At 37.3% G+C, this 121,896-nt stretch overlaps 1 protein-coding gene across 2 annotated transcripts; it reads left to right on the top strand.

The window, feature by feature from the left end:
* The first annotated feature begins 1,414 nt into the window (after nt 1-1,414).
* Nucleotides 1,415-116,170, top strand: LOC128855715 (Y+L amino acid transporter 2). Of its 2 annotated transcripts, none has more exons than XM_054090857.1 (9): nt 1,415-1,730; nt 71,083-71,592; nt 85,306-85,552; nt 106,722-106,941; nt 107,265-107,479; nt 107,626-107,855; nt 109,384-109,636; nt 109,870-109,934; nt 115,128-116,170. In XM_054090857.1, exons 2-9 carry the CDS (start codon nt 71,299-71,301, stop codon nt 115,128-115,130), a joined length of 1,527 nt encoding a protein of 508 aa, XP_053946832.1. In that variant the 5' UTR covers nt 1,415-1,730; nt 71,083-71,298; the 3' UTR covers nt 115,131-116,170. The 2 variants fall into 2 exon arrangements, with proteins under 2 accessions (XP_053946832.1, XP_053946831.1); XM_054090856.1 differs by lacking the exon at nt 1,415-1,730 and adding an exon at nt 38,403-38,789.
* Nucleotides 116,171-121,896: the final 5,726 nt, after the last annotated feature.

Genomic DNA, 121,896 nt, shown 5'->3' with positions numbered 1-121,896 from the left:
AGCAAAACGCACAAAAGCTCTCTGAACAGACTCTAATCTATTAATATAGACTGCATGAAACGGTCTCCCAACGAATACCGCGTATTCTAACCTGGACCGAACTAAGTACGAGTACAACAGTTTGAGAGTATAGGGATCAGAAAAGGAAGAACTCTGTCGACGAATAAAGAATAGAAAGAATAAAGTTTATGTGGGTGGTGAAGATGAGCTTGGAGTCAAAATAAACACCCAGGCCCTTTAATTCACTGAAAACTCTGGCGGAAAGTGACATGTTGAAAATGGGCTTTACAGGGGTTATCAAAGCTGGGCATCTTTTAATTAGAATAACCGATAGACCATCATCATTGGTACTTGTGGAAGACTTTAGCTGATTTATGCCAACAATGACATCCTCGTCAGTCAAATTTAATTTCCCAAAGTCAATGGAAGTATCTAAATTAGACAGGATATCTTGAGCAAATTCAAAATCCGAATTGGTTGAAATAAAATTGGAAGAAAACAAGAATGCTTTTAGAATGCTTTTGTTTTTTATAAAATTTATTCTTGAAGTTCCTTAGACGTTTGAGTTCTTTGGAGAACCACTGCCGTTTCGAAGGCTTAGTAGTTAACAATGGGATGTGACTCACGCAAGTTTCAGATATTACAGATTTAAAAATATTGTAACAGCCAGCCACATCCACATTTTCAAATTGCCGAGACCAATCCAGTGCAAACAAATTATTTAATTCAATAAAATTACATCGAGAGTAATTAAAAGCAATTGTTGGACTATTACTTTGAAGTTCAAAATATTTAAAAAATTCAATTTCCAGCATCAGCGAACTATGATGGCGATTCGAAGGCAAAATGTAACTGGCTGCAAGCGAGTTTTAAGTAGCTCGAAATTCTTCTTGATTTTTGATAATTTTTTTTTTCCTGCTGGTGTTTCGTATTTTCTCCACATAACGATTTTTTTTTTCTTTTGTATGGTGGGTATCCTTGTTTGGTTTACTAAATTCACACTTAATTTACAATAAAAAAAATGTAATCTTTAAAAATACGATTTTAAACCACTGTGCGCTCAACACACCTACCAATGATGGGACTAAGTGGGCAAACCCTACCCTCTTACGCTACATACTTTAAGGTTAGTACGCCGATTCAAGGCTAGAAAGCGCGCGACGGGCATTGTCGTCGGTAGGCTACGAACGAAGTTATTGGTATGTTTGTCGTGACGTCGCCAACGACGCCAACAACAGCGTCAAACAAGCGACTAACACACAAAGCAAAATTATTCGTGCTTACCGCCAATTGTAGATGCTGTGTATCCATGAGATACAGCAGGAAAACTTTCATTAGAGCAGACGAAGGCATCTGAGGCCGATTTCAGCTAACTTTCGACAGTGCACGATTTCAGTTCCAACTCAGATTTTGTGCAGGCGTGTATGGTTTTTCCGTGGAGTGTGCATGAAGTGCGTTTTCGTTTTAAGATCAATTGATTTTTGGCTGTAAAAAAAAAATAAAAAATAAAAAGTAAATGAAAAAGTGTAAAAATCTAATGAGAATTCTTTTAAAATAATTTTGTAAAAATAATGCAAATAAAAACAGAAAAGAAATAAAACAAGTTACGCCAAAGAAAACGTGGTAGGCATACACGCAGATGTGTGTATCTTAAAAGGACTAAAAGGACACATGCAAAGCAGAGATAATTACTTGGCTCTACGCACATTTCAACCCAAATTAATTTTCGTGTAAGTTGCGAAGAAGTTATTGATTTTTATAGCAAAGCTTGACATCTTAATGTCCTTCAGAATTTCATTTGAATCCGCAGCACGTTTTATTTTTCGCTGTATTTGCTGATTATTCGCTTTAAGGCCGAGAGCTGTGAACTGTTGGTGTATTATATATGTATGTTAGTGCGTGTGGGTGTGTGTGTAGCTAGCAAGTTTGCGTGGGTGTGAGTTCTAAAATAACTCAACATTCGATTTTATCCTCTTACAATGCGCGCTAGAGCAAACACGCGCACACACACACACACTCATACATTTTTCATAATCGCATCAGCCGTTATACACTTCCGCAAGGACGTTAGTGTGAACCACTTAGCACCGACGGCACTGGAAGGGGAAATATGTTAAGCTCAGCAGTATTTGTGGGTTGCTCAAACTATTTTTTTTTTTCTTCTCAATGTATCCATTTGTATGGGTGTGTGTATACGTGTAAGTGCTTAGAGAGGTAAGTATAAGTAAGTATAATGCAACACGTCACACGTCACGCCCCCATTGAAGCTTGTAGCGCTGTGACGTCACAGACATGAGTGCGCAATGGCGCGTTGTAAGTTTGCGGGACTACAAAAAAGTTGCAAAGTGTAGAGATACTTAAGCGCACACGTAAATATACGTACAACAAACATTTTTACGAGCCTGACAACCTCGCGTTTGGCGTTGAATGAATAAGTGAATGAAACTCGTATTTTGCACCCTCTACTCATCACTGTACCTCAACTAAAGCCAATTCCCTTAGTAAATCTAAGATGAAGCTTAGTTGGACTGGGCTGGTTATGTGAGCAGAGCGTATGTGCCTTTCTTCCAACCGCATCCTGCTGAGACATCTCATCCTTCTTAGCGTTATAGCAGCACATTTGAGAGGAAGATGTGATGGACTCTGCGGGGCTTGCCGCAATATGTGACAGAGGTCAGTGAACCATATCCCAAAAGTATTAAATCTAGTCTTAAAACTTTTTGGCACTACATTAAACCCAAGAAATCCTCTGCTATTTGTTTTGGTAGTAAATATGCCGATAACTTGGTCCTAATGGTCTCAGGACCCTTCCCATCAGTAATCGCTGAAATTTTGGAAGGTGCACTGGATACACTCAGTAGTTGGGCTGTCAGTTGCGGTCTCAGAGTCAACTCTGACAAAACGGAGTTAATGCTATTCTCCAGGAAATATAGGGTGGGCCATGTAAAATTTGCTTTTTGAATCGGCTATAAAAAAAACTAATTAATATTTTTTCAAACTTTTTATTTTATTTTGAAGATTGAACATTGTCGTTTATGAATAAAAACTAATATCGTTCAAATAACTGCCACGACTGGCTTTACAGTAGGCCATTCGGTCAACCCAATTTTTAAGCACATTTTCGATTGTTTGGGCTCCAATTTCATGAATGCCGCCAGACCAAAAAACCGCACCAAACAGTGACTCGTTGTGGATGCATTTGCTTCTCTACAGTAACGTGTGGATTTTGTGAGCTCCAAATCCGACAATTTTGCTTATTGACGTAGCCACCGATGTGAAAATCAGAAAAGAAAAAGAAGACTCACCACTTTGGAAATAGGTTTTCAATATTTCCCAATTTTGTCTAAGCGTATAGCGTCCCATTTCGTAAATGTCAAACCTTTAAGTAAATTATGAACACATTTGTGTCATTTGTGTTACCATTCTCAAAAAAATAGGTGCTTCAAAAAGCAAACGCTATATCGCCCTTCCTGTATAAGGGTCCACCTTTTAAGCTTCCAAGCTTAAACAACCAGCGTCTTACACTCTCGTCGGAAGTCAAGTAATTTGGTGTAATACTTGACCCCAAGCTCCACTAGAAGCGGCACATAGAAAATCGATTGGGGGTATCAGTAGACATCCTGTCGCAATCCTTATGACAGTGTTTTGGCAGGTCTGTAACTTCGTCCACGGCAAATCACTGGCTCCAGGTGACCAGACAGGCGCAGAATAGTTTAGAACCGGCCGGCCTATTGCCTTAAATGTCGATAGCAACATTTCTTTGCCTTTGCTCCAAGTGCTGCCGGCAAGTGATTTGAGAACCTTATTACTATTTTGGACTTAAGTGGTAATTGCGGTTGTGTGCGCAGAGAAGGAGAGCAAACTGTCGAAGCTTACACCCAAAATTTTGGGATTGTTTGCAGTCGGTATTGGTGTGTCATCGACTTTTATCTTGAGAGGCAGTTTGACCTGCTTTCTCCATGTGGTAAAGAGGGTCGCCGTGGGCTTAGTGGGGGAAAGTTGGAGATTCCTCGCTGTAAAAAAGCGAGAAAGGTGGGTGAGGTAGATGTTCACTTTGGAGCACAGGCCATTGATGTCATATGAGACCAGGGAGACTGCCTTTGGTAGTTGGTTTCGAGATATAGAAATTAAAAAGCAAGGGTGTAAGGACACCACATTGCGGAACTCCTTCCTTTATTTTCCTCCGTTTTGAGGTTTGGTCTCGAAATAGCACCGACGAATAACGACCACTCAGGTAGTTTGCGGTCCACCTCTTCAGTCCTGACGGGAGTGTCAACTGTAAAATAATCTAGTAGTGTGGCATGGCTGACTGTATCGAAAGCCCATTTTAGGTTCAACGCTTCTAGGACAGTCCTCTCACAGAGGCGGTTTTGGTTGAGCCCGCGGTTTATCTGAGTGACGGTAAGTGCGTGGTGGTGATATGCACTCTTCGGAAGCCGTGCTGGTGTGAAGCTGGGGTCAGATGTTTCGTGTAGAGTGGGAGTAGAAGGGCTTCAAGAGTCTTCACTACTATGGAAAGGAGAGTTATCGGACAATAAGAATCCCCTTGGTTGCCGGGTTTCCCATATTTCAGTAGTGGGACCACTCTCCCTAATTTCCACCTGTCAGGAATAATGAGAGTGGCCATAGACATATTAAAGGCCCTTGTGAGGTACTCTACTCCCAGTGAACTCAGTTTTTTTAACATTTCGGCACTGATGTGCTAAGAAGCGACCACCTCGGCTCCTTGGCATCAAAAGATATACTCAGGCTTCTTCGGAGGTTGGGTAGATTTAAATAAATCGAAAAGGGAACCCAAGTGCAGTACAATGGACTTAATGTTGTCTGAGTGCTGCAACTTGCCAGTTGTTCCGCCAAAAAAAAGGTTTAAGCCCGCCTCACAGACTGATATCGATGGGTTTTCTACTTATATAATTTTCCTAAGAACATGTCCAGGAGTTATTTCACCTCTGAAAATAATCTTAAGTAAGTCTTTATCTTCTGAAATTTTCATTGATGACTGAAAACTAATAAATATATCTCCAATTCTGAAAAGCGGCAATAAGAATGAAGTAAGTAATTATCGACCACTTTCCAAGCTCTCGACAATTTCTACACTTTTTGAAACCATTGTCAAAGAAAAGATGTCCTTTGCCACTAAAAGCTTAATTTCGTGCAATCAGCATTGATTTGTCATTGGAATTCAAAACCATATTCTGTCTCAGACTTTGTTGGACGGAATAGCTCAAATTGTGCAGACCCTTATACTCTAAAGTTACCGGTTACTGTATTCATTCACAATAGGCTGGAATGCACTGTCTTTATTTGGAGGCCATACCATAAATTTTTAATCGACAAGATCGAACGTGTACAAAAGGTGTCCCTTAAATTTATGCTAGCTTAGGTGAGGTTAAGGAGGATATATTTTTCAGATATCCTACAGACCCCCAAACTAGATTGATTTGCTGCCTAATCCCTGATTTGGAGCAGTAAATACCCGCTCCCACTCCGTCCAAAGTCATAGCGCCATCTGTGTAAATAAAAAAAGTCCTACGGCCAGGCTTCATGTCTTTGTGCCATCACTTCTCGTCAAATATGGTATGAAATCTTCTCTCACAATTAAAGCGCTGAGTCGTGTAGTCCGTGCAACTTGTACTCCTCTTTCCTATTGAGCTACGTCCGAAGATTCTGTAAGAAAATACTCCAGCATCCACTAGTCTTCCCGCAGATTTTGCTGCAAGATTTTCCGTCATAAGGTCAATAGGTGGCGTGCTAAGTATCAATTCTAGTGCCGCCGTAGGAGTGGTTTTCAGCGCTCCTGTTATGCGCAGGGCAGCGAGTCGCTGAATCGTTTCCAATGATATTAAATATGCCAATTTTCTTGTTGCAGTCCACCATACTAGGACACCATAGAGTAATATCGCTCTAACTATTGCCGTCTAGCACCAACACGTCAATGAAGGCGATAGACCCCAGGTAACGCATTACAGCGCATTACTGAACTTGTTTATCCTTTCTTCAACATTCTGCTTTCTCAGTATTTTACTGCCAGTATTACCCCAAGGTACTTCGCACGATTTTTGACATGTAGCTCTTCGTGCCTAGCTTCGCCCCTCGCCGAGACTTTATACTTCCTAGTAAAAAGTAGCATGTCCGTCTTTTCCATGTTTATCCCTAGACCTGCGCGAGATGTCCATTGGTAGACAGTTTTTAGAGTGTTGTTCATCACGTTGAAATTTAAACTAGGATTAGTAAAGTTTTCTGATCCTATCCCATCTTACACATCACGTTTGCTTTTCATCAACTTGAAGTCCATTTAGTCCCCTTCCTATTCCTTTAGTTTCGCGTGCAGCTTTGCTCATCACGACGTCTAAAACAATGTTAAAGAGTAGAGGTGATAGGAGGCAGTCTTGTCGGATTCCAGTAGCGACTCAGTTCATTTTTATGCAAGATGCGTCAGCTAGCGTTGGTATTCCATATATTGCTAGGATTAGCTCTATGAGGAGTTTTGGTGCACCTTTTCACTCCGATGTATTCCAAATCGCATGATGTTGGAGAGTAACGAATACTTTTTGGAAAACGAGGAAGATAAGTTAGAGATGGAACCGCCATTCTACGGACTGCTCTACTATTGTTCGGAGGCTGTTGACGTGATTGATCACAGGAGCGTCCAGCTCTAAAGCCCGCTTGTTCCGTTCGTAGATTTATCTTCAGAGCGCTCGATATGCGGATGTTAATTATTTGAGCAAATATTTTATTCACCGTGCTAAGAAGCATTATTCCCCGCTAGTTCTTATAGGCAGTTCAGCTCTACAGACAGCTCATCTTTCGGCTCATTTTATTTTTTATTTTTTCCTTGTTCACTGCTCTCGGGAGCATAGGGCCTCGGCAAGACTCTTCCATCGTACACGGTTCTGTGCGGTTGTTTTTGCACCGTCCCATGAGATGTCGGCACCTGTTAGTTCGCGCAGCATCGACCTTCTCCAAGTGCTTTTTAGACGACCGCGACCTCTGCTCCCTTGCGGGTTCCAATCCAGTGCCATTCTCGTGATGCTATCTGGTGGTTTTCTCAGGGTGTAACCTATCCATTGCCACTTTCTGCTTTTGATTTGCCTAAGGATGGGTGTAGTCAGTCTCCTTTTAGTAGTCAGTCTGAAATTATATTTTCTGGACTTCTTGAAAGAAATAAATAAATCCTGTGCAGTTGACTACGCAATATGCAGTGACCTGTGAGAACGTCCGCGCACATTCTGAGTTTGGCCTTAGGGATTGTTATGAGTTGCGTCAACCACCTTTCAGGTTCACCTGGCGTAACCCCCATTAGCGCCAGCTCACATCTCTTAGGCTTAGCTTTTCACTTTTAAGCTTCTTCTTGAATGTGTGTTGACTCATAACAAGGAAGTGATCAGATCATATTAATAACGAGACCACAGTCTCTTTAGCCAATCCACCGTTACTTCGTTTCCAGTTATACTGCTGTGTTCTTGGACCCATATGAGCCGGATGCGAGATGCGTTGATGTTGAGAATAGAGTTCAAAAGGCCAACATTGTATTGCACAGATGCAAAAAAGGGTTGGGAATCAAATGGGGATTTTTTTTGTCTTTTTTTTTGGGTAGGAGGTTAAAATCAAAATGTCAGAAACATCATCAAAGGCGCCGTCGCACCAGTGGTAAGTGGGGCATGCTCCCACTAACACTATAACATTCCTTCTCCTCGGCTGATTTCCACCCTGGGACCGCTGTAAACATTTCATCAAGGTAGAGCGGCGTTTATGTCTATTGACACAACCAGTTACCTGCGTCCAGGTCCTTCTCTTGTGGACGTATGGAGATCTTACGCCAGCGATGGTATCCACTCCCCCCACTCATACGTGGTTCTGGAAGAAATGGAACATCGGAAAATTTACAATTACGCAATATTTACGAACTATCGGCTTGTCTTCTGTCTGATATTATTCTGAGTGATTGACTCAAGTGTCTGTGTTTGTCGTCATTCTGTCCGGAAACTGTTCATCTCCATTTCGTAACTGCAATTGTAGCTGCTGTTGCTGGGTCTTGCGCACCCATTCGATGAATTGGAGTCGTAGCATAATTTTTCCAGTAAACGCTCGAACCGCCACCCATTTAGCACTGGATGAGCACATGTCCTGCACGATGTCATTAGGACTAGCTGAGTGTCCCAAAACCCTTTCAAGTATAGCACGTTCTCGTGTGAAGCGATCACAATGAAAAGCCACGTGTTCCGCGCTTTCGATTGCATTAGGACAGCTTGGGCAAAATGGGCTTTCTGCCAGCAGAAAACGGTGGAGATATTCCTCGCATCACACACTGGCTTTGCACTTCGGTAGTTCGGCTTATTTCACTATATGGAATACTTGCTTGGTGGCCAACAACTCAAAAGAAAGTTATAAGGAAATACTGCGCAAAGTCCACAGAACTGCATTTTTATGCATCAGCAGCACTTTAAGGACTTCCCCAAATAAAGCGCTCGAGGTGCTAGTCAACTGGCCTACTCTAAATCTGTTAGCACGTGACCGCTGTGGTAGATCCGGTGATTCAGCCGCGCCACAAGATTAACATACCGCCAAGCAGAGAGTGGAAACTCAAAGACGATGGGGAAGAAGGGAACTAAATTTGTACACGGATAGATCCAAACTAGAAAATAATGTCGGCTATGGAGTTTTTCCAAAAGAATTAGGATTAGAAACGGTACTAAGCTTCCACTGCTTCCAGGAGGCCAATAGTTCATGAAGAGCAGAAAATAGCGGTCTTACAACCAGGTTAACTGGGCCGCTAATAGATAAAAAATCTCAGGAGAATTGCGGTCGAAAGTCTTGGCTTGTGTCATCGGCCAGTGGCTGTTAGGTAGGCATTCTTCTAGGTGAGGAGTATCTTCTCATGAACACTGCAGACGTTGTACCGACGAGGAAGAGGAGAATACTTCTGCCTCCAGCCTTAGCTAGGAGTAGAGCCAGGCAATACCATTTTGACTCTCGTACGGAACTATCCGCTTTTGGGATAAAACCTGTTCCTCGCTTCATATGAGCAACTTAATGGTTGGTTAATGATGAATAAACACTGATGTTCCCGTGTTACTCAGTGGTACAACAATGGTCCCACATCGTCTCAGTGAGTTGGCTATTCTAAACCGACTGCCACAAAAACCTTACCTAATCTAGTCGTTGGTGTTAGTTTGTTATTTATTTACGCTTATAGACGAAGACTTTTTCCATTTTTGTTACCTTTAGCACCTTCGATTTTCGTGCAAGACGTTGACCCAAATTTCGTTTTCGAAAGTAATTAAAAGACTCGAAAAATATGTTAAGCAGCATTACAAAAAGTACCATTCTACCGGCTGGAGTTGGTGTAATGGACCACAACCGCTGTTAGTTTTTTTGTTTTTTTTTTTTCTTCATCATAGTTTAGCAATTTTTATTACAAAAACACAATCAAAATACGATTTATGCCGCTTGTTGAGTTCCTCTTAGACAATTAAATTTAATTGCATTTTTTTTTTCTTTTTTTTTTTGTTTTTTGTATTTAACTCCTATGGCGTTATTTCCTCATAAAAAATGAAGCATTCATATTTGGCTGATGCAATACACAGAAATTACCTATAAGCAGCCGAGAAGTAGTACTTTTGCACATTCACGTTTCTGAGCTTATGTATAAACAGATGTACATATGTACGTATGTAAGTAAAGAAGTACATCCATATGTATGTACATTTGTATGCAGTTGCCTGCTAAGACATCCGTATCTACTTACATTCCACATATGGACAGAGTAATTGATGCTTGAAAGTATCTTACATCGATCTACATACTCGTACTCGTATAAGCCTTCGAGAAGTGAGAGATATTTTTATGTTCTCGGGGAAATTTGTATGAAGTTGTCTGTTACGGCGTCTGTTACTGCGTCTGTTAAGGCAATCACTCTGTAATGGGTAAAAAAATACATATGAAAATCAAAAGTTTCGAGGCATTTTCAGGAAATTGTCTTTCTAATTCTGTTGTTTCATGCCCTAAGTGAGAATGAAACGGTACTTTCAACAAATAGAGGGACCTACAGTTTTGTGCCGCCTCCAAACGGCGGCTGGTTTTTTATGAGGAGCTTTTCTACGGCAGAAATACAATCGGAGGTTTGCCATTGCCTAGCGAGGAGCGACGGCTTTTAGAAAAAACTTTTTTTATCATTTGATGTTTCGTGCCAGGAGAAATAGAAATACTCTTACACGCATCTTTAAACTAGTTGATAAAAATTCAAAAGATTTGGGACTACATGTAAAGACTGAGAAAACTAAATACATGATTCTATCAGCCAACAGCAGTACACGCGATTATCTAACTATAAAAGACTTTGTTTTCGAAAATATTACTGAATTTAAATACTTAAACTATAGGCAGACTTAGACTCAGCTGTAGCTATTAACGACAGAATCCAGGCTGCAAATGAGGCCTATTATTCTAACATAAAACTATTGTATTTACAAAAATCAAAGGATTTGTCCTGATATGACCCGTCCTTACATAGTACGCAGAAATATAGACTATCAAAACAAATGATATTAGGCCTGTTCATGAAGCAAATAGTTTGTAACAATTGTTACAAATTCTCACGTTTTGGTGTTTATGTACCCCAAAAATTTGCAAAGTAGGGGAAAGTGTGAGAGCAAAATGGCATTTCATTTTTACTGGATAAATTTTTACTTGTAAGTGCGAAAAACAGCTGGTCGAAAGGTAAAAATAAACAAAAATTAGAATTTATGAATTGCAATTGCTAATGGAATATTCTTCATCTGACAGCAATGCTGAAATGGAACAAATTATCGTGGACAAAATGAAATCATGTGATTCCGAAGATTTCAAGATTCGTTATTTTGCGTTTTGTTTGCTTTATTTTTGACGTGATAACGTCTTATAATTTGATGTAGCCGGCTGTACGCACCAAAAAATGCATCGTTATCTATGCTTGAAGTGCAAGCGAGAGCGCGGAACGAACGACAAAGAGGCACAATCGGCCCCCGCGTTCGGCAACGTTCGACATCTGGCTCTGTCCTACTTGAGTGAGCATATATATGTATGTACATATATATATATGCGCATGTGTATATAAATTTACATACTTGTATTTGCATATGTCTTCTTCCTGTGTTCATGGTAATGAACCATTTCTCTGTTGAGAATAGGACGATGATAGGAAAAGTAGGAAATGAAAGGGGGTGTTTCAAGTGTAAAGGGTCTTGAAAAAGGCAAATCGATGATGTTGCCTCTTAGTGTTGTTGACTTAATAACGTCTGATGCACAATCGAAATTGAACATATCTTTCATGAATTTGATAAATGTTTCGTCATTTTTAACTTCCATTGCGATTCCATTTACCTCCTTTTCCATATCCATGCAAAATATCTATCAAACAAATAAAATTAAAATTTTCTTTTGAAAAATGCAACCATTCCACCAGTATTTTCTTATGACGTTGTCACGTTAAAGTACCGTCAGTAAACCGACTTTACAGAGAACCTCTTTTTTTGACTTTTTTTGCTTTTGATTTTCAAATAAAAGAAAATAAAACGACGCTAATATAAAGGGTTTTGCAATAACAGGTGTTAGGTGTTAAACAGAAGAGATGATTAACGATTTTTTATGGCCTGAATTGGATGGTACTGATCTGGACAACGTTTATATTCAACAAGACGGCGCTACGTGGCATACAAGCAACGGAACCATTGTTCTTTTACGGGAAAAGTTTCCGGACCGTGTTATCACTCGAAGAGGTGATCACAATTAGCCACCGAGATCTTGTGATGTAATACCTTGTGAGTTTTTTCTCTGGGGCCACGTGAAAGAGAAGGTCTACACCAACAGCCCAGGGTCGATTTAAGACCTCAAAGATGGAATTCGTGAGGCTATCGAGTACATAGGGCAGCCACTTTGCAATTCGGTTATGAAAAATTTTATGAAAAGGATATATCCTGTAAGCGTCGGCGATCATTTATCTGATATTATTTTCCACTAGTAAAGGCATACGTTCCTCTTTGTAATGAAATAAACATCCGATCATATATATATATAATTGGCGCGTACACCCTTTTTGGGTGTTTGACCGAGCTCTTATTTGTGGTGTGCGTCTTGATGTTTTTCCACAAATGGAGTGACCTACAGTTTCAAGCCGACTCCGAGCGGCAGATATTTTTATGAGGAGCTTTTTCATGGCAGAGATACACTCGGAGGTTTGTCATTGACTGCCAAGGGGCGACCGCTATTAGAAAAATGTTTTTCTTAATTTAGTGTTTTCACCGAGATTCGAACCGACGTTCTCTCTGTGAATTCCGAATGGAAGACACGCACCAACTCATTCGGCTACGGCGGTCGCCACATCCGATCATTTATATTAAAACAGCATTTTTCTTTGAATATCAAAATAATACCTCTTATTGGAAAAAAAATTTAAAAATCGTGTAAAAACTATTTTTTTTTTTTCTTAACTCGTGTTAAATTAAATTCGTGTAAAAAAATTCATGCCTAAAAAGAGAATTAGCAGTATAATTTTATTTTATTGACACAAATTGTAATTTTAGTTGTACGACTTTTCAAAATTTCCCAAAAAACGCTTAGTAATCTTGTTTAGCCCAAAATTACCAACGGAAACTCTTCATCGCATTCATGCAGGTTTTTTTTGATTTATGCACTCAACATTACAACAATTTCTCTTATTACATTATATATGTTTGTATAAGAAATGCTTTTAAACTTAAATACACTTTTATTACACAAAATAAAAAAAAACTTTGCATAAAGTATACGCTGCTTATTTTACTTACATAGTTTACGTTTTTAAGTTGTTGTATTCTTCAAATGTAAATTTATTGTTGCATTCGATGGGATTGCCTTGCGAACCGATTGTGTTTCAAATCAATTGCCTTTCACGTTATGAGTACAGTGAACTGTAAAACAAACATGTTTCTCTCTTCAGTGTCGTGTATTGAGATACGCTCTCTATCGCTATTTGTTTACAAGCCCTTTCGCCCAAATGCTAAGCAGAGTGCTGAGTTAGTATTGTAAAGATTATGCTGCAGAGCTGTGTGAGAGTGACTTAGAATGCCAAATGAATGAACTGTTGTAGGAGCTTAGTGCATATACTTACATATAAGTGTATACTAAATAAAGCACGTGACTCGCTCTGTATACTGTATAATCTCCCCTCATCCCTTTACTTCTTCCGGTATCGTTTAGATGCATGTCGCAATTGGCTTTAGAACGGCTCTATGCACTTTTTTATACAGTTGTTTTTGCGAGGGTGTCAATACATATCCACCCACTATCGATTTTTATCATTCTTGATATCCACCCACCTCTCTCACAGTGTTACAAATGCATACATACTTAGATGGGCAGATGAAGCATTGCTTTGCTTAAGCATAGTTGAGAGTACAGTGTGAAACTTCTCTGCTCTCCATTAGGATTCTTCACCACAAGCTTCTTTCGTGCTGATCGGTTCACACTTTTTATTGTACAGAGACGAATGCTGCAAACCAAGCCAAATCTATTCAAGGTGGTAGTATTCGAGCAACAACAACATTTTTTTTTATTGGAATTGTCAATGGAAAGAGAAAAGAAGAATGTAGTCATTGACAAATAGATCAAATAAGTTTCACAACATTCGAAACACAACAAAAACTTTCCATCATTCCGTTTTACTGACATTTCTAAGTTAAAGGCGAGCTGAAGAACAAGCAATCAACTACTCTAATCACATCACCTTCTATGGATATGCCTTGCTACAAACCTTAGCCGCAAATAGCTAGTGAACTGAATCAAAGTTGGCTTCTTGGCATGAACGTACAACAAGCAAGCTCGAAGCATATTTTTGTTACTTTAACTGGAAATTCCCAAAAACACTTTGTGGATGTTTCAATGCTTGTTTGTGGCGCTACTCACTCCTTATCACCGTGAAACCGAGCAATAGGTTTAATTTCCTGACTATGAAAATACATGCTATAGATATGCCATCTCTGCCCAACCTAGCGTTAAGCTCGCCAAGCACAATTTTATATCACGGCAGGAGTCATAGGTTTCTTTTAGACATTCATAAAATTGCTTTTTAATCTCAACTTTGATGCGGATTTTAGCTATTCGTGGTCTTTCTTTCGCTTGCGTGTGTGGTCAACGTTTCTGTACGTCGTTGGCAGTGATTTCCATGTGAAAAGTTCTAAGCCAAAATGCACAAGCCGGTCGTGAGGACTTTTCCTAGAACATCAACATGCTAATATCAGCAGTTACATAAAACAAGAGAGAGAAAAAAAGAGTACTAAATTAAAAAGAATTGAGAAGGTACTCTTTGATTGCATTGAGCCCATTATAACAAAAATAAATTGAATTCCCCCAACATCAGTTCGGTTTTAGGCGGAAAAATTCGATAATCCAACAAGTGCACAGACTCACTAACAATATTAGTAAAGACTGCAACAATAAACAAGTATGCGAGTATATCTCAACGTAGCTAAAGACTTTGACAAAGTATGGCACCCTGGATTACTGCACGAACTCCAATCTTGATTGCCATATGACTACTTTCTAATGCTAAAAAGTTACATCCAAGATAGAAAATTGTATATTAAATATAACGAAGCATGTTCATACATTGAACCTATAAACGCAGGAATTCCCCAAGGCAATGTATTAGGACCCACTCTCTATCTCATATGCACCGCAGATTTACCGGAACCGTCTTCAGGAAATAGCATGATTGCGACGTTTGCAGATGACACTGTACTAATGGCATCTCATAAAGACCCGAAAATAGCACAAACAAATTTACAAAACGACCTAAACAAAACACTGGACTGGTTCAAAAAATGGAATATAGAAATTAATGGCGACAAAACAATTCATGTCATTTACACGATGAGAAAGGTAACCATAGACTCATTAAAGATTGGAAACTTTGACGCGAATACTGATACGAAAGCTAAATGCTTAGGCATTACAATTGACTCTAAAATTAAAAATCGTTTTCAACAACTCTATTGGCTGCTAGGACCTCAGTCAAAGCGCTCGCTGCAAAAAAAAACTTAATTTACAAAACGACAATTCCACCAATTTGGAAGTATGGTATAGAAGTTTGGGGCACAGCTTCTAAATCCAAGGTGACAATACTGCAACGTGCCCAGTCGAAGATACCTAGGGCAATAAGAAATGCACCATGGTATACTTGTATACCAAACGCTGACATTCACCGCGACTTAAACATCGACACAGTTGAGGAAGCGAGCAGAAGGCACATAAGCAAACTTCTGACGTACACAAATCTGACGATTAGGAAGTTGAAGAAAAATTCATTAAGAAGAGACTTAAATGAAAAACGCCAACAGACCTCTCGTAATATATATAATAAAAAGCAATATATTTATGTACTTATCTAAATTATCATAGTAAATATTTTACAAATGAATTAAATATTCATAAATGATCCTGAAGAGGAATGGACCTAAAAAGTAACACTTATAGTTATATCCAAATATCTTTAAAACAAATTACTTATTGTTAATATGTATATACAGGTGTAATATTTTTTGGAAGCAATAAAAAAAAAAATTTACTGGAAACGCATCATTTCGGTTCATTTCCCTGCAGTGTAGATATAATCGCTATGCATGTGTATATGTATGTGTGTGTTTATGTATATGTATGTATGTGTATAAATCAAAGATATAAAAAAAATTTTAATTTTTCTTTTTTCATGTGCAATGCTTAAACAGAAACTCTGAATTTAAAATATGCACTGCAATCGATTTATCCTAAATTACGGCATTACTGAGCCATCGGCAGACAGCTTAAACACTAAAACTTTTATATTAACACAATCTTAAAGGATTAAATATCCTAAGGTGTGTACTCCAGCCGCAGCCTTTTGCAATAAATTTCATTGCTGTCCGCCTTTCTGCGTGACTTTGAAGAAATATTTACACATATGTGCATATGTATTAGTGAATCTGGCTCTGTATAACAATATTCAAAATAATATTCACACTCATCTTTTGGTGGTATATAACCTTAAGTTAAGCTAAAAACAGATAAAAAAACTAAAAAAGCAGAGAGAGAAATTAACTGATTTGAAAAAAGTTGAAAAAATGCATAAAAGCATTCAATGGCATACAAGGATGGTATAAAAAGAAAAAAGTACGGCACTAAGCTCTTTTTGCAATTTGAAAATTAGTCCAATTTAAAGATTAATGCATTGAATATTTAACAAATACAGGCATATGCTAACTTCACTGCAGTCAAACTTCCTAGTTATGAACTACTTCACTACCACTTTGCTTTGCGGCTGAAATAGTTCGTCTTCTAAATTGTGTTAATATGATAAAAAAAGATTTGCTCCGTATACACCTTAATTGGCCATTTATTAACTTCGAGCCACTCTCGAACTTGTTCACTTCTTCAGACCGTGCCGGAAAAAGTAATTTCGAGAAACCCGAATTTAAACTTTTAAGTGCAAACGAAGGAGAGCAACCTGTGCGCATCAAACTCGGGCAGTTATATTTGCTACCATAACTGTGTATCTATGGGGAATTTTTACAATCGACTTTCACAGAAATACGTCTAAAACTCTTAAGTGTAATAATCTGTAAAACCAAAAACAAATGGATTTTTTGAAATTTCTGGACGTAAGTATATAACCTCTTAATTATTTATTGTATGTAAAAAAATATTAATTATCAATAGAGGGCATCCGGGGGGCATCGTATTCGTTGGCTTTTCCATTATTACTGATTTTCCCCACCTATCGTCGGGCATGCGTAGCACGTGATTTTTTCATTCCCTTCTTCGTCTTCGGCTCCACCTAGGAATGTCTTGCAAATTGCAATCCCTCTAATCTCTTCGTTTCGCAAAAGATCTCTGCGAGTATGTCCTGTGATTGATCGCAATTTTGCCATCTCAACCTTGTTCATTGTTTGTTGTATTCCAGTTGTATCTGCTCGGGCTTCAACAGCATAGGTGAATACTGGCCGAACGCATGTTTTATAAATTGGGGCTTTGCCTTTTACGATTAGATGCTTATTTCGCCATATTACATCGCGTAAGCATCCAGAGATTCGTGCTGCTTTATTCGTGTGATTGTTTACTTCAGCTGTTAATTCTTTCGATGATGTAATTACACTATGGAACAAAGGTTAGCAAAAATTAGGTCCATTCTGAGAGTGGCGGGTGAAAATAGAGGCGAAATTAAAGGACCCGTATCGCGCCGTTTGTTTATGTTAGTTCGAATTTTTTTTTAATCGGCCTTCGAAGTTTGCAGTCAAATGCCGATTTTCAGTATATTGTTTATATGGGTTTTCGGCTATAACTCATCGACTAATTGATATTTTTTCAATCTGTAAAAGCCAAATTATTGCTAGAGACCTGTGCAACAATTACAATTTTTGAAAAAAATTGATTTCGAAAATTTGTATGGTACTTATGAGGCAAAATGTTGGAAAAATTCTTTTTTTTCCAGTTTTTTGAAAATATTTTCCACAAAACTAAGTGTTTTTTACTTTTTTTGTGGTCTATAATATGCTTCTCAGTTTCTTAATTGAATTTCATTTGAAAAAAAATTGTCTTAGTCGATAATTTGCGCTTTAGGCATACAGTCATAATACAAAACTTGCGTTTTTTGAGCTTAATATTAATTTATTTCTCATTTTTTATTTACCAATTTTGTTCAGTGTTGGTTTTGAAGAAACATAGAAAAAGAAAATATAAAAATATGGAAAAAACTATAATTTTGAAATGTTAATAATGAAAAGTTTTAAGTAGAAAAATAAAATAAACTAAATTAATAATTTGGCCAGCTGCCGTTTAGCAGGCGGCTGTGGATCAACATCACTGCTCTCTCTAATGTCTTGGTCATCGTCATCATCATCAGAGAGATCGATTATTTCGTCCAACAGATATTCTGGAGTTTCATCTGTGTCTTCCCCTTCTTCCTCTGTTTCCTCGTCTTCCTCTTCTTCAAAGGCAAATTTTATCACGACCGAGCGAAAATTAAAAGACATCAGCTTCGGCTGAGTTTCGAGTCTTAACTGAATCTTTATTTTTGAAATTAGTTCGCATGCAGATTGTTAAATTTTTTAGTTCTCATGCTGTTGTAATTTGAAAGTTTCCACTCTTGAAATGACAAGTTGTAAATAATAAGGTCTACAAGTCGCAAAACGTGCTTAAATGTCACTATGCCAGTAGATTATGATCATGGCAAGGGCAAGTAGTAAACAATTCGCCGAAATACCTGTACCGGACTATTTGGACCACCTCTCCTGTCGGTATGAATATTGTGTGGGTCATAGTATGGGAAATGGAATTTTGTTTTTTTCAGTTGTCTGCCGACTTTTGCTGAGAGCATTGCGTGCTTCTTTTCTAATACATTATAACCGTTATTTAATCAATAAATATTACACTTAATTAAACTGTTGTTTTAATCATTGAGATTTCAACACAAATGTTTACAAATATTATTTTAATAGCTATTGATTGTTCCTGGAAATTCCCTTTCTTAATTGTATTCTGGGAATTTCCTTTTCCTTAATTATTTTTGGAACATGCATTCTTCTCGGAAAATCCCTTTTTTAATCCATACTTAGCATTTCCTTTTCTTTAATTGTTTTTGGAATGTTCCTAATTCTTGAAACTTCCCTTTTTAATTACTTCTACCGAAATCGATATTTATTTAATGGTTTTGGGGATTTTTATTTACTATGTGTTTACCAGGAATTTTGGGTTTTTTTACATTAGTTTTATGTAATGAATGTGTGTATATCGCACAAATTTTCGACTAATACTATATTTTTTTCCATGATATTTATGTGATGGATTGAAAACTATATTTTAGATAAGAAAAAAAGCGAAAAACAATGAGTTGCTTGCCAGATATTAAGAAATAATAAGGAAAACGTTAATTTTTCGAACATTTTGTGACTTTCGTCTAAGTAGCTGCCAAAGTATTTAATCCCGTAATTTTCTTTTCAAATTAATATACATTTATTTAAGAAACTGAGAAGAATATTATAGACCACACAAAATGCAAAAAAGACTTAGTTTTGTGGAAAATATTTTCAAAAAACATGAAAAAAAAATAATTTTTCCAACATTTTGCTTCATAAGTACCACAAAAATTTTCGAAATCAATTTTTTCAAAAATTGTAATTGTTGCACAGGACTCTAGCAATAATTTGGTTTTTACACATTGAAAAAATATCAATTAGTCGACGAGTTATAGCCGAAATCCCATATAAACAATATACTGAAAATCGGCATTTGACTGCAAACTTCGAAGGCCGATTAAAAAAAAATTCGAACTAACATAAACAAACGGCGCGATACGGGTCCTTTAATTTCGCCCCTATTTTCACCCGCCACTCTCAGAATGGACCTAATTTTTGCCGTGATTCTCTCGTTAATGTCCTCTTGCACTTTTCCACTTTTATGTTATTACCAAGGAATAGACGTTGCTTGCAGTAATCGCCCAAACTCCAATAGTCTGCATTGATTTTCTTATGATCTTCTTCAGAGAAGTGTTCTGGGCATTTGTGATGACAGCTGCAATCAGCGGGCTTCGGTAAACGTTCCTTAATTACTTTACCACTCTTTGTAACATAAGCCTTTCCTTGACTCCTGTCACTCTTTCTTTTGTTCTGCATCCAAAGCTGGCTCTTACGCTATTGAATACAACAAATCCATAATTGTTGGAGACATCTTCTTAAATTACCTTTTAATTAACTCACCTTTCTTTTTCGTGTTACTGTCAATTCTACATTTTCATCATTGCTTTCTTCAGCGATTTCGCAGAGCACTTCATGTTGCTTTACCGAAGATTTTTCCAGTTTCCCCCCGATATATTATCCTCCTCTTCATCCATTTCTGGAATATAATAATCTGACGATACTGCTGAAAACTCTTCTCCATCCTCTTCGTCATTTTCCGATATATTTGAATCCACTGGTTCCACATATAATCCAACAGAGTTTGGAGCAAGTTTCACACATAGGGCTCCTGTTGATTCCGTGGCAAATTCTGTTGACAATTAATATACCTAAATATTCTTTCCTGCAATTTAAGATAGCAGATACTCACCAGAGCTTGACAAATCCATTATTAAATTAATGATTGGGAACGAATGAACGACTAAATGATTATGAACGAGCGAATTTCAACAACGAACTGAAATCCTAAATTGCACAAATTATTCCTATTGCATTTACATACATGATAAAACAACGTAAGCATTGCATAGGCTACTTTTGTTTTTTGTAATTTTAAAACACATGTTATTTGTTCTGAGAATATAACGGCCTATAAGATTCATACAAATGAACAAATTGAAAATATTTGTTGAACAATAACGTATATCATTATACGTCATTTTAGGTGTTTGTGTCATGACAAAATTTATTTTTTTCCTAAAAGTTAAAATAGAGTATGTGAGTGTACATTACTATTCTATTGAATAAACAGAAAATTTAGTTTATGTAAAAATAGCGTATATGCGTTTACATGATTTTTGAGGAAAATAATTTAATACATATTTATACTATGTTTTTTTGACTGACGTTTTGACCCACTTTGTGGAACTAGAATTTGACAAAATTTTGACCACATATAAAATCGACGATGGAGAATCCAAAAATTCAATAAAAAAATAATAGCCTATGAGCACATAGGCTATTGTTATACTAAGGGGACGATATATTCAGAAAGCCAATCGGCCCTGAAAGCTTTAAAATCGCCTAATATTAACTCGAAGACAGTAAAAGAATGTATCGACGTTTTGACAGAACTATCACAGTACTTTGTAATAAACCTGCTCTGGGTGCCGGGTCATAGAGACATTCAAGGCAACTGCAAAGCAGATGATCTAGCGAGATTGGGTGCCACATTACCGATCCAACCAGACAAAGCGAACGAACATACCTATACCTTTAGCAACTTGTAAGATGCTTATAGATAAACACACTATCAGTGCTGCCAACAGGCTATGGTCTCAGCCCCTGACCTGCGCAACAAGCAGAATGACGCGGCCGGAATGGAACATGGACCGCACAAACCGACTGTTGAAACTAAACAGGAAAAACATGAGAAATCTTCTCGGGGTCCTAACTGGGCATTGTCTGATTGGCAGGCATGCCAGCAGACTGGGAGCGCCCTATAACGACTATTGCAGAAGCTGTAGCGACATCGAGGAAGAAGAGACTATAGAACACTTTCTATGCGGGTGCTTGGCTCTGGATAGAAGAAGGTTCAATATTCTAGGAAAAAGCTCCCTGAATAACTGGGCAGAAGTAGCCGTTATAAAAATAACAAGTCTTGTTAGATATAAAGGATGGTTAAGTTTCAAGGGTCGATGTTGATTTTGAATGGAATACAATTTTTTTAGAAAATTATTGTAGTTTCTCTTTATTATGATAATACTGGTACGAGTATGGCTCAATTATGTATGGGATAAAATTTCGGCCAAATGACCACCGCGGTCTCGGCGGCACATCTCCATCCGATGGTCCAAATTTTCGATGACGCTGAGGCATATTTGAGGTTCTATGCCGTTAATGTGCCCAATTATCTCATCCTCTAGCTCTTGAAATGTTTCTGGCTTATCGACGTACACCTTTTCTTTCAAATAACCCTAAAGAAAGAAGTCCAACGGTGGAGTTGACGTTTGAGTGTGGTTCACATTCAACATCGGCCTTTGAAATTTAACCACCCCATATTAAAGCCACAGGTTGGTTCAATGAGGACAATGCAGAATGAGGAGAGGGGATAGCCCCGGTGGTACAATGGGCCTGCAGCAGCCCAAGGTGTGTCAACCGACAACCACTATACCTACCTACCTACCTAGTAAGAAGTGAAAAGCCAAAAGATGTTTGTGTTGTTGGTTTTCGCTCACGCCACGGGTCAATGAACGAACACAACAATAAATATTACTATTAACAATAACTATTTCTATTACTAATATATTATTATTATTGTTGTATTACATACAATAATAAAATATATATTATAAATAAATAACTATCGGTTTTTAGAAAAATCACTTATGTGACTTTAACAGGTTTTACTTTTAGATCAATAAATACTGATTTTCAAAGAAAATCTCATATGTTTATGACACTGTTATCCTTTTCAACTGTTAATTCTCATCTATGCATGACGAATAGTTTGAATACCGCAATCGAACTGAGATATTTCATACCTCACAGAAAGAAAATATGAAACCGACTTAAGCTAAATATTTTGTCAAAAGTTCACAATGACGCTTACCATTACGACGGGCAGTCATTCTAATAAATATTTTCGAATAGAAAAAAGTGAAACTGACCGTATTTGTTAGAAATAAAAATAAATAATTGCAAATCATAAAACATTTCTATAAGCCACTGAGCTAATTTCTTAATTTTTTAAATATTTCAAATCTTTGCTCTAATCCAATTTAAATAAATTGGCCTTTTGTGGCTAACTAACGTAAGAATGAAACATAATTTTCCACAATTAGACCCAACAAAAGCCTTTATTTACATACAAACAAAATCTCACACTGCGCAACTCAGCTCAATTCACGCACCTCAAGCGTGTGAGGCAATCTTTTCCGCGAAATAGCACAAAGAAATGACCTATACAACAACAACGCAAATGCGCTCCGGTCTTTCATTTATTTATAACGCTACTTATGTTATATTAAGAAATTGCGACCACCGACACCAGACAATAACCAAGCGCATTTATAGTTGTAAATTAAATAATCCAAATACAGAATAATGGACGGATGGATGAATGTAAGGCGGTGTGCATGCATGGCTGTGGATATGTAGAAATTTTATTTATCATACTTCATAGGCATACATACATACATACCAATATATATTTAGTATCATACTAACCACCGCAAGTAACTAAGTCTCACATCGGTGGCAGCCGTTGATGATGAAATCACTTTAATCATTTTCAAGCGAAATGTACTCTTATACCCTGGTGTGCGAATGTATGTGTATATGTATGTATGTGTGTATGAATGTATATAAAAGATGAGCAATACATATATACACTATATACGAGGGTTACTACTAATGTTTCGAGAACAATCCATGGTGCAAATAATTCAACAGGTGTGGCCAATATCGGATCGTTAACCAACTCTCAGTGAATTTGAAAGAATCAGTTGATTAGGTGATGTCACCGGCTGATGTCATAACAGCGGTTTGCTTACTAAAAAACTGGGATTGTGTTGATGATATACGAAAAAAAAAAATCCAATCTACGCTTCTGTTACTTCGAAGCGGACTGAACTACGGTTGATTGGACGAGTGTGCGAACACACGTGAAATAAGCAGCCATAATTCTGTTGCCGAGTACCCAATGACGTGCCAGCCGAAGATGCACTTACGGTTTTGCTTCGGATGGCCAAACCTTGCAATCTATCAATCTAAGGGTGGCGACAACAACGTTAGTTGTTCGTAGCTGAAGAAAACTTCCCGGTAAGATCCTTTAGGGTATAAACTGGTCATTGTCTAATAGAAAGCCACGCTAGAAGGTTGAGACTCCCGTACTTCGATTTCTGTAGAAATGGGTTGGAGTCGTAAATATAGGAAGACGCATCTTCATTTGCAGCGACAGCTATGCGATAATTACATTTTCGTGGTTCTGTCACTTTCAATTCTAATCTTATGGTGGGCTGTTGTCGGTAGCTGTAGGAGATAACTAAGCAAAACAGATTTCACATCGCTTAGGTTCCGGATCATAGGGGCATGGAAGGAAACTGCATTGCAGGTGATATTTCAAAGCAAGGTAAGACGAAGCAGATTGTTCCTGCAAAAGGACACGTTGGTGCTATCATACTTAGGAAGTTTACTATAAGATGAGCTAGCGAAAGATAAGAAAAAAAGCACATCTTGTCGTATCTTAAGGTGAGCGCGGCTCAAACCGGATCGAAACCAAACACAAGAAATATGACTTTGAATAATGAGGCTATATCTACTCTCAATGAAGTGTTCGTAGGACACTGCTTAATAGGCAAGCATACAGGGTCCGGCACTCGAAGTGTAGCCAACTTCAGGCGGCTCCATGATGAACGGGCATCATCAGCATCAGCTGTCTGTTAGCTGGCTAAATGACAGTCCAAAGTATTGCCTACAAGCGCGTGAAAGCATTTTGCCAAGAGTAAACGCGAAGAAAGAAAATCAGTAATGGATTTCAAACATAATAGTCTGACTGGTCTGGTCATCAAAATATTGCAACGTCACGTGAAATTGTTCAAAAAGTGAAGAAACGACTTGAGCGAAATCCCCGACGATGCGTCAATTAAATGGCGAAAGAACTGAAAATATCTGACCATGGCATCCACCGCATACTGAAAAATGATCTCCGAGTCAAGCCTTACAAGATTCAAAAGGCGCGTGATCTCTCACCAAAGCAGCAACAAGTCAGACTTGAGAGTGCGAAGGAGTTGCATCGCTTGGTCGAAAGCGGTCAATTTCCGAACATTGGCCACCAGGAGGTAGCATCTGCCACAGGTAATGGGTTGGCCTGCTGTAACCGCAGATGGGCGCTCTCCAAAATGGTTTCATCGAGCCTGGTGTCAAGGTAAATGCGAAATATTAACGTGAAAGTATTCTGGAGGTTGCTTTAAAGCCGTGAGCAGACAAACATTTCGGTGGCAGACAGTGAACGTTTCAACAGGACTCGACACCATCTCACAAAGCTCGAGTGAACCAAGAATGACTAAAAAAAACGTTTCGATCTTCATAACGCCCACACAATGGCTCTCTAAGTCACCAGACGCAAATTCGATGGATTATTCTCTTTGTGCCATTTTGGAGAGCAAAGTCCGAACTAAAAGATTCACCAGACTGGAGGCGCTGAAAAAAGCCATTGTCCGCGAGTGGGCCAAAATACCAGCAAGTCACATTCGGACAGCTTACGATTCATTTCTGGACCGTCTCAAGGCCATAGTCAAGGCTATAGGTGGTCATATCGAGCAAAAGTAAACTGATTCTTAATTTTGTATTAATTTCACACATTTTTTACTTTGAATTGAATAAAAGTAATTTTCCAAACTAAATTTATGGCCCTTTTAATTGGTTACACTTCGAGTGTCGAACCCTGGACATTAAAGCTAGGCGTGCCTTTTCGAAGATGCTTCAGAAGCTGCAAACCTGATAAGGAGAAAACAAAAGAACTTACTAACTTCTCTGTAACTGCATTACTCTGTGAATAATAAAGTTTGAGCATTTAGAGAGACCCCTCTTAGCCATTTAGGGTGTCGGATATCGAATAGAGGCTGCTGATGAGTTTCGTCAGACACTCTGGATGGTTCAAGGGGGAGTAGTTAGAAAACTGTTTATTCTATCCCTGCAGAAAATTTAGCTAAATTTACAGCTAGGCCAACTTTAGCTGCATTAGGGACAGTGACAGTATTAGCTCTCACACAATTTTCACGAAATGCTTTTATTTCTTTCACATACAGAGAAAGATTTTGAGATCCTGAGATCTTGAGATCCTACAAAGTAGAAATTTTAATCATCAAGAGTATTATTCATTAGAATTTTAAACCGTTTTTGCACGACCTTCTTTTATTGCCATTTCCGTCAGCCGATTTGCAAAATTTAAGCGAAATCGAACACTATGTTGCAGGAACTCAGGAGAGCGCATGCAGCAGGAGGAAAGCTCATGTTGAGCGCTCATCCAAATCGCTGGCTCAGCTGCCACGACTTGCACGGCTGGCAATACCCAATAGCAGAGAACTTCCTGTCGAACGAATTTTCCAATGCTTCACCGACGGTTTCAGCCTCCACCTCAACAATGTCGCGCATATCATCGATTTTTAACGGCACATCACAAAAAATGTATCAACTCATGTACATTTTTCCATCAAAAAGAAAGGCATTGTGAAATCTGGCACACACAAACGTACGTCGGCACACGCAAATATACGTCGTTTATATTTGAGATAGAAAAAATGCGACCCCCTCTCGAAAAAAAGTATTCTGTGTACGTTCGCGCATTTTTATGCTGTTATATCTCAAAAGTTTTATTTATGTAAGCAACTTAGTCATTTGAGGATATACTCAATTACGAGTATACTTAATATTCTAAATGAGTAGCGTGAGCCTCATGCGGAAAGTGATAAGAAATTGGCAAATTAAAAACAATGTATATACATACACACATACGAGGGTCGTTTGAAAAGTTCGTGCAAACATAAAAAATACTTAATTGAATGGAGTAAATTTTTTTTTTATTTTTCTTTATTTTTACTTTTTTATTTTTATAATTTTTTTTTATTTTATTTTTAGTTTTCGACAAAGTCCCCTTTTATCCTTATACACTTCGTTCTTCAAAGCTGTTCTAGTTTGTTGATCCCTTTCCAATAATAGGATTTGTCCAAGTCTGAAACATAGCCAGTCGTTTCTGCAATCACCTCCAGATATTTTTTATGACGAGCTTTTTCATGGCAGAAATACACTCGGAGGTTTGTCATTGCCTGCCGAGGGGCGACCGCTTTCATTGACTAGGAAAAAGTACTATTTTCTTATGGAGGATACGACTGCATTAAGAAGGACTATACACGGGGTCCTGGTAGCCAATTCATGTCACCGCCTCGAATCCCTATTAGAAAAGCCTCTGCGTACATGTAAAAAGTTGGTCACATTATCCGTCTTTAAATAGTCAACAGTCGTTCAAACATCCCAACGAGGCAGTTAAGTTATCGGACTTGTCGAAAGACAAAAAGGTCAAGTCGCCGAAGTTATCGAAAGTCAAAAGAGTCAAGTTTTAAAGTCGCCAGCAAAATAAGGAATCGTGGACTTTTTTTTAATTTTTGTCTAAAATTTTAAATTAGAATTTATATACTTTTTTCTATAGAAAGGTATAGAATATCTTTTATAAAAAATAAGGAAATAATAAGAGCAAAGTAATCAAAACTAGTCAAATTGTTGAAGTGCCAGTGTTTCTTCACAAGGTGGATAGTCTTCAGGTCATCAAAGTCTCTACTCTTTCGACAATATCAAAAATTAAAACATTTTTGGTAACTGATTGTACTTTAATTCATGAATGTAATAGTTTATATTTTCTTAAAGTTCTAATGCGACATAATTACTAAATTAAGAAAACAAGAAAGCGCATCATATCCCAACCCTTCTGAACCGAAAACTTATTGCGAAAGCTCTAGATGACGTCACAGGCATGAAAACCGAGAAGGCTGATTTATTTGCGTAAAACAGGTATCATACAAAGCAGTGAATGAATATGTATTCCTAGAAGTATGTATAAAGCTCAATTTAAATATTATATACATAACGGGTGGTCCGTATAGTGGTTTACTTTTATAAATCAAAAAAAATTAATAAAAATTAGGTTTTCAATACAGTTCTTACTTTTTCAAAAACTCCGAAAAATGTATAGAAATTAAATTTTTCCGTACATTTCTTTCTTTTCAAAAATTCAAAAAAATTTGTAAAAATTAACTCTTTCCATACATTTCTTACTTTTTAAAAAATTAAAAAAAAAATAATAATAATAAAAATAAGTCTTTCAGTACATCTCTTACTTTTTCAGAAATTCCGAAAAATGTATAGAAAATAAATTTTTCCGTACATTTCTTACTCTTAAAATTTTTTTAAAAATTAAGTAAGATTCTTGCTTCTTAAGAATTCAAAAAAATTAATAAAAATTAGGTTTTCAATACAGTTCTTACTTTTTCAAAAACTCCAAAAAATGTATAGAAATTAAATTTTTCCGTACATTTCTTTCTTTTCAAAAATTCAAAAAAATTTGTAAAAATTAACTCTTTCCATACATTTCTTACTTTTTAAAAAATTAAAAAAAAAATAATAATAATAAAAATAAGTCTTTCAGCACATCTCTTACTTTTTCAGAAATTCCGAAAAATGTATAGAAATTAAATTTTTCCGTACATTTCTTACTCTTAAAATTTTTTTAAAAATTAAGTAAGATTCTTGCTTCTTAAGAATTCAAAAAAAATAATAAAAATTAGGTTTTCAATACAGTTCTTACTTTTTCAAAAACTCCAAAAAATGTATAGAAATTAAATTTTTCCGTACATTTCTTTCTTTTCAAAAATTCAAAAAAATTTATAAAAATTAAATTTTTCCGTACATTTCTTACTCTTAAAATTTTTTTAAAAATTAAGTAAGATTCTTGCTTCTTAAGAATTCAATAAAAAAATTACAAAAAAAAAGTTTTTCATACATTTCTTGCTTTTTAAAAATTCAAAAACAATTAATTAAAGTTAAACTCTTCAGTAGGTTATTCGTTTATTCTAGCGCCTACTGTTAGCCAAGTTTTCCAGGACCGTGGAATGGTTTCTTTATTTTTATTTATTTATTTATTTGTCTTTGAATGGATACATTCTTACAGACTATGTTAAGCTAATGTACAATAGTTTAGTAGTTACTAAAAAAAATGATTTAAAGGTACCCGGTGGTCTAGAGCACGAAAATTTCACCTATTTTCACGATTTTTTTTTTCCATTAAAAATTTAAAAAACGATTTTTCAATTTTTCGGGCTTATTAGTACGTTTATTAAGCATACAAAAAAAATTTTGAAACAATATTTATTATTATCTTTATATCATCTGAAACACAAAATACAAGAAGATTCTTAAACAGAAAGAGTGCAGTTATGGTCGGAACTAGAACAAATCGAAAAAATGCAAATTGACAAAATGGCGCACTTTTAAAAAAAAAGTTCGTAAAATCGGGTTTTTTTCAATAGTTTTTTAGTTTAAAAAATAGGAAATTATTTAAATAAAATTAAGATTCTAGTTTCGACGATAGCGATACATGTTGTGAACAACACATCCAAATTTCAAGTGATTCGGTTGAATAGTTTTTTTGTTTTCATCCCCGCCGTGCCGAAAAAAGTCGTTTCGAGATAAATGAGTTTAAAATTTCAGGTACAGGAGCGCGCAGATCGCTCTCTACGTAGTTAATGGGCTGTACAAGCTATAATATTGGGAATTTCCGTATATTCTTAATGCTCTATACTTTCGAAACATCGAAAAACAAAAAAACGATTTTTTGACATTTCTAGACCACCGAGTCCCCTTAAGATGGTTGACTAAGATGCCATATGGCCAAGTAAAATCAGCACCAGAAAAACATATTTAAATCTCCACATGCCCTAGGAATCGGAGCATTCACCCCGTAGTTGGTTCTCGAGAAGCCAGTTTTAAAGGTTTCGTACTGTCGGAGCCTCATACTGGGTATTTTAAATTGAATTTTACTTAAAAGGGAAGGGCAATCAATAGATCCAGAAATTATACGAATAATAAATGAGCAGGATAGAATAGATCGTCTGCTATCAAGTGGTTTTAAGTCAATCAATAAACATCGAGAGCGGTACGATGGTACAGGTTCAGAAAAGTTTAAAGATCGGAGCGCAAAACGAAGAAAAACTTTCTGAACTCTCTCAATCCGATTAGACAGACCTATTTGGTACGGTCTCCAAAACCAAATAGCGGCACACTCTAATCTTGATCTAACAAAAGCACAATACAATGTTTTGAGAGTGTGTGGGTTGGTAAATGCAGAACAATTTCGGCGTACGAATGCTAGCATCGCATATGACCGCCTTATGACGGGGTGAAATTCAGCTTAGTGTCGAAAATAACGCCTAAGTCTTTGATTTCCTCAACGGATTGCAAAGGTAAGCCAGAAATACTATACGAAGTATGCAAAGTATTGTTTGACTTAGTACATTTTACCTGAAAGCATTTGCTTATACGAGTATTTAGTGACAAACGGTGGTGCTATACCAGTTCCGGACATTGTGCAAGCCGGTTTGCAACTTTTCAGAGTCACTAACACTGTTAACAACCGCAAATATTTTAAGATCATCAGCATACAACAAGTGTTCAGCAAAAGAAAAGCATGAACCAATATCGTTAATAAAGAGTATAAAGAGAAGGGGTCCTAGAATACTTCCCTGTGGGACACCAGAGAATGCAATAAATGCACGGGATGTCGTATTATCAACGGCTACAACGCAGTGCCTGTTGGACAAATATGATTTGATCCACGACAAAAACGTGGAGTGTATACCCAATGACGCAAGCTTTGACAAGGGTATTCGGTGCGATACTTTGTCAAACGCTTTAGAGAAGTCTGTAGAAATTGTATCAACTTGAGATCTGTTCTTGAAGGCTGAAATGCAGTAATCATTGAAAATAAGCAAATTAATGACAGTGGAGCGACTTGGAACGAAACCATGCTGGTTGGTAGATATTAGGCCGTTGCCAGCAAAATATAACTTGTCATTCACAGTTATCTCAAAAAATTTTGAGACAGAGGTTTCTGGCGGTATCTCCACAATGACTTGAGGGCCTTAGTCATTAATGGATTTTTCGCAAAATATCTGGAGTTGATGGTACCCAGCAAAAAAAGTGTGACGGTCTCAAATCGCAGCTCCGGGAAGCTCAATTAACATCGCCGAGACCGCTGACAACACAATTACCGAACTTGGCGCGTATAGGATCTATCATGGCATGGGCTGTGTAGCTTAGCCCATCAAGCTGCTGAAACCAAAGATCGTCTAAATCTATGCCTTCAACTTTCGTCTACAAAAAATGTTTTATCATGCCGCTTTAGTTTTCATTTTTGACCGAAGTAGCATTGAAGCAGCATTTTCAAAGAAGAATTACCGGCATCAGGACCCCTCCAAAATCCATACCAATACATGTAGTCACACTCTGTCGATGCATTGACTTCTCGGCGACTAAATAAATAAATAATTGGCACCTACACCCTTTTTTCGATGTTTCTTCGAGTTCCTCTTCATACTTGTGGTGTGCGTCTTGATGTTGTTCCACGAATCGAGGGGCCTACAGTTGTAAGCCGACTACGAACAGCAACTGTTTTTTATGAGAAGCTTTTTCACGGTAGAAATAAACTCAGGGGTCTTCCATTGCTTGCCGAGGGGCGACCGCTGTTAGAATAAACGTTTTTCATGCACGGAGATGTGAACCTACTTACTTCCGAATGCTAGTCACACACCATCCCCATCGACTAAGGCAGCCGCTTTCTTGCCAATTGCGTGCGAGTTTTCCGTTCCTCAGATGCGACAATTAGGCCTATTAATATTAGCCACCAAGATGAAAATGCGCTTCGTCACAAAAGATGGAAGATGGAAAAAGCAAGGCAAATACTTTCACAAAACGCACTATTTGGGCCTCACAACATTTACTTTGGAAATAAGTTTTCAATATTTCTCAACTTTGTTGCGATTCGTAGAGCGATTAATTTCGTTCCTCGGAGATATGAAACTGACTTTCTGTTAAGATTACCAGCGGGAAAGAGTTGTCACCGTGAAAATAACATTTGATTCAAACAAAAAATTATATGGGCCACCCTGTATGAGCGATACCTCAACAAACAATATTCAAGCGGTGGCGTTTGATAGAAGTAAATAAATAGCGCACGAATTATAAGTTGATAAGCAATAAAAGAAAAAAACCCCAATCAACTAACCGCAGGAAAATGAATTAGAAACAATACAATAACAATTTGATGGAACTAGGGATGCTAATCTATTGCAAAATTACTTATGCGTTCATGTGAATGCATATACATATTGTATATTTATGATATATTACATAATAATATAGTATATACACCTAATTCTCTTTTTACAGGAAACTTTTTTCCACGAATTTTATTTAACACGATTTTCAATATTTTAGGAATTTTTCTTAAATCTAATAGAGCAACTAGAGAAATATCACTCGACGCATGTACGAAGCGTTTAAATTGGTCTAAGGAAAAGCCTCTGACTTGGTCGATTTTGTTCTTGCCGTTTAATAATTTATTTATTATAAAATATCTAATGATGTGTAGCATGAAATAATAAATTCTTAAGTGAATTCCAAAAAATAATTTTTTAATGTTGTTTTCATTTGATTCTCTTTTTACACGAATTTTTGTATACATATCTATCGTGTAAAAAGATAATTAGGTTTATGTAGGTATTCATGTTCATATTAATATACAGTCAACTCTCCTATAACGCGATTTCTGTTCAACAGCATCCCATAAGTTCTTACCGAGCAGACTACCAATGACTAGTAACTAGTGTAATAGTCAGAATAACTCAGCCACACACCCGAATGATACACACTAGATACATATGGTTATATAAACATGCCAGCTTATCTCATAGCCGTCTGCCACATCGGTTTCAGTCGTCTTCATTTGTTCTATAGGGTGGTTAAATTTCAAGGACCGATCTTGAATGTAAACCACACCTAAACATTAAGTTTTTTTCTGCATTTCATTTGACGTTTTTCAATTTCAGACCAACTCAATTTGAACCATGGAAAGAACAACTCGTTAAAGTATTATAAAAACAGGCGTTCAAATCAAAATGCATATCGCGCACTTCGTGAAGAAAATCATCTTCAGTGATGAGGCACATTTTCGCCTCAGTGGATTCGTCAATAAGCAGAATTGCCGCATTTGGTCGAATCCGAGAGTGATTACCGAAAAACCAATGCACCCACAAAGAGTGACTGTTTGGTGCGGTTTATGGGCCGGCGGTCAGGCAGTTACTGTGAATAGTGTTCGCCATCGTGAGATGATACGGAACTTTTTATGGCCCGAATTGGAAGATATGGATGTGGACGATATGTGGTTTCAACAGGACGGTGCCACTTGTCACACAGCTAACGAAACAATGACTCTTTTGCGCAAAACATTTGATGGTCGAATAATCTCACGTCGCGGCGATGTCAATTGGCCGCCAAGATCATGTGATTTGGCACAGCTGGACTTCTTTGTTTGGGGTTATTTGGAAGAAAAGGTGTACGTCGATAAGCCAGCAACAATTCAAGAGCTAAAGGATGAGATAATTCGGCACATTAACGGCATAGAACCTCAATTATGCCTCAGCGTCATCGAAAGTTTGGACCATCGGATGAAGGTGTGATGCCGAGGCCGCGGCAGCCATTTGGCCGATATTTTGTTGCGTGCGCAATTGAGCCATAACAATATTATCATAATAAAGAGAAATAACAGTAATTTCTTAAAAAAATTGTATTTTATTTAAAATCAACACAGGCCCTTGAAACTTAACCACCCTTTTTAATAACAATGAAGTAATAATAAACCCTAGATTTGCATCATGTCAACCACAAAAGAAACTAGGAAAAGATTAAAAAAGAAAGTTTATATCGCTTGAAGATAAAATCCCAATTTTAAATCGTTAAGAAGGCGGGAAAAAAATATCATCTGTTACAAAATCAGCAAATTTGAATGAATCTACATTTCGAAGAAGAAAAGAAAAATGCAGATAATATAAGGAAAACAGTGGCGAATGGCTGCCCGCTAGGTGCGAAATGTGTTACTCGCATGCGAAATTCTAATATGGTTAAAATGGAATGGGCGTTAATGATCTGGTTGGAAGACTGTATGGCCAAAAAGATTCCTATCAGTGGAAAGATTCTTATCAAGCAGAAAGCATTTAAAATCTACGAACATTTACGGAATATTGAGCATTCTTATGCAGGGCAAGAAAATCATTCGTTTGTCGCGAGTAAAGGATGGTTTGAGAAACTAAAATAAAAAGGATTCATTGCACAATATAATATTTCAAGAAAAGACGACTCGGCAGATGCTGAAGCTTCCGAAAATTATAATCTGGAACTAGCTAGAATTATCAATGCAGGAGGTTATTCACCTGATGAGATTTTTAACGCCGATGAAACGTCATTGGAATTAATTGATGCACCCACCTCAAATACTTTGGTAAACGAAAATAAGGAAAACAAGTGGTTGCCAAATCTCGATTTACAAGATGTGAGAAAAGCACTAAGTTTGGCTAAAGAATTAGAACTTTATTTCATTCAAACTCATCCGTCAACGGTGCGCAGAGCAAAGTTTAAAAGAGAGTTAAGAAATTGCTTACCTTCCTATGGAGAGGTTTTAGTCCAGCTAGAAAAAGAAGCTACAATTGAAAACCAATGTGCAGATGAACCAAGTGAGGAAGACATTTTACCCATTAAAAGACAAGGAGTTAGGCGACTCTTATCTGAGTGAAGATGAGTGTTGAAAGATTACATAATTTTACAAAAGTTTGTCTTGTTTTTGGTGGAAAACAAAAAACCTGTTTTTTTTAGTTTGAAATTTGAAAAGGTCGAGCCAAGGAGCACCAGGAGATTTGGTGGCTCCTAAAACACTCAGGCTAAAAAGCCCATTGTATTTAGAGCTCTGGAAAGAGGGTAGATAGTCAAGGATGGAAGGAGAAAAGTAGCAGAGAAATAGATAGGAAAACGTTTTTTAGTTTAGTTTTTGATGAATTTTTTTAATTATTTTTCTTATATGAACTCTTCAATTCAATTCAATTAAATAAAAATAATTTATAATTTATCTTGTCTTTTCTATTTATTGGTATCCATATAACGCGGTGCGAATGATGTGATTCGTACTAAAATCTGAGTTTCTTTTAGCGCGGTTTCTATATAACGCGGTACGCACTCACCGCGTTATAGGAGGGCTGACTGTACATACATTTATGTATATACCTTAGGGCGGGTTAAGTCTCTTATCTGTTTTTTTTTCGACAACTGCAGTATTCTCTTGGCAGACTTTTCTCAGAATTGCCAGTAGAATACTTCAGTCGCCGAAGTCAAAGTCAATCATATCTTTTTTTAGAAACAAACGGACCCGCCCTAATTTACATATCTAACCAAAAACAAAAACAATATCGGCCTACACATGCTATATTAGCAATAATTCCACGTGCTTGCCAACTCAATGCTGAACTTACTATTAATTTTTTATAGACTTCGAGTAAAACACACAGCCACACGAAGCCGTAAATATGATACTTGAATGCTGCGCAGCCTCCGCATTTTGTTTTTGTTTTTATTAAACAAGCAAATTAAAAACTTAATGTTTGCATGTTTTCTAATTTCTAATTTCTTCAATCCACTCTGCCTGTAACGCGGCCAGAGCGGCAATATTTGAATTTACCTGGCAAGTAATCGCATTCACGCAAAGTTACATACATCCAAACCCATATGTGAGCACATGTAGAGGCGTATTCATACACACATATATGAGATACATTCATGCACATATGAGATCTCAGTACTTTAGCGCAACTACCGAATGAGTGACTGCCAAAGCTTCTTCTTCAACTTGAAAGCTGATTGCTGCCGCCGGCATGGCACAAAATGTATGTACGCACGTATATGTGCGCTTGTGTGTGTACATATGTACATACGACGGAGTACACACGCAACAGTGTTTGACGAGAAACCTTAAAACTCACTTGGATGTCGCTGCACGCTGGCAGCGCACGAGCCTCTTGCAACCTTACGCGTCGAACATGTTCGACGTCTCGTTGCTAAACTTTTTCCAACGAACATTTTGTACTACCAATAACAAACGGTAAAGCCTACCTACAGTGCTGCTTTCTACCACTATTTTAATGCCGATTGTCATATATAATATTAACCCATTGTGGGCAACGTTCGTTGCATGATTATATGGGTGGGGCAAAATTAATCATCCATTTTTTTTTTTTTATATTTTTGCTACTAAATATAAAATCTGATTTTAAGTGATAAAAGTTTTTATATTGACCTTTGCGTGCTCGATTGCTTGTCTGTTTGTGTACTGCAGCTGTCTTCTTCACGAGTGTCAAATACGATTGACGTACGACGCCATTTGCAAAAATTATAAATCTTACGATAGGGTGATTAATTTTGCGTATGCATGTATTTTTGCATTTGAGCATATAAAGTAAACTGAAAATCTGAGTCGATGTGTAAATTATTGTAATACGTATTTCCAATATTCCAGGTAGAAATACATGCCATTGAAATATGTGTGAGAGAATGCCTTAGCATGAAAATGAGAGGTACTCACATCTACATACTTTCAGATAGCCAAGCGGCTCTAAAAGCCCTTATATCAACAACTATCACCTACAAATTGGTAAATGATTGCCTGAACCTTCTCAACACGTTAGGGAACCTCAACATAGTAACACTAGGCTGGATTCCGGGACATGAAGGACATGAGGCAAATGAAATGGCTGATGACCTTGCAAAACAAGGAGCAAATATGCAACTTACTGGTCCTGAGCCTTTCTGTAGACTCACAAAAGGCCACATTAATGGATTCCTTAGGAAATGGGATGAAAGAAAACTTGCCGGACACTGGCTAAACTGTGCCGGTCAGCGTCAACCCAAACTATTCCTAAGTCCCAACAAAGGAATATCTGAAAAACTTCTCTCACTAAACAGAGTAGATCTGCGTCTTTTAACAGGATATCTTACAGGCCACTGCAGACTGAGGTATCATCTAAATAATATTGGTCTATCTGAGACCAATGTCTGCCGCTTTTGCGAAATGGACATAGAAAGCTCAGAACATGTGATTTGTGAATGTCCTGCGTTGGGCAGACAGAGACTTCATCACCTTGGTGGTATTGTGGTTCCATGCAATCTTTGGAACAACAAACCCAAAATTGTGGTAAAATTTTTAAAAAGCCTAAAACTCTAGGGTTACAAAAATAGGCCTTTCACAATATATCACCTCTGGTCGCAGTGCGTAATGGCCTTCTAATAATAATAATAATTGTAATACGTACATACACATATAATTTAAGAAAAAAAATTTAATATAAAAATACAAATTTGAAACTAATTTTAAATCTATTTAACCCCAAAGTTGCCTGAAAGCAATTTCGCATGGCGATACCTACAGCCAGCTGTGTTCTGTTTCTTTTTTTCCTTTCCTTTTTTTGGTTGTTAATCCATAGCGATAACTGTAGTCATTTATGTATACAGCAATCTTGCCAGATTCACAGTTTTTACTATAAATCACAGTTTGTTGGAACGAGCTTACAGTTTTTTTAAACTCCCTTGCAGTACAAATTACGGAGTTTCATATTTGAATAAATAAATTAAAATATCTTTAATTTACTTTTTTTGTTTTTTAAAAATAAATCAATTAATTAATCATTTATTCAAAAATGAATAAAATAAATAAAAAATCCCAAATCTATTTGAACAAAAACAAAATGAAAAATAAATTAAAAATTATAAACCCCAGCGTTTTCTGCTATTTTAAGAAGAAAATATTTCTTAAAAAAATGCTTCGGATTGTATTAAATTCGGCGGCGCCTAAAAGTGGTAAAAGTGGAAATGGTGGAAAGTGGAAATGGTAAAAGTTTTGCTGAAACGTTTAAAAAATTGTGTTTTCTCGCCTTTTCATTGCATTTCTTTCCTTAACATTTTTAGGAGAAAGTGAAACTGAAAACAGAGATTTTATAAAATTAAGACAGCACTTTGTCAATTGTCGTTAAAAATAATAGTTAAGGGAAGTAACTCGACGAGGGAGCCATTTATCGGATATTCGATTCCATAGGTGGCATCCATGTATACTCTTCAGCCTTCTCAAATCCTATTTGCGGATTTCCTCACATTTATCAAAAATAATGCCTCGGTTTATATTGTGGAACAACATCAAGACGCATACCACAAATAGGATGAGGAGTTCGGCCAAACTCCTAACAGAAGTGTGCGCGCCAATTATTTATTTCTTATTTAATTAAGAAATTTGAAGAAAATTTAAGAATTTGAAATGCTTAGAGGAATAAAAGTCAATCTCAAAAGATTTGTAGATGGTATTGAATTCCATCAGAGCTCCCCTTATGTGGGTATTCCTTGCATGCAGTGTTCTTATAAAGCCAGTAACCAAAAAATCGAACCTACGATGCGCTCTAGGCGGGATATTAACCCTTAACAGCCGAAAGGTCCCGCTACGGGGACATAGTACTTATGTGATAGAAAATGAAAGGTCCCAATAAGGGGACAAGATAAAAACACTTAACAAAAATAAGCCACAGCGACGTTTTGATCGTATAATTTTTAAACTTTTAATTAAATTAATCATTCAAACGAAAACATCAACAAAAATGTCAGCCTGAGAGTCCCGATCGCACACAGTAGGTTAAAGCTCCACCAACACCGGCAGTGTGAATTCTATATGGTCACGAACACCGCAACTGAACTCATGCACATACATACATACAAGCACATCTAACGCCAAATAAACGACCAAATGAGAGCGCTGCTGTCGCTGACATTGTTGCTGCTGGCTTCGACAGCGATGCTCTCGTCTCACTACTACCACCACTCACTCACAACTCACCGGTGTGCTTTTGCGTATACTTCTTGGTTTTTGGGGGATTTGCTTGTACTAAAAGCGCAAGTACATACACACACTCACACACAAACACATGCATAGAGGCGAACAGCATTGGCTTTCGCATGAACTACGAATGTTGGCCTAACCACCATTGTCGCATGTGTTGTTGTTAGCTTAGTTGTTAGCTTAATAGCTTCTTAATGATGCCGTCGTTTCGTGCTGTGAATTCTCGTTCGGCTTGAGCAGCAGCAACAGCTCATCGCAACAACAGTCGCAGTCACTCATTGAACACGTTTGGTTGTTGAACGGTCGGTTGATATTCGCCGGATTGACGTACGTAGATGTTCACGCGGCAAATGGGCAAATGAACTTTTCAAACCCTTCGCGCCATTAACGTTTCAAATAAAAAGAAAAGAAAAAAACAGTTGCGCGTATTAAATATTCTGTGCAACAGGATTTTCGGCAGTGATTTAAGTGATTTATTTTAGTACAGTCGAATTTAAGAAGCAGCCTCCTTATTGTGTTCTGTCATCTCCTTGTTTTGTGGCGCGAAAATGCTTTAAAGCGTTTGCTACCGAGCAGCTGCAGTGGAATACAATTGAAAAAAGGTACTTAAGTGTGTTGAAGCTGTGCATTTGATGGATAAAGCAAAAAATTTTTAATAAAAAAAAAATCAATTCCCACGAATTGTAGTGAGTACCTACAAAATTTAAGAGGTTAAGGAGTTTATCAAAAATTTGATAAAAAATTAAAGCAACGTAAAATTGTATGGTTCAGCTCCGCACCTTGGTGGGGCTGTGCCCTATGTTCGTCGTAGATAGTGCCGCCGTTGCTGCAAGAAGCCAGAAGTAAATGTTTCTTCAAATACTCGTGTAATCAACTGCTTATTTTGAAGGCAAACGCAAATTAGGCTATCTTCTTATCAGGCAACCAGAAGACAATTTTTGTTGAGCTGATAATCTAAAGCTAATTACAGGTGCGCTCTGATGTTCGTACGTAAAGCTTTGTGCTAAAAAAAAAACAATATTTTCCATGAATGTATGGATCTGGAAGTTAATATCGGGTGCTGGTTAAGGAGAATGTTCAAGCATGAAATATGTCGTAGGTTTGGCTATACCTGTTGGGAAGCGACTGCTCAAGTTCAGCTTCAAAGTTTTAAATTTACTATGCGTTAACGAGATAATGAGCGAAATACTGCCTTAGCGAAGAGCTAGCATAGCTACTCGTATATTATGTCTATTTGCAAATCGATCGAGACGCCGCGAAGTATATTAGCAAGCAGAGTGGTGATATTCTTCACTGGTTCGCTGTACGTTTTTGAATATAACTCGCACCGTCAGGGAAATCTCACTATGAAACTTTAAGGGATTACAAAGCTTAGTATCAGCTATTATATTAATAAAAAAATATAACACTAAAACTAAAAAATTAAGCGGAGTGTTTTTCAAAAATAAGTAAAAGTAAACTTCTTTCGCAAAAATTTTTAACAAATCAATAAAATTTTTAAACAAATAAATAAATAAAGAAATAAAGCTGAAAAATTTTAGGGGAGTGTTTTTCGAAAATGAGAGAGTAAATATTTTTCTTAAAAAATTTTAACAACTCAATAAGATTTTATACAAATCAATAGATTTTTTCCAAAGAAAAATTTTAAGTGTTTTTTAAAAATGAATAAAAGCAAATTTTTTCCAAAAATTTTTTTATCAAATATTTTGAACACAATAAAATTTTTCCCAAAACACAATTTTTTAATGCAATTTTTTCCTTAAAAACTAAAAAAAAAATTTGGGAGTTTTCTACAATATTAGAAAAAACTAATTTTTTTCTGACAAATTTTAAGCAACACAATAAAATGTTTTCCAAATACCTTTTTTTGTGTATATTTTATCCTGAAAATTATCAAAAAAAATTGTCCCCAATTGCAAAAAGGAATTGATAAAATCTAAGTTTTTTTTTAAAAACGTTACACAACACAATACAATTTTTTCCAAAAAAAATTTGTTTTAATGTATATTTTACCCTAAAAAATAAAAAAAAGCATTGAAAGCGGAGAGTTTTTCAAAAAACAGACAAAAAACAAATTTTTTCTCAAAAATTTTGTTTAATAAAACAATTTTTTTTAATTTATATTTTGTCTTAAGAAACCAAAAAGACATTTAAGGGGAGTGTTTTTCAAAACTGATGAGGCACATTTTTTTGAGAACAATTTTGGAAAACACAATAAAAGTTTTCCAAAAACAATTTTCAAATGTATATTTTATCTTAAAAAATTAAAATAATTTTTTTTTTAATTTGTTTTTTTAAAAATCAACTCTTTTCTCACAAATTTTGAGCAACAACAAAAAATTTCCAAAAAACTTTTTTTTTTTAATATATATCGCACTTGTTACGTTAAAGCGTAACAACTCAAAAAGAAAAGGAAAAGAGTAACAACTCAAAAATTTGTTATTTTAGCGCAACTACTAAACAAATAAGAATGAAACAACCGTTATATTGTTTTTAATGATATTTTCGTGGAATTACATATTTTTTCCCTTGTAATACCTATATTATTAATATTTACGGAAACAGTTTTTCGTCTCTACTGAAAATGTTCAGATTTTGAGTTGTTACGCTTTAACGTAACAAGTGCGATATTTTAAAAAATCAAATTTTCTTCTCAAAAATTTTGAATACGAAATTTCCAAGAAAATTATTTGCATATGTACATTTTATCCTACATGATTTCAAAAAAATTAAAGGAGATTTTTTTTTACTTAAAAAAGTAATTTCTTTCCTCTAAAATTTTGAACACTAGAATTTTTTTCAAAACAAAATTGTGTTTTAAATGTATATTTTATTCTAAAAAATTAAAAAAAAACTTTTTTTTTCAAATTGGTTTTTTAAAAAATCAAATTTTTTTCTCAAAACTTTTGAACTTAGTAAATTTTTTTTAAATGTATATTTTTTCCTAAGAAGTTAAAAAACTTTAAGATGAAAAAAGCTTATTTTTTTCTCAAACATTTTGAATACAAAATTTTTTCCAAAAAAATTGTTTTCATATGTACATTTAATCCTAAATGAAGCCAAAAAAATTAAGGGCAGTTTTTTTTTTAACTTAGAAAAACTTATTTCTTTTCTCTAAAATTTGAACACCATAATAGAATATTTTCAAAATAAAATTGTTTTTTTTAATATATTTTATCGTAAAAACTTACAAAAAAAATTGTTTTTCAAATTTGTTTTTTAAAAAATTAAATTTTTTCTCACAAATTTTGAGCAACAAAAATTTTTCCAAAAGAAACATTTTTTTTAATTGTATATTTTAAAAGAGTAAAATTTTTTTCTCAAAACTTTTGAATACAAATTTTTTTTCAAAATAATTATGTACATATGTACATTTTATCCTAAATGGTACCAAAAAATTAATGGGAGTTTTTTTTTAATTATTAATATATGTTTTTTCTAAAACTTTGAGCACCACAATAGAATTTTTTCAAAACAAAATTGTTTTTTAAATGTACCTATATTTTTTTTTAGAAACTCAAATTTTTTCCCACAAATTTTAAACAACAAAAATTTTTCCAATAAAAACTTTTTTTTAAATGTATATTTTAAATAATCAATTTTTGCCTCAAAAATTTTGAACGCAGTAAAATTTTTTCAAAAGGAATATTTTATCCTAAAAGTTTAAAACAAACAAAATTTAAAAGCCATTGTTTTTCCAAATGAAGAAAAGCAAATATTTTCGCAAAAATTTAATTATAAAAACTCTTTTTTAAATTATATTTTATCCCAAAAAATTATAAAATCTTAAAAATAACCGAAGAAAAATTCTTTACAAAATTATTATTCAAACTTTTTACCAAAATTTTTTTTATCAAACTCTTTACCAAACTTTTCAACATTGAATAAATCTCAAAATTACTAAGTTTTCTTAAACATTTTTCAGTTTACTGATTATTATACTCGAACCTATAAATAAACCAAATTTTAATTAAATTTACGACTCTATCCAAAATACTTGGATAACTTGAAATGGAATCACTTTGGTGTTAATTGATGTTGCCATGAATTTTTTACATATTATTTTTTTTTTTTTGTGTTATGACACTCTTGCAGCAAATGTGTGCGCTTTGTGACACGGGCTGCGCGTGAAGTGTTTACTAGGTGGCCTACAAAGGGCTATTGGGGTGCCAAAGAAAGAAGAAATTTTATCATTTTTCTAAAAAACCCTTCTTAGGTTTAAATAACTCGAATCTATTGACGAATCTAGTTGGTATTTTTACAACGAAACTAACTTAAATGGGAAGGTTTTTGAATGGTTCGAAGTGTAGGATATGTTCCGCCTCAAACACTCGTTTATATAGCCTAAACCTAACCTGACCTAACTTCAGCAGCCTGAAAGATCTATTGCGCCCACTTTATGTATTCAGAGAATGTATCTCTGAGCCCAAATTCCTCATTATTCGCATAAAATTTTAGCAGTTGACCTATTGTAATGAATTTTTTCCCTACTCTGCTAATTCCTCATTGATTTCATCAGCCTCCGAACAGGCCTTCAAGCTCCATTGGATTATAACCCGAGTTAGTAAGATGATGATTTAATCTACATTGCCCTGTTAGAGTTCCTGTGCTGATTCTAAAATTATGCTTATCTAATTCCACACAATCGGATTAGGTTGAAACTACGTCTCATTGATTTTCACTACGATAAGCCCGGTAGATTGAGCCAGTATGATCTTCTTTGTCCTTCATCGACTGCCTGAATAAGAGAGAAGAAGTTACCCTTGCCTATGCCACAAAATGGTTTTGAGCCTATATAGAGGGATACCGCCCATTATCTGCCTAATTTGCTTAATTATAGAGTCATTTACTAAATTTCCCAGTCACGGTGTCTACTTTTTTTACTGATTTTGAAATTCTAAATTTTCGCCATTTAATTTTTAATTTTTTACATTTTTTCTTAATTTTCGATTCGAAATGTTTGAATTGTGGCAACTCTGTGCTCAAATGGAGATTTTATCTTTGGTTAATTTTTATTTTTCAATTAATAACTAATTAACATATTTACATACGTGCCTACATACAGTTGAGAATAAAATGTACCACCTGTTTCAAACCGGCTTTTGTTTTTGAGCCTCTGAAATCGCAGCAATTTCAACTAGAATAAAATATTCATTTTGTCAGATAAACAATCTGACTAACTGAGCGCATATGCAAAATTAAAAAGAGATAAAAATATTTCTTTTAACTTTTTTCCATACAACTTCAGCATGCGCTTACACATACGAGGGTCGCTTTCTAGATAGGGAGGCTAATTATAAAAAACGCATACAATTTATAGACTCATAATTCATAAAACGTAGATATTCTTAAATTATAGATGTCTTTAGGGGCACGAAGATTGCAAATATTCCAAAATATTTTCTAGCTCAATCTGCATGGTCATATTTTTCAACTTTTTTCAATTCAAATACTAATTTTTTGTTTATTGCTCACTAGTCATGCAATATTTTATGTATGCTGGCATTACTATTGCCTCAGGTTGTCACACTTTTTGTATACATACAACCATTTTTACACAGCGTCAACATTTCTGACCCAACAATTGTCTTTCCATGATCTTCACGAATTTCATCTTCGAGCGAAACTCATAACTCAAGGATTTTAGGGTATCAAACCAGAGTACTCAAGCCAAAAAGTGGGTTACCAGGGCTAACATTCAGTCCTTACTTTTATACGTATAAGCGGATGGTTATAAAATAAATATTTTTTAATTTTCATAAGTTTAAAGATATTCTGATGAGAAATATATGTATTTTTGAGGTACCAAAGCGGTCATCTTATCTTAAAATATGGGATGTATTTGGCTGTCTAAGAAATATTGATTTCGAGAACTCTAATTTGACAGCTGAGAATGGAAAACTGTGTTGACTTTTCTATTCAGTTTGATTTGGGCAGTCATTGACTTTTAACGCCAGTATTGTTCACTTCCGAATTGTTGAAATGTAGAGCAAAGTAATGAAGAAGATGACCAAATTTCGATTCGTCGTCAACTTTTTGCCTTTGTCCTCCGACTATGTGGCTTACGTTCCTATAAAATACAGGTGGTGCAAGAATTGTAGCCGAATGTCCATCACTTTCGCGCCGTTTTTGTTGATTGGGCTCATTTGAAACTAGTCACAGAAGAGCATTTTTGCCGAAGAATTGTGTTTAGTGATGAAGCGCAAAACCTTCAGGTACAAAATGTATCAATAATCAACGAGAATTTCGAGCGACTTAAAATTTCGAGTTATTATTATATAATTGAATGGGTGTATTCAATTTTTTGTTGTTTTTCTGGTTAAAAATTTGGAAATTTTGATGAAAATTTTTTGAGCTTTTATAAATCTTGCGGAAAGTTGGAAACTTGAATTATGCTGATTTTTGTTAAAGAATGAAGTATATTTTGGTAAAAACAAAAATAGAAATAATAAGTAGGGCTAATTTCAAGATGTGTCGTGCAAAACTAATTTTTTTTCTTTTTTTTAATTTTATTTGTATTTATTTTATTATTTATTTATTTTAATTTTAGTTATTTTTTTTATTATATTATTTTTTTTTTTTTATTTATTTTTTATATTTTTTTTTTTATTTGCTTTGATTTTTATTCATTTCAATTTTTTTCATTTTTTCCCCCGTTTATTTCTTTTTTTCTTTAATTTTCTTTTTTATTTATTTAATTTCGCATTTATTTTATTTTATTTTTTTATATATTTATTTTATTTTTATTAATTTATTTTATTTGTTTTTGTTTTTATTTACTTTGATTTTTATTTATTTCTCTTTTTTACTTATTTCTATGTTTTTTATTTATTTATTTTTTTTAGTTTATTATTTTTTCTTAATTTTTTTTATTTATTTAACTTTCTATTTTATTTTTATTTATTTAATTATTTATATATTTTACTTTTTATTTATATATTTTTTATTTTCTTTTTATTTACTTTGATTTTTATTTCTTTCTCCTTTTTACTTATTTCTATTTTTTTATTTTTTTTTTAGTTTATTTCATTTTTTTTTTATTTTTTATTTATTTTATTTACTTAATTTTTTATTTTGATTAATTTTTTATTTATTTTTTATTTTTATTATATTTCTCTTTTTTACTTATTTCTATTGTATTTTTATTTATTTATTTTTAGTTTATTCGTTTTTTTAATTTTTTTTATTTATTTAATTTTTTATTTTATTTTTATTTATTTTATTATTTATTAATTTTACTTTTTATTTATTTATTTTTTATTTACTTTGATTTTTATTTATTTCTCTTTTTTACTTATTTCTATTTTTTTATTATGTTTTTTTTTTAGTTTATTTCATTTTTTAAATTTTTTTAATTTTTTATTTATTTTATTTACTTAATTTTTTATTTCTTTTTATTTTTTTTTTCTATTTTTTAATTTTTATTTACTTTGATTTTTTTTTATTTCTCTTTTTTACTTATTTCTATTTTCATTTATTTATTTGTTTAATTTTTTACATATTTTATTTTTTATTTTGTTTTCATTTTTTTTATTATTTATTTATTTTCCTTTTATTTATTTATTTTTTATTTACTTTGATTTTTATTTATTTCTCTTTTTTACTTATTTCTATTTTTTATTCATTTATCTTTTTTTAATTTTTTTTATTTTTTTTTAAGTTTTTTTTTTTTTTTTTAATAACTTAATTGTTTATTTTATTTTTTAATTTATTTTTTATTTTTTGTTTACTTTATTTTTATTTATAATATTTTTTTATTTATTTTATTTACTTATTTTTTATATATTTCTTTTTATTTATTTCTTTAATTTTATTTTTTATTAAAAGCCACTTATGGCATTTCTTGCAAAAACGGTCTCTATTTAACAAGCCTTTTGAAACGTATAATAAAAATTAAACCTACATCCCACAGCTTCTCTTATCTCTATTGTCACGAGCTGTTTATTTTTTTGTTTCGTCTACAAAATTTTATCAGTCACAATTTCTAAGTCAACTGTTGCGTTGAAGGCTATGTACTTACATGTACTTTTTGTTGAAGCTTTAGTATTTAATGGAAATTGTCGGAGTTCAATTGGCTGGTGTTTTAAATATGCAAGGTGCCGCAAAATTGATCACACAATTTAGTTTTTAACTAACTTTTTTTTTCTAACTAAAAAAAATATAATTTTAACTAATGGAGATTTGAACCTTAGCGCACTCTATTACCTGTCTGTTTGTATACTGCAGCTGGCTGGTTCACAAGTGTGAATTATGATTGAGAGTACGTCGCGTTTGGGAAAAATAAAATCTACCGACGGATTGATTATTTTTGCCTCACCTTGTATATACATACATACGCACATTCATGAAATTGAAAAATAATCATATTTTATTTATAAAAAACAAAAAACCCGAATACTAAATATTCATATTTTTTATGTTATCACGTGTTTGTTTTTTATTATTGTTTTGTTATTGTAATATATTTTTTTTTTTTTTGTACAATTTTAACAATTAATTTTTTACATAATCAAATAATTTATATACTACGTTTTTATTTATTATTTAGCTCAGATATTATTTTTGCGGTGAATCATTTAGTATTTGTGCCTGCGGTCGGCAAAGTCCCTGTGACAGCTCATGCGATAAGGGGATTTATGGTTTTAAAATATCGCGCGCCCGCTGGAAGAACGTCATATTCCAAAAAAAAATATGTATATGCTTATATAGAAAAAAAACCGGCTTTAAGTTTTGTACTTAGTTCTTCAGCTCTAATTAAAAATAAAAAGCCACTTTTACTTCTAATGCAATAATTTTTGGTAGCTACAGCATAAAAGAGCAGCTGGCTGCATACTCGAAAATATCTCACAATTTTTTTTTCTTTTGCTCGATTCTGATATGAAATATTTCCATGTATGTGTATATGTATAAGCAATGATTATAATTACATTTTTTATATCGCTTTAAAAAAGAAAATATTGGCATATGAAAGACATATTTCTTGGTATCTCACTTCGCATTCCTTACTTTTCGTAACGAAATCTTTAAACTACCGATTTGTGGAATCCTCATAAATTGGCGCTTTCTGCCGGTTAAGCACTAAACTGCTGCATTTTTATGTAATATTTGAGGAGTAATACAAAGTGGCGCAAAAATCGCGCTACCGGAGGATTTATATTTCACGCAAATGGCTTTGGAAGGCAGTCATTCAGCCTTCTTTAGCCTTTAGACTTCTTTATAAGCTGACAAAATCAGAACGGCACAGAAGTTACCAAAACTTGCAGAAGTGAAGGGCAAATACATCCCGCATTCTGCATTCTTTCCGTTGATACAACGAATAGAAGTCACACCGAAAGCATTAAAGATCCAGCTGACATCCATCATAAACTATTTGGCTGTCGGACCAACGTGAAGACTAAGACATTTTTTTTAATCAATTTAGCAAGAACAACTGCTCTTCAGCTCGAATTGAATACTTCTAATAGAGCTGATTCTAATTGACATCATTCCTTGATAGTCTTTATAGTTGCTGCAACAAAAACCGGTTATTCCTTAATCTTAAGAAATGTTCTAAAATCTGTTTTTCGCAACTTCTCTCTCACTTTTTGTCGATGTACCATCTGGGAAACCTTATTTTATCCAGCATTGATGAATTCATGTACTTGGGCGTTGTTTTTTACCGTTTATCGTTGTACATTCCTTAGTAACCTAAACTACAATACATTACACCTAAAGCTTATTAATTTCTAACTTTTGTTAAGCGTAATGGCAATAAATTTAACCCCTTACACGGAAACATCTTTTTGTTACATTTGTTTGCTCAAGACTCGAATACGCCTCCTGGATTTGGGGTCCTTATATTGTACCTCTCATGTTGCGCATTTAGAACGCATTCAAAAGAAATTTGTGCGCTTCGCTTTACAGTCTTTACGCTTTGCTCCCGCATGCCTTCCTACGTACACATATGGCCATTATAATGGATACGCTGCCTTTATCTATCGATTTCCTTATGGAAAAATGCACTACTGATAATTTAATTGTGACTCTTGGCAAGAGGGATACCCTTAAAATTCCTGTGTTGCAAGAAGTAAATTTAAGGAAAAAGAAAAGTTTTGCTCAAGAATACAAGTCATGGAGTGAACAGATGATATGAAAAACAGCTACCCTCAACATTTCTTTGTTAAAGGATGCTCACCTAAGCCGGTTTTATGGCCTTCCCAAGCTCCGAGGTTATCATGAAGCTCTTGGCTTCGGGTACCGCGTCCATCGCAGACGGCCGTAGTTCATCGAGGTGCTTTGCTACTTCCCCTATTCCTTCCTTGTCGCAATCCGGAGCACCAGACGCGGAGAAAATCTCAAGTTTGGCTGTCCTGAGGCCAAAACCGAGTTTGTGCTCCTTTTCCTCGAGTACCTTCAGGGACTCTTCAGAAATTAGCAGCTAACCTCAGCAACGCACTTCTACAGAAAGCCCCTGGAGAACTCATCGGCACACTTGATCAACCTACAGCCACGGCAGATATCTCCCGTCTCGAAAAGAGGTGCCTGTCCTTAGTTTGCCATGAGGTATTCGATGATCATTTCTGACAGCCGTCACTCAATAGCACCTCAAGTGGTCAGCACCTCCCTGCCACTATGCCACTATGAGGTCTTACGTCTACGAGGAAAACTTAGAGCCAAAACTTAAAACCAGAGATCACCTCGCTGTAAACAACCCTCGCAGCCGAAATCACCTCACTTGCTCTACGGACCGCGCGTGGCCGCACTAGGTCGAGAAATTTTTTATTTTCTTAGCAGCGCGCCCGCTCACATCTTCTGATAGGTTACGCTTAGCCCGGCACATCCTCAGTTTTTGTTGTTACCGTAATGTTTTTTGTTTTGTTTCCCTTTAAATTTAAAATATAAATTTTAGTCCGACGAGTATGCACGTAAGGAAATGGTCCGCCGCGGCAGAGCCGACATACCGCGGCAAGGCACTTGCTACAACCAACCTTGCCTGGGCATCGGAGGGGACCGTTAACGACTGATTTTTTAGGCACTACCAGTCATGCAGCTCTCGGCACGGGTACCTCAACATCTTAGCTTAAAGTGCTGACAAGGTTATAGCGCCTTGACTCGGTCCACAGAGCTTTGTTTTGGTTGGGCTCCAAAAGAATATGCATACAATGTTATGTTACATTCACTTGCACGTGGGAACAAACCCCAAATGCGGAGTGACACAAAAGCACGACAAGCAAATGTAAAGACAGGTGATAAGTTCTCAAATTTGTATCGCGGATATCAATTATGTTTTAAATAAACCTGTCACTAGATCGCCTTTAGAGTTCAACCTATTAAATTTTTTGGGCAATGCAATGGACTTTTGCAAACGAGAGTTATATACTTAAAGTCATTGGATGTTCCATTTATAATTACTTATTTTTATCATAAACTTTATATTCCATTTGTATTGTAAGCTTAGTGTGTAAAGATGAAATAATCCATTGATTTGAAATAAATAAAACAAACAAAATTCTTCCTTGATAACCCAGGCATTGAATACGATGCATGGTTTTGATGTCTTAGTGAATGCCACAGTCTGATAGACGCCCTTATTGTTATCTTAAATCCGATTTTAAGAAACTTTTCGAAAATTCACTTTTAAGAAGACTTTTGTGAACTTAGGTCTAAGTAGCAAAGTCTCTGTCACTCTACAAAACTAATACCAAATTTGTGTGCCCTTAGCATGGCAACTATGGCAGAATAAAAACTGCTGGCTTTGCCTTACCGAATAAATTTTAACTGCTGCATAGCTGCTTTCTTAATTTCGAGGTCATAGGCGCCCCTCTTGACCGATAATCTATTATTTTATGGAAAAAAAATTAATACCTTCAGATGAAACGTGGTGCTCTTTACGAGTATATGAATAAATTTGGCCAATGCCTTCAACACCAGCGACTATATTTAGAACTGGCATTGTTCAGATTGTAATTAGCTCATGGTTGAATCCACTAGCCTGCCTTGAATACTTTTTGTGTTTATAAGAGATAGTATCACACTCTCATGCACACATACATACATACTAGTATATGTGCATTACAATAAATAAAAATTGATGGGTTAATCCTTTTTAATGCATCGTCGACAAATCTATTCAATTGAGCCGAAAATCGATAGGCAAATCCTTTCAGCGTAAATTTAACGAATACTTCGCATGCCTATGTATGTAGGTGGATTAAATACATAATAATAGTAATTTCTATGCTCGTAACGTATAACTAATTTACATACATACATACACGCGTGTCAATGCAAATCAGTAGTTGGATGCAAGTATGGGCATTCCCTCCCATTCTTTACTTGAGCTCATATGTATGCATGTATGTATGTGTGTATGTAGTGTGCTGCTATTATTACATATTACTAAATTTCGAGAAATATTTCTGAATAGAAGGACAACGAATAACTCGTGCAGTGATTGTCATTAGGTGGCTAAAATGCTAATGGAAACATTAAAAATAGTAGTTCATTAAAATGAGCAGAATATTTTACGTATAATGGTACGAAATATTGTATTATTACCAATTTCTGTAGTTACCTAGAAGGAAGCACATCCATCGTTATCTACGTATTTATAACTTCTTTGGCAATCTGTAATTTGAGAATTAGTCGATCATCTCTGTCCACTTAAACTATCATAACTCCTATTTGCAGATGGGCGCTGACAGTCAAATTTAAAATTTGTTTGCATTGAGATGGATACTCTTTCACTGTCTATGAGTTTGTATGACTCCGAAAATTAGCTGGTAGTCCAAATTAAATTTTACTAAAATACGTGTGGGCTCATATGTCTTGGTCTAGGCACCTCTTTAATTATGCTGCATAAATATATATTCTTCTTACTGTATATACCTATGAAATGAGACTTTCAGCTATAAGTTCATAGATGTCGCTAGGAGTATTTTTAAACCTTTCCAAAAGTCTTGTTTTTTTCGTCAGTCATCTGTCAACAATATTCAGTTCATTCTTTGTTACGTTTCATACAACAATGCATTTTTGTCGCTCTTAAAAATGTCGAATTTCGTGCCTTCAAACTACGATTTGCGGGTATCGTTGATTTTCCGTTATCAATTGCAGAAAAACGCTTCTCAAGCTCATCAAATGCTTATAGAAGCTTATGGTGGACATGCTCTAAGTAGAGCACAGTGCTTCAGGTGGTTTGAAAAATTCCGAAGTGGTGATTTTAGCGTGGAGAACGAGAACCGTGGCCGGGCACCGAAAAAGTTTGAGGCCTCCGAATTGCAAGCATTGTTGGATGAAGATGATGGTCAAACGCAAGAAATGATGGTCGGAAGATGGGTGCCGCATGAACTGACAATGTGACAATGCACCGCCACATCGAACAAGAGCGATCCGGGAATTGGTGGAGACGTACGATTGGGAACCGCTGGTGCATGCGGCTTACTCACCAGACTTGGCGCCTTCCGATTTCCGATTATTATTTGTTTGCATCGATGGGCCACGCACTTTCCGAGCAGTGCTTCAATTCTCACGAAGAAGCCAAAAAATTGCTCGAAGATTGGTTTGCGGCCAAAGACGACCAATTTTTTTGGCGCGGCATTAACAAATTGCCTGAGAGATGAGAAAAACGGGTCGCTAGCGATGGCTATTAATTTGAAGTTTAAATTTGTAACCATTTTTTGTTAATAAACGTTTGAAATTGAAAAAATTTCATTAGTATATATTAGGCAGGGTCGATTTGTGAGGAAGCAAAAAAATCGCCCATTGCTCTGTGAAAATCATATTCTAGGGATCAAAATAAGAAACTTTGCCGAAGGAACCATACCTCTAAAATGAATTCTGATGTCCCCCAATTTGGGTCGAACTTTTTAGTTTCTTTTCTCATGTAAAGGCCAAAAATGGTGAAATGATTGTATGGGGAACCCCCCAGGGGAGTTCCAGGGGGTGTGCCACTGGCATGGGTGGATCGGCCGTCCAAAGTTAGTGGGGGTCGGTCATACATTTGGACTCGATTGGAGCACTCTAAATGGGTCAAAGTGGGATTTTTCGTTCGACGCAAATTGGGGGACATCAGAATTCGTTTTAGAGGTATGGTTCCTTCGGCAAAGTTTCTTATTTTGATCCCTAGAATATGATTTTCACAGAGCAATGAGCGATTTTTAAATCGACCCGCCCTAGTATATATATATTATTTCATAGGTACATATATATACAGGATACGCCACATAACTTTACGGAATTAAAAATGCTATAAAAAAGAAACTACTCAATATTTTTCCAAACTGTTTTTTTTATTTTGAAGTAGAGTAGAATGGGGTAAGATAGGTATGGGGGCACAATAGGTAGGTGGGGTTTTCGTCGCACTGTTTTTGCAGAGGTCACTCGTCTTATGTGAATTGAATACGTGGTGGGGAACAACGTTCGCGACTGTCATTTCGGCCGTCACCATTGATTAGTTATCCTAGTTCTGGCGTCGTTTAGTTTTTTGTGAGCTTTTCTCCGACATAGCATTTTTTTTATTCTACGGTGCAGTGCATTTAATGTATGTAAATATTTGTCAGGTGAGTTTATTTTACGTAGAAAATAATGCTGAACACGAATAATGTGTTAGTTTTTTGATATTTTTGTTTAAAAAAAAAATATCGACACTAACATAAAACATGTGCTTGGGGGCACTATAGGTCAGCCGTCTGGGGGCATTATAGGTCACTACTTTTAATTGAATAAAATAAATTTTAATTGTTTTTGCAGCAAAATGGTGCGTAATTATGTGCGAAAAACGCCGAAGCGAAGTAAAGAGTACGTAAAAAACGCAATCGCGGCAGTCCGAGATGGCGCTAGTGTTCGATCAGCCTCTAAACAATTTAAAATTCCGTTCGAAATATTACGTGCTCGCGTGATGAATTAAAGAAAAATTCCTAACTTTTATAACATGTGCAGTGTTCATACTCTATAAATAAAAGTTAAAACGTTAATTTCCAAGCCATGTACATTGTTCTTTTCCTCTCACACATAGTGACCTATCGTGCCCCCCGATTTTGAAAATATCGAAAAAAAGTACCTTTGTCTTATTGAATGCAGCTTCCAAAAAATATTTAGCCAAACATAAGTCAGTATAACCAAAATGTTAGCAGATAAATAACCTTTCAAAATCTTGCTTATTTTTCAAAATCAATGCAAAAACACCTTAGCAAGAGCTCTCCAAAAAAAAATGACCTATCTTACCCCATTCTACTCTACAATCCATCCGATTAATGATGGAACACAACTTCATTCATCCCATACGATCGGTCCAATTTTTCAACACATTTTCGATTGTATGCGGCTGTATTTCAACTATGACATCGCGTATGTTGGTCTTCAGTGCATCAATTGTTGCTGGTTAGTTGGCATAACACTGGTCTTTGATGGCACCCCAAAGATAATAATCCAACGGCGTCAAATCGCAGCTCCGAGGCGGCCAAACGATATCAGAAGCACATACGCTTCATTCGGTGCTTTTCTTCTTCCCATTGCCGTACGTAATTTTCGTACACATTCTGCAACATTACCATGATTTTCAAAGTAATGTCGCAATATTTCCCAGCGTTCTTTGAGCGTATACACAACCATTTTCGTTCATTGGAAGAATAAAACTAGTTTTCTGTCAAATCAGATGACAGCTAAGTGTTACCATTCTTCAAATAATACCTAGTTCAAATCCGTAACGATAGATGGCGGGCCCTGTATATGGTAGTTTTTGCATGATGAATTCTGTACTTTTATTACATTCCTTATAAAACAACTTTTTCCAGTTTTATATATACAAGGTGGGGCAAAAATAATCACCCTACTGGAAGATGTATAATTTTTGCAAATAGCGTCGTACGTCAATCATATTTGACTCGCTTGAACTAGACAGCTGCAGTAAACCACAGAAAACGCTAAAATAAAGATCACTCAAAATAATTTTTTTATTTAGAAAAAAATGTTATTCAAAAACAAAATTGGATGGTTAATTTTGCGCCAAGCTGTACAAGCAAATTGCTCGTTTATTGCATGATACTTAGTTGCCAATCCAATAGAATATTTTTCACTAATGAGTGAATCGGTTTATTATGCTTACTTCTTGCTTTTCCCAAGATTTGGCGTTATGGTGTCAAGCATGGATTCCACTTATTTACATAGCCGAATTCCGGTGAAGCCACATAAACACGAGCCTTAGACTATTTAGTTGATATTTTGCGCTCTGAAAATTCTAGCATCCGCATAAGCTCCTCTATAACTTGACCTAGGGACAATTATCACTTTTTTGACTTAATTTATTTGCATGAAATATAACGAATAATTGATTATATTACACAACTATGGAAACTAGCAACAGAGGTTATCGGCCTGTCGCTCTTTTTTTCAAATTAGATAATCCAACTTGGCACGTCAAGTAACGGGTGTTTTTTTTAGAGGTTAGGTTTTCAAGATGAAATAAAACGTATATAATTTAATGTTATGGCCAAGAATTTAGCTTTATTATAAAGATAAGGGTTTGCCATTATGTTTTAAAAATGATTTCGGGCAAGTGGCCGCCGCGGCTGGCTCGAATAAATTCCAGCCGAGAGGCCCAATTTTCAACCACTTTTTGCAGCAATTGGGGCCGTATGTCAGCAATAACGCGCCGAATATTCTCTTCCAAGACGTCAATCGTATCGGGCTTATCTGCGTAGACAAGCGACTTCACATAGCCCTACAAGAAATACTCCAGCGGTGTTATATCGCACGATCTTGGAGGCCACGCCACAGGTCCACGGCGCGAGATAATGCGCTCACCAAAAGTTTCCTTCAATAAATCGATTGTTGCGTTGGCTGTATGGCATGTAGCGCCGTCTTGTTGGGACCAAAGGTCGTCCACATCAACATCGTCCAATTCAGGCACGAAAAAGTCATTAATCATGGCTCTATAGCGCTCTCCATTGACTGTAACATTATGGCCGGCTTCATTTTTAAAGAAATATGGACCAATGATTCCCTCTGCCCATAGAGCACACCAAACAGTGACTTTTTGAGGATGTAACGGTGTCTCAGCAATGGCTTGTGGATTATGTTCACTCCAAATGCGACAATTTTGCTTATTGATATACCCATTCAACCAAAAGTGAGCTTCATCGCTGAACAAAATTTTCTTGGGATGCGTCGCGCGAACCGAACCATTATTTTCGTAATAAATTTGCACGATTTGCAAACGTTGTAAGGTGTAAGTCTATTCATTATGAAATGGCAAACCAAACTGAGCATAAATCAAGTGACAGCTGTCAAAAAGACCATCTACGAAAAAAGTAGTGCCAACTTGAAAACCTAACCTCTAAAAAAACACCCTTTACTATAAATTAATTAAAATGAAATAAAATTGTTTCTTATTAGTTATAACAGTTTGAATAAAAGGTGTGGTATGCCACGCCAACTATCGTACCGATACTTAAACCACCTCAGCTCATTAAGGAACAAAATTTCATTACATTCCGCTCAGTAAATTATAATAGCGAAAAGTGCACACAAATGCACTCACAGACAGCCAGGTGAAAAAAAAACATATTTTTTTATTTATTTTACTTTATTTTTTTTAAGTTTAAATAACAATAGCATTGCTAAATAAACAAAAATACAACGCAGCGCTAGGCAACGGAGGGTTTCAACTGGCTGGTGAAGAATTGCTGGTTTATATACGTCGTAGAAGATCAGAGTCCTTCAGAAATTTATAGATTTTGGAAATGTTGAAATCGGAAGGGTTAATTAGTAGCGATAGAGCATCTTCTTCTTCTTAATTGGCGCGATAACCGCTTACGCGATTTTGGCCGAGCTTAACAAAGCGCGCCAGTCGTTTCTTTCTCGTGCTAACCGGCGCCAATCGGGCACACCAAGTGAAGCCAAGTCCTTCTCCACCTGGTCTTTCCAACGCAGAGGAGGCCTTCCTCTTCCTCTGCTACCACCAGCTGGTACCGCATCGAATACTTTCAAAGCCGGAGCGTTTGTATCCATTCGGACGACAAGACCCAGCCAACGAAGCCGCTGGATCTTTATTCGCTGCGCTATGTCTATGTCGTCGTAAAGCTCATACAGCTCATCGTTCCATCGTCTGCGATATTCGCCGTTGCCAACGTGCAAAGGCCCAAAAATCTTCCGCAGAATCTTTCTCTCGAACACTCCAAGCGTCGCTTCATCGGATGTTGTCATCGTCCAAGCTTCTGCGCCATACATTAGGACGGGCATGATGAGAGTCTTGTAGAGTGTTAGTTTTGTTCGTCGAGAGAGGACTTTACTGCTCAGTTGCCTACTTAGTCCAAAGTAGCACTTGTTGGCAAGAGAGATTCTACGTTGGATTTCAAGGCTGACATTGTTATCGGTGTTAATGCTGGTTCCTAAATAGACGAAGTCTTTTACAACCTCGAAATTATAACTGTATACAGTGACGTGGGTGCCGATACGCGAGTGCGCCGACTGTTTGTTTGAAGACGGGAGGTACTTCGTTTTGTCCTCGTTCACCACCAAACCCATTCGCTTTGCCTCTTTATCCAGTTTGGAGAAGGCAGAACTAACAGCGCGGTTGTTAAGGCCGATGATATCGATATCAATACATAGTACATCATGACCGTCAAAATTCTGCTGTCTTTGTCTATCTAGTCCAGGGCAAATGGCTAATAAGTGCAGGATACTGACTGGAGTATTACAAAATGGACACAGGCCTGGTTGCCTCCCTTGCAGTAGATATGCATTAGTGATTACACTGTGACCAATGCGTAGGCGAGTATATGGCGTAGTATAGTAATTAGATGGGAGGGATGATAGATAAGTTGGTTTAGTACGATTAGGATTAATCCTGGAGTAATGGTGGCTATAGTGAAACCAGTCAGCTCCTATGTTGTTTGGTTTGCCAATGCTGATTTATAAGTCGATAAACATCATTTTTACATATAAGATTTGATGTGATAGTAGGAGTAATGTTCATATCCTTGGCAGTATTATCAGCGATTGTATTGCCGGTGATGCATGAACGGCCTGGTACCCACATGATTCTGATTTTATGAGGGTGAGAAATCAGGATATTTCTTATGGTTCCAATAATGTGATTGGAGTTATTATAGTTCTTTATGGCCTGAAAACAGGACATGCTGCCTATGCATATGATATATGTATTTCCCCTTGAATTTTGACGGTTACTGCATGGCGTAGAGAACTGCTGTTGCTTCAACGGTGAAAATTGAGCAAAACGGAAGTAGTAGTCCAGACGATATAGGTTCTCCATTTTCTTTCACGACAGCAAATGAAGTGTAATTCGCTTTAGTACCATCGGTGAAGATTAGCTGCCAAGTACTGCTTTTAAAGCGAGATGAAATTTCTATAAAATGTGCGCAATACTCTGCCGATGTCGTATTAGATTTTCGCATGTAACTTAAGTCGTTTTATAAAAGATGATTTTTTTCAGCACCCATGGCGGGTGATGGCCATGTCTCGTCGATAATAATCTTATGGGCAGTCCATTGCCTTTTGCAGTGGAAGAATTTTTGTAACAAAGCATTAGAAGTGAGAGCAGGCTAAGGATAAAGTTTCCTTATATTTTCTCCACATTGTCGATTAGTGATGAAGAAAAGGAATTTATAGCCTCTATTCTAATTCTATCTTCATTATGAATATTTCATAAATGCGGAATTTTCTCCGTATTACAGTTTTAATTTTTCGTACAATTACCACTCCATTTATTTCAATTAATTTCAAAAAAATAAAAACTAATCACCAAGTCTATTGTAGTGAACTCGCCTTCAAATTGTGTTACACTAATCATACAATTACCTAATTAGTTATACTTTTATATTCCATTGAAGTAGTTTTGGTTGCAAATAATTGTTTCTGTAACATTCACTCAGACAGCAAATCCACCAATCACTCAACAATCGAATTTTGCATAGTTAATTAGAAAAAACATGTATTTATTGGGCAAAGAGGAAGGGGACCAGAATAGCTAAAGTGTGAGTCAGTGTATAAGAAACCTCATGATTTTAGTGGAAAAAAATTTTAAATATCTTCTAGCACAAATCGAAGTTGGTAATGTAGGCCGTAAAAGACTATTTTATTTTGTTTTTGGTTGAAAACGAGGCCAAGGTTAGTTGGTAAGTTTTGCATTTAACTTCAAGTCAGGCTTGAGTGGCCATAATCAAGAAGAAAACGTTAAACAAAGAAACTTTTCAGTTATATATTTTTTTATGGGTAGAATTTATAAATCATTCAGAACAAATTGAATAAATGTTATAAGGGTATTGATGTTGTTTTTTTTTTGTTTTCTTCTCTGTTTTCTGTTCGCCACTTTTCCGCTCGCTTAACTAAATCTTTATAGAAGACTACAAGTAACATACAGTTGTTGTTGTTGTTGTAGCGGCGTAAACATTCCCCATATACAGGGTAGGCCAAATAAGACTTTGTGAAAAAATAAAAAAGTTATTTGTGCTTAACATTAGTAGGTCTTATTTGTCCCACCCTGTATATACGGGGAATGCTGGTAAAGTGGCAGTCCTTAGCCGGATATAAATCCGGCTCGTTCCGGTTACATAAAACCGATTGTCGTTGGAACGTCAAGTGACATACTCATAAATACCAGGTGATTGTAAAAATTTTCCAAAACTAAAAAATACCTGAATCCCACGCCTCCTTATTTTGGAAAATCGCTCGTTTGGCCGCATTTTTTCGTTATAGTGCTTTCAGGCTTGAATTCTTTCATTATAATATCAGGTCAGCCCATAAGTGCGTGCGTATTTTACCCATAATTTCACTTTTGTACGATTTTTGCATACAAAAAATTTTTTGCGGAATATAACGGAACTATTTATATTTTCTTTGATATATTGTGCATTCAACAAGTGATTTTAATCGCGGATAGAAGCACGTGTTGTTAAAAACTAAAATGGAATCTTCGAACGCATATTTTGTATTTTTTTTATAAAAGTGGTAAAATTTTTTTTTATTTTTTTTTTTATTCTTTTACATTGCGACTAGTTACAAAGAAAAAATTTATTAACTAACGAGCAACTTGTTTAGAATTTAGAAAATAAGGTAAACAACAATTAACGCTAAGGTGTGGTTAGTACATTAAGTCTTTGGGCTTTCTGCGCTTCAGTCTTCTTCTCCAATTAGCTGGATTAGCGAGAATAGTGGCCTCCGTATTAACGTGGTTTTTTAACCTTTCATCATGAGCTTTTGCTATCTTTTTTATTGTGTCTGCCACCGAGTCAATATTTAGGTCGCGTTCAAGATCGGAGCTACGGATATACCACGGAGCATCGACTGCACATTTAATAATTTTGTTTTGGAGCCTTTGTATAGATTGAATGTTACTTTGGCTGGAGCAGCCCCATAACTGTGCGCCGTAGGACCATACAGGCTTCAGAATTTGTTTGTATACGATCATTTTATTATTGGTGGATAGTGCTGATTCCTTTCCCAATACATATTTCTGTATTTTAATTCCATTTCTTCTTTCTTTTTCTTTACATGGGCTTTCCATCTTAGCTTGGCGTCTAGAGTCCAGATACTTTGCAGTATTTGAGTATGGAACCTGTCTACCATTTAAATATATTGGAACATATTTGACTTTGTTTTGGGTGAAATTTATATGCACATACTTGCTTTCATTTCATTTAATATGCCATTTATTGGTCCAGTCATATATTTTATTTATGGCAAATTGTAATTGTGATGTCGATGTGTTTTCCGTGTTTCCTATCGAAAGAATAGCTGTATCGTCGGCAAAAGTAGCTGTTACGCAGTTTGAATTGCATGGCAGATCGCATGTAAAGAGCAAATACAATAAAGGGCCAAGTACGCTTCCCTGGGGAACCCCTGCTTTGATTGGTTTGAGACATGAATATGAATCTTCTTGTTTTACTCTGAAGTAACGGTCGGATAAATACGAATGTAGGATGGTGGAGTACTGCTTGGGTAGCAACGCATTTATTTTCTTCTGTAGCCCATAGTGGCATACTTTGTCGAATGCCTTGGATATATCAAGGAATACCGCAGAGCAGGTTTTTCTTTCTTCAAGACAGTGAAGAAAGTGGTAAAAATTCAACAACTGCTGCTGCAGAAATAAACACTGTTCACGGAGAGGATACCGTGAGTGTAAGGACTGCGCAAAAGTGGTTTCCAAAAAATTCCGAAGTGGTAACTGCGACGTGGAGGATGCCCCGCGCGCTGGTCATCCTGAAGTCTTTAACTTCGACGCCTTGCTCGAACTCGTGGAAGCTGAACCGAATTTGACAATCGATATAATAGCTCAGAGATTAAATTCATCGCATGGAACAGTTCACAGACACCTGGTTCAGTTGGGAATGGTTTCAAAGCTGGGAAAATGGGTTCTGCATAGACTTACCGTCGCCAACCTTCAGCAGAGAAAGAATGTGTGTTCTCAGCTGCCGCAACGGCTTGAAAATGAAAGTCTTTTTGTGATGAAAAATGGGTCCTTTACTATAATCCTGTTGGCAAACGCCAATGGTTAAATAAAGATGAAACACCAGAACCGACCCCTAGAGATGACTTCACCCCAAGAAGATTCTCCTGTCTATTTGGTGGGATATGGCCGGTATTGTTTATTATGAACTTCTGGAACCAAACCAGACGTTAATAGCTGATTATTATTCCCATCAGCTATTAAACCTGAATGAGGTACTTAAAAAAATCGACTGTCTTTAGTGAATAGACGCAAAGTTTTGTTTCACCACGACAACGCAAGACCTCATACCGCAAGGCAAACATTAGGCAAGCTGAACGAGCTCGGATGGGAGCTAATGCCGCATCTATCATACTCTCCAGATATTGCACCTAGTGATGATCACCTTTTCCGTGGACTTCAATCCCGTATGAGTAACAAGAACTACTCCTCAAAAGAAGCTATAAAAAGGGATATCGAAGCGTAGTTTGGCTTCAAGGACAAGCAATTTTTTGAGTAGGGAATTAAAGATTTGCCTAAACGTTGGGAAGACATTGTAAATAATGAAGGAAAATATATTACTGATTATTAAATACTTTAAACATCTTTTTTATTAATTTTAAAACCACTTTTAAAAAACGCACGAACTTATGGACTGACCTGATACATGCACACTAGGCCGGGTCGATTTATGGGGAGGCAAAAAAATCGCCCATTGCTCAGTGAAAATCATATTCTAGGGATCTAAATAAGAAACTTTGCCGAAGGAACCATACCTCTAAAACGAGTTTTGATGTCCCCCAATTTTGGTCGAACTTTTCAGTTTCTTTTCTCATGTAAAGGCCAAAAATGGTGATATTTTGAAATGATTGTATGAGGAACCCCCCAGGGGAGTTCCAGGGGGGGGTGCCACTGGCATGGGTGGATCGGCCGTCCAAAGTTACTGGGGGTCGGTCATACATTTGGACTCGATTGGAGCACTCTAAATGGGTCAAAGTGGGATTTTTCGTTCGACCCAAATTGGGGGACATCAGAATTCATTTTAGAGGTATGGTTCCTTCGACAAAGTTTCTTATTTTGATCCCTAGAATACGATTTGCACAGAGCAACGAGCTATTTTTAAATCGACCCGCCCTAATGCACACCTGTTTAGGTAATAAAACCTTCAGTCGATCCTATGCTCAGTGACAGTGCAGCAGCATCCTCACATTCGTAACCAATTTGTAATCACTCACAGGCTAGTCAGTCTCAGGCTAGTCAGGCTACACGTGCTTCATATAGGGTGATACAAGTCGAATCTATACAAGGTGATATCCGTTGCACAGCTGATCTCTTTTCTTCTTGCTATTTTAAGCGCTGAATGTCAAAGTGACCTGCCCTTTCGTTGGTGCCTTCTTTGTGGGTTGTGCGTCCTAAGAAATATTTCTAAAAGCAACAAAACCCCTATCCACAATAAATAACTATTTATTATTGTTCTCCCTTATCACAACATGAATAGTCCACCACATAGTGGAATTCCATTCTTCCCATTTTCTTTTGTTTATTTTAGTTCATTTTATCTATTATACGACTATTCCATTTCAAGTTTTCCATGCTTTATTATCAGTCTGCTTAGTTAGTATCATAAATCTCTTCATTTCATTTAATTCAATTTCATATAATAAATTATCATAATTCTCAACCGCAGGAATGATGCATATGCGGTTCAATAAAAACTATAAAGTAGCAATTGAGCCGTTAACTACATACATATTTACATGTTTATGCACAAGAATGCACAAATTTGTTTGGCCAGTTATTCAAATGAGGCTCATAAAAAAGAGATTTTATCTATTGTTAGTTTATTCACCTCTTTTTTTTGCCTAAGCATTTGCCCACCTGTTCGGTGGCGGTGGCGAACGGAAACACCGGCTGCTAGAATTATAGGCAGGCCCACGAATGTATTTACAAACATATCTACGAGCGTATGGCAGTATAGTTGATAATTTTATGCAAATCGTTTGGAAATATGCATTCACTAACACGCCTCAAATGAGCTTTATATAAACACTTTGTTGTATTTTCCAGTACGTACGAGTGTATATATAAATCATAATTACATTTGAAATACCAGTTTTGCTTAGAAGGCTTTCAAAAAATTTGCATCTTTTTTTATACTCGTATAGCTTTCCTCTTCCCATGCTAATTTGCGGCTAGACATTGTTTTCCTTGCTTTTCAACTAATTTTGCTGTAAACGTTTTCGGCCCGGAAAATTGTTCGAGAAGGTCGCATTTTTGGTTGTTATTTTGTAGAAAAAGTATTGTTCCCTGTACTTTTGAAGTTTGAGGTGCAAGATATGGTAGGATATTTGGTCCAAAGGCAAAAACCAAGTGTAAAAAAAAAATTTTTAAAATATCCGAAAACGTCTCTACTGAAAAAAATTGAATGGCATTAATTAACATTGAAAGCATCCCTTTTTTTAAAGCTCGTTTTTTCGATGCGACAGTAAAAATAATTTGAAAATTGATATTTTAAGAGACCTAATTGAAGTGATAGATCTGGTCGAGCAGTTCACAAAGTATGTTTGGAAATTTTTTAACACCTTCAACTTCACCCAAAACCCAATTTAGCGTGGCCTCCCCTGAAAAACAAGCTTTAGTCTCATTCATTTTTTAACAATTTTATTTTAATTGTTATATCTTTGGAAGGAAATGTTCCAGCGCTTTTGGAAAAATAGTTTGAGTATTTGGAACCAATTTGCAATCTGTTTGAGATTACCACAAAACGTTTTTCTTATGTTGGTGGTTAAGTTTCAAGGGCCGGTGTTGATTTTGAATAAAATACAATTTTTTTAGGAAATTATTGTGATTTTTCTTTTGTTATGATAATACTGGTACGTCTCAATTACGTATGGAGCAAAATATCGGCCAAATTAGCGCCGCGGCCCCTACAGCACACCTCCAAAGACCACCAAATGCAAATATTTCCTTATCTAAAGGGTGGTTAAGTTTCAAGGGCCCGGTGTTGATTTTGAATAAAATACAATTTTTTTAAAAAATTATAATAATTATAAAAAATTTAATACTGATATAGCTCAATTACTTATAAAACAAAATATCGGCCAAATGGCCTCGACGGCACACCTCCATCCGATGGTCCAAATTTTCGGTGACGCTGAGGCATAATTCAGGTTCTATGCCGTTAATGTGCCGAATTATCTCATCCTTTAGCTCTTGAACTATTGCTGGCTTATCGACGTAAACCTTTTCTTTCAAAACGGTGTCGTTGACGTTTAGGTGTGGTTCACATTCAACATCGGCCCTTGAAATTTAACCTCCCTTTATTTCCAACTTTGATAGCATCTTTTTCTAAAATTTTACAAAAACACATTTACAATTAAGTCAAGCTCTGTCAAGAATGGTTTATTCTGAATGAAAAAAGTATCTTTAAAATTAACGAAGGGCTCAGGAAATTATGACGCTTTATACAAAGAGAGCAAATAAAAAAAATCTTAACTGAAATGAGAACTCTGGGTTTGATGGAAATCTAAAAATGCAAAATTGCTGATAAGGCCCACGTGTGGAGGAAATACATATGGATGTGTAACATCAAAAATGATAGAAAAAGACTGCGCCCATCAGAGAGAGCGTGACGTCACACTAGTCTAGTTGTGCAGTGCTGCCAACCCTTTGTTCTGTGAAATAAATTTAGTGATTTTTTAAGATTTCCGTAAGCTGAACCAACTTGAAACTACCTCCAAAAATCGGGGTTTCTTTTATAAATAAAATTGGTATAAAAAATATTAAAAAAATCACTTCAGGAAAAATGAACTCATAGAAGGGTTTCTGCAACGTAAAAGGTCTGCATGTTTAAAAGTTGTATCAATTAATCTTCCTCACTTCGGTTCTTCCTATACTTCGGATCTTTCTAAATTTGAAATTTGAAAGAAGAAAAGTTAAGTGAGAAGTAGTGGAGGCAAGATTGACCATACGCCGGTTCTCAGGTTCGTTGATTCAACAGATCGGTCTAATGTGAAGTAGAGCTTTTGGACACATTGAGTATCACAAAAGCTTTAAGGGGGTATTCTGGTCTAGACGCCTTAATTTTAGGTATTTTTAAAAGTAAGACAAAAAAAAATTAAAAACATTTTTACTATCCATTTTTTTAAGGTTTTTATTAATATTGGAAAAGTATAAAAAAAAATTAATAAAAAAGCAAAATTAAAAAATCGTGGAATTACAGGCCGGCGGAGTGGGGGCTACATAAACAACGGTGATCCATGGTTGACAAGATTCTAACCCTTGTAGTGATCTAAAACAAACAAATTAAAAAAAATCTTCATTAGTTAGGATGTCGCTATCGGATTACGCCAAATCAAAGAAAAATAAATTCACAAAATGGCGTCAACTTCAAAAAAAAAAAAAATTTTTATTCTCTTCAAATTTTTTAAAAATACTTCTAACTTAAATTTTTCAAAATCCGAGGCAGACGCGATAGACAGATGTATATAAAAAATTCTTATCAAACTTCAAAGCAATCGGTCAAGTAGAACTTGAGATATCATGACGACCATCTCAAAAAACGTAGTTTTGAGAAAATCGCGTTTGAAGTTTGAGCAACAATTCCAATAGAATAGCTTAGATCATAATATTTACTGCTCACTCTGGATTAATCGCGATATATTTCCAGGTATATGTTATAGAAGTATAAAGTATATATAGTGGGATACAAAAGATTTTCTGGAAAGAACGAGTCCTCAAGTCGTCCGGTAACATCTGCCGTTCATTGTGCGATTCGCTCCACTTGGCCGGCTTATACGCCACGTCACAAAATCCGCTGTATCTCCGAAAATAATTTGAATTTTGAAAAATCCGTTGAAGGGCATATTTTTGAAAATCTAAACTTTGAAAATATGCACAAAAAATCGTTTTTTTCACATTTCTAGACCAGAATACTCCCTTAATAAGGTAGCCAAATTACCACTACTATTGAACAGTTCACCGCCACTGAAGGAATAACCCTATATGTACATATGTACACACATACATATGCAAGTTAACGCCTCCTATACCACACACCACTAACCCAGTATGTAAACAATTAACCGTAGATTAACACGTTCACGCCGGCGCGTACCACCGGTGGCCCGCACAAGATTGCTTCATGGGGCGGCGTGTACCACCGGTGGCCCGCACAAGAGTGCATCATCTGGCAGCGCGTACCACCAATGGTACTTTATTAGACGGTACTTATGAGATGAGATGCCATAAACGACTACCCTTACGAACAAATTTCGTTTTATGACCTGCAATCACTCCCGTCCGATAGATCGAAAAGATGTAAACATTGCCGTCTGTGGGTGAAGAATATGAATAACAGCGCCGGCGTGAACGTGTTAATAGCGCAAGCCACAAAAAATAAACAATAAATATAAGCGATTACCATTAGCGAAAGTGTCAAACATGTCATTGACACTTTGCTAATGGAGGAAGTGGACATCACATATCACGTATGGTCCGCTTTTAATAGAATTAAGAGATACGTAGAATTAACCTAAGATTTAAGCTTCACTTATGAATGTAGTTGTAAGCAGATTCTGTATAAATATTGAAATTAATAAATTTTTTTTTAGTTTTTTATCCGTTGTGCATTGCGCGACAAGCATCACAATAAAGACTCACATTTTTTAAAAAGCCTTTGCTATTGAAGCAAAAGTTAATTTGCATTTATTTATGGGCACTTATACAAATACCCTTAAACAAAAAATGCGTTATGAAGAAACTACTTAGTACATAAATTTCAACAATCGAATGGATGCCTTTCACTTTGCGGTATTGCAACTCCATCTTTCGAAAACAAAGAGACAATAAGTAGGCGAAAAGCACAAAACAGCATGAAAAAGGTAAATGAAGCCGAAATGCGAAAGTAATAGCTCATTAAAAAACGCAAATTACTTTCTAATGTCCATATCAACGACGTATATGAACTTTCAATGCTCTTTACCATAGCAAAATTAGAAAAGAAAAAAGCTAAAATAAAAAAAAAAACATTAAAATTAAAAAACAGAAAAACGTTAAAATTTAGAAGAAAAAAACTAACTTCAAAAAAATCATTATTTCTCGCACACCAGTAGGAGGGAGAAGTTAATTGAGATTTTACACAAAAGTTATGAAAAGAATTCGCCAGTAATTTAATGAAATTTTGCAAGTCACTCAAAAGCTCAACGCATCAGACAAGTCATTTTACCCTAAACCTACGTCTATTTGTTTACTTGTTGAAGCCGAAGCATTCAGTATCCAGAATAGCAAACTTATCACCGCACACATGCACACATACACACACAAGCACGCACACCTCTGGGCAGATATCAAGTCGAGCCACTTTGCAAATCTGCATATCAAATTGGCGGGCAGAGCGAATGCAGTTTGCAACTCACGCCCCCTTTTGACTCGATTTGTGCATAATAATCGTATAAACAACCTATTAACAAGTAATTAATTAATTCATAACAAATAAATAAATGAATTTGGCATAAAGAAATGAGAGAGCTGAGGTGGGGACAGTCGACAAAATAAAATCAGCAGTTTTCTGTATTGGAATTGATAAGCGTTTTTTGGCCTTAACAGATGTCGTGTTTTATTAAGCTTCTTTGTCTTTCACGCCACAATTCGGTGTTTTTGTTTACTTTAATCAGTTTGAAGCAACTCGTTTAAATTTTGTTCATTATTTGCGTTTTTTTTTTTGTTTTGTTTTTTCGCTGGTTCACATTTTATTATTTAAATGAGGAAATGCTGGTTTAAAGTAAATTCGGTTGTATATATGTATATGTATGTGTGTGAAATATATGAAAGAATGGTGGGCTGTGCTATGTATTAAATTTAAATTGGAAATTTTTTATTATGTCTAAATGAAAAGTGCTCTTGAATAACCAACAATGACTGTTCATATGCGCAAAATTAATCACCCTATTGGTAGACTTAAAATTTGTAACGGCTAAAGATCAAAGTAAAGAAGAAGATTTCCATCAGTTTGCAGAAAAAAGTTATTAAGAACAAATCGGATGATTAATTTTGCGCCACCTTGTAACACACGGGCTGAAAAGTCCCGGGCGGAACACATAGATGGCACCAGTTCAAATCAAAAAAATCCAAAAAATCGTTTTGAACGATCGAAAAGTGAAGTTGCGTGAGTTAGCTGACATCGTAAAGATATCAAAGAAAGGTGTTGGCTTTATATTGCATGAGCATTTGACTATGAGAAAACTCTATTCATCAAGACAACGCACCGTGTCCCAAGTCAATTAAAAAAAATGGCAAAACTACATGAATTGAACTTCCACATTCACCGCAATCGCCAGATTTGGCTTCCAGCGATTTCTGACCGTTCGCCGACCTACAAAAAATACTCGCCGGTAAGAAATTTCGCTTGAATGAAGAGGTGTTTTTGTTTTTTCTTAGGCCCGCGATTTTTCAGCCCATGAGTTATTCCACTGAGCGTGAAACGTGAGTCAGAACAAAGCAGAGTAGTTTGTCAACGTTAACCTGCGATTATAATGCCTTTTTTCTTGCATTTCTATCACTATTGACCTTTCCATCCTTGGTGTTGTACACTGATTGGACCTTATCAGTGTGTCTTTATACTTGGAAAATCCACAATCGACCAGATCTTGACATCATCGATCTTAACAACTGCGCTGTTAGTTCTGCCTTTTCCAATCTGAAAGAAGAAGCAAATCAAATGGGTTTGGTGGTGAACGAGAACAAAACAAAGTACTTCCTGTCATCAAATAAGCACTCGGCGCACTCGCGAATCGGCACCCCCGTCACTGTGGACAGTTATGATTTCGGGTTTGTAAGAGACTTCGTTTATCTAGGAACCAGCATTAACACCGATCAACGTCAATCTTGAAATCCAACGTAGAATCTCATTTGCCAACAAGTGCTACTTTGAACCAAGTAGGCAACTGGGTAATAAAGTCCTCTCTCGACGATCAAAACTAACACTCTACAAGACTCTCATCATGCCCGTCCTAACGTATGGCGCAGAAGCGTGGGCGATGATAACATCCGATGAAGCGACGCTTGGAGTGTTTGAGAGAAAGATTCTGCGCAAGATTTTTGGGCCTTTGTACGTTGGCGACGGCGAATATCGCAGACGATGGAGCGATGAGCTGTATGAGCTTTACAACGACATAGACATAGCGCAACGAATAAAAATCCAGTGCCTACGCAGGCTGAGTCATGTCTTCCGAATGGATACAAACGCTCCGGCTCTGAAAGTATTCGATGCGATAGCAGCTGGTGGTAGCAGACGAAGAGGAAGGCCTCCTCTGCGTTGGAAAGATCAGGTGGAGAAGGACTTGGCTTCACTTGGTGTGTCCAACTGGCGCCGGTTAGCACGAGAAAGTTCTTTGCGCTTGGCTTTGCAGTTTTGCCCAATTCCCTATATTTCGCTGCCGTACTGGAGAATAAAGTTTGTGGCCGCCATGATTAGCCTTCTTTTGCTCTCTATTAGCTCCCCGATGTTTACCATTTGCCATTGTACGTTTGATGATTTTTAAAGCACATCCGCCACTTTCTGAAGTACATTTGGTGCTTTCTGAAATACATTTGAATATTCTAAAGAACATTCTTTGCTTTCTAAAGAAAATTTGACACTTCCTCAAGAACATTTGTTGTTTCCTAAAGTACATTCGACACTTTCTGAAGTACATTTGATGCTTTGTGAAATACATTTGAATATTCTAAGGTACATTCGTTGCTTTCTAGAAAGCATTGGATGTTTTCTAAAGCACATCCGACACTTTCTGAAGTACATTTAATGCCTTCTGAAATATATTAGAATATTCTAAAGCTCGTTCATGCTTTCTAAAAAATATTTGACACTTTCTAAAGTATATTTGATGTTTTCTAAAGAACATTTGATGTTTTTTAAAGAAAATTTAACAGTTTCTGAAGTACATTTGATGCTTTCTGAAATTCATTTTAACATTCTTTAGTCCATCTGTTGTTTTCCAAAGAACATTTAACGCTTTCTGAAGTAGATTTTGCACTTTGTAAAGAACATTTGATGTTTTCTAAAGAAATTTTGACGGTTTCTGAAGTACATTTGATGCTTTCCGAAATTCATTTTAACATTCTTTAGTCCATCTGTTGCTATCTAAAGAATATTTCACGCTTTCTGAAGTAGAGTTGACACTTTCTAGAGAACATTTGATGCTTTCTAAAGAAATTTTGACGGTTTCTGAAGTACATTTAATGCCTTCTGAAATACATTTGAATATTCTAAGGCGCACCTGTTGGCGTATTGACGCTTTCTAAACTCAAATTGATATTTTTGAAAGCAATGTAAAATGTAATGGAGTTAATCTCTAGAAATCCCACTCTAAATATGAGAGTTCCATTCATAGATACGGGACTACTTGGAAGGCATTTTCTTATTGAATGGCTTGCAGCATGACTAGGGGTGCCCCAAGATGAATTTTATAGAAGCTGCCATTATGAAGAACAATCAAAAGCCATTGAGCATCTATCTACTCTGAGACTTGTGACTGCGCTGCCGTACAAACCTCGCTCCCGCTAGCTATCAAAAAATGCCTAATAACATTTTCATGTTTTTTCTTCAAAAGATTCTACGTTATTATAGAGAAACACAAATGTTATCAGGCAATTAAGTGAAAACATTTTAATTTTTGAAATCAAATTTCAAGATCGATTACAAAAAGTCAGTAAAGTAGGTCAGTATGAAAATAAATATGTATATGTAAATGTACTGAAGCATAATACAAAAATATTTAAATAATTATTTACATAAATTGAAGAAGCCATACAATCTCCTGATAGCATAATTTGTCAATGTCAATGTCGCGCGCACAAATAGCCGCAAGCAAAACATGCATGTCAATCTGTTTGTGTGTGTATGTATGCACGTATTACCATGCAAGTGTGTGGATATGTTTGAATGCACATTCAATTACGCAAAGTGAACTGGTAATCTCATACTAAAATATGTATGCGCGCGTAAGTATGTATAGGCAAATGCGCATACATACATACATACAAGCGCATGCGTCGTTGCTGTGAAAATAATTGCCGTAGCAACGCAGATGGCCTGCTGCGGCACCTACTAAACACAACAAACCAATTCTGACCATTTGCGTGGGGTAGAAATTTCGTGCGATACCCGACGGGAGCAGAAAATAATATCCGCACTTTTCATTTGCGATTCCAGCGCTATGAGAAATTCCGAAAATTAAGAGCTACACAAATTAAGATCTTTAAATTGAATGTACTAATGTCGAAGTACATAACATGCACGGGTGTCTGTGTGTGTGTGTGTGTATATTTCACACGTTCTTTCCGCGGCCAAGGTAAAATCTCTCAATTAACGAGGTGCAAATGTAAACAAACGAATTTTTATAACACCATCACACACACACAAACAAATGCGTACGCAATTTATTTACACAACTTTTTTCCTATTCTTCTATTTACAGATTTGCACACAAATAGCGATAGACACGCACACGCCCTCATACACACCTGCATGCATACGTATGTGTGTAGCACTAGAATCGGTATTTAATCGCCAATTGATCACCAATATAAATAACAACGGCATCGCACCGCAACAACGGCAAATATTTCGTTTAGCCCAGACCAACTATCGACTTGCTAGCCAAAAGGATTATTAATAAAAATTACTCACAAACATGGAGACTGAATCACTTAATCGAAAAAATTCTTCACGAAAAAGTTCGGTAGTTAATGGCCATGGCGATGGGTCAGCTAAGGTGACGGCGGAAAATGAGGGCGGCGGTGGTGGTGATGCTGCTGGCGGTGAGGTGACATTGAAGGCGAAAATGAGTTTGATCAATGGATGCACTGTGATCGTCGGTTCCATCATTGGTTCCGGTATCTTCGTCTCGCCCACGGGTGTACTCATGTACACGGGCAGCGTCAATTTGTCGCTGATTGTATGGATCATTTCCGGTCTCTTTTCGATGGTGAGTACAGCGCATTGCTATTTAAATAATATAAAAATTTGTATAACAACACTTATGTATGTAGATACAAGGTGGCGCCTTAGCCAAATAACTTGGTGCGTGGGTAGCATTCGGTAATGCGGAGGTTCGAATCGCCATGCCTGAAACAGCAAAATGATAAAAAAGTTGCTTTTAATAGCGGTCGCCCCTCGGCAGGCAATGCCAAACCTCCGAGTGTATTTCTGCCAAGAAAAAACTCCTCATTAAAATATCTGCCGTTCGGAGTTGGCTTGAAACTGTTGGTCCCTCCATTTATGGAACAATTTATAACAAGCAACGGAGCTCGAGAAAAATTTCCAACACCAAAAATTGCTAATTTTTATTTAGTAAAAAAATTATTCAAAAACAAAATTAGTTGATTCATTTCGCGGGAGTTCCCGCTAAGATAATCTACCTCATCAGAGCGCTTTATGTGAACTCCGAACTAGCAGTGCTTCACAATGCTATTATCACAAGGTTATTCCCTGTCGCCACTTCTCTTCGCCATCGTCCTAGACGACGTTATGAGTCAATTGAACCCACACTAAAGAGGCATCATATGGAGTTTTGCTAGACATCTTGAAGACCTGGACTTCGCCGATGACATCTCATATTTTCTAAAGTACATTTGATGTTTTCTAAAGTATATTTGTTACTTTCTAAAGAATCTTGATCTTATCTAAAGTTCATTTGATACCATCTGAAATACATTTGAGTATTCCAAACTACATTTATTGCTTTCTAAAGAATATTTGACACTTTCTGAAGTACATTTAGTACTTTCTGAAGAACATTTGATGTTTTCTAAAGTACGTTTGATATTTTCTAATCTGCATTCGACACTTTCTGAAGTACATTTGTGCCTTCTGAAATACCTTTGAATATTCTAAAGTGCATTTCTTGCTTTCTAAAATACATTTGGCACTTTCTGAAATACATTTAACACTTTCTAAAGAACATTTGATGTTTTTAAAGTACATTCGACACTTCCTGAAGTACATTTGATGCTTTCTGAAATTTATTTTAATATTTTAAAGTACAATTGATGTTTTCTAAGGAACATTTGATACCTTCTGAAATACATCTGAATATTCTGAAGTACATTTGACCCTTTCTAGAGAACATTTGATGCTTTCTAAAGAACATTTCATATATTTTGAAGTGTATTTGTTGCTTTGTAAAGAAAATTTAGCTATTCTACATACTTCTATTATCGAGTTGTCGCTTTCTAAAGTCAAATTGACGCTTTCTAAAATAAATTAATATTTTCCAAAGCACTATAAACTGTAGGAGTTAATCGCTAGAAATCCCACACTAAATATGAGAGTTCCATTCATAGATATGACACTAATTGGAAGGCATTTTCTTATTGAATTCAAGTCCAAAATGATTAGCGGTCCACCACAATGAAATTTGTAGAAGCTGCCATTATGAAGAAGAGTCAAAAGCCATTGAATTTAAGTATGTATTTGGCATATACTTCGCCGATGACAGCTGCCTCCTCTATCGCAAACTCACTGGCATTCTAGCGAAGGCGGACGGACTCGTCACGCTGGAACGCACTATCGGACTGGAGGTCAACATCGTCGATTCGAAGGTATGCGAGTCAACCACAATAAAGATAGGGTGCCCGGTGGAATTTGTCGAAAGCTTCTTCTACCTCGGCTGCACTATCACAAGGCTAAACACAGCAAAGGCGGCGTTCGGTTAAATGCATACAGTGTGAACGAGTTCGCAAATCTCCATTCACTCTAAACTCCGAATATCCAGCTGATGTGTAAAGTCAGTATTGTTGAAGTGAAACATGGAAACAGAGGAAAATAAAGCAAGGAGTACCGCAGGGTGGTGTCCTTTCACCCTTGCTTTTCAATTTCTATATTTCGAAACTCCCCCAGCCACCAGAGGGAGTATCAGTGGTCTTATACACCGACGACTGTACGATAATGGCGTCGGGCAATGACATTGATGGTCTATGCTGCACGGTAAACGCGTATCTCGCCAGCCTCTCTCACTTCTTCACTACGATGAACTTACAACTCTCCCCGCTAAATCCACGGCGACCCTTTTCACCACCTGGGCAAAGGAGGTCAAGCTACAAGCCAAGGTGAAAGTCGATGACACACAAATTCCGTCGGTTAACAACCCCAAAATATTGGGAGTTACCTTCGATAGCTTGCTCTCCTTCTCAGCGCATAAAACTGCTATTTCAACTAAAGTACAGAATCGCAACAAGGTTCTCAAGTCGCTTGCCGGCAGCACTTGAGGCAAATACAAGGAAATGTTGCTGTCGACTTTTAAAGCAATAGGCCGACCGGTTTTGAACTATGACGCGCCTGTCTGGTCGCCTGGAACCAGTGATTAAGGACCGCGACAGGATGTCTTATGATGTCACCGATACAACACCTACACGGTGAGGCCCTTATGCCGCCGGTTAAGGAGCATAACAAATTGCTCAGTAAGCAGTTTCTGATAGGGTGTTACAGCAGGCCTCACCCATGCAGACACCTGCTTGAGCCTAAGGCACCTCCCAGGAACATCAGAAGGCATTTCCTCAACTACGCGGACGAGATCCTAGACAAAACAGACCGGCAATTACTGGATCGGACAGTGTACAGACAGGCCATAAACGACACATGCATCGAGAGACTCTCACCACCTTCTTAAGCTCCCGACCCCCGAATGCCGTTATCGGAGTCCAACCACCACCAATCACAGACGAAGAGCTCCAACTTCCCCGAGAGTCCCGCGTAACCTTGGCACAACTACGTTCTGGATATTACAGCAGGTTAAACTCCTACTTATCTAGAATCGACTTCGACATACTAAACATATGTCCTTCATGTGAAGACACCCCGCACGACACTAACCACCTTTTCACGTGCCCCATCAAACCCACTCATCAAACACCCCTCTCCCTCTGGGCCCAACCCGTCGAAACAGCTACTTTCCTCGGCCTACCGTTAGATGAGCTAGACGAAGACGACCGGTAATTACGCTGCACTGACAGGGCAAAGTTACTGCTACAACAACAACAAGTGAAACATAGCTAGTCTCTAACGCCATCACTCTGTGTAATGTCACTATTTCATCTCCTCCGTGTCATCTGTAGAATATTCTGGCCGAACACCATTAACAAAGACGCGCTGTGGAGATCAGCCATCCCATGGCAAATCAAACGCAGAAAGTGGCGATGTACCTTAGAAAACCACCAGACAGCATCACGAGAATGGCAATGAATTGGCACTCGCAACGCAGCGGAGATTGCGACCGGTCAAAGAATTCCTGAAAAGTTTCGATGTTGCGCGAGTTAGCAGATGCCAACATCACATGGGATGGCGCGAAAACCTGAGCTCACAGCAGTGTACAATGGAAGAGTCTGATCGAGACCCTATGCTGTCGAGCGGAGTGAACTAGAAAAAAAACATTTTTTTGCGCCACCTTGTATATGTACGTGAGGGTGTATTTATTATGCAAATTGACTAAGTTTATTATAACTGAGCAGATACACATACATACATACATATGTATATATATGGGTATATATAAGACAACAGCAATCGGGCTCTTACGTATTGTAAAATTAAGTTAAATTTCTTACATTTATTGTAATGAGTATCTATCATTTGTCCGTTATGTAACACTTCAGCAGAATTTCTCTTTATAGTAAACACTCATAATGTGAGTGGATGGCCTTGAGTTTCATTCGTTTATATTTTCAATTTTCCACTTCACCTCTTGGCGATATAATCTAAGGAAAGCTTTTACACTAGTTTACAGTCAAAAAGCCCCTAAAATAACACTGTCCAATATATGTAATAAATATGGGGTGATCGTTTACATCCGCGTGCCTTCTAAAACGTTGTATTGCTGCTTAGAAACACCGAGGCTGAAGGAATCCCGCAATGAGTACTACCCTTTCCATCTTTAAATACAAGAAAAATGAGTCACTGAGGGTGCAACCTTGATTCTACATTAAAATAACTCGGTTTTCACAGAGATTTGCCGGACACCAAAAATAATTCCAATTTTTATTTTTCAAAATATTATCCATTAAGATTAACCCACTTTTTCCCCACCAGTTGAGGTAACTCCACAGCATGTGAGTTAATCGCATCAACCGCCTTTCCAGCATTGAAAAGCACAGACATTTTATTTTTTATTCGCAGGAATAAAAAAATCATTGGGTCGCAAATTATGATGGATGAGCCGTCAATTCGAATGAATTTTAAAGACAATAACTGAGAGCCTCGCATGCTGATTGTAGAGAGTAACTCGTTGTTGTTGTAGCAGCTCTACTCGTAGATCCCGTATTGAGTAAATCTTGTGGTGCCAAGGAGCCAAGGTGGTCGCCCGTGTGCGTAGACTCCCGAGCCGTTTAAGGTGGTGAGCAGAGGATCGATCACCATGCACCAGAGCAATGGAGACAGCACACCGCCTTGGGGGCAACCTCTATTAACTCCGGATGACACCAACAGATCTTCCTCTGCTCGCACCGAGACGATTCATTGGGCCAGCATCGTACGAATCCAATTCACTAGCACCCGGACTACGCCGTGTCTACTAGCAGCGCTGCACATACTGTCAAAAGTGTATAAAAAGATGCCCATAGCGTAGTCTCTCCTGTCGATGGCGAGCTCTACCCTGCAGTGCCGACTCGCAGAATTTTCCACTCTGATAAGCGTGCTGAAATGGAGACAGAGGGCCTTCAGAGCCTTAAGCGACTTCTGAAGCATGCGCAATTCCATCAGTCGTTCGAGACTTTTCAGCATGAAAGAAGTCATGCTGATGGGTCTTAAGCTTTTGGAGCTGGTGTAGTCATCTCTTCCAACCTTTGGGGTGAAGGCGATCCTCACCATCCTCCAAGGGTAGGAGTTTAATCGGCTACAATATCCTGAAGCTCTTCATCTGCGATGGGTGGTCGTTAGACTCAAATGGTGGCATTCGAGTGACGAGGTAAACTGGTAGGTCCAGTGCGGGTTGTGTTAAGTCCTGGATCTCGTCAATTAAGTCGGAGATATGACCCACCTCGCGCACCTGTTAGGTGACCCAGACTCCAGTAAGTGTCTGCAGGGATAGTTCATGCGAGAGCATTTGAGTAGCAATTGATTTCTGACTTGCTTTCTACCCCTTTAACTGAGATCGTAGTAGCTTCGCTGTGAAAATGTTGCGCACGCAATTAATTTCGCATATTTTTCCGAACTTTTCCTTCTTCGTCTTTCTTAGTATGACAGTCCAAGGTAGATCACTGCTTCCGCAACATGTATTTGTATGTTTTTTTTTCGAACAATTCTGGCACACAAGTAATGTTTTGGCATTCAGAATTGACTATTCTACGTTGCAATTTAAGCGGGACTACCGTTCGTTGCCACTCCGGTACGAATCCCACTGTGAGAATGAAGAACCATATGATAGAAAAGGATAATGGCAAACCTCCGAGTTTCTTTTTCCTCATAAAAAACCTTTTGTCGGTCAGAGGCAGCATAAAACTTTAGGCCCCTCCATTTGTGGAAAGTTTTTAAGGCGACAACTTGACACCACAAATTGAGGAGGACCTCGGCCAAGCAAATTTAACACATAGGCTGAAAAGTCCCGGACCTAACACCTAACGGACCCTTTTTGGGTCCAAAACTAGCTTTATGCATCAACGTAATTTCCATCAAGAACAACGCAATCATTCCAGCGCCGCTCTAACATTTCAATACCACTTTTATAGAACGATTTATCTTTTAGCTCAAAATAGACCTCAGTTTCAGCAACACCTCTTCATTCGAGCAAAATTTCTTACCGATGAGCATTTTTTTAGATCTGCGAACACCCAGTAGTCGCTGGAAGCCAAATCTGGCGAAGACGATGGATGTGGGGGCAATTCGAAGCTCAATTCATGTAGTTCCTCCATTGTTTTGCCATCATCAACAAACTCTTGTTTTTGATCAACAGCGGTTTTGTTGATTTTTTTGAAGTTTTCTGCTATAACCGCTTCATTTGAACGACCACTGTCATGCCCATCATCGGGGTCTCTACGACCAAGTTTGAATTCAGCAAACCATCGTTTTATTGCTGTTTTTGATGGAGCGGAGTACCTACATATAACACTTTTCTTGTCTTTGCTTTTCTTGAACGGTATTTTTCCCGATCAAGAACCAGTGTAAAATCAAAACACGGAATTTTTTTTATCCTTTAATTCGAAAATAAAAAAAGTAGCGTCACTCTTAGCACAATAACTCACGAACTAATGAAGAGAATATCATGAAATTTTAACAGCAGTCTGTGCATAACAAGAGCGATGAAAACCACTCCAACGGCGGCGCTAGAAATGATACTTTATGGCGGAAAACCTGACAGCGAAATCCGTGAGAAGGTTAGTGGCTGCTGGGGTGTTTACCTGCAGAACCTTCGGACACAGCTCAATAGGAAAGTAGAGTTCAGGTTGCACAGACTACAGACTCCGTATTTTAATAGGGAGAGAAGGCTTCGCACCACAATTGAAGAGGAGGGATGGCACAAAGGCATAAAGCCTGGCCAAAAAAGTCCAAAAATGTTCAACGGAGCAGGGAGGCCATAAAGGCTAGCCGCAAACAGAAGGCTGCGTATCTATTGGATACCTGGTCACAAGGGCATTATGGGGAACGAAAAGTGCTGTTGGACTATCATTTGAAGAAGAGAACGACTTACCAAAACCGCTAAATACTATATACAATGAAATGGACGACTACATGAAAAAACTGGTGGAAACTAGTGGAAGCAAGTGGACTAATCTGACCACATGCAAATCAGCAAAAGTTATGTGTACAACTAACGGCAAAAAACTGACTTAATTCATACTTACGCTCTCGCGAAAGGACTGCAGAACTATCATAGGTATGCTTACAAGTCATAATCTATGTACATATTGGCTGCACATGCATACAAGATAGGGATTGCTAACACTGACAAATGCAGGAAATGCAGAGAGGATGTTGAGGAAATTTTAGAACACCCTCTGTGCGTTTGTCCGGCATTATTAAAAACACGACTAAAATGCCTGGGAGCCCCACTGTTTGAGGGTCTGGAAGACGTCTCAAAAGCGGAGCTCCCGGCCCTACTTAGATTCGCCAAAAGCGCTGACATCCTACATGATGTCTACTTTAGGTGTTCATAGAGGTCGATCTCCATCTGGTATCGCTAGGGACCAAAAGGTCTATGCGTGGCTTATTGCCAACCAGGCTAACCTAACCTAACCTAACAGCAGCCTTCTTAAGGTTATAACTAACAGAAAAAGTGTGGAATGCAATACGACTAGTTTAGGCCCGGGACTTTCCAGCCCAGGTGTTACATACGCGCAGACTTCTAGTTATCAGCTGATTTCAGCATGCAATACACAATATTTCCTCTCTTCAAGATTTTAAAGGTTTTGGACGTGATCAGCATCTTCTTCCCGCTCCGTGCAATTGGGATATTTGGGGAATTATTATGGCCAAATCTATGTAAAGGGTTTTCCAATAACAGGTGTTATTTTGAATAGCCCGCTATTTCGGTAGATGTCACTTTTGAAGCTGTCATTTTTTGCTATTTGACAAGTACAAACTACGCCATTAATAAATAAATAAAAAATATATAAAATAAATTAATAAAAATGGAACGATAAACGCTTAAACGCATTGCAATTATTAAAATTCTCTATAAAAATGGTCGAAATTTGGCAGCGACGATTCGTAAAACTCGAACATTTTTAGGTCATCGTGAAGCACCTTGTCGTACCGCAATACAGAAATTGGTGAAAAAGTTCGAGCTGTTGGGTGAAGTTAGTGATGTGAAGAATAAAACCCGTGCACGTCGCTCAAGAACAGCCGAAAATACGAGTATTGCTGTTGTGGCCGAAAGTGTTAAATAAACCGCAGGTTTGTCTATTCCTCGTCGTTCTTTGGAATTAGGCTTTCCACAAACGTCTTTACACCGTATTTTGCATTAAGATTTAAAACCCAAAGACTTATAAAGTCCAGTTAACACAAGATCTCAAGCCGCCCGATCATAAACAACGTCGTGTCTTCGCTGATTGGGTCGTTAAAATGTATGAAAATGGCCCGGAATTCCATCGAAAAATCATCTTGAGTGATGAGGCCCATTTCCACCTCGGTGGCTCCGTCAACAAACAAAATTGTCGGATCTGGGACTCAGAAAATCCAAGAGTTATTGTTGAAAAGTCTCTCTATCCTCAACGTGTGACTGTTTGGTGCGGTTTATGGTCCGGCGGAGTCATTGAAATGAGCTGAAGCAACAGTTACGGTGAATGGATTGCGCTATCAAAAGATGGTGAACGATTTTTTATGGCCGGAATTGGATGGTATTGATCTGGACAACGTTTATTTTCAACAAGACGGCGCTATGTGCCACACAAGCAACGAAACCATTGATCTTTTATCAAAATAACACCTCTTATTGGAAAATACTTAAGTATTTCTGAAATACCACCTGCCCTGAAAAAATTGCGTTAGTTGGTAGTTTGTTCCTTCATGGTTGCTTTCTTGCCAAGTCGTAAGGATGGGTATTATGACTCCATGTACACCTAGGTAATCTATTCCACCACTGACAAGTGGCCGATCGCGAAAAGCCTTTCTTCTGCTGTAATATCTTTACGCCTTGCTTTACCGTCCTGTTATAGCCTTATATAAAATCGCCGTATTTCTTTTGCCAAGATGTCTACCGCGATTAGTCCTGCAATGACGAAGGAAGCGTCATCGGAAATCGTGCGGAAGACTTAATTATGTGAGTACAAGTGTATGTAGGTATTTATGATTCGCATGCACAAATCACACAAATTGATTTCAGGTTTTAAAAAGGTCAAAAATTATATTTATGCCATAAATGGGAATGTCATTGGATAAATGGATTTTGATGGGAAAAATAGAAAGTTATGCTATAAACTGCGTTATACCTACAAAGAAATCCAGACGGATCAGAAGTCATAAGAAGTGAAAATAAACTGGCATAACGATACGGAAATGCATATTCCCAACGGCTAAATAAAATTCTTAAATTTAATTGAAGAGATACGCATGTCTAATGCAGCTCATGCCAACACTTGCATACATACATACAAACATACACACATACATACGTATGGCTTTGCTAAAAGCAATACAATCGTGGACGACCACGCAAAGTGTAATAACTACCAACCTTTCTATGTTTGTATCTACTAAATGCTAACAAACAATATCTTCAACATCAATAAGAAAAGTTAACAGCTATACTGACATACCTACACACATACTTATGTATGTGTATGCGAAGCAATGATTGTATATGCGCACGAGCGCTTTTATGTCACGAAGAATGCCTGCTGCATGTGACTTCCGCATAACGAAAGTAGAGCAAAAAATTCGATCATACAAATAAAAAGTCAAGACTGATGGCATTGGCAGACAATTACTTAGATATTACATACGCGTACTAATGCACTAAGACATTGTTGGTAGTGCCCGGCTGCAACCGACGCGTCCACTAGCTTGCTAATTGAGGGATTTCTTGCGCGGGAAACCCCCTCCAGAGCTACAAAAATATTTACCGCGTGAGTAATGGGAAAGCTAAAGTGCTAATCTGGTTTCTGAGTAATTCGACTGACGTCGATTCATTTCGTTATAATTGGAAATAAAACTGGAAAGTAATGGAAGTGAGATTCAATACTGAACTTTCGGTTGCATTTTTATCATTCGCAAGTTTCTTACAAAAAAGTTAGGAATTGCTAAATTCAATCCGGAGCGAACTTTAAACTTGTATAGCAGCGCACATTTCAGTGAAATTATGAAATTTAATTTGGACTGGCTGTTAATTTTTGGAATTAATTTAACTCATGGATGTACTACTGTGGGCAAAAAGTAAGGTGAATTTGGTTGTAAAATGGAAAACCTTTAGTTATTCTTGTAAATCAATTTCATCCCCTTGAAATACACTTATGCCAACGATTTTTCCAATCCCCGAAACATGCCAAATAGTCCATTTCCGGTATAGCCATCAGCACCTTCTTCGATTCAGCTTTTATCTCCTCAATTGACTCGAAACGCGTTCCCCGGAGTGGTCTGTTGAGTTTTGGGAATATCCAGAAGTCACACGGGGCCAAATCAGGCGAATACGGTGGTTGCGGAACGATTTGCGTGGAATTTTTGGCGAAATGGTCACGAAGAACGAGTGCAGTGTGAGACGGTGCATTATCGTGCTGCAAAACCAAGATTTGTTGGCCCATAATTCTGGTCTTTTTAGACGAATTGCTTCACGTAAACGACGCATAATGCTCAAATAATATTCCTTATTAACAGTTCGGCCAGGTGGAAGGAATTCATAGTGCACCACACCACGAAAATCGAACTGTCACGATCAAACTGTCATCATGACCTTTATTTTTAACCGACTTGGGCGGGCTCTTTTCGGTCTGGCCTCGCCTTTAGCACGATATTCGCTTGATTGGTCGGTTGTTGCAGGGTCGTAAGCATAAATCCAAGTCTCGTCTCCCGTAATGATGCATTTGAGCTTGTCCCGATAGTCTGAAAGCATTGTTTCACACACATCAACGCGACGACTTTTTTCCAAGAAATTGAGAGTTTTCGGTACCAAACGAGATTTGACTTTTCGTAGGCCCAAATGGTCTTTCAAAATGGTTTTCACAGATCCTTCTGATATTCCGATCATATCCTTTATTGACGTGTTGGTCATCTGTTGACGTCGATGGTCGTCCGGAGCGCTCCAAGTCATCAACACGTTCTCGACCCTCTTTGAAGTCTTTGTACCACTTATAAACATTTTTCTGCGACATGGCCGAATCACCAAATGCCTTCGGCAACATGCTAAACGTTTCCGCAGCCGAAATTTCATTCCGCAAACAAAATTTGATGGCACTTCTCTGCTCAATCAAATCAGACATTGTAAAAATCGAAAAATGCACTCTTGGTCGTTTGGTAAACACAAGCGTAAATATATTACTGATAATGACATTCACTTGAAAGTTGGCGCAGATGTTATTAACAGTGCTGCCAACTCATGAAAAAAATAACTAGAGCGAAATTTTAATCCCGCGAAGTTTCATTCATCTTACTTTTTGCCCACAGTAGTACTCAGACGCTGGGCTGCCACTTGCGGCCTTCGAATCAACTCTGACAAAACGGAGACGGTGCTATTTACCAGAAAATATAAACCTCCACCCTTTCGACTTCCCAAATTAAACAACCACGTTCTCGCGCTCTCTTCGAAAATTAGGTATCTTGGAGAGATACTTGACTCTAAACTCCATTGGAAGCTCGAGATTGAAAATCGGGTAAAGAAGGCCAGTATAGCCCTCTACTCCGGCAAATCTAAGTTCGGTAAAAAATGAGGACACAAGCCAAAGGTCGTGATGTGGATGTACAATGCAGAGGCTTTGCCAATTTTAACGTATGTATGCCTGGTTTGGTGGGCTATAAAATCCTCTTCGGAAGGGCTATAATATCACTAAGCTGGGGAGGGTGCAAAGGACGGCATGCATTGGCAACACCGGAGCATGTAATACTTACCCCGGTACTGCCCTGAATGCCGTTTTGCACTTACTTCTCATCGACTTTTACGATATTTCCATCGCAGCTCAAAGTGCAATCAGGTTAAAGGAGGTTGGCCTCTGGAGGCAATCTCTCAAGGGGCATGGTATCATTTTCGGACAGTAATACCGTATTTCTCCGAACTTCGGGCAGATCTCTCTATCCGCAAACTAGAGTTTGAGGATCGTACTAGGGCAATCGTTCCAAATAGGCAGGATTGGATGGAGGGAAATACATGCAGTGAAGCTTGCACCTCTGTCTTCACTGACGGTTCCAAAATAGAATCGGGAGTCGGAGCACAGGTTTTCTCTAAATTAGCTAATTTATCTATCTCCTTTAAACTGCCGAATACTGCTGAAGCTTTTCAAGCAGAAGTCTTTACGAACCTGCAGGCACGCAAAATGCTTAGGGAACGCTGGAGTGAAGGAGATAGACATTAACATTTTCCCCGATAGTCAAGTCGCGATCAAGGCTCTGACGACGCCGTCGTGCAGAACGAAACTAGTAAACTCTTGAAGGAAATCAAGTATCTTGGATGTGCAGGTAACATTTCTCTGATCTGGGTTCCAGGGCATAGGAACATAGAAGAAAATGAAATTGCTGATGAGCTTGCCAGGAAGGGAATGAATTGGCCGCAGAGCCCTCTTACCCGGTCATCGACATACCCCTGACAGTTGTTAAAGGGAACTGCAAAAATTATTTCTCAGGAAAGCGCAGAAAAGATGGAGTTCCATTTCGTCATGTGCTATTTCGAAAACCCTTTGGCCCCAATACGATATAAGAAGGACTCAGAAAGTCCTTGGGACTCCTCGCCATTCAATCTCCAAACTCTAAGCTGTGTTTACCGGTCATTAGACCGGCATACATGCAGAAAAGCTAGAGTTACCATATAACCCCCCTTGCAGAAGCTGTGGGGACCTTCCAGAGAAGGAGACTGTAGACCACTTTTTCTGTAAATGTCCGGGTTTGGCAGTTAACGATTAAGATCACTGAGTGCTTATTTCTTCGACAGCCTGGGGCGGTGCATCAACCTAAATCCCATCAATCTTCTCCATTATATCAACAGATCCGGCTGGCTGTAGATATCTGCCTGTTGGAGGTCCCATAATGGTATCAAAACGGCGTTTTAGTGCTACTTGAGGTGTGCCTGACCTGCACTTTAACCATTTCACTTACCTACCTAACTCATGGATAAAAAAAGTTACAGCTCGTAACATCAGAGGGACGGACGGAAATGTAGTCTTAACACGAAGAACGTGGGGTGACTCTTATCGGATCTCAATAATACGGTTGTGTACGGTATTTGAGGACTACTTGAGAGTAAAACTAATTAGCTTTTAATTATTTTGGATAAAATTTTATGAAACTTAACGAATTTTTTTCACAACATTAACTTAATATAAAAAATTAATAAATAAATAATTGGTACATACACTTCTGTTAGATGTTTGGCCGAGCTCCTCCTCCTATTTTTGGCGTGCATCTTGATGTTATTCCACAAATGGAGCGACATACAGTTTTAAGCCAACTCCGAAATGATTTTTATGGGGATCTTTTTCATGGCAGAAATACTCTCGGAGGTTTCCACAGTTTTTCTCTAATAATAATATATTATCAAAGGATGAAAAAGATGGTCGCTTAAGTGGATCTTCGCATGAGCGACCATCTTATTTAACCGAACCTTACCTCCTGAGATGGGGCCTGAAAATTTGTGTATGACCCCAGGACCCGTAAACAAAGTGTTTCGGGTCCAGCTTGGTAAGGAAGAAGGGGGAGAGTGGCCAACAAGCGACTGAAGACATTGTTGATATTTATTTTATATCCGCGCCATCTTTCATTGTTAATATGTTTTTGGCCGGCAGACAATAACTGGGTAGTTCTATTTTGGCGTTTTGAAACGAATTTTTGTGGCTAGGTTTTGCTCAGCAACAATACGCCGACCCATTTCTCGTTCATTGTTCAAGAGTTTTTGACGCAAAAAGGCATTTCAACGTAACTCTTTCTTAGAAAAAAGAAACGCAAAAAAATTCAAAACCACAAACAAGTATTCAACTTTTAGATTTCCATATATACCCATAAATTCGTACGTATATACATACATATGCACATAGTTAAATCTCAACAACTTCTACTATTTTTCCTTTCTTCTCAACAGGTTGGTGCCTACTGTTACGCCGAATTGGGCACAATGATCACCAAGTCCGGAGCAGATTACGCCTACATCATGGAGACATTTGGTCCTTTCATGGCCTTCATACGTCTCTGGATCGAGTGCATGATTGTACGACCCTGTTCACAGGCCATTGTGGCGCTCACCTTCAGTGTTTATGTGATGAAGCCATTCTTTCCAGAGTGCCAGCCACCAGATGATTCGGCGCGCATGTTGGCGGTGTGTTGTATATGTAAGTTCATATTTATGTCCATCAAAATTTAATATAACTCTAAAGCTTTCCCTACTGCTCATTAAAAAAATCAGGAAAAATAATTTCTGTGGATTATGTAGGGAGTGTGATGGCATAGATTAAAGTCATTTTTCAAAAATTCTTTTGTCTATTTGTCTGTGTATTTATAAGAAAAAATAAAATAAATATTTGGCGCGTACACTTCTGAGCTCCTTCTCATATTTGTGGTGTGCGTCTTAATGTTGTTCCACAAATTCGTCTTGATGTTGTTCCGACTCTGAACTGTATATATTTTTTATGAGGAGCTTTTTCATGACAGAAATACACTAGATAACTAATTTCTAGAATGTTTTAACCAAATTTGACGTGACCCTAAATGATAGGGAAGGAATTTTCTGTGCAGGTAACTTAGTACGACGAAGCAAACAGTAGGAAATGAAGTAATCAGAAGCGGCACCAATGGATGTCCTTGTAGACCTCTCACAGCTTTTCACATTCATATCCAGTCCCAAGCAAGGCCGGTTGTCTTAAAAACAACCAAAACTAGCTCAGATGTCCATCAAAACCACAGGAAGTTGGATATTCTTGTTAAGCTAACCCCTGACATTTCAAAGCTATAAGACGTGGAGCTATCGATGTTCAGTTTTATCAAACGCTTCAAAACCGAACTGAACAATAAAAGACTGGAGAAGAGTTGTCTAAAACCAAAAAGATAAACCAGAACATGATAACATGGCACACGGACGGATCTCTCACCGAGAAGGAGGCAGGAGCAGGTGTCTGCGGACGGAGTAAAAGATACTCGGAAGCGCTAGGCAAGAATACAAATATACTTCAAGCGGATTTAAAAACAGAAGCATAGCAATCAAGGCTATCAGCTTTCCAGAGTACCTCAAGTGTGATGCTGAAATGTTCTGATAATAACCGAAAGTCTTGGTATCTAGGCATCTAGATATATACCTATGCTATTGGCGCCAGAGCACATATGAAAGGTGAACAGATTGAAGGTACTTTTTCCAATAAGGTTTCTTTGTCTGATCACTCGTGACTACCGCCGCACTAAATACATAATTTTCTTCAGTATTTATTGACATTTCATCCTGGCAAGACTTACGCCTCAACAACTTTTACAAATCGTACAATTGTATTACGAAACTTGAAAGTGGAAAGTGTTTATCGCGCGCTAAGACCATTTTATGATGGACATAACCGTCCCACCGAATGCACTATTCGGCAAACCATCGTCAAAATTGAGAATAATTTCACATTATTGGATGATACTCGACCGATTAGACCACGTACATCCTGAAGTGAAGAAAATATTACGGCTGTACATGACAGTTTTGCTGAAGACCCGGAAGAATCGATTCGGCGCCGATCTTAACAATTTGGAATATCTTATGGCATTACTTGAGTGGTTTTACGCAAAAATCTTGATTTGAAAGCATCTAAAATAGAGCTATTCCTAAGATTTGAAGCCGGCCGATCTTCCAAAGGGTCATAATTTCAGGCATTGGACTTTTGAAAAGCTCGCTGAAGATCCACATTTTGGGACCCAAATTTTGTTCGGCGATGAGGCCTATTTTTGGCTTAAGGACTACGCCGATAAGCAATTTTGCCATATTTGGGCTGAAGAGCAGTCCGAAGCCATTCAACAGCCATTGTATCCAGTGAAAACAACAGCTTAGTGCCGCCTACTTACCAGAGGAATCATCGACCCACATTTCTTCAAAGACGAGGCTGGCGCCAATGTGACAATGCATGAGGAACGCTGTTACGCCGGTATAAACGACTTTTAAATGCCGCATATTGAAGCCCGTGATCACCACGACCTTTGGTTCCGTACTTACCTTTTTTTCTTGCTCACTCCTCTCGGGAGCATAGGACCTCGACAAGGCTTGTCTTGCGTTGGTTTCGTTAATCTAAAATATTTGATTTGCCATACAGCCTATGAAACAATGGATTTACTGCGTCGTCGTTTCGGCACTTTAGCACTTTATCACTCGTCTCGGACCAGTGTACTGGCCACCAAGATCGTGTGATATTACACCTTTGGACTTTTATGTTTGGCGGTGTGTAAAGTTTAAATGGTTTGTAGATAAACCAACTTCGATTAAGGCATTGGAAGCCAACACTACTGAAGCTATTCACGAGATACCCAGCGCGAGTCATTCAAATTTCAGTTTACGGATAGCCGATACACCTCGATCCAACAGCTTTTCGAAGTAGTGTTTCAGATCACTGGCCAGAATGTCCTTCTACGGACGCAAAACGTTTTCCTTCCACGGCCAAATGCAATTTTCTGAATAGGCAGAAGTCACAGGGAGCCATATCAGGCGAATACGGTGAGTGACTGATGGTTAAAATGCGATTTCTAGTCAAAACACAGTCACAAAAGTGGATCGATAAGATGGTGCTTTAGCATGCAATAAGCGCCAGCTTCCTTCTTCGAGGTATTCAGGGCGAATTCGACGAATGCGATGTACCAAAAGCTTCAAAAAGCAAATATAGAAAATTGCATTGACGTTTTGATTCCTTGGCACAAACTCTTTGTAGACAATTCCCTTGAAATCGTAAAAACAAATGAGCATCGACTTGATTTTTGACTTCTCCGAATGCGATTTTTGGGACGGTGGCTCATCTGGGACCTTCCATTCGGCAATTTGACGCTTAGTTTCAGGTTAATGTTGAAAGCACCACGTTTTATCGCCAGTTACAATGTTGTAAAGGAAGTTCTCGTCTTTTCTCGCCTCTTTAATGAGGTATTTCGAATGTTGAATTCTGAGCAATTTTTGGTCCTCAATTAACTTGTGCGGAATGAGACGTGCACAGACCTTTCGTAAGCCCAAATGATCAGTTAGAATACGATAAATCAATGTTTTGGAGATATTCAACTCCGATTTCATGAATTTCAACGATGATTTTGGTTCATTTTTGATAAATTTACGAACAATTTCGATAGAGATTTCGGTGATTACTGATTTTGGGCGACCCGTATGTTCATTTTGCTCATTTATGTCCTCACAACCATCTCTGAAACATGTAAATCACTCATGAACTCTGGACGAGATATCCATAAGCTTAAACTTTTTTCATACATTTTTTTTTCGGTAAACGTTTTACCGATTTTAAAACAAAAGTTGATATTAACAAAGAGTTCGAAACTCATTTTTGTACCGATGACAGAAACATACTAACACTTTAAACGCAATAACTTCGCTTCCACTGAACCGAATGTCACCAAGCTTTCGCTGGATGTCAGCTAGGAATGTAATTTGAAACGCACTAAGTCATTAAACAGATGGCGCCATCAAAAACGTATTTATGACGCCAGTCTTGTTTATTTTGGATTTCACCTTGTGTATGTTGGTGGCATCATCGGCCTTTATTTCTTTCGAAATGAGAAAGGAGCTGCCGTTACGAAGAATGGTAAGTGGAATCGAGCCATGCTGACTGAACTTTTGTTTCCAAAAATTAATAAGCTAAAAATCGATGACATTTCGAGTCCAACGAGACGGCGATTTATTGCAACATTCAAGCCACCATTGACGCCATACGGCCAGATTTATTAGAAAAAGTAGGGAAAAATTGGACTGATCGAGTGGGCCATGTAAGTCGCAGCCGTGGTGGACATATGCCGGATATTATATTAAAAAAAATAACTAGATTATAATAAAAAAATTCATTCTGTTTTGCATTAACATTTTAAATGCTCAGGCTCTTAAAAAACACCCGATATATTAAATTTTTAATACTAATTGGAAGTTCATGTTCAGCCTGAGTAAAGTAAAATAAATGAGTAAAAGCAATTGAGCTAACAAATGAAACAAAACAATAAAAGCAAAAAGAAAAAACAACGAAAACAAAAACAAAAACAAAAAAACCAAACGAAAATCGCACGAATTCAATGCACTTTCAAATGTTTTCAATAGGCAACGCTCTTGACCTATAGAAGAAAAGCATGTAAACAAAGCTAGTATTTGCAAATAAATACTAATAAATACTAATAATACATATTTACTAAAAAGCAAAACGAATAATAGGCATTGATTACTATAGGAAGCGGTATTTTCAGCTGTTAATCGACGTGCACTGCTGCCGCCGGGAACTAAGCGCACAAACATATTTACGCACATAACTACTTAACCGCTCGATTAATTACCCAACTACATACACACATACATACATATATTACATACATACATGCATGCTTCATTTTCTGCAAACATACTCGATGATGCATAAACTCATACATATGCACTTACACATGAGCTGCTGTAAAAAGCCGCTTACTGATTACGACAAATGGGAACTTTTTTCACGAATGTATGCAAAAATACATATGTACGTACATACGCACATCTTCATGTACACGCACACACACACACACACACACACGCCCGTATGCGCTTGTCCGCTCATTTTAATCTATTTTTCAAGAAGTCACAAAGAGTTGGTGGATTATGAAAACTTACTTTAAATTACATCATGCATTTTGCTAAGATTCCCATGACAGTCATAGTACAGGGGTTGATCAAAAAACGTTTTTAACAAATTTATTAAAATAAATTGCAAGTCAACTGGCATCGAGTTGCTGAGGCAAATCGTGGAATCGAGCTGGTTTCTGAAATAACAAATTTGGAGATCTGATAAGTAGCTGAATGTGGCACCGGTGGGCATTGTGGGAAAAGCTACCGCTGCACGCGCCGCAAGGTGTTCGGGCCATAAGCTACGGACACTCTAGCATTCCTAAACATTTTGAGTTTCATTCCATGCTGGATCATTTTACATCCACGCTAGGTCCGAGCGGACCTTTTTCAACTCATATTCCCTCATATTCCCTCAAGGGAGTGGGCGGGATGTAACATTTGGCGGCAAGGCATGCCAAACATGTTCACGGATGGCTCGAAGTTGGACGTAAAGGCTGGTGGGGGAGTATTCTATAAGGAGTTCCCCATTAAGCTCAAATTCAGGCTTCCGGACCACTGTAGGGTTTTCCAAACGGAGGTAGTCGCAATTAAGGAAGCAGTGGATTGGTTGCTTAGTTCGGTAATTACCGTTAAGGAAGTAACCGTTAAGAAAATAAGGAAGAATTAGCGATAGCCAAGCGGCAATTAGAGCCTTAGGCTCGTTGTTTGCGCGTTCGAGATTGATCGGGGAATGTCTGGCTTCTCTCTCGAGTGCATCCGAATACTTCGATATCAGGCTCATTTGGGTTCCCGGTCACAGTGGCATAGAGGGAAACTGCTGGACTGATGAGATGGCTAGCGGGCTAGATGAATATAGCGGGTCTAAATATCGCAAATTTGGTGAAGTTCATCTATAGCTTGATGCGGCTAATTACGAACGGAAATCAGCCCCCGTCGGCGTCGTCGTAAGTGCATAGTCATCATCTCCTAATCCCAAGACTCCTTCTTCCCTCCCTGCTCCTTTCTCATTTCCCCTGTATGGCATCGCAACGGATGAATTTTGAATATTTGTCCAAGTGGCCCCAAGCTAGGGCAGCCATTTAACCTAACCTAACTTAAGTGGCGTACCGGGTAGGTCTGCGATATGAAGTGAACACTTCTCAACACTGCGGAATGGCGGCACCACTAACAAAACTGAAAATGAAGAGCCCATACCAATACGAGTATTTGGTAAGTATGTTCACATACCGCTACTTGATCGACGCAAGGTGAGAATATCAAAAATTATGCTTGAAAATAACAAGGCTCCTAAAGTCGATGATATACCGACTGCGCTATGCACATGGCATAGCGAAATGTTGTTAAGGCGCGCGATTTGGCAACGAAGTGCCGGACGTATTGGCTAGAGATGTTGCGTCCTCGTTACCAATAGGACTCGAGCTCTTCCTTGCTATGGGACACCACACCATTAAGAAAAAGCGTACGAGTTAAGGGCTAAGACTAAAGAAGGTTAGATGGCACCAAATATTAGTGCACGCCAAGAGCTTTAGGAAACTCATGCTCCGGGGATTTTCATGGACCAGTGCAGATTGTGCAGATCATCAGCACAGAATTGGGACATGGTCCAGTGACCCTTGTGATGTCTGCGACCAATTGAATGCGGCAATATAGCGCGTAGAAGGTTGAGAGATCTCAGCCAATTGCATCCAGAAGAAAGACACCTACACTCAGCCAAGCCCAGCTCCATCTTCAGTTGAATGAGGAAGCTGGGCTTGGAGGACGCACACTGCCCTTGTCCGGCATTGGACAACAGAGTAGGAATGGACTTCGATTCAACGATCCTTGCCATGCCCCTTGACTCCATGGCATCAAAGGTCGTGCTTGACAAGAGATACAGCGTGGTGCTGTCAGAGTCTCAACTCTGGTCAAACTCAGAAAATGAGCACGGCAAACACTGTTTTCGCATTTTCACGGATGGAATCCAATAGGACAAAATTACACTTTGCTCTTGTATCTGTGTTTCAAGCGGAGGTGTATGCCGTTCAAGAAGCAATGAAATTTGTTCTGGAAAACAGATGGAGAGGCAGATCTATATGTGTCCGCAGCGGCAGCCAAGCTACGCTCATGGCCTAAGACAGCCCCCAACCACTTCAAGGGTAATCGAGTCGTGTAAATCCAGGCTGAACTATGTCGGTAGACATAATAGCCTGATGCTAATATGGGTGTCGGGACACGTGGGTATCGCGGGTAACGAGATCTCTGAGACCAACTCCCTTGGCCCGGAGTCCGTTCTGCCCCTCCCTTCTGCAGGCTTCAAAGGCACGGTTAGCAAACCGGTTACTCTAACCCACAAGGGAGCTTGGCAGACTGAGAGAGGCTGCAGATGGACAAAACTGCTGTTACTTGTCATGTCCAACCGACTGTCGAAATTCAGTCATTTAGAGTTCCATAGGACTATTGCTATAGCTTCAATTTTGGACCCTAGTTTCAAAGATATTCATCTCAGGTGTCGCGTTGCTTATCCAAAAGAGAGTCCAAGAGATTACAGAATATCTTAAGGTTGAAGCTCTGAGTCGGATGAGTAAATTGCAATGATTTATGATTTTTGGCGGCCGCCGTAGCCGAATGGGTAGGTGCATGACTGACGTTCGGAAATGTGTAGGTTCAAATCTCCGTGCATGAAACACCAAATGATTGAAAAAGTTTGTGTATTTCCGGTATAAACAGTTCCTCACAAAAAACTATTTACCTTTCAAATGCGGCTTAAAACTGTAGGTCCCTCCATTTGTGGAATAAACTCAGGACGCAAATAGGAGGAGGAGCTCCGCCAAACACCCAAACAGGTTACAAGCACCAAATATATGTATACCTATATATTTCTCGTATATGATTTTTGGAACACCGATGTCTCAAAGAATAGCCCGCCAGGGGAATAGAATAATCTTAAATGCCACACTTTATAAAATAGCAAAGAGGATTTTGTGTATGAATTGTAAACTTTGTCCGATATGAATAAGTATCGAATGCTTTTCCCCCGAGTCTTTCGGTACTTTTCTTCAATATTTTTATTGAGTACTGACATCGAGATAAAGGATTTGCTGTTATACTTGGACCTCGCAAAAAAAGAAAAAAAAAACAAAAACGCCAAAAAGGAAACATCATCACACGAGACAATGGTAGTAAAACGGAGCTGGTCACTAATTGGGATTATTTCAGTGGAAACATTCAACCACTCCAACAACAACAACAGCATCGAATATAAGGTGGTATCGGACCAACAGCATATAGAAGTCGGTTTAGTGTTTTAAAGGCTATTTTTATTCAGATAGCTCGAAAAATTATGATCCGTTTAGGTTTCGTTTACAGGGAATATGTATGTATGTATATCTAGATTTCGTAGAAGGAGTGATATACTGATATATTTTATATAATACTAGCAAACCCGGCCCCCTTCGCTGGGCACACTAAAATAGAATAGATATGGTTTAGAACAGAAAATATATGATTTTCATATTATTTATTTCTTTATTCTTTATTCAAGCGCTTTGGCATTAACAATATTTTTTGTTTTTGAGTAAATATAAAATATAAATTGAAAATCAGGAAAAAAGAAGATTGTTTTTAAATTTCAAATCAACGCATATGAATAAACAATCGTCTTTTTTCCTGATCATCCATGAATTTTTCGTTTCAATTTATTTTGTTTTTGAGTAAATATAATATTTTTTATATTGTTTTTGAGTAAATATAAAATATAAATTGAAAATCAGGAAAAAAGAAGATTGTTTTTAAATTTCAAATCAACGCATATGAATAAACAATCGTCTTTTTTCCTGTTCATCCATGAATTTTTCGTTTCAATTTATATGTTTTATTAAGCATTGGAGCTTTTTTAACGATTATCCATTTATATTTTTCAAAAAAAAAAAACGAAAAAAAAATTTTTTTCCACGAACACATAATTTCATTCGGATTTCACATTAAATTCTCAAATTTCGTAAGAAATTATTCACTGTTCCAAAATCCACTCCAAAAAAATTCACAAACAATTTTTACATGTTGCACTTACGTTTTTTCCTTATGCCATCCAAATCAGAAAGAAATATTGACACATTGTGACTCACACTGTCAATTTGACAGTTCAGTTCCGCCCCAAGCGTTAAAAAAGTAAGCGACATTATGGCTGGTTCAAAAGAACGCTGTACCCGTTGCCAGTGCTCCGAATTACAACCAAACTTTACGAAACCCATTTTCAATACTTACTTAAATAAGTGTGCGTAAGTTTGGTTTAATTCGGTGCAAAGACATGGCGGGTCCTAGTCATCAATAGGTATGAAAATTACCCCGTATTAAAGCACTTATCAACAGCTTTCATTTGATATCCATATTGTACACACACATTCTAGGGTCCACGTTTTGGTCTCTATCTCAAGACTCTAGTCACGGAGCGGCATGAAAAATACTCTGGACTAAAGCATTCAGCAACAGCTTCCATTTGATACCCATATTGTACATACACATCCGAAGGTTACGCGGGTCCACGTTTTGACCTATACCTCGAGCCCTATTTCCAAAATAAAATATAATCCATGTTACTCGTGGATGATGTAGCTTTCGAATGGTGAAAGAATTTTTAAAATCGGTCAAGTAGTTTTTGAGCCTATTCATTACAAACAAACAAAGTTTTCCTCTTTATAATATTAGTATAGATTTGTATACAATAAATTATAAAGAAAGTTCTAGTGCCAAAAAGAAGTGCGATAGTTATATTAATAGGGCGAATGTAATTTAAATAGCAAAAATCAATAAGTGATTGTGAGGGTCCTTTGTCAAAAAACATGTAAGGATTGTCAGATGTCAAACGGACATGGTACTTTTTACCAGGAAGTACAAAGTTCCGGCGTGGAACCTCCCGAAGCTAGGCAACAACGAACTACTTCTCAAAGACTATGCAAGGTACCTCGGAGTAATATTGGACAGCAAATTGCTGTGGAAGCACAACGTTGAGGAGAGGGTGAAAAAGGCCAGTAATGCGTTGTACGCATGTAAAAGAATGCTGGGCGTTACTTGGGATCTATCACCCTCCCTGATGGATTGGTGCTACACAGCAGTAGTCAGACCGATATTGCTGTACGGAACCTTAGTATGGTGGACTGCGACAAAAAAACTGACATACTTAATGCCGCTGGAAAGGATTCAACGACTCGCTGCTCTGTGCATAACAGGAGCGATGAAGACCACTCCAACGGCGGCGCTGGAAATGATACTCAGCATGCCACCTATTGACCTCATGGCAGAAAACCTGGCAGCGAAATCCGCGAGGAGGCTATTGGCTGCGGGGGTATTCATCTGCAGAACCTTCGGTCACAGCTCAATAGGAAAGTGGAGCTCAGGTGGCACAGACTACATGACTCCGTACTTTAATTGGGAGAGAAGGTTCCGCACTACAATTGAAGAGGAGGGATGGCACAAAGGCATGAAACCCGGCCATAGAACCTTTCACATCTATACGGACAGCTCGAAAACTCTAGACGGAGTGGGAGCGGGTATATACTGTTCAAAACTAGGAATAAGGCAGTCTATCAAGCTGCCAGACCACAGCAGTATTTTCCAAGCGGAAGTTTTTGCTGTGGGGAAGGCCGCGGAGCTAGCCTACACTAGAACAAGAAAGAACTCAACAATTATATTAATATATACGTGAATAGCCAAGCAGCAATAAGAGCAATAAGCTCATATTGTATTAAGTCCAAAAATGTTCGACGGAGCAGGGAGGCCATAGAAAGGCTAGCCGGAAACAGTAGGCTGCATATCTACTGGGTACCTGGTCACAAAGGCATTATAGGGAATGAAATAGTAGATGAGATAGCAAAAAGTGCTGTGAGACTACCATTTGAACAAGAGAACGACATACCGAGACCGCTAAACACAATATACAATGAAATGGACGACCACATGAAAAGGCAAGTGAAAGCTAGGTGGACTAACATGACCACATGCAAAACAGCAAAACTCATGTGTAGAACTAACGACAAAAAACTCACTCAATTCGTACTTACGCTCTCGCGAAAGAAATGCAGAACTATCATAGGTATGCTAACAGGTCACAATCTATTGGCTGCACATGCGTACAAGATAGGGATTGCAGAAAATGCAGAGAGGATGTTGAGGAGACTTTAGAACACCTTCTGTGCATTTGTCCGGCATTATCGCGACTAAGATGCCTGGGAGCCCCACTGTTTGAGGGTCTGGAAGACGTCTCAAAAGCGGAGCTCCCAGTCCTACTTAGATTCGCCAAAAGCGCTGACATCCTACATGATGTCTACTTTAGGGATTCATAGAGGTCGGTCTCCATCTGGTATCGCTAGGGACCAAAAGGTCTATGCATGGCTTATTGCCAACCAGGCTAACCTAACCTAACCTGTCAGATGTCAACACGATTTTCTTCGATTTCAAAGCAAATAATTTCAAAAAACATCAGCCAACTATGATGCAAATATTTTATTTATTTTATTTATTTATTTATTTGTTTATATAAATAGTACATAGTAAGACTAAGGTCTTTTAATAGTACTTCAACAATATTATAAGCAACTGGAATATTTTTAACATACAAGTTTCTTAATCTAAATTTTACACCAGTTCATTTACGAATTAATCCAATATATTTAACTTAACTATAATAATAAGAAGAAAAAAGCAATAGGAAAAGAAAAGAAGGATTTAGAGAAGAAAGAACAAAAATAGAGTAATTAGAGAATGTAGAGAGAAATTTAATGCCCTAATTTAATGCAATCAAACACTTTTAAAGTAATTATAGACTTGTGCCCTGAAGTTAAATCTGTTAAGTCCAGCCTTCACAGTGTCGGGTAATGAGTTCCACACTTTAATAGCGTTAATGAAAAATAATCTAGATGATGGTAGGTAATTAAATTTTGGAACGATGAATTTGTTGTGTCTGCGAGACCTTACTGGTATCAACTTCTCTGTCAGATAGGGCGGAGACTTGAATAATGTAAGTTTGCATAAAAAAATACAATTTCTAGCAGACAAATAACTATTGAGGCAGCATCCCAGTAACCTTGTTCGCCAGGAAGAGATATGGTCATATCTGCCAATCCCATATACATACCGCGTGGCGTTATTAAATGCCACATTAAGTTTATGGCAAGATGTGAAGTCGAGTTTGCTGTATACCACCTCAGAGTACGTAATGAGAGGCATAATTAGCTGGAGAACTAATTTGCGCCTCGTTTTCTCTGGCGTGAATGTTGCAGAGACTCTCAGCTTACGCAATGTAGCATAAATGCTCCCCACAACCCTTTTTATATGGTCAGCACAGGTAAGTTTTGTGTTGAGAATGAACCCCAAATTTTTTACCTTATCCATAAAGGTAAGGGAACTAGTACCTATCCACAATTTAGGGATATTGTCAACATGCACGACATTACATTACATTACATTACATTACATATAGGTAAGACATATGACTTTGACGCGTTCAGACATAAAGAGTTTTCATTAGCCCATACAGAAATAGCAGACAAATCACTGTTTATTTTGAAACATAAATCTTCAACGAGACCAATACGACTGGACAAGTACAATTGTATATCATCAGCATACGCATGGACATTCACATACTGACAAACGTTAAAAACATCATTGACAAAAAGACTAAATAAAAGAGGACCAAGGATAGACCCTTGCGGAACACCAGTGTGTACGTATCTAGACTGAGATGTTGATTTACTGGTCTTGACCTTCTGCGTTCTGTCTCCAAGGTAGCTGGCCATGAGCTTCACCGCACTGTCTTTGAAGCCGAAGTAGTGTTTAAGCTTCAAACATAACAATTTGTGATTCACTGAATCAAATGCTTTAGAAAAGTCAAGTAAGCAAAGTAGAGTCAAGTCTCCGTTGTCAAAACTAATTCTAATGTCGTCCAGTATTTTAACCATTGCAGTCGAGCAACTGTGACCTTGTTTGAAGCCAGATTGTAGTGGAGAGAGTAGACGATTGTTCTGTACAAATGATGAAATTTGCGTGGCCATCAAGTTTTCGCAAACTTTGGAAAATGTGGGCAGTATGCTGATAGGTCTATAGTCCCCAGCATGAATAGCATTTGCCTTTTTTGCGACTGGGAAAACTATAGCCTTTTTCCATACTGCTGGGAAACATGAACTAGTCAAGCAATGGTTTATTATATGGGTAAGGGGTCCTATTATATATTGGATGACTATACGGACGAATTTTAGCGAGATACCATCGTCGCCTATTGCATTAGACTTTATTTTGGATAAAGCTTTCAGGACATCTACCTCACAAACTGTCATAAATTGAAATTGTTCTTTTAGAGTAGCACAAGGTGAGGACTCTTTTAAAGTAGGAGCACAATTTGTTTTCTTACCACTGTTCTGAGCAAACTTGAGCGATCAGCAGGAGATGTTAATTTGACTATAACAGCAGACGCTGTTGAGTTGCTCTGCTTGCGCAGTCGAAAGGCGGAGGAAATTTGTGGCGCTGGCATATTCAGAGTATGGCACAGGCTACCAAAAATATGATTTATGTTCTCACCATCCATGTGCGGCAATCCCTTAATGATGAGATCTGTGGAGACGGCATGATTTTGGCACTCATCCAGCTGAGTCTTCAGTACCGCGATTTCGCCCTAAAGTTGCCTGTTCAGTTGAATTTGTGCTTCCGCTTTCCCCACACGTTCTTCCATTGTTTTTACAGCTTTCCGCAGGTTCGCCATTTCAGCCGCTATTTCGCCAAACCGCTGCATTACTCGCTCTTCAGATGTTTTCACTCGTTCCGAAATCTCTTCGATGATGCTCCTTCTCTGCAACTCGAGTTGTTCCTCTATGCGCTCAAGCCAGAAAGGAGGTGGCGAGCTCCCTTTTTTCTCCGCTTTGGTTAGAGTGCTCGCGCTGTTTTGCGGAGTGGATACCGTTTGGCGTGTGATTTTTCCTCTGGTGGTCATTTTTCTAATTGTTTTTAAATTCACAAAAATTTCTGATTTGATTTGTTTTAATGTACACTAAATTATTTTCACGGCCACGGAGTTAGAAAGTGATCAAAGAGACCCGTATTAGCAAAAGACTATATCAGATAGCTGGTCACGAACACAAGTAAATAAAGGATAACTGCAGCGCACAAAAAACACGTCTACTCTGTTTGCATATACATATGATGATTAAATTTGACAAAAAAAGATTTAAGCATAAAAAATCTCAAATCGTGCTAAATGGAATAAAATCGTGTAAAAAAATTAAAAATATTTTCGAAGTAAAAAAGTAAAAAAAATCAATAATAAAAACGTGAAAATAATAAAAGCGGCAAGAAAAAGAATAACTTGGCACTACTGCAAAACCGTTCGTTTGCGGACCCATGTTTATTAAAATCTTTTTACTTTTTTTATTACATACTTCTGTTCCATGCTATTACCTCCTTAAATATTATGCATTCGTTTTAAACACCCTGTATAAATTTTTGTTTTGGCGATATCTCAATCGTGAACCAGTGAATACTCTTTTTTCTATACTTCTTGAAGAATCACTGTCTCAAATACACATTAGGAATACAAGTATAATATTTTTTCCATTCATTTAAGTATTTATTCACGAATTAGTTCCCCGCTAAATATCACCCGCAAGAGGTTCTCTAGCATTTCAGTTAACGTCAATCACGTTTTCTGCTCACATGAATTAGTTACTAAATTCAACAACAAATATAAATATAAATACAAACATACATATTCATTAATCAACGGAAGTCGACAGTTATTTTTTAAGTCGATCTGCGAGATATCAGTAACTTAACCTCACTATTGCGGTCATGCATTTTTATTTACTGAGAAAAAACTAATTTAAGAAATGAATCACTAAGAGTTATTAAACAATTTTATAAAAATGAAATATCGGTATGTTTTAAGCGAAAGTATTAATGCAAAAAAGGCAATTTTGTCTAAGTTCAACGGTACTTTTTAAAGAAACATTTAAAAAAAAGTATCTCCCATACAAAAATTATCTCTTGTGCATATTTATACAATACGTATGTATACGATGTGTGTTCAAAAAGTATCGCGAATTTTGGATTTTCGCAGGTTACGTATATTAAAATTTCGATTTTTTTGTGGCGATATGTTGGTTCTCATGTCTCTCACTCATGCCGACGAGTTCGGCCATTTTGAATGCTCAGTTAATTGTTTACAGCTGCTTTGCTTGCACGTCTTTCGGCTTGTCTTCGATTTTTACCTATTCAAAAAGATGGGTCAAAGAACCTGTATCAAATTTTGTGTGAAAAACGAAATTAAGTGCGCAGATGCTTTCCGAATGTTGACTGTGTTATACGGAGAAGCTACTTTGGACCAAAGCAACGTTTTTCGGTGGTACAAAATGTTCTCAGAAGGCCGAGAAGATGTGAACGACGAGAAGCGTGCCGGCGTGCCGGACGCCTGAGCACTTCAACAACAGACGAAAAAATTGATGAAGCGAGGAAAATGGTATTGGCCAATTCTCGGATCACCGTTAGAGAAGTTGCTGAAGACCGAGACATATCGATTGGCTCGGGCCATTCGATTTTTTTCAATGATTTGGGCATGAGACAGGTCGCCGTAAAATTCGTACCAAAACTACTCAATTTCAACCCAAAGCAGCGTCGCAGCAACATTTCTAATGAGATGTTGGACTCTGTCCGCGACGACCAAATTTGCTCCATAACTGGTGACGAATCGTGAGTTTATGATTATCAGATCTTGCACACCAATTGTTTTTCATTGTTTTTTAAAATATTCTTCTTGACGTCAATGCACTTCTATATTCGCTTAAACCAATTTTCAAAGATCTTTTGACACTCAGAAGTGGTGACCTCCAAAACGAGTTGTTTAAAGACTTCAACAGGTTTTTTAGGCATTGAAAAACGTTGACCTCGCAATTTATTTTTGAAGTGTAAAAACAAAAAGAAATAATTAGGTACCAAATCAGTGTTGGAAGGCGAACGACTCTTTTGAATGCGCAAAAACTCTCTTGTGCGAGCCAATACGTGAGAGCTCACATTATTTTGGTAGAGTAATTCGTCTTCGGCGGTTGATTTTTCTTAGTTCTCCAAATATTCCTGCAAAACAGTGATTGTGTATCACCCAAAATTGACTATTTTAAGTTTCTCTAGTGGTGCAGTTGTGACATAACCAGATATTTCGAAAAAACGAAAAGGTGATCATTTGCATAGAGAACAACTTTTGTTCGATTAGGCTCGTCTTGGAACACCCCTCATGCTATCGATTGTAGTTGTGTTTCTGGCTCACATGCATAGATCCAAGATTCGTCAGCTGTTACAATGTCATAGACGTGCTTTGAACCATCACGACACGATTTCTTCAACATTTCTTTACACCAATCGGCATCGACAATCGAGTCCCTTTTTAGGCAATTGTCAAATTATGCGGTATCCAACGAGAACAAATCTTCTTCTTCGTTTATGCATACTGGATGTAGGTAGATCCCACCAAGGATTTCTCTACCTCACGATATGTCACATGACGATCTTGCGTTTCCAATTGACGCCCAGCCAAACGGTTGTTTCTGCTACAACAGCCGTTTTCGGAAAGTCTTCACGAAATTCATCGTATTAAGATTTTCGGCCACATTGGCCAAGTTGAGTGCTTCAACATCAAAAACCAAAGTATGTTGATCAATGCTCTCCCGTCTTAATAATCTACATCGAAATGGTCCTAAATAATGGGAATGCCCACCTGTCGTTGCTTAGGAACAACGCCTTCTAACTATTTAGAGCGCCATCAGTGCTTCACATTTTTCTGTCAGAAGGATCACACAGATGGTAGAGGACTTCGCTAAATTTAGTGTGGCTGCGAATGCCCGCTTCCTCTTGCTGGCGCCACTGATGCAATGTGTAAAGACACATTTTTCTTTGTTATTTGTTTTTCCATCTTCTAGGCGACATTAATTAGTGAACTCACTGAAAAAAGAACAAATAAAGCTCGTAAGTGAAAAGATTATAGTAAGGTTATGTTAAAAAATACCAAACTTTTCGATAAAAGTATCGACTTACAGCTAATCACAGGTAGTGTTGCAAAGGCGGCATTAATAAAAGATAGACCTCGTATTTGATGTACATATGCTTTCTTAATACTTGGTTGCTGGTTCGGCATAGAATTTGATGTAGATTTGTCCACCACATTGAATCGAAACTCGTCCTCTACTGATAAAGAATTGTTCATATTCTGAAGCCCAGGATCGCCTTAAAAATAAATTGGAAATTTATAGATTGCTTACTAATTTTTACCTCTGAAAGAGAAGTCGAAAAATGCATTACTGCTAGTCTTGCATGACGCAGTGCTCTGTCTAGCGCAAATATTTTGATCAAGTTCTTCTTCTCGTCTGTATCAAGCAACGGATTTAAATATTTTGCCCACATCCATTTGATATCTGCGCAAAGTCCTAAAAGCGTCGTTAAATTTTTCAAATCGTAATACTCTTCAAATATCTTTTGCAAAAAATCGCTGAATGAGGGAACTATGATAGTAAAATGCTGATAGGCGTTTTTTGATTGTGTTTTGCGGTATTTTGTTCGAGTCGAAAATTGAAAGCTTAGCTTAGATTCTAAATAAAAGGTCAGACAGATATGAACGGATACCTCTTCTGAAGACTGCAAATTGCTGTCATTTTGTGATTGCAATAAAATGGTTGAATTCAAGTTATTAAAAAAAAGTTGTTGACCTCCCAGTCATGATAAACCTAAAAAATGAATAAAGACTATTGTTTTTTTAGTTACACTAACAAGAAATTATTGCAGTATTTGGCACAATAATTAAGGAATATTGCATTACTTAACACTTCTAATACGTATTTATGCATAATACAGGGTGCGCCATCTTTTATGTCGGTATGAAAACATGGAATAACTTTGAAAAAAAAACAACTGATTTGTAACTTCTGCTCAAAAATGAACGAGACTGATTTAATAAAACACAAACGGTTAATTACTGTTCAATTTTTATTTTATCTCCTTCAAAGTAATCACCATTGGAGGCGATACACATATGCCAACGTTTTTTCGAATGATCATAGCATTTCTGGAAGGCCGATTTCGGTATGGATTCCAGTTCCTTCTTCGAATTCTCTTTTATGACTTCAATTGTCTCAAAATGTTTTCCACGGAGCGGCAACTTGAGCTTGGGAAACAGGAAAAAGTCACATGGAGCCATATCAGGCGAATACGGTGCTTGCGGAACGATATTAACATAATTTTTGTTCAAATAATCGCGAACAAGACGTGATGTGTGAGCTGGTGCATTATCGTGATGCAAGAACCAAGAGTTGTTGTCCCACAATTCCTTCCTTTTAAGACGAATGTTCTCGCGCAAACGCTTTAAAACGTCCAAATAATATTCAGCGTTAACCGATCGGTCTTGCGGAAGGAACTCCGAGTGCACCACACCTTCGTAATCGAAAAAAACAGTCAGCATAACCTTAATTTTTGAGCGACTTTGGCGTGGTTTTTTGGGTTTCGGCTCCTCCGGGGAGCGCCATTCCGATGATTCTTGGGCTGTTTCGACGTCATACTCATAAGCCCAAGTCTCGTCACCAGTTATGATGTGCCGGATGTCCGTATCAGTCATGGCGAGCATTTCCTTAGCGACAGTTTTGCGTTGTTCTTTTTGAAGAAAATTCAACAATTTTGGAACAAGACGCGCGGACACTCGTCTCATGCCCAAGACATCATGAATAATAGTATGAACGGATTCATTTGATATGCTCAGCTCACTAGCTATCTCTCTTTCGGTCACACGGCGATTTTTACGCACAATTTCCTTTACTTTTCCGATGTTTTCATCGTTTACTGATGTTGCTGGACGACGTTCATGAGGCAAGTTTTCAACCGATGTACGGCCCACTTTGAACGTTTTGTACCACTGGAAAACACGTGCAGGCAATAGAACAGAGTGCCCATAGGTTGCCTGCAACATTTTTAAGGCGTCTGAAGCCGAAATTTTGTTGGAATAACAAAATTTCAAACAAATTCTTTGTTCAACTTGAATTTCCATCGTTAAATTCGAAAAACGCACTCGAGCTTGACTTGTTTACAGTTGCACAGAAAACAAACTATGTGACATATCACGCTGAAATTTGCCATGTAAGCTTATAACAGTTCTACCATCCAACAAAAAATTTATTTTTGCCATATGTCATCCGCGGACCGTTTTATTGATAAAGTCTCGTTCATATTTGAGCAGAAGTATAAGTGAGGTATTTTTATTTGGTTTAGTTATTTACAATTAATTAAAATTATTTTTTGAATACAATACCAATCCAGTGCCCACCTTTATTAGCAATCACAAACTGCGATCTTTTTCACCTTGTCAAGCGTTTCGGGTATTACTTTACTTTTCAGAACCCCACAAAAAGAAGTCCGGAGGGGTTAAGTCTTGCCTCTTTTTGCCACTAGACATACCTCGAATTTTCGTTGCAGAAATTCAATTGTTGCACTCGCAGTGTGGCATGGCGCACCGTCTTGTTGAAACCAGTAATCGTCTAAACCTTTCTCACGCATTTGCGGGCAGACATAATGAGCCAACAGCCATCGATATCGGTTTCCATCGACCGTTTCGTTTTCTCGGTAAAAATGCCGACCTAAACAGTTACTTTCCGGTCATGCAATGGCGTTTCATGAACCGCGTGTGGATTCTCAGTTCCCCATATGCGACAGCTTTGTTTATTCACGCTGCCAGAGAGACTAAAATGTGCCTCGTCAGTCATTAAAATTTGCTTCCAAAAATTGGGTTCAGTGTCAATCATTCGAGCGACTATTTGGTCGTATTCCAAGCGACGTGAATGGTATGTCGGCCATATTCTTTGTGTCAATTGCACTTTATATGGAAACAAATTTAAATCATTCTTTAAAATGCGCCGCATTGTCGGTAACGCTCTTCCTCACTGCTTCAACAAGTTCATTGGAACGTCTTGGTCGTTGATGAGCGGCATGTTAACGATCTCCTACTGTCCTTTGCTTAAAAAAATTCGACACCAATCGACGAATAGTATTGTCAGATGGGGCCTGTTTGCCGCGATACTTTTTGCGATATGCGCATTGAGTTAGAATAATAGAACGACTATTTTCGATGTACGAGGGGTGCCTTTTATATTTCGGGATTTGGCAACCCTGGTGTTACAATCTGGCGACTGACAGCTGTATCGCAAAGTTTGACATTTTCTGGCTTTTACGTACTCAGAACGTTTTGAAATACCAGCGCTATTTGTGTTGTTTACAGTAACTTAAAAGATTCATCTCGGTCCAAAAATGGAATTAAATCGTGAACATTTTCGTGCGATTATTTTTTACAACTTTCGACATGGATTAACTCAGCAAAATTGCATAGATGAACTTAAGTCATTTTTTGGCGATGAAGCTCCATCAAGGACCAGTTTTTATCGATGGTATGGTGAATTCAATCGTGGTCGTAGTTCACTCCAAGACGAATTTCGTGAAGGTCGCCCAAAATCAGTTGTTGTTCCGAAAACCATTGATGCTGTGCGCGAACTGATATTGCAAGATCGTCATGTGACCTATCGTGAGATTGAGACAATCTTAGGCATTAGTGGGACCAGCATACATTCAATATTGCATAAACATTTGACTGTCAAAAAAATTTGTCTGCGTTGGATCCCACACAATTTGTCAATCGCTCAAAAAAAGGCTGATGTCGATTGGTCGAAGGAAATGCTCAAAAAATACGATCGCGGGACTTCGAAACACGTCTTTGACATCGTGACAGGTGATGAATCATGGATTTACGCGTATGAGCCCGAAAGTAAACAGCGGTCGACTGTATGGGTGTTTCAAGATGAGCCAAATCCAACAAAAGTTATTCGCGCACGAAGCACTTCCAAGCAAATGGTCGCCTGTTTTTTCGGAAAAACTGGACATATCGCAACAATGCAGAACAGTAAATTCTGAGTGGTACACAACCATTTGGTTGCCAGTTGTCTTCCAAGAAATTAGGAAAACCAATCGCCAAAGACAGATCACTATTCACCAGGACAATGCGAGCTCTCACATATCGGCTCAAACAACCGCATTTTTGAGCACCCAAAACATCGAATTAATGGGTCATCCGCCGTATAGTCCTGAATGGCACCGAATGACTTCTTTTTATTCCCGTACGTAAAAAACAAACTGAGACGTCAACGTTTTTCGACACCTGAAGAAGGTTTGGAGGTACCTCATTCAGAGTGGCAAAAGTGCTTCGACAAATGGCTCAAACGCATGCCAAAGTGTATAGATCTTCATGGAGAATATTTTGAAAAACAATAAAGTGATTTTCGATGATTAAAATTTGTTTTTGCTCTCTAATCCCGAAATATAAAAGGCACCCCTCGTATAGCTTCACTATTTCAGCGCATTGTTTCGGTGTAAAGCGATCCATGATTGAAATTGTACTGAATTAATGTAGCGAAAACATGTATGTCCAAGTCGATCGGTTGGTAAACGACAAAGTTTTTCAGCGTTTACATACTGACATAAAAGATGGCGCACCCTTTATATTCACAACAGACTCCCACAACAGCCAGCAAATTCAATCAGTGCAAATGTTTTTGCGTCTTCATGGCATTCGAAGCCACGCTGCTTACATTCCCTAAAGCTCCACACAAATATTTTATTAAATTTGCCATTTCACATTTATTTTCATCTACTGTATTTTGCTTACTTCATTGTGCTCTCACGCTTCCTCTCTCCCCTTGCAGTGGTCTTAACTTTTATCAACTGCTGGGACGTCAAATGGGCCACCGCTGTGCAGGACATCTTCACATATGCCAAGCTGTTGGCGCTCTTCATCATCATCGCCACCGGCGTCTACCAGCTGTACTTGGGCAAAGTGGAATATTTTACATTCGAGAATACAGACACACGAGTCACATCACTAGCGCTGTCCTTCTACTCCGGATTGTTTGCCTACAACGGCTGGTAAGTTGATACGGCTGCAAAGGGCTAGGAGTAGCGAACGCAGGTCAGACAGGAAATCTGAAATCAGTGGGCGAGAGCTAAAAGAAGGCTTTGGTATACACGTACGAGTATCAGCGAAGTAATAGGATTTAAGTAATTGGCTTGCCCGCAATTTGTTTTGATACTTGACCAATGACATGGTTGTATTTCCATTTATAGAAATACATACATACATGCAGATGTGTGTGTGCTTATGGTTGACAATAGAGTTATTGCAGACAAATGAAATATTAAGCTTATTACCTATTTTACTTACTCGGTTTATTTTTTTTTCCATGCAACAGGAATTATTTGAACTTCATTATTGAGGAGCTTAAGGATCCTGTAAAAAATTTGCCCCGCGCCATTGCCATCTCATGTACGTTGGTCACCATTGTCTATGTGATGGCCAACGTTGCCTTCTACACCGTACTTTCACCCGAAGAGGTTTTAGGCTCGGCCGCTGTAGCTGTGACGTATGCGGAACGCGCATTTGGCATATTTGCGTGGACGGTGCCAGGTAAGGCAGAAATAGCCAAAGATAAAGGGAGAGAGAGGAGGGAGAGAGAGAGAGAGAGAGAGAGAGAGGGCGAGTGTAGAAGAGAATGCATTAAGTAAACTGCGACTTAAAAACTCTTTTCTTTTCTTTTTCTTCTTCTTTTACAGTATTCGTTGCCCTCTCTACCTTTGGCGCAGTGAATGGCATTTTGCTCACCTCTTCACGTCTGTTCTATGCTGGCGCTAACGAGGGTCAAATGCCTGAAATCTTGACAATGATACAAATACAACGATTCACACCCACACCTGCCGTTTTGATAATGGCGCTACTATCGATGTTGTACCTGACCGTCTCGGATATTTTTGCGCTTATCAACTATGTGGGCTTTGCCACTTGGGTGAGTAAATTTACAGGTTATTAAATTATAATTAGAATTTAAAGCGGCTTGGGTTGTGCATGAAATTCTGTACCTTTAAAAGGAAACACCCGCCATTGACTAAATATAAATACCACTAAGATTATTCTCATGAAGTTGTAAATAAAGGGTGGTTAAGTTTCAAGGGCCGGTGTTGCTTTTGAATAAAATACAATTTTTTTGGGAAATTTTTCTCATTTCTCTTTATTATGATAATATTGGTATGACTCAATTAAGTATGGAACAAAATATTGGCCAAATAGCCGCCGCGGCCTCGACGGCACACCTCCATCCGATGGTCCAAATTTTCGATGACGATGAGGCATAATTGAGGTTCTATGCCATTAATGTGCCGAATTATCTCATCCTTTAGCTCTTGAATTGTTGCTGGCCTATCGACGTACACCTTTTCTTTCAAATAACCCCAAAGAAAGTAGACCAACGGTGTCAAATCACATGATCTTTGCGATCAATTGGCAACGCCGCGACGTGAGATTATTCGGCCATCAAATTTTTCGCGCAAAATAGCCATTGTTTCGTTAGCTGTGTGGCAAGTGACACCGTCCTATTGAAACCGCATATCCTCTACATCCATATCTTCCAATTCGGGCCATAAAAAGTTCGTTATCATCTCACGATATCGAACACTATTCACAGTTACTGCCTGACCGGCCTCATTTTGGAAAAAAAAGACTGCCCAATGATGCCGCCGGCCCATAAACCGCACCAAACAGTCACTCTTTGTAGGTGCATTGGTTTTTCCCCAATCACTCTTGGATTATCATTCGCCCAAATGCGGCAATTCTGCTTATTGACGAATCCACTGAGGTGAAAATGTGCCTCATCACTGAAGATGATTTCCTTCGAAAATTGGTCATTCACTGTTGCCATTTCCTGCCACCATTCTGATCATTACCGACGCTTGTAATGGTCAAGAGGCTTTAGTTCTTGAGTCAATTACACCTTGTGAGCGTGTAAATACAAGTCTTTATGCATAATGTTCATCAACGACGAGCGTGGGAGGTGCAATTGTTGGGCACGACGACGAGTTGAGGTAGACGGCTCTTCAACCTTACTATCGCGAAAAGCAACAATATTTTCTGCAGTATGAGCTGTACAAGCATGCTCTGGTGTTTTCACATCTCCTACAGACCCGGTATGCTCAAACTTTTGCACAATTTTTCCGATTGTACGCACATTAAATTGACCGAAAAATCACGAAGTGCGCGATATGCATTTTGATTTGAACGCCCGTTTTCATAATAAGCCTGAATAACTTTAACGCGTTGCTCGATTATATGTCTTTCCATGGTTCAAATTGAGTTAGTCTGAAATTGAAAAATGTCAAATGAAATGCAGGAAAAACTTGACGTTTAGGTGTGGTTTACATTCAACATCGACCCTTGAAATTTAACCACCCTTTACATAAATAATTAATTTTTAATAATTTTTAATAAATATTTTTTCTTATAAAATCTCTTCTTATTATTCTTCATTTCTCTCCCAACAGCTAAGCATAGGCGTTTCCGTTCTCTGTCTACCCTGGTTACGTTACGCCCAACCGAATCTGCCACGCCCCATACGCGTGCCGCTCATTTTCCCCATCATCTACCTACTTGCCACCATTTTTGTTACCGTTGTGCCCATGTATGCTAGTCCCGTCGAAACCGGTTATGGGATCCTAATGATTTTGAGCAGCATACCAGTTTATTTGGTATTCATTGCGTGGAAAAACAAACCGATTTGGTTCCAGAAGACAATGGGTAAGTTGTGTGAAAAGAGTTGTACAAAAATTTACAAAAGTTTCAGAAATACAAAAAAAAAAACATCAAAATGCTTTTTACGAACACCCAAATTTAATTTCATTCTGTTCACGTAACACCCTTTATACTTACTTATATGTGTAAAAAAACAAAAGAAATATAATTTTATTCTAATAATTTTTTGAAATCACGCACATTCACCTATGCCGCTATGGAATATTACTCTCTTTTAGGTGGATTCACACAAGGACTGCAAAAAGTATTGATGGTTGTTCGTCCAAAAGCTTCCGCTTCAAAGGTTTTTATTTATTTTCTTATATTTTGCGCACCCTTTTCTAAAGTCATGCACATTTTTTCTATTAATAAATGAATTTTCTTTTTTTTAATTTTGCTTGCTATTAACTTTAACTTGTTTCCAATTTGATATTAGTTTATAATCAAGCACCCTAAAGTAAAAATTTGTTGCACTTTGTTTTTCGTATGTAGTAAATAAGTAGTGAAACGTTGGTTAAGGGTATTCACGAAATAGATTAATTAATAATTACTTGAAGAATAATATTTTAAAGTAATACGAGTAGTAATAGAGACTGCAGATGGAAAGAACTGATGTTACCTATCATGCCCGACCAACTGTCGTAGATCCTCCTGCCATTAAGCAGAAGGGACTTCAGGTGGCAGGTTAGACTGATGACGGGCCACTTTCTATGAGCGAAGCAAATGGAAAAGGTAGGCATATCAGACAGTGCACTCTGACCAGCATGTGGAGAGGAGGATGAGACGGCGGACCACTTTCTGTGCGTCTGCCCGGCCTTCGCTTGAATCAGGCTTGAGGTCTTTGATACTGATGAGATAAGAAGCGACCACCTTGGCTCCTTGGCACCACAAGGTCTACTCAGATTTCTTCGGAGGTCGGATAGATTTAAAGAAAATTGAAAAGGGAACCCGAGTGCAGTACAATGGGCTTAATGTTGTCTGAGTGCTGTACCTACCAATTGTCCCGACATAAAAAATACATATTATGTTAGGGAACGCATTCGAAATATTACGGCCAGGAATATTAGTTTAGGTTGACCTGACTAGCTGATAGTGATCACATAGACCTATTGGTCCTTGGTGGTACCAGATGGAGCTCTACCTTTACGTTTCTCTGACTTCTTTTGCATAAGAACCCCGAGCTAAAATGCAAAGTTCTTGACACTTCAACAAACTAAGAGCAAAATGGAAAGTGTACAAAGGACAGCATTCATGCTTATCATAGCTGTGCCAACCAAATCGAAGAAAGGTGCACCCAGCGACTTTAATAGTCTAGCTACCAAACCCGGACATTTAAAAAGAAAACACTAAACAGTCTCCTTCTCTGAAAGTCCGCACAGCTTCTGCAATGGGGGTTATATAGTAACACTAGCTCTTCTGCATCTGTGCCGTCCAATGACCGGTAAACACAGCTAGGAGTTCGGAAATTGAATAACGTGAAGTCCCCAGAACTTTCTGAGTCCTTCCTCTATTGTACTGGAGCCAAAGGAATTTCGAAATAGCACACAAAGAAATGGAGCTCCATCTGCTCGGCGTTGTGCAATTCCCCTTTAACAACTGTCAGGGACATGCTGAAGACCGGGTAGGAGGGCTCTCAGATCAATTCAGTCGAGTTTGCCATCAGCGATTTTATTTCCCTCTATGTTTCTATGTGCTAGAATCTAGATCATGAAAATGTTACCTGCAAACCCCAGAGGGGGGGGACCTTACAGGAGTTGATTAATTAAGATCTGCACCATTTCGTCGTCAGAGCCTTGATCCCGGTTTAACTTATATATACAATAATATAATTAATATCTCCCTAGCTCCCCCGCTCCCACGTTCCCTAAGCATTTTATGTGGCTGCAGGATCGTAAAGACTTCTGCCTAAAAAGCACTAGCAGTATTCGGCACTTTTAAGGAAATAAATAAATAGGAAAAACCCTGCTCCGATTAAGAGAAAACCCCTGCTCCGACTTTCGATTCCATCAAGGGGTCGTCAGTGCAGACAGAGGTACCAGCTTCGGTGTAGATTTTCCCCTTGTTCCAATCCTGTCTACTTGGAAAGATTGCCGTGGCACGACCCTCAAACTTCAGTTTGTGGATGTAGACAACTGTACGAAGTTCAAAGAAACGCGTTGTTAACTAAAAATGCTAACATATCTCTTGAAAGATTGCTTCCAGAGGCCAACCTCCTGATTGCACTTTGAGCAGCGAAAACGGATGCATCGAAAGCAAACTATCTGGTACCGAAAGTAGATCCGTAAATACGAATACCTAACAGAAGGGTTTAGCAGACCAGAGTCATATCAGATGATAGAGGTCACCATATTTATACTGACGGCTCAAAGATGGACAATGCCACTGGATCGAGAGAGCACTCGGAATAATTATTCTTAAATTGCCCTTAGACTTCCACACCGGTGTAGCGAATAATAAGCTGAGTTCTACGCTACAGAAAAAGGAGCAAAAACGAGAATACTAATGGGCTTACCTCCGACAAACCTTACCATTTTTGATGATAATCAAGCAGCGATCAAGGCACTGGCCTCAACGCGCATCAAATCAAGATGTGTTAAAGAATGTCCCACTCGCTTATCCAGCAACACAACACCTCTCTTTGTTTGATCCCCGGCCACTCTGGAGTGGAGGGAAATGAAAAAACGGATGAGTGTGCAAGGAAAGGCTCTGAGCTTGACCTTCAACGAGTTATAGAAGACATAAGCATTCCTCTAAACGAACTATACACTGCGATTAACTTGCGCGTAATCGCGGAAACCAATAGGAGGTGGTCTCTGACTACTAACTGTAAGGTCTCCAAAGCGCTCTAGCCAAAACTAAATCTTAAAAAGACAAAATGTCGACTTGGATTCAACAGTTATTATAACTGGTCACTGCACTAGCCAGTAGAATGGGTGTACCTCACAATGAATGCTGCAGGAGCTGTGGAAATGAAGCAGAAATTGAGTCGGTACAACACCTCCTCTGTGAATGTCCTGCATTTAAAAGAAGCCATCCCAAACATCTTGGCGATTATTTCTTTGAAGACGTGGGAAATTTGCAAAATGTCTCATAAGGCCTCGACAAGACTCTTTTATCGTACACGGTTCTGTGCTGTCGTTTTTGCACCGTCCCATGAGATGTCAGCGAGATGAGATCTTCTAGTTCGCGCAGCATCGACCATCTCCAAGTATTTGTTGGTCGACCGCGACCTCTGCTCACTTGCGGGTTCTAGTCCAGTGCCATTTCTGTGATGCTATTTGGTGCTGTGACCTCTCCATCGCCACTTTCTGCGTTTGATCTGCCATGGGATAGGTTCCTCATTCGCTGATCTCCACAGTGCGTCGTTGCTAATGGTGTTCGGCCAGAATATTCTGCAGATGATGCGGAGGCATTTGTTGACGAAAGATTGTAGCCTCTGTGTGATGGTGTTAGAGGCCAGCCATCTTTCGCTTTCGTACAACAATACGGACTTCACGCATGTTTCAAATATTCATCGCTAAGTACGCCTGGAGATTTGCGAACTCCTAGTGGGAAGTTCTGGGGAAAGATGTCTAGTGAAACTCCATACGATGCCTTTTTTGTGCAGGGTGAGTTAGCCCATGACATCATCAAGGACGATGGCGAAGAGAAGAGGCGGCAGTGGACAACCTTGCCTTACGCCTGCGTTGATAGTGAATGGAGCGATAATATCGCCTTCGGAGTTCTCGTAGAGGGCTTTGATGAGGGAGATTATCTTAGCGGGAACTCCCTTTCTACTCAGTGCCAGCCACATTGCGTCTCGTTTGATAGTATCGAACGCCTTCTTAAAGTCTACAAACAGCATGTAGAGCGGGGCGCGCCATTCAACTGATTGTTCTACTATAATCCAAAGTGTGTTGGTCTAGTCAACACAGCTTCAGTGAGGGCGCAAACTAGCTTGTTCGTCTCTCGCTCACCTCGGTAGCCTAGCGTAAGTAGACTACAAGGTTTGATTGAAAAGTAATGAGCCTTATCGCGCTGAGCGTCTGCCAAGCGATCAACCGAATCGGCTGGTGGGGGAAAATGATCGTTGGACCTTCCCCTTCCACTAGAAACCGGTCCCAGTTCGCTGGCAACAGCGGTGCTGTCAGTCAACATCGCTCCGCGTTACTCGATCACATTTTGCGTAAAGCTAAACCAAACGAGCACCGAAACCATTGGGCTAGTCAAGGAGACTTACGGAGACCAATCTCTGTCCAGTGCCCAGGTAAAACGGTGGCCAGTCGCCACGACCCAAGAAGGCGCGCATGTCGAAATCCAAGGTCAAAACCATGCTGATCATCTTTTTCGACTCTCGAGGCATCGTCCACAAGGAGTTTGTACCTCCAGGAAGCACTATAAATGCGGCATTTTACAAAGAAATGTTCCTTCGGCTGAAAAACCGCGTCGCCCGGTTTCGGGCCGACCTCGTCAAAGATTGGACCCTTCATCACGACAATGCGCCGGCGCACACCGCCATCCTCTACACCTCTGCACTGGCCAAGATGGGAGTTCCGGTGCTTCCTCACCCTCCCTAAAGCCCAGACCTATCCCCTCTGGACTTCTTCTTCTTCCCGCGCCTGAAAAGAAAGCTGAAGGGGAGCCGTTTCGACTCCATCGAGGCGATCCAAAGAACTGTGACAGCCGAATTGAACGGGATTCCGGCGGATGCGTTTAAAAAATGTTTCCTACAGTGGAAGGACCTGTACCAGCGGTGTCTTGGCGCTCAAGGAGACTATTTTGAAGAATATTAGTTGTATAAGCCAAAAGGTTTAATAAAACTGCTTAAAAAAAATAAGGCTCACTACTTTTCAATCAAACCCTGTAGGTTGCCATCCCATATGTTATGAGTTCGAATCCCACGTGAAGCACAGTCCACACACTTTTCGAAATTTACCTACTTTCCCTGTTTATAACAAAAAGAAAAAAATTTCCATCTCAAGGGACTAGTTACCTTCTTAAAAAGATCTAAGTGGTTTAAAAAACTTAGTTAGGGGATGGAAATCAGATGCAGGTATCACAATGACATAAGGGCCACCGAGTGTCTTGTCTTAGACAAGCAACCTAGGTTAGTTAAGCTAAGCTACATTAGCCTTTTTAAATTGCTTACTACCTTTTCAGAAAGAGCATAAACTTATGCCCCTTTTTCCCTTAACTCCCAATTGCATCAATGGTTGGAGTAGCATTCGAAATCAGTTGTCAAACTTTACACAACCTTTTATTATTGCATCATGAACATTTGTGATAGATTAAAAAGCACTGTAGTCGATAGAAAAGCCATATTTTAGTTAGAATTTTTAATTTTTTTAAATAATTTTTAAAATAAAATTTTTTGATTTTCTCACAATTAAGCGAGTGCATTAACTAGAAATTGAACTAGATTTTTCTAAATTTGTAAAAAAAAAAATATATGTAACTATTACTTTCAGCTATAAATAAATCACATCTACTAATTTTCATTTCAAATACCTCTTTACAGTAAGCCTCACTCGTTTCCTGCAGAAGACGCTAATGGTAGTCGGTAAAAGTAAACCAGCTCAGGTGTAAATGTCATAACCACGGACCTTCATACAAGTGCACACACACACACAAATACACGTATAAACATATGTATGTATGTATGTGCATACATTTCTGTACAATTCCACAAAGCATTTATGAATTTGTATGGCGCAAGCTCCCATAAACGTGATTATACAGACATATTGGACTAACTGTAATGGATGATGCCAAGCAAGCTGAAATATCCGACACTACACTGCACTACACTCCACTATACATAATAAAAATATGATACTAAAAGGCTTTCGTGAAGTTAGAACCGTTATACAATATACATACATAAGTACAGCTGTAAAGTTTTAGAGAACTGAGCAGATATAAAAGATTGTTTAACAAGGTTGCACACATAAATTGATATTCGAATTTTTAGGGGGGACCAAACCAAAAACCAAACGTTAATGTTTAATAGTGAAAGACAAAAGCAAATTCCAAAAGAAACTCAGCGTGTATTCGTTTGCTTGCTTGCATAAAGTTGTCATATTTTAATTTTTGCATAAAATCCAAAAAAAAATGTATTAAGATAAGATGGGAAAATTCATTTTGAATATTCGCTTAGTTATATTCTATTACACATACAAATGCATGTGGGTAGGCAGAGCCATGCATGCTTACCCTACTCGTATGCTGTGACTACCCCTAATGGTCGAAAACGTTCCAGTGCTGCAGACATTATTTAGGAGCTTTAAGGGATCAACTTTTCATGTACACACACGTATATGTATGTGTGTAGGTGCACACATGCATAAGTGTACATGCATGTATGCATTTTTATAAGTCGGTATGTACATACATATGTATTTATGTAGGTGGCATACTTTTAAAAAGTTTAACATTTTTGTATTTTAAGTAAAATTTTTGTATTTTAATTAAAACAATTTTGTATTTTAAATTAAGTTTTTTAATATTATTTTCGCATCACGCATACTTTCATATTTTTGTTTTTAATTATGTATACTAGTAAAGAAAATAAAATAATAAGTGTAAAAATTTTATAATAATGAAATACTATAATAGTAAAATAAAATTATGTGCTTTTATTATTTTGCCAAGTATGAGGTGGTTTTTTTTTTTTGGCGGTGAGGTTGGGTTAAAAATGCCTTCGCACCATATAGTAACCGTCGCTACTACGTGTGGAGTGAATCCACTAAAAATATTCCTCCTCTTTTCTTGGATTTCCCCTCCACCCTGGAACTACTTCCGCATTGCTTCGAGGTAGAGGGCCAAGACGGTGTCCTAAAAAAGATACTTACTTACTCACCCTGCGGCCAGAGTCACCTGTTTTGAGAAAACTATGCTCAATGCTCAATGCGGCCGCCGTAGCCGAATGGGTTGGTGCGTGATTACCATTCGGATTTCACAGATAGGTCGTTGGTTCGAATCTCGGTGAAAGCAAAATTAACAAAAAACATTTTTCTAATAGCGGTCGCCCCTCGGCAGGCAATGGCAAACCTCCGAGTGTATTTCTGCCATGAAAAAGCTCCTCATAAAAATATCTGCCGTTCGGAGTCGGCTTGAAACTGTAGGTCCCTCCATTTGTGGAACAACATCAAGACGCACCACACAAATAGGAGGAAGAGCTCGGCCAAACACCCAAAAAGGATGTACGCGCCAATTATTTATTTTTTTTATTTATGCTCAATGCTCTTCAGCATAAGTTTCCATTTCACACTTCTTTTGTCGGATAATATCCTCCACGAAATTTGCGACGGCATTCCATTTTTCTTCGTCTATCATCATTTTCTCGATTATTCCTTCAGTTGTAAATATACCAATAGCTCGTTGCACACCTGTTCTCTCGCATTTAAAGAAGGTGTGCTCCGCATCATCATACTTCGTAACTCCATTTATGCTGTTTAGTAGGCCCACTTTTCCCATTCGCCACAAATACTTGCGAAAGGGCCCATGTCCGGACAAAAAACTGTGTGAGGTAATAGTTAACCTCACCGTGCTTTCTTTTTACTCACTTTTGTAGATCGGGTATTAGTCTCGCTGTTCATTTACCGTATCGTTCAGAGTTTCATCTTGCCTGGCAAAGTGTGAACATTTGATTTCTAATAGCGGAGAAGCGTGGTACTGGAATTCCTGAGATTTTTGCCTACCATCTCCGTTTGCGCTGTTGTGCTAGAATAACTATAGGGATGGTTCCGCTGATAACTAAAACCGCTGCTTCAGATACTGTTATGTATGAAGAAGCCACTCTGAGAGCACAGGTGCCTTGCACAGAATGCAGAGTTTTTCGCCGGCATTGCCCCCTTAGCGAATCTGCCCATGTTTCGCATCCATATACAAGAATCGAGTTCGTCGTGTCCATTAACAGTTTTCGCTTGTTCTGCTTTGGACCTCCAAGGGTTGCCATGCGCTTACTTAACTGAGGCGTAGTAAACAGGAAAATTTATTTTTTAGATGCTTTTTAATTTTAAAAATATTTTATTAATGAAAAAACTTATACAAAAATTAACTTGTTTGCATTTATAGTTACTTTCGTTTCAAATTTACCCATTTTTTAGTTCTTACAAAAGTGTTACACAGATTTCAGCAGATTCATTTATGCAACTATTTTCTTTCCCTGTAAATTTTAATATTGTGGATTATTATTATTAGGAGGCGATTTTGCGCTGCGTCCTGAGAGATCTGTTGTGCGCACTCATGGATTTAGAGCATTTCTCGGACCCCAAATTTTTCAATAAATTTTAATATTTGTCCTACTTTATTGAGTTTCATTTCCGCCTCCGATAAAATATGGGGTATTCAATCAAACATATTTTGAAGATTTCAGTAAAATTTATATTATCGGAAAAATGAGATTTTTTTTAAATGTTTGCTTAAAAAATTACCGTTAAACCAAGACAAAATTAACTCCCCGCATTTATACTTTCTTTTCAGATATACAGTTAATCCAATTTAATAAAAAATTATTTGTTTTTTAATTTTATTCGATTCTTTTATTAAATAAGTTTTTTGGTAATAAATCATATTATCGGAAAATGATTTTTTTTAATGTTTGATTTAAAAAAGTACCGTTCGACTAAGAAAAAATTTACTTTCTGCATTTATACTCTTTTTAAAATATACCGTTCCTCCAAAAAAAAATTAATTAATGTTTTTTGATTTTTTTTATTTTTTTTTTTAATTTTATTCGGTTTTTTTTAGTAATTAAGTTTTTTCACAGCAAATTGAAATTTTTGGAAATTTTTACGAAACTTTTTTATTTACCAAATTTTACAGAGACTAGTTTATAAATAAATTTTCTTCCCAAGAACTCCAATTTTTGAAATGTTCAATAAAACATAATTTTTGAAAATTTCAGTAAAATTTATATTATTGGAGAAATGTTTTTTTTTTTTTGTAATGTTGGATTAAAAAAGTACCGTTCAACTAAGAGAAAATTAACTTTCTGGATTTATACTCTTTTAAAATATACCGCTACTCCACAAAAAAAAATTCTTAATTTTTTTAGTTTTTTTTTTGATTTTTTAATTTTTTTTTAGTTTCTTTTTTAATTTTTTAGTTTCTATTTTAATTTTATTCGGTTTTTTTAGTAGTTAAATTTATTTTACAGCAAATTGAAATTTTTGGTAATTTTTACGAAAAAACTCAAATTTTTGAAATATTCAATAAAACATAATTTTTGAAAATTTCAGTAAAATTTATATTATTGGAAAAATGTTTTTTTTGTAATGTTGGATTAAAAAAGTACCGTTCAACTAAGAAAAAATTAACTTTCTGGATTTATACTCTTTTTTTAAATATACCGTTTCTCCAAAAAAAAACTTCTAAATTTTTTTTAATTTTTTTAGTTTTGTTTTAATTTTTTGATTTTTTTTTTTAGTTTCTTTTTTAATTTTATTCGATTTTTTTTAGTAACTAAGTTTTTTCACAGCAAATTAAAATTTTTCAATAAAACATAATTTTTGAAAATTTCAGTAAAATTTATATTATTGGAAAAATGTTTTTTTTTGTAATGTTGTATTAAAAAATTAACGTTAAATTATGCAAAAATTAACTTTCTTCACTTATACCTACTCTTTTTCAAAATATACCGTTACTCGAAAAACAAATATTTTTAAATAAAAAAAGAAATTTAATATTCTTATTAAACAAAAATATTTTTTTTTCATTTTTTTGAAAAATATTTTTTTTTCATTTTTTAAATATTTTTATTAATAAACTTTTTTAAATTAATTTTTTAAATTTTTTTTATTTTTTTTAATTAAAAAAAATTGAATTTTTTCAATAAAACAAAAAATTCCTTATTTACATAAATAAATTTCTAACAAAACTCTCATAACAGTAAAAAATAGCTGCAAATTGGTAAAAATTTAACATTTCAGAAAATATCTTCATTAATTAATAATACAAATTTCGTTTTCCAAAATATCTCAATTAATTTACAATAAAAGTTTTACTTTCCAAAATGTATACATCAGTTTATTAAATAAAATTTCGCCAAATTTATTAAATAAATGAGTTAATAAAATATAAGCAAAAAGCCACGACCATGACCAAGGCTCTGAGTTTGCTGGAAACTAATAAATTGAGAAAAAAAAAAAATAAACGCTTCAACATTACTAACTGCCAACTTTGGAACAGCAACAACAAAAAGCAGAAATACAACAAACTCAGCAACCAACACGAAATAATGAAAATAAAATTAAATAAAAGTAAAACAGAAATAAAAAAATTCCCCCCCGAAAGAGTCACCTTGTATGTGCGTGCATATATCAAACATATCGAACATATAGAAATTTGTAGCAAAAATTAGGGATAGCAACGAAATTTGTTAAAACCTACCCGAAAAACACTACTTACTACCTGAGAATCAGAAGAAGAAGAAGAAAAAATGAAAAATCTGTTAAAGTGTTGCATTTCCGTTTATTTGTTACTTGTAAATTTGTAGTTGTGCTTATCTCCCACTGAAATATTTATGCAAGAAAAATGGTTTTCAATTATTAAAATACAAAAAACACAAACACTTTCATATGCACAGTGTTTTGAAAAGGCCTAAATTAACTACAAAAATGAAGCATTCTAAATTATGTGTTTGTTTTAAATAAAATAATGGAATAATACAGCTAACTGTATATAACTAAGTGAGTGTGTCTAAAAATTGCTGAAAAATGCAAAAAATGTAAAAAAATGTATTGGGAAAGTTGTTGACAATAATATTCTTATTACAATTACGTATTTACGCATGTTTGTATGTATGAATAGCATTAACACTATTTAGTCACTGCATATTTGGAATTTATTGAAATGCTGCATACACTGTGAGAAAGGAATGCAAACAATTAATTTGCTAAACTGATTTACTACATCTAATTGTATACATACATATATATGAAAAATAAAAATAAAAATAAATATAAACGTATTGAATTTATAGAAAAAAAAACTAAATATATTTGAAAATGTAACAAATTTGCTGTTATAATTGAACGATAATTATAATTATAATTATTATTAATTTTTATTCCTTTTTCAGTGTAAAAAAGTTGTAAAAAAAGCTAAATTAATTTCATTCGCTTACAGCCAGGTGTAATGGAATTAATTTGCTTCAAGCACATTTTAAGGAAAAAATAAATAAATAAAAGAGAGAAATACAAATAAGTACATGCCACAAAATATATAAAAAGACAGCGAAGTTTTGTGTTTGTATTTGCTACATGAAAGGGAACGGAGAAAGAGTCAGAGTCATTGATGGTAAATGTAGGGAAAATTCCCTACATGTAGGGTTTTTCTCAAATAATGCGAGTGTAGGGAAAAGAAGGACAGATTTTTTTAAATTCTGTAGAAAATTTTCAAGGACAGAAAAAATTTTAGAATAGCGGGAAAAATTAAAAAAGTCCATTTAAAATAAAAATCCGCAGTAAGATCTCATGTCAGACTTATTTTTTCCTTATGACAGCATACTTTTAAAAGCGCTAATACTACAACATTGCCATTTTTTTCTTCGTTAACGCTAACGTATATTATGTTAGCCCGCGTTTTCCGCTGCTTTTCACTTTTGAAGTAAGTTTGCAATTATTTTGGTTTCAGCTTTTTTTATATTTAAAATGCATATATTTTACAGAAATAAGCTCCTCCTCTTCGACTGACTCTTCAGAGGAACACCAGCAAAAACAATGCAAGGATCGGAAAGAAAAGTTCAATAACAAGCGGTTTGACGACGACAATTTTAGTGGCTGGTTGGAAGCTGTGGCTAACGATCCATTCAAATGCAAATGTGCTGCGTGCGACAAAGTTTTGAACTGCCGCAAGTCTGATTTGTAGAAGCACGCCGAAACAAAAATGCACCAAAAAATATTAAGGCAATAAAAAATACACCTAAAAACAGAAACAGTTTTTTTAAGAAAAAGCCGAGTAAACCAAATGGTTCCAAAAATTTCGAAATAAGACTTAGCGTGTTCTTCGCTGAGCATAATGTCGCGCTGCAAGTGGTGGACCACTTAATCCCGCTCTTAAAAGAAATCGTGCCGGATTCTGAAATAATAAAAAACTCTGAGCTCGCAAGAAAGAAGCGTACCAGCATAATAAAAAATGTATTGGCAAAAGAAGAAAAATACAATTTAGTTAGTACAAAAATTAAAAGTAAACAAATTTCCCATAATGATCGATGAAAGCACAGACATCGGACTCAATAAGCATACCTATGTGTCTCCTGGTGAGATTTTCGGCGAGGAAAGCGA

The sequence above is a fragment of the Anastrepha ludens genome, chromosome 2 (assembly GCF_028408465.1).
Source record: "Anastrepha ludens isolate Willacy chromosome 2, idAnaLude1.1, whole genome shotgun sequence".
Taxonomy (NCBI): Eukaryota; Metazoa; Arthropoda; class Insecta; order Diptera; family Tephritidae; genus Anastrepha; species Anastrepha ludens.
Note: the sequence above shows the minus strand (reverse complement) of the source record. Positions and strands in the feature narration are given on the sequence as shown.

Bases quoted from the DNA above. Each gene is read 5' to 3' on its own strand.
- LOC128855715 (XM_054090857.1), top strand. From the start codon at position 71,299: ATGGAGACTGAATCACTTAATCGAAAAAATTCTTCACGAAAAAGTTCG. The intron at 106,942-107,264 runs GTAAGTTGATAC...TCCATGCAACAG, and splicing joins TTGTTTGCCTACAACGGCTG to GAATTATTTGAACTTCATTA. The intron at 109,637-109,869 runs GTAAGTTGTGTG...ACTCTCTTTTAG, and splicing joins TTGGTTCCAGAAGACAATGG to GTGGATTCACACAAGGACTG.